Raw genomic sequence first — 144,179 nt, 5'->3', positions numbered from 1 at the left:
TCTGGCTTGTAGGTGGCTATCATCTCAGTGTGTACTCATGTGACCTCTGCTCTGTGGGCACCACCCCTGTCACGGGACCCTTGCCTTCATGAACTCATCTAATCCTAATGACCTCCCAAAGCTTCATCTCCAAATACAGTTACATTGGAGGTTAGTGCTTCAACATATGGATTTTGGGGATGCAGTCTCCCAGTGCTCACAATTCAGTCTATAGACTGAGGCACTGTGCTTTCTCAAAACCTCTAATCCAGACTCATGGTCTGTCCAGAGCAATGACACACACTCCTCATAGTGACCAGAAATTTCTGCTGGATTGTGAGACACCATCTTCTCTCAAAAATCATTAGCCTCTGGCAGTAAACATGGGGTGGGGGTCGGCCCCAGAGGCTCTGGCATCACCCAGACCCCAGTTTACCTCCCAGCCCTGTCATGTACCAGCTGTGTCCCTTAGGCAAGTCACGTCATCTGCACACACTGCATCATCATGTGTCACACGGTCCTGATCATGGTGTAGGGTAGTTGTGGGGTTGCTTGAGGGCTTCACACAGGAGCACCTAGTACAACCCCCAACTGGTTCTCAGTGCTCCAGCAATGGTAGTTCTAGTATTGTTGTTGTCATCATCACCATTGTTATTATTATTTGGAAGCAAGTCACTTCTTTTCTAAATTCCGTAAAACCTAATGTAATTGAAAGAAACTGGAATTTGGACTTGACTCACATCCCGGGTTTGAGCCCCGGCACCAGCACTCACTTGCTATCATCCTAGAAGTCCCTTATCCCAAGACCCACATTTACCATCTGTTAAATAGATGTAGTAACGCCCAGGGTTGCAGGAGAATAAAACAAGATGACAAATGTAAAACTGCCGACAAAGTAGAAATAGCTGTGAAGTACAACCCCCTATCCACAACTCCCAAATCCAAAAAGCTTGAGATGCCAGAAGCTTTTTCATAATTCCTGGCAGTGAGATCTACCCTGAACCGACAGGAGGTTATTTATAATCTTCATGTGTGTGCACATTCTCGTGCTTTGGCCCAGAAACATTCACGCGTTTACGAGGTGCTGCCGGGAATCCGACTGGCGGTGTCACACAGTCCACACGTAGGTGCCAGATCACCTCTGAAACGCCCAAAACTCTGAATCCCAAAACACAACTGGCCCCACGCATTCAAGATAAAGGACCATGGACCTCTATGGGCAGTTCACCTTCCTCCTCACCAAGCTCCAGCAGAAGAGTGTGGGAGGAAGCCAGGCAGCTCCGGGGGAATGGGTGAGGGTCCCACGCTCTCCTGCGCAGTGGGAAGAGCCCCAAGGCCCAGAGCAGGGAATCTCCAGGAGGTGATGACCTTCCACACTCAGCCCCCTTGGGTCACCTTTGGAGGAAGTGGCTAGAAGAGTCCAGGAAGAGGCTCGTGGCTCTCTTTCCCTCCAGCCCCCTCTGTAAAGTGGAAACCCTCCATCCTCCTTGGAGGAGCCCCACTCTGCCTTCCCAGCTCCAGAGCGAAGCTGGGCACAGATTCTGGTCCCCATGGCAACCGCTCCAATCTGTGTCAGCACGAAGTAGTCTTCTGCTGCTAAAATTAAAGGAGGGGGAACCCTCACACGTGTAGAATTTTCTGCTCCTCAGAATCCGGACCCCAGGGGATTCAAAGACGAGAAGCTGAACTTAGAAGCAGTCTCCCAGTGCTCAACCTCGCTGGCCACTGTGCTGCTCTGGGGTGCAAGGGGCAGGTGTGAGGACAGCACTTACTCTCAGGTGGAAGGGCCTCACCATCGACCTTGAACCGGACCCCAAGCCACTCCAGACAGCTGTGTTGTTAAAGCTCTCCAGGGAAACACATTCTGCAACCTCTCTTGGTACCTTACTCTAGGATTTATTGAGTCTCACTGAGTCTACTGGGAAGACAGGCCTATTTTTAAAATTTCATTTGGAAGGATAAAGTAGGGGAAGGAATTCCAGAGGGAAAGGAGAACTGACACTTATTGAATTTCTTACTGTGCACTCTGAGACTTTATTGACATCATCAACCTTAATCAGCAGAGCAAGCCTGTGGATTGTTGCCACCGTTTTACAGCTGAGGCAACGAGGCCCAGAGAGCTCTAGTTACTTCTCCAAGGCCACACAGCTTTGGAATCCTGGCATCAGAATCCAGACCAGGATTTAGTCTGCCTTTCTACCTCTGCCTTCTCCACTATGCCACCATGCTGCCAACCACATGTGAGTGGAGGCTATGTCCCACCACCAGACACCTTGAGTTGTAAGGGAGAACTACACTTGTAGTTCTAAGGAAGTGAAGGTTTGGGGGAGGAAGTGCAGGTATCTCAATAAGTGGTAGGATGGGGCCGGCTTCACAGGACCCAAGGATTACAACTCCCTTCCTGTGAGTCCTTGGACGATAGAGCGCCCAACACAGAACACTGATCAGATTGCCAGTTCTTTTTCCTGCTGCTTCTTTGCCCAGAGAGATGTTCCCTCTGGGAAGGATGTGCTGGAAGCTTTACAGAGCGTCCCTCCAACACCAGGTCCTCTATGTGAGGAGGACTCCAGCAGGCTCCACCTTGGCAGTCCCTACCAGGCCTCCACTCTGCGAGGGCCTGACCTGGCTAGACACTGAAGCTGGAGATGGGTGGTGGCCTGGTGCCTTCCGGGCCTGTTTGCAGTCCTAGGGTCCTGGCTAGAGAGCCACCCCTCTAAATCCTGATGGAGTAAAATAAGCTACCAAAGAATATGCCCACAAGCATACACAAACAAGGTGAAGGCCTCTACTCCCTCCCAAACCAGCTCAGAAAAAACAGCTTGCCCTAACCCCGTTTCCTACAGAAACAAGGGCACATCTTGGCCTTCCAGGCTCCCTGCTCTAGGCCTGGCCTAACTCTTCCACCTTCATATGTCTCTGCTCTAAATGCTTCTCTTCTATTGTTCTCCAAGCCTCTGAACATCAGTGCAGTGCTCCCGCTGCCAGGAACCCCCCCCCCCCACCACCACCACTAGTGTCTGCAAGCCCCAGTGCCCTCCCTCATGGCCCAGCCCCATGCTGCCTGCCCTGTCCCCACGGCAGAGGTAACGCCATGCCCTGATGGCACTCTGATTGGTCTCACCCCAGCACCCTTTCCACAGAGTGTATACAAGTTTTTCTGCCTCCGCCCCAAGATCCCCCAAATGAGGTGGTTTTGTCCCAGGAGAAGTTCAACACCTGACAATCCATTAAGGCATGGATGTGCAACTAGTGCCCCAACAGTCTCAGCAGCGTGTTGGCCCTCCCCAGGGTGTGTCCGGCCCCCTCTGCAGCTCCTTTCCTGCTGCTGTCCCCTCACTTATTGCCCAGTGCTGCTCTGCTGCCATTCCTAGAGCTGCTCCTTCTCCTGGCCTAAGGCTCTCCTGGCCCTGGGTCCTGTGTCACCATTCCTGGAACACACTTTGTTGAGCACATCTCATGCTGGCTCCTTGTCTCCCCTCAGCTGATGTGCTTTCTCTGACCAGTGCCTTACCTAATAGGGTCCCTACCTCATGGTCTTCTGATATAACACCTGATTCTTTTCCTCCACCTCATGACCGATTGGTGCAGAGCCACTCAGTCCCTTCCTCCAGGGTTCCCTGTGCTAGACAGAGACCAACCCTGGGATAAGGGTAAAGGCTGGTCTCAGGGGTGATCCAAGAAGGTCCTGGCAGTTGGCCACTGAGAGCCCATCTGGAAGGAATGGTGAGAGGGGAAAGGGATGCTCACCCAGCCAGCCCTGCAGGCCTCTGGCCTTATGGCTGTGGGATCACAGAGTGGACATCCAACCTTCCTCTCCAGTCCCCAAGGCAAAGAGACCCTCTCATCAGGGCTCTGTTCCCAGGAGGAGTCTATTCCAACCAACTTAGTCCTATGGACTAAACACACCCTCCGATGGCCAAGGCAAAGGGGCACAGGGGCCAGACTGGGAAGACCCTGGTGGAAAGGACAGTGAACAAGGACAGAGAAACAGGGCACCAATGCACCTTCAAAACACCAACCACTTTGCAGTCTGAGCTCTGCTCCTCTGGGGTCAGCAGGGCAGGACATGAAGACCCAGGTCTGATTTTCAGCCACTTAAAAGGAGGCAACACCTCCTCCCCGTCAGAAAAGTGACCTCTGAGCAAGAGACACCCAAAGCGTACAGCTATGTCTGGGCATCTCTGTGTCGGTCTGTAGCAGTCCAAGGAAATACGTTGGAAGCAGGAGTGGGTTACGACCTAAATGTTTACCATAAATGAATAAATCTCGGTGCATCACCAAAGGATTTGATTATGGTTGTGTCAAACAACAGAATAAATGCAACTATTAAAAATAATGAAATAGACCTAGATTTCTGACTTGAGAAATGTCCGTGGTGAAAAAATGCTGCAGAACAATATGTTATTTTTATTTTTGTAAAATAAAATTTTATTATCTCATTTTTATAAAATAAAATCTGTGTATCTGCAAGTGAGTTTGACTAAGCATACAGATAAAATAGTCTGGAAGTTGACACCACACCAATAGTTAATAGCTGTCACCTCTGGGATGGAAAGGGGGTACTGAAGCTAAGAGAGGGCCAAGGAAGAAGGAAGATAATATGGTTTTTACTTTATATACTTTGAATTTGGTTTCAAAGACCATGTAATATTTTGCGATAAAAACCAATAAAGGTAAAAGAACTTAATTCAATAATCCCCAAAGATGCCCAAATGCTGTGAAAGAGTTCATGCTTGAGATCAGCATCGTCTGTCCATGAATGGGCAAGCCTCTGAAATGTTTGCAGAGACTCACCTCAAAAAACAAGAAAAATGCCCACTTGCGTATTTTAACTGACATATATTTTTTTGCTGTTTGCCTAATTAGAAGATCTTGCATCTCTCCAGTCATTTCAGTCCCCATAATAAGATAGCTTCCCAGCAAACTAACAAAAGGAGATCTCTTCTCACGCAATTTGTCCAAGCAACAGCGTATGTCAAATCAGGGATTTGTCTCCTTATAAGAAAAGACAGATTTTAGGAGGAGGGTAAAGAGAGAGGAAAAAAGAAATCAGAACATGTCAAAAGAGATATCTTCTACAATTCCACTGACCTGATTATTGGGCTCATTTTAACAGTTTAACTATTTATCTATTTCTTTCAGCAGAATGTAATAATCAGAGCTTTGAAGCTGTTAAGTCAGTGGTTGCCACTTGCTGGAGTCTGTCCACAGCTCATCGTCCTGGTGACAAGGTAGGCAGGTGCCCCTGGCTGGTCTCCAGAACCATCTGTACAACCCACTTCCACTTCTGTCCAGCTAGTCATCCAAGGAGTCTCTGCTGAGCATTGGTTTGTGCCAGGAAATAGTTAACGGGAGGAGACAGATACCCCTGTCCACAAAAAGCATATAACCTCATCAGAAAAAGGCCCTCCGAGAGAATGCCATGATACCAGAGATCATGGTTACCTGGTGGTTCCTTGTGGTTTACACAAGCCTCTCCAGGCACCACTTGTCCACTTGAGCTGCGAACCTCTGTGGAAGGAGAATGGAGCTCTTAGAATCCCCACCTTTCACTCAAAGACACCGAGGCGCGTGGAATAAGAGATGTATAATAATACAACAAAGTGAACATTTACTGTTCATACAGGGTCATGAAGGAAAATCAGCGGTCTGCAGTTATTTGGGACAAAGCCCTCCACGGCAAAACTCTGGGCACGGTTGAAACCATTCAGTCTGGGGAACAGCGCCATAGGAAACTAGGGAACTTCTAGGGGTAGGGAGGGAGGGGGCCTGCACTTTCTAGGGTACCGACCTCAAAACTGGCATAGATTCGACAAACAGAAGACCAAATTCTGGGGAAAGTAAAAACTACTGGGAAAAGCGTGAAAATCACACTCTAAAAACTGTTGCTCCCACGGAAACTGGAAAGTGCCAGAGAAATCCAGAAAGTGGACTCAAACTTCGGCATGCCCTGAGCTTCCTAATGCACTCATCACACCGATGGAATAAATCTCTTCCTGCAGGAGCAGAATTACACAGTTCTCTGTGATCCAATGTCAAATAGGTTATCCCTTGATTAAGGTCTTAGTATGGATGAGAGTTTTATTGAAATGATTTTCCATTATCTGCACAGCAGTTCATCACAAATATATTTGGCCCAGTGCATTTCAAATATGATTTGATCACACATCAAAATTGTGGGCATTTAATTCGTTTTAATCAAGAAATTAAATGCATCTTGCCTTCCTCCTCTGCTGGGGTCGTCCTATCCCAGGAGTTCCGGAGCCTGCAGGCTCTGAGGAGCCCTCAGTGGCAACTCTGCTCAGCCTGGCTTCTCTCTCCTCTCCCTCCGGCTCCCCACCCTGAGTTCTGACCATCAAGTTGAAAGGGAACCTTACAATCAAAGAAGAAGTAAACAAGAATAAGCCCCATCGGCTTAATGGGGAGATAGAGAAGATTTAATGTGCATTAATTAGTAGGGGGCTTACTCTGCAATAGTTCATTAGGAGTCAATGTGAGTCCCACTGTTTCCCCCAGCGCCACTCAGGCTGCAGCCTCACCGCCTCGGTCAAAGGCGGCAAAAGCACAGGGTCCTTGTCCTTCTCAGCAGGATGAGGTGCCAGCCAGCCAGAGGGGCAGTACACAGTTCATTGAACCCAACGGAGGATGCTCCTACCTGCTTGTCCTCTCTGCTAAGACCTGGGAGGTCTTTCGGCCAGGGCACCCAGGTGGAGGGGAGCCTGGGTAGCTTTGCTACCAGAAACAGCTCCTCTGCAGCCAGAACACGACACTGTGTGGCCAGGAGCAGAGTGAGCTGGGCGCAGGAAATTTAAAGAGTTGGTTTCTTCTTATAAAGGTGGCCCACCCTTGCTTGTGGGAGGGTATCTGTGAAGCTGACAACCGAGAATCCAGAATATCTCACAGAGTCAGAGTGGGGCTCAAGTGCTTATGTGCAATCACTTGGTACCGTGTTGTAACAGCAGGAGCAAGAGTCAGGCAAAGTTAGAAGGGGCTTAGTTACGACCACCGGCAAATGGGACATCTGCGCTGAAATAATGTGGGGTTCAACTTGCAACCTTGGAGAAGATCATGAAAAAGTGACCTCTAAAACCCCCCCTCTGCCCTTGGCACCTAGCTTTCCTAAATTCCCCCAGATTAGGACACTCTGCAGAGACTTGATAAAGCCCACATATTCAGTGGACACACCGGGCCTTCCTGAACAAGGATGGGCCATACTGTTACTCTGGTAACTCACTCTTCAAGAACTAAAGAGGAGCTAACGAAGCCAGACAGGAGGGGTACCTGGCTGGCTCATTCGGTAAAGCCTATGACTCTTTATCTCCAGGTTGTGAGTTCGAGTCCCACCATGGGTATGGAGCTTACTGAAAATAAAATAAAAATAAAATTTAAAGGATCCCTGGCAATGGTCTTTGGTCTACTTCTAGCTTTCTTCTACAAAAGAGAGCCTGAGCAAGGGGGCAAGGCTTTCCCACCTCAGGTCCTTTCTACAAAGCTAGTAAGTGGGAACGGTATTCTTTAAGATTCCCCAACTCTGCTATTCCTGATCCTTTGAGTCTCCCCTAGAACTCATGGGCTGTCACCAAAGGAGGTCCTGAGAGTGGCCTCCTTCTGGAGACCTGGCTGTCAGCAGGAGCCGAGCTTCCTCAAAGAGCCAATTTTGGGGTGCCCTACACTCTTGCAGTGACACCACCTACCATGCACTTGGGGCAGGGCCAGGTGGGATCTCAGGGTCCTTCTTACTACCTTCCTCCTTCTCCTTCCTCCTCCCCACTGCCCCCCCTTACCCAGCCCCTCTCCTTCCCAAAACTGGCTCCTCCCCTTCCCATGAAGGCCCTACCATTAGCAGGGAGTGCCATCATGAAATGTCTTCACCTCTCTCTTATGCCTGCATCCCACAGACAGTTATAGGCTACAGGATCCTCACTGGGATCTGGGCTTTATTTTTTTACATTCCAGGGTGGGCTACTCCCAGCCGAGGTCAAAGCTTTCCCTACCAACTGGGTTTCTCCTTTCAGGCCTGGGAATGCCCTCTTTGGGGGACTGGGCAAGGGACTGATTAAACTCGAAAAAGTCAACTGCATAATGATGCTAATGGCAGCGTTATACGTCAAAGTTAAAAATCTGAAAGAAAAAAAAAAGTTAAAAATCTGAAATCGACTTAAGTGCCCAAAATGAAGGGAAGGCTTAGTATCAACGAGAGCTCTGGTAAACAGTCATAAAAGTAATTATGAAAAACACATAACTACAAGGGGAAGCGATCTGAATATTATATTAATTAAGAAGGCGAACTTGGAATTTTATGCCATTATGATTATAACTGTATATTTCAAATTTTTCAAGGAAATGCAGAAATATTAAAAAATATATATTTCTGCATTTCCTTGCAAATTCAGTTATTTGACTATATTTGAATACTTTGATTAATTTAAATAAATCTCAATCTATTAGATTAATTTAAATAAATCTAAATTTATTTGATTTATTTAAAATTCTTGAGGCAGGGAGATTTTAAGGTTTTTTAAAAACTCCTTTAATAATATATCATTTTTACAATAAATAACATTGAATGAAAAAATAAGAAGCCTGCTGAAAAAGGGGTCGGTCCTATACAGAGGTCTCTAAGTCCTGGCTCCTGGTCCTGTCTCGGCTCCATCTCCCCACACAGCCCTGGACACATCTCTCGGATCCTCAGGTTACACGATTATACACTAAGTAAATTACACAGTATAACTGCCAGCGTATCTTCCAGATCTGACTTCCTACGGTTTTGTCCACCCACAAACAGTGTTCACTGACCTAATTAGACCATGATTTCGACCATCGATATTTATCAAACGGAGGGAGCTGGAAATCTGGCCAGAACACCATCTGTGTATACTGTGCTCTCCAGAGCTCAGAGCAATTTGCCACATACGATCTCAGCCGTGCTTGACTCTGCCATGCACAAATGGAAGCTACTAGATTGCTTCAAGGCTGGATCACTTAGCCCGTCCCAGAATTTAGGTATGATTTACACTGTCATTTGTAAATAAAAATCTCCCATCTCTAAGAATTGCACCATTTACCACAGAGCACATCCTAATTTGGGGGAGGGGGAAATATTTACTCAGACAGCCCTTCATATTTACATAGCACCTCACGCTAATGGCACATCCAGCCGAACTAATGATGAGATGAAGGTGTAAATTTAGAGCTCCACCCACCCGCCGGGTGTGTGCCCGATTCAGTCCAAGTCTGTTGGAAGTGAGTTACGAGACTTCACCAGAGTTAACGTGTGGGATCTATTTTTTCCCTTTTACAAAGAGGCACTTGCCAGTAACAGTTTCGCTATTTCTCAAGACTCAGAGAAGGTTCTGCATTCTCTTCGGTTGGCAGTACTGGGACTGCTGCCAGCTTCAAAGGAAGGGGGAGGCAACTCGCACGGGGAGATGGAAGACAACCCTAACGTGCTTTGTCTTCCTCACAAATTTGCAATCGGTCAGCTCCCAGGAAAACATTGGCCTATGTCTCTGAAGTGAAGTATTTTCTGAATAATGGAATCCAAGGGACGCTCATCATCTATCTGTGAGGGAACTCTCAGGCTCCTTCACCTCAAACCAAGCCTTTGGGATCTGGAGCCTCGCCCTCGCCCCTCTGTATTCCAGGGACACCCCTACACTTGTTTCTCAGCTCCCAGCTCTCCCTCTGCCTGGCATGGCCTTACTCCAGCCCTGCTCTGTACCTGGGGTCGCCTCTTTCCTTTCTTCCAGGCTCTCCTTTCAGGCTTTCCTGACTCCCCCAAGCTTGGCCCCATCCATCCCATCACCCCAGAAAAGTCTGCATAAAGCTCTATTAGCATGAGCACTTATCCCATTACCCTTACAATTTTACCTCAGTGCTCCCCTGTGTTAGATGGGGAGCTATTTTACGGCAGGGCCATGTCTTCATCATTTCTATGTCCCTGGCAACGAGCAAAACTCCTTCCTTGATTTAGCAGGTATTCGTGGCGGGTCTGCTCTGTGTGCCAGGCACTGTGTGGCACTGTTCCCAATCTCAAGAAACTCACAGCCCTGTGCAGGGGAGCTACCCCGGGGAGAGTGCTAAGGATATGGTGTTAGACATGAAAGGGACATGTGTGTGTGTTTGTGTGTGTGTGTGTGTGTGTGTGTGTGTGTGGTGACTGCATTAATCCTCACACCAATCTCATGCAAAAAGCTAGTTTTCCTCATTTTCTAGATTAGATCACCAAAATACCCAAAGGGTTAAATGACAGGCCCGGGGTGGAAGAGTGGAGAGTGGACAATGATAGAATGGTGTGGAGGGGGGCAGGGTGACCCCAGTGTAGTACCCAAGAAAGAGAGCCTACCAGAGATCAGGCTGCTGGTGATCTTTGCTTTCTGGCCCAGGCTTGATTGGCCATGCGCTCAGGCTGCCATCCACACATCTCTCCTCAAAGATTCTTATCCCTGAGCCACCAGTGTGGACCTGGGAGCAGTAATGGCCTCTATTCTGCCATCTTTCCCCCACTTTCTTTCTTTCTTTTTTTTTTTTTAAGATTTTATTTATTTATTCATGAGAGACACACACAGAGAGAGAGGCAGAGACACAGAGAGAGAGAGAGAGGCAGAGACACAGGCAGAGGGAGAAGCAGGCTCCATGCAGGAAGCCTGACACGGGACTGGATCCCAGGACCCTGGGATCACAACCTGAGCCAAAGGCAGATGCTTAATCACTGAGCTGCCCAGGCGTCCCAGTTTCCCCTACTTTCTTCACAGGTCTGCTCCAATGATCTCTTATGGAGGAAGGCTCAGTGGGGGCAAGTTGGCTCAGCTCTGTTTGCTTTGCTGTGGCATCAGTGTCCAACTCTCCAGAGTGCTTGGTCAGCCAGTGTCTCCCAGGGCAGTTGTCTGTCAGAGATCTTCCATGTTGTTCCCATGGGGCCAGCATTCTGCACATCAGCAAGACTGCTGTTTCCCAAACTGGGGTCTGCAGATTCTGGGGCAGTGATTCTGCCTCAGAATCACTAGGGGAGCTGTGAGAATGCACATGAGCCTCATCCTAAATCTACAGGGTCAGGATGTCTGTAGGTGGCACCAAAAAGTGTGCAGGTCGGGGGAGGGACCAGGACTGTCTGCAGATGAGGACTGAGGAGTATCTTCAGGTGGGACCCTGGGTTTCACAAACCCCTCAGGGAACTCTTATACTCACTGAAGTCTGAGCAGCACTTTCAACACAAGGAACCATGTGGCTCCCCTTTAGTGAGTGGGCCCGGGTTCCCTCTCCGTACATGCTCACAGCACTGCCAGCTGTCCATGTCCCCTCAGTTAAAGAATTAAGAGCAAAACCAAATGTGTTTTAAAAAACCAAGTAGAGGGATGCCTGGGTGGCTCAGCGGTTGAGCACTGGCCTTCGGCCCAGGGCATGATCCTGGGGTTCCGGGATCGAGTCCTGCATCGGGTTCCCCGTGGGCAGCCTGCTTCTCCCTCTGCCTGTGTCTCTGTCTCTCTCTCTGTGTCTCTCATGAATAAATAAATATTTTTAAAATAAATAAATAAATAAATAAATAAATAAACAAATAAATAAATAAATAAATAAATAAATAACCAAGTAGAGGGAAGCCCGGGTAGCTCAGCAGTTTAGCATCACCTTCAGCCCATGGTGTGATCCTGGAGACCCGGGATCGAGTCCCATGTCAGGCTCCCTGCATGGAGCCTGCTTCTCCCTCTGCCTGTGTCTCTGCCTCTCTCTCTCTCTCTATGTCTCTCATGAATAAATAAATAAAATCTTAAAAAAAAAAAAACACAAGTAGAATGTGAATTCCTGACCCAGACTCTTGCTAAACGCACTCGCTCGGTGGGTTAATGAATGGGTTCTTAAATAGAAGTAATTTTTTGAACAAAAAAAAAAAAAAAAAGAAGTAATTTTTTGAGAAAGAAAATCACATTACAGGGTAAACACAGAAGTTGAACTTGGCTGACCCAGGGAATGTTCTGGAAGTCTTTTTTTTTAACTTTTTTTTTTTTTAAGATTTTTAAAAATTTATTTATTCGTAGAGACACAGAGAGAGAGAGAGGCAGAGACACAGGCAGAGGGAGAAGCAGGCTCCATGCAGAGAGCCCGACGCGGGACTTGATCCAGGGTCTCCAGGATCACACCCCGGGCTGCAGGCGGCGCCAGACCGCTGTGCCACAGGGCTGCCCCGTTCTGGAAGTCTAAGGACTAATGAGCCAGGGCCCAAATCCCTGGCATACAGTTGGTGCCTAAGCAGTGCTAATTGTTGTTATCCATAAATAACAGCCTTCCAGCAGAGGTGGGCATGAAATGTGGGAAGTGTGGAGGTGCTCATCAGAACTGTATCTTGTCATTTTATTAGCATGGTAAGGATCCTAATGGGATGAAGACACTGCATCGTGCTCAGCCCGCAGAAAAGCAACCCTGGATGGCGACATCTAAAATGTCAGAGTAAAAAGCTGTCAATAGCATGAAGTCAAGTTGTCTACGCTAAAAAGTGGCATGATGAGGTTAAGTGACTTACCTCAGCTACAAAGTAAATCCCCAGCGGAGGCAGGAATATAACCTGGGTCTCCAGTGCCCCACTCTGACAGTATCTCTTTTCTAGATCCTGCTGCCACCTCAGTGAAAGGGGAGACTTCAAATAAAAAGTCAGCAGAGTAGTTTGGTCTGCTGTGAAGAGAAACAGTGGTGTGGCTGCTGCCTGCATTCTATGAAAAGATTGAATGCTAGAAATATCTGAAAGCGAACAGAGACCTTGGAGGTCACCTGGCCAGACTTGTCCCGCAGAGATCAGTTCTGTCCCTTGAGATCTTCTCCGGGACATGGCTTCAAGGCAGAGACTGCGTCCCATAGAGAGCTGCCTACACTCTAGGGCTGGAGGAGTGAATAAGTGGAACCCATGACCCCAAACTTCCCCTTACCCCTGAGAGCATCCTCCTGCCCACCCCCCGCCCTGCCCACACTCACTCATTCTCCTCCGTCTTGCCCTCACCTCACTCTGTTCTAAGGTCTGAAATCCGGTACATGTTAGAAGTCTTTCTCTATAGCATGCCTCCTTTCCTCTTACCAAGTCGTATACCACTGAGTGTGGGAACTCAGTGTTTAAAAATTGCTAAATTTACCCTTCGAGGAGGCATTCAATGACTGTCTCAGTGAAGAACATTTTTGGATGCTATTACTGGTTAACCACCCACATCCGTCCCTCCCCTCCTTTCTTGATAACAAAACTCTGAACTTGATGATTTTGCTCCCCGCAGGGAAGGTGACAGATCTCAAGTCATTGCCTCTGTCAATCCCAACAACACCATTCTTCCTGCCAGGGATTAACGTTAGCCACAACATGAGGGATTCTGGCCAAGGAGACATAGTGGAAGGCCCTCAGGAGAACTTATGGAAAGGGTTCCTCCACCTAAAGGAGAGACACATGGCAACAGACGACCTCTTCTTCCCCTGGACATTGTCATACTCTAAATTACACTGGGGTCAGTGAAAGCCATTTTGCAAAGGGAGGAACACCTGGGGAAGATGGTGGAGTAGGAAGACCCTAAGCAATCACAAAGAGAGTCAGGCTGACATTATGAGGACAGCAGAGCAAAAAGATGGAAGGAACCTGGGTCTTCGATGTCATCTTTGAGCTACTGATGTGACCAATCCCATCATCACATTAAGTAATGATTTCACGTTAAATGACACAATGCATTTTCCTTATTATATAGACTACTTGGAAATGTGTTCTCTGCACGTGTAGTCAAAGGCACCCTAACTGATTAGCAATCTCCCTTCTCTTAGCATTTAATTGATGAGACAGAATATAACCAGCACCAATTTCCAAAGTACACATAGGACCACCAGAGTACATATTAGTGTAAATATTTAGCAGCTTAGAGATTCTTCTTATGTGACTGGAACACAAATTAAACTCCCTCAATTTCTAAAAATCTAAATTCCTGGTGGAGCCTTTTACATTTAGGCCACAATAAATGGCCCCCTGGTAAGAGGGACATCCATGACCTTTAATGGCTCTGGGGGAAGGACAATCATGTAATATTGCTGTGTTTACCAGCATAGTCCAGCAGGTTCCCCAGGATGGGGAGAAGTTGCATATTAATCAAAGGCTATGCTCCTTTTACTGTGGAATTGTTTAAATTCAGAACACAAATCATTTTTTCTTGAGGTTGGAGAGTTTAGAGGTCAAACCATGACTTCAAAACAAAATAAATACAAGTAATCAATGCCTCTGTAGGTTCCATTGCAAGCAAGGATTTGGAGAAAGCTATGTAGATTCATGTGGAATTGTTATCTTTTTTTGGACCCAGAACTTGCTTTTGACATCTCTATATCTGAGTTCCTGGTAATGGAGGAAATGGAAATTGACTTGTCTTTCTATCCAAAGAAACTGTGACCCAGTACAAAGTCCCTCAAACCAGGAAATGAAGCCCAGGTTTGCAGGATGGAGGAAGGAGGTGTCCATCCCAGAGTCACCGTTGGGGTCTGCCACCAGGCTACCGATGGGAAGTGGTTTCTGACAACGCCAGCTTTATTTCTAAACTCGCACAACATCTATTACCTGGGTCTCACATAGACTTCTTGCCAAATATAGCTCTTTACTGCACTTTTAAAAATTCATATCTTCTCCTTCTTTCTGGATTCTGAGACTTGGGGAGCAAGAACCATAGCTTACATTTCTTTGTATCCTCCATCTTATCTCGGGGAAGGTCTGTATGAACAGACATAATAGCAAATAAATTACAATTGACTGATTCTATTTTTATGAACTCTATGGAAGAAACAGATGCATTTCACTAGTGAGTAGAATATGACCAACGTCCTGTTCGCCACAGGTGCCTAATCAAATATCAGTAACAAGTGATATCATTGGATTATCTGGGTGAGTGAGGCCAATTTAATGATCTACCAGTAGGAGGAAAGATCAGGTGTGTCTAGACTATCCCTTCTATACTAAGAATCACACCGTGACTTCAGTCTACAGGCTGTTTTGGCATCAGGAGTTTAGGTTACAAGCATTAACTAGTGAAATCAAGATCTAGGAAAATAGGGCCAATGATTCTGAGGGCCAATAAGTCTGAGGTTTAATCTGAGCTCCCTGATCCTGAAAAAATAAACAGGTCCGCTCTTAAGAGTAGAGAAGGCCAAGCCAAGTGGTTCCACCAGAAGCCTCTCTCCCTGGGCTTTTTGGAGTACCTCGGTAGCAGAAACAGCACATTTCCACCAGCTGTCCAAGGCATATGTGCTTTGCGGAGAGAAATGAAATAGTTGGTGACTCTGTGGCACACTGGGGCATGAACATGTGGTGCACTCCCATCAGCCAGATGGTTAAGTCTGGGTTCTTCTTGGTAAGAGAAAGGCCCACAAGACTGGGCCTGTTCAGGTCTGCTATGATCTCCTAAGAGGGTTTTACATGAAATCTCAAAAACCTAGGAAGTAGGCATTCTGCTGGAGGGATGAGATGCTCAACATGGGAAATTATCTGTAGATAAGAAGGGCTACACCCAAGGAGGGGTCACGGGCAGATTCTGGTGTCAGATGACCAGGGTTCAAATCTCACCTCTGCCACTTTCCAGCAGATGACCCTCTGCAAATCATTGTTACTGCTTCCATCAGCCTTTCTCTTCTCATCTGTAAAGTGGGGACATTGATGTATAATGATAGCTAACTCTTGTGTCGTACCTTCGTGGGCCAGGTAATGTCCAAGTGCTTCACATAGATAAACTATGCTATTTCCCTAGCTATTGCAAGGCTCAAAGGAGATGGCTGTGAGGGGGCTTATGACACCCTTAGGCACAGGGAAAAAGTAAATTCATTAAAGTAGGAGCCGACCTTTCCATTTTCCTTCTCTAGAGGCTGGACTGGTTTCAGGAATCCCATGATTACAAGTCTAGCCTGCTCTAATTGCAACAAAACCTCCCAGAAAGGGACTGGATCTTTATCTAGGCCCTTTGACTGCTTTTCTTGTCTTACTCTGGGATTTTTGAGGCTTCATTTGTTCATTCATTTATTGCACAAACACATGATCAAGTCCCTTTTGTGTTGCAGGCAACTTCCTATGGAGAAATCATAGCCCTGAGAGAGGGACAAACAAGGACAATACAGAGAGTGCCAGTGAAGAATAATGGGCCCCAGGGGCTGGCAAAGCAATAGGGTGAGTCTGAGACCAAGGGGAGGGGCAATGGGCCACAACGGAGTGAGCACTGTGCTGGGAGTCCTGAAAATCTCTAACTAGATTCTGGCCTCAGCTCTGACCACACTGAGAAGAAACCACCCCCATCTGAGGAACCACCTAGCACATCGGTTAAGTTAATGGAGGCTTTAAATCCTGTTCCGGTTCAACATTTCCATGCTATTTTTCTCTCTTGGCCACATTGTCATTGGCTGTTCATTTCACAGATGCTATTACTGTGAGAGCTCACCCAGTACTAGGCACTAGAGAGATAAAGCAGGAGAAGAGATACAGTTCCTGCTTTCTAGGTGCTAAGAGCCCAGTGGGAGATGTGTATAACTAAGGCAGTGGGAGGAGCAAACAGCCAGGCTGGAGAGGCCAAGAAAGGCCTCCTAGAGGATATCATGCCCAGCAAAGGGGACTGGGAATCAGATAGGGGGAAAGGGTGCAGGCTGTCCAACTCTATCTGGAAGTGTCGAGATACAGTGGCACTTTAAGAAGCTCAGAGGACAGTGTATCCAGTGCAGAGGTAGGAACCACACAGGTGCCTGAACATGACCAAGAAAACCCTTCTGTTTCTCTGTTGCTACATATCAGGGGCCAGGCGGCACCCAGCGGGGTGGCCTCTTCTGTCCTCTATTGCAGAAGAAGGTGATAATTACAGAGTAACTTGTTCTTTAGATCTGAACACTGGTCCCAGACAAGTTGTCAGGGGTTGGCCCACTAAGTCTCTGCACTGACCTGACAAGGACACAGAGGTCCCACAGCTACTGAGCAGAAGAGTGAGGACCACTGCTTGTGTCTCCCAAACAGCTATCCTTTCCCCTGGCCCACAGGATCCTGGCACAAGGACTGTCATACTTAGACGGAGTGCAAGACACAAAGACACTGGTTATGAAGGTCTTCCCTTGCATGGGAGTGGCAGTAAAGCCACTTAATTATTTTATAATTAAAATATTGCCAGATGCAGACATGGTGGTAATCTTTCCATCTTTAACACTTGAATATGCATTTTTTTAATTAATTAATTTATTTATTTATGATAGTCATCAGAGAGAGAGAGAGAGAGAGAGAGGCAGAGACACAGGCAGAGGGAGAAGCAGGCTCCATGCACTGGGAGCCCGACGTGGGATTCGATCCTGGGTCTCCAGGATCGCGCCCTGGGCCAAAGGCAGGCGCTAAACCGCTGCGCCACCCAGGGATCCCTTGAATATGCATTTTATATGACACATTAGTTTTTTAAAAATCAGATTCATAAGGTTATTTTTCTTTTGCTTTGAAATTAGAGTGGTGTCTTCCTGAAATGAGGTCTTCTCTATCAAGACCTTCATCAGAAAAATAGGATCCATCCATAAATCTGAAAGTGTTGTCTGGTAAATCTCCAAGCCCTGCCACCACCTGCGCTTCCAAGTTCAGGTGGGATTCCTCGGGGTGGAGGTGAAGGGAGGTGGGAGCTGCAGCCTTCCACACTGGGAACTAGGACCATCAGCCATCCCCCAACCTCTAGCCCCAGCGAGATTAAATGCCTCCTCAAAATACTGTCCCTACAGCACCCGCTACCACAATGACAGCACCTATAATGGCTGAGAGAAGGGAAGACATGATAATAAATATTACTGCTCGTTGATCTTCCACGGCCCTAGCTTTGTGCTAGACAATTGCGTATGTCATCTCCATTAATCTTCCTGACTCTGTGAGACAGGTATGAATTCCATTTTTAAGATGAGGGAACTGAGACTCAGGGAAGTTAACTTGCCTAAAATTACACAGATAGTAAATCGTAGAGTCAGGATTCAGAGCCAGTCCTGACTTTTCCAGGATATGACTGAAGTGGTTGGCAGGGTGCCTGATGCTTAACCTATGTCACCCTATTGAGTCCTCACAATGTCCCTAAAAGGGAAGTACCATCAGGCCCACTTTACAGAGCAGATTAGTGGTTTCCGAGATGTCACACAGACACTGTGTAGAGAAGGTAGGGTGGGTTTCCTTTTTTTCCTCATTCAGGAGCCTTTGCCCCTCTCAAATGGAATAGGAAGCCTCAGACTGGCATAAGAGAGAAAGTTCCTAATGTGTAGGTTGGTGATAATCCAATTATCCTCCATCAACTACCACCCATCCAAACAGAAGAAGAAAATCAAATTAGAAGAAAAATCCCTATTACTCCAAAAAAGCAGCATTGGAAATATATACTGCAGTATATATTAATACAATACTCCATGTTGGGCTGATACTGAGGATGAACTAATTTTCTCTTGCTTGGTAAACCGCCAATCCAAGCGGTCCTCCTGTCCCACTGCCTTGAGTTCAGGACCCCTCCAACTAATCACAGTGCAGCCATGAAGAGTTCTCCTGGTCCAGCAGCCACAGGGAAGATTCATTCTGATTCAGGGGCATGTTCCTGACAGGTCTCCCAGCTGTCTGAATATTACTCCCGCCTATAAGATCCTTCCATTCAGTCAACTGCAGCTATTAATTATCCAGCAAGCAGCTCCCACTCATTCACTCGAGCGGACTGTGAATCCATTACTTTCTTTCAGCCTTTAAGTCTCAGTTGTGTTTACAGCGGTGGCCTTTTAAAAAAACATCACAAAAAGTGTATCTTCTGTTAATGTTCACATTCCTTAGAGAGTCAAGACCTGGAAACTGGCTTTGAGATTCCAAGTCAGATAGCTGGGAGATCCAGAGCAGAAGGGGATAAGTGGTCAGAAAGCAGAGAAGCAAGGTGGGCAGAGGAGGGCAGAGGAGGGCAACCAAGGTAGAAAGTGTGCCAAGACAATGCAAGAGGGGGGCAGGCCGGCAGGGAGCCCAGGACAGGAAAGGGCCCAGCCAAGTGGAGGGGGCACCACAGCAGGCAGGGGCAGGTGTCCTGGGTCTCCAGGGCCTCCATCACGTCACACATAACCCAAAGAAAGAGAAAACACACTTTGTAATGTTATGAACAGCACATCAACACTTCAATCCCAGCAATGTTAACCGTGCTTTGGGATTACTCAAGAAGAGGACCGTGCTCGATGCGTGAGAAGCAAGCCTACAGTCATTGGACAATCAGGAACTTGATTATCTTTTGCGACATACCTCCTAATGCCAGCTCCATTCTCCTCTTGGCAGCCAGTCCCTGGACCCTATTAAGCAGGGCCAAGCTGGCACTGGTTCTGTTAGTAAGTCACATTTACCTCCCCAGCCAATAAAACAGACATGCCAAAGCTTAAAGCAAAGAACCAGGAATAATACCAAACCAATTTATATACTTTTTCTTTTTCAGACAGTGTCACATCCCATACAGTACATTCAGGACTTCTTCATAGTTTGTGACTGAAAAGGAATCCCTGTTGTTGTTTTGGCAGTCCAGAGGCCACCTTCTGGGCCCCCAGGCCCCAGTACTGCTGCTGCCCATCCTGGAGGTGGAAAGCTCCATCCAGACCCTCCTCTACTGGGAATACAACTGGTGGGGAAGGTGGAGGGTGGTCAGGCACGTGACCACCTCAGCCAATCAGACGTGCTGGCTGACCGCCCCCCCTCCCCCAGGTCTAGAAGTTCTAGGGTCACCTCTGCATATTGACCCACCTGTTCCCTCTGAGGGGACTTTGCCAGGGCACCAGCAGCTTCTCCCTGGTTATTTGGTCTCCTGTCCAATCCATATATAGGTGCCCAAATTCTCCCTCTACCTCCAGTTCATTCTTCCTGCCCCACCCACACTCAGACAGCCAGAATTGGATTCCATTCTTTGCCTCCCAGAAGACAGTCATTCACAATAATATTGGAGAAATATGACCAGCATTCTTAAAGCTAGGACTCCAATGATGCCATGATTCAAAGAAGCTTTGATAGATCCACTTGTCCCAAAAAAACTGGGATCTGCCAGCAGATCCTGAACCTTGGGAGGAGGATCAGGTCTTCCTGGAATGCTGTATGAGCCCCACTGCTTGAACCCAACCCTCCCATGATGTTCAGACAACCTGTGAATCTCTAATTCCACATGTAAAGGTCACTAACACTGAGAAATTGTGAGCTTCCCATCACTAGAAATATTCAAGCAGAGGCAGAAGGCAAAGAAGAGACTTCTGTCCAGGAAAGAGTGAAGTCCATATAATGATTGCTTTCAAATGAAGTTTTCAAACAGCCTACCTAGATAAGGAATAACCATAAAAACAAGCAAACAGACTGGGACTGGTTGTTGGAAACAGAAAGTACAACGGCTGTCAGACTGAAAACTGTTTTCCAGGAGTATACTGGGCTAAAGAAGGGGTGTGAGGAAGGCTAGTAGCTTTAAGAATCCACAGACACTTATCTTGAAAAAGTGCAAAGAAAATTCCATTCAGCATCAGTTCAGAAAGATATTTCAGGCTTACACCTCTGAAATGGTGATATCAGAAGACATCTTCAAATCCATACCTGTGTATCAGTTTACATATAATAGAGATGTTGTTAAGTATCTCCTTGAACCAAAAGGCAGGGAGGGGCAAGAGGACTTTACAGAAACCCAATCCGACACAAAATGATAATTCTGACCCAGATCCTTTTGCAAAAGACTGAATCTCAAAACCAGTCTTACACAGCCAAGCATGAAACAAGCTGTTTCATTAAGGACGATTTCAGATCATGATGCCAGCACCATTTATTTGACCCACACCTCATACTGTCTTGTCCTGTTAACTAATTTATTGTGGCACTGTCTTCCTCTAACTAAATGCAAAGTCCCTAGAGAGGTGAGATCATGCCTGGTGCACTGGAGTCTTGAGTTTTCAGAAAATATGAAGGCAGAATGGCTGAATATAACGTCCTCCCTTCCTTCAAGTGACAAAAACGGAAGGGAGTACATGATACTCTTATGAAAATCAATGGGCTAAAGACATTAAATATTTAAATTCAAGTAATGAGGATTAAACCATAACCTTAACACTGATTTCAATGTTTTGGATATATAATCTGAAACCCATTTATTTCTTAAACCAGGGCTTAATGAGTTCCTACAAGTGCCAGGCATTAAAAATGAAGAGAATAGTATCTGCCCTTCAGTGCCTAGTCTAGCAAGATAAAATAAATCTTAATATGATAAATACCGTATTAGAGGTATAAGGCACTTTGGAGATTTTTGGAAAGTTATGATTATTTTTGAGAGAAAAGATCAGGCTAGGCTATATGTGCCTTGCACATAGAAGATGCTCAATAAAAGGACGAATGAGTGGATGGATGGATGGATGGATGGATGGGCCAATGGATGAGTGAAAAGAGGGTTAGGTTTGTATAACCAGGAAAAAGAGATAAAGGAATTCTAACCACGAAAACCATACAAGCCAAGACAAAGGGTCAGGAAAGCATCAAGTATGACCTGGGATCCCATGGCTGAAACATCAGGTCCACTGAGTAAAGTGCTAAAGCTTAAAGCTAGAAACAGAGGCTGGAGAGTCAGGGACGGGAGGATCAAGACTGCCTCACCAGGTTGTTTAGACCTTGTCTGATCAAGAAGGCCAGATGGAGGGAATGGTACTCAACTAGTCAGAGGAAAGGAAGTTTGGAAGCCTTCTGAATGGGGTCAGAGGAATATTTATTATACCTTCACTGAGTGCCAGAGTGGGGTTGAGTGCTATTTTAAAAATGAAGTATTTCAAGCATATAAGTAAAGAGCATTATACAAGGAACAATAATATACCCACTCAGCTTTGTCAAAATTTAACATATTGTATTCATAGCTTCATTTTCTTTTTGAGAAATAAGGCACTTAATAAACAACTGAAACTCTCTGCATCCTTCTCCATTCCATTCTTCTTCCTGAAGTACCTACTGCACTGAAATTGTTAATTGTTTTCATGCACAGTTTGATATTTTTGCTAGATATACTCTTATTCATAAGCTTGGTATATATTCACCCATACATATGCATATACATGCACCCACATATGTCTAATATATATAAATAATATTGTTTGGCATATTTAAAATTTCTACATAATGTTTTCGTACTGCAGATATTCTGTGGTTTGCCTTTTTCACTGAACATTTTTTTAAGATCTTTCCATGATGATACAAATGTAGTTCAAATGTATTCACTTTAATGGCTGTTTGGTATATCATTGACTAAATATCCAGACTCCTTTTAATGGATGCTTTTGTTATTTATGATGTTCTTGTCATTAAAAACAAAGCTGTAAAGGACATTCCTGGTAATGGAAATGCTGACTTGTTGATATGCATATCATAAACTTTATTAGATATTGCTAACTTGCTCCCTACAGAGAATAGAATAATTTACATATACACCAGCAAGATGAGTTATTATTGCTTGATGTGCTTGCCTACATTTCATGCTGTGAAACAGTGTTTCACTATTTTCATTTTTGCATTTCCTGGATTGCTAATGAGGTTGAACATCTTTTGGTCTTTTGATTTCTTCCTTAGAAACTGTCTGTTCACATCTTTTGCCCATTTTTTAAAAACTGGTCTTTTTTTCCCTTACTGGTTTGAAGGGAGTTCTTTATAAATTCTGAATACTAATCCTTATTAGTTGCATGCCCTACAAATATCTACACACAGTCTGTGGCTTACCTCTTAATAATGTTTTGGTGTATGTATTTTTATTCTTAACTACAACTCATAAAATATACATTATCAACTCTGTTTCCTAGATGAGAAAACTGATCCTATGAGACTTTCCTAAGGTCCCTTGGCCAGAATGGGGAAGAGATACAATTTGAGTGGAGGTCTTTATGATCCTAAGACCCTAGCTCTTCCCAATTACTGCTCCAGACCATCTTTTCAGGTTAGAAGTAGTAATTTGCATCTGTACCAACAAGAGGCACTGAGAATGGAGAAAAGGGAATGCAGCAAGGGTGACAGGTAGGAAATTATCAACAGGAAGTGATCAATTAGCTCAATGACAGGGTCAAGGACTAGAGTAAGGCTGTGTTCAAGTGAGGGTGACAGTGGTACTTCTTAGGATATAGAAATACAGGAGGAAGGAGTTTGGAGTCTGTTTTTAAATGTGCTGAAGTACTGGTATGAAGTTGTGTTAGAAATGTGATGTAGGAGACCTAGAAACCATCGGCAGAGAAATCCTTGCAATCGAGGGTCTGGGTGAACTAACAGAGAGAAGGAAAGTGAAAGGAGAGTGCTGAAGTCCAGCTCTGTTGGCCTTGAATCTATCCTACCCACGAGACTGTGAAATTCTGCAGGAATTCATCTCATACTAATTTTCTTCCTTCCATATCTGACACCAAACACAATGCCCAGCTCATAGTAAGCATTTGATAAGTATTTGCTGAATGGATGAAAACTGTTATATCCCTAAGGTAGGTCCACAGTATCTTGTGGAAAGTCCTGTTGTTCAGAATTTTTTGGCCCTTAGGTAAGTAATTCAGTGCAACACGACCACTGGGGTCAAAGGTATGACTCTATTCTGCAGTGAAGTGTATAAATATTCACAGTAAGTGAGAGAGAAAAAGACCAAAAATACCCTTAAATCACTATTTTGCAGGCAGCCCGGGTGGCTCAGCCTGTTTAAGTGCCACCTTCAGCCCAGCGCCTGATCCTGGAGATCCGGGATCAAGTCCCACGTCAGGCTTGGAGCCTGCTTCTCCCTCTGCCTTGTGTCTCTGCCTGCCCCCCCGACTTTCTCTCTCTCTCTCTCTCTCTCTCTCTTTCTGTGTCTCTCATGAATAAATAAATAAAATCTTTAAAAAAAATCACTATTTTTCTGCCAAATGAACTTATGCCAAACTTAAGAAAAAACTTTCACACTTTGGAATGTGGAGTTGCAGATAAGGGATTGGGAGCCCCTAGCAGTGGTTTTTAAACTTTTCTAACTATATTGCAGTGAGAAATACAGTTTCCACTGACACTCATTACACACATGCACACACACACACATACATCTACAAATGTAAAACTGAAACAAATGTTTTATTAAAAAGCACTTAGCCTTACTATGTGTGAGACACTTTGATTTTTTGCCTATTTGTTTTATTTTTGGAATTCTGGTTATAGCCAATTAAATTGAAACTAAAGTCTGCTAATGGGTGGTGACATGCAGTTTGAAAAATACTTCAGAAGAATCCAGCACAGTACTTTGCATACAATAGATGCTGGCTACGAATCTACTGAGCAAAATGAAGAACATTAAGTATACAAACAGCACTATAGACTTTGAAGATTTATTTATTTATTTATTTATTTATTTATTTATTTATTTATTGTAAAGAGGGAGACATAGCAAGCACATGCAAGCAGGAGGAGGAGCAGAGGGAAGGGGAGAAGGAGGGAAGCAGACTCCCATTGAGCACAGAGCCCTACATAGGGCTCGATCCCATGACCCTGAGATCTCGACCTGAGCCAAAATCAAGAATCAGATGCTTAACCGAATGAGCCACTCAGGTGCCCCAGCACTTTGGACTTTGAACATGGAAGTCTTTCAACAAACTCTTTCAGCTTGGGACCCCCCCTCCCCCATCTAAATTTTTGCAGTGGTTAGGTGGGGACTCTGACTGGAAAGATTTGTACCCTCTGGAGGCTATGATATCAGGTGTGTTGTGCTGGGGGGTGGAGGATATCAAAGATGATAAAAGATTAGGAAGAAAAAATTGCTTAGTTCACAAGTTCGCCAAGAGCTGGCCATGGCCCTGCCCTGCAAAGATCAGCAAGAAGTCTGGAAAGAGGTCCAAAGATAAACTCTTCCTCCTGGATGGTGATCAAGAAGCTCATTTTGCTCTGCTTCAGGACAAACCTCAGCCAGAAAAGAACTCAGGCTCCCTTTCAACCTCTTTCAATTTTTCTGGCCCACAATAATCAATAAATTGGTTTTTCATCATGGAAAGTTAGAGCTGAAATGGGCCTGAAGAGCACACAATCTCGCCAATTGGTTCCCTCATCTTATAGGACACTGTGAGCTACAAGGAGACCTTGGGTGGCCGGCCCCAGGGCTCGCAACACAGGGAGACCTGGTCTGGCTGCTTACTGCTTGCCTGCACACCCCACAGCCCTGCAATGGCCACAGTGGCCAAACCTGCCTCACAATCTGCCAGCCCAGCATTCTCATCCACTGTTTATCTCAAGTCACAACTTCAACCACAGCACAAAGATGCTTATGCAAGAAAAATTTGCCTGGCATAAAGTTTGGTGAGTCTGTGGCCCCCAGTGCCTGATGGTAGATTGGGTTTCGCCCTGCCAGTACTTAAGCCCCTCTCACGTCTCTTAGGCTATTAGTTATAATAGATTTTTGGCAACATGACCTTTCTTCCTCCTCCTCCTTGAAATGACCTAAGATGCATTCACATCTAGTTCACGTATTTTTTACATGAAAATGATGTACACAAGAGCATTGTAGCTCTTCAACCTGTATCTCCCGTTTTTTGATTTCTAATAAATAATAAATGTATTAAGTATAACACTAAATTTAGCCCTTTATATTTCGGTGTCTTTATATTATCTACTTTTTGTTTGGGGCATATATAATTTCTCAAACTGATCAGGAGACCTCAAACACAGAAAGGGACCTCTCCTTAGAACCTTCTGCCTCCTGCCCCTTACCCCTAAACATCCTCCTTTAAATAAGCCAGTGAGGGATGGTGGGACAAAAGTAATGAAGTAGTTACGAGCTGCCAGACACTAAACTTACATTGCCATGCCCACTCCCTGCACAGGCCTATGAGATGGCATTACCACCTCCACTGTTGTCACCACCATCATCATCATCACTGCCACCACCATCATATCTGTGGCTCTGAGATGCTAAGTTCCTTGCCCAAAGTCAAGGTCCTTCCTTGTTTTCTTCTCACCTCCTACAGGCTGACTGGCTTCTTAAAATGCAAGATGCTGCCTATGGGGTAGACACTAAAAAAAACATAGGTTGATTCATAGGCGAATTCCCTTATAAAATCTTTTTTTTTTTTTGAAGATTTAAAAAATGTATTTATTCATGAGAGACACACAGAGAGAGGCAGAGACACAGGCAGAGGGAGAAGCAGGCTCCATGCAGGAAGCCCGACATGGGACTCAATCCCAGGTCTCCAGGATCACGCCCTGGGCTGAAGGTGGCTCCAAACCACTGAACCACCAGGGGTGCCCTATAAAATCTTTTAACGAGGCAGCTCCAAGCTAGAGAAATAGGAGTGTGTTTTCAGCGTTAACTAATGAGCATAGTTCATATTTGTACAGAGATACCAAATTGGCCATTTTGGGATTGACTTTCTTTTCCCAAGTTGCAAATACTAATTTGCAGCCTTATACCTCTTTTCAAATGAGATACTGCTATATATCAAAGAATAATGTTGGTTAATGTATACACACACACAGTATACAAGGTGTTAACATTTATAATTTGTAAATATTTTGTATTTTCTAATATATTGTATGTACTCTAGATATCCTTTAAAATACATTACATTTGTAAGTATATCGTCTCTTCAAATTAAAAAGAAAAATCCACTTGCCATAAAGTAGTGACACTTAAGCAAACCAGCCACGGAACTCAGAACTAGTCACATGATGTCAAATAACCACCACCTGGAGAGACTGATGCTTGCAAAGACTGCTGTAATTTTGCAGGGGCCTCCCAGCATACAGTTCCCAATCCCCCTCCTCCTGAAAGCCCTATGATATTCATTGTTCATGGGTAACGGGTAAGACAAAACACACCCATTATGCTAATAAAATGTAATACTCAAAGCAAACGAGAAAAAAAATCACATGCAACTTGGCTCATTCCTTTCAAAGTCTGTGTATCTGTGTAAGGTTTTGTTGTTTTTTTAAGTTTCTGATTCAATGGTACTGGTGTGTGACTCAGGCACTGGTCATTTTTTTTTTTTAATTTTTATTTATTTATGATAGTCACAGAGAGAGAGAGAGAGAGAGAGAGAGAGAGAGAGGCAGAGACACAGGCAGAGGGAGAAGCAGGCTCCATGCACCGGGAGCCTGATGTGGGATTCGATCCCGGGTCTCCAGGATCGCGCCCTGGGCCAAAGGCAGGCGCTAAACCGCTGCGCCATCCAGGGATCCCACTGGTCATTTTTAAAGGCTCTAACAGGTAATTTTGAGGTACATATGTGGTTAAGACTAGATCACATTTATTTATTTATTTATTTATTTATTTATTTATTTATTTAAAAGATTTTATTTATTTATTCATGAGACAGAGAGAGAGAGAGAGAGAGAGAGAGGCAGAGACACAGGCAGAGGGAGAAGCAGGCTCCATGCAGGGAACCTGACGTGGGACTTGATCCCGGGTCTCCAGGATCACGTCCTGGGCTGAAAGCGGCGCTAAACCGCTGAGCCACCCAGGGTGAACAAGACTAGATCACATTTAATTAGCAGTTGTGTTTTCCTCAAGATGCTTGCTGCCAATTCCTAATTCTTCTGTCTTCCAGTGACATCTACAGTGAAAGCTAACTTGGAGAATCATTTCAGCTCAGGGCTGGGAAGACTTTTTTAAGCAGAAGAAAGCCTAAAATAAAAGATTGAACAATTTGATTGGTAAAAACATAACATTTTCTGAATGTCAACAAAAACTACAAAGTGAAAAAAACAAATAAGGGAAAATATGTGTACAAGACAGAGCTTTCAAGGATCACTGAGAAACAACAACAAAACAAAACTCCAAAAGGAAAAGGAGCCAAGGACCTAAGAGGCGTTTCACAAAAGAAAGAAATATAATCAATTCAGTCTCCGGGACACCAAACATATGCAAATTAAAACAAAGGGATATCATTTTAGACTGTCAGAGAGAGGTGGTTTAAACACAACACCCCCAAAACAGCCAGTGTGTGCATTGTTGGTTAAGGGTAAAAATTGGATCGAGCTCTCCAGAAACATGCCTCGTTAGTATTTATCAAAAGGCATTGTTTATCTAACAACTATTTTACATATATCTTTAGATTTGAAAATTCTATTTCTCCATATTTATCCTAAAAGAATAATCGGAGATGCACACAAAGATTTAGTGCAAGAATTCTCTCTTGTGGGGCGCCTGGGTGGCTCAGCTGTTGAACAACTGCCTTTGGCTCAGGTCATGATCTCAGGGGTCCTGGGATCGAGTCCCACATGGGGATCCCCAAGAGGAGCCTGCTTCTCCCTCTCCCTATGTCTCTGCCTCTCTCTCTGTGTCTCTCATGAATAAATAAAATCTTAAAAAAAAACAAAGAATTCTCTCTAGCATAATGTATTACACAATAGGCAGCAAACTAAATGTTAATCAGTAAGGGAGAACCAGATAAACTAGAATATATCCATCTGAAGGAATGCCAACTAGCAAAACAAACTAATAAGCCAACAAAAATCTCTTCAATAGTATTTCAGAATTTGGGAAAGCCTTCACTCTAATACTCATGTGAAAGAGTAGGTTACAAAACTTAAAGAGCAAAAAACAAACCAAGCCAAAACAAACCTTAATACTGTCATCATCTCAACTGGGTAAAATACGTTCATGAATGATACTTATCAAAATGATAACAATAGTTATCACTGAGTAGTAGGAGTATAGTGATTTTTTCCTTTATACTTCGTTAGTTCCAAAATTTTTGCACTGAACATGTATTATCTTTTCTTTCTTTCTTTTTTTTTTTTTGTATTATGTTTCTAACAAGACACTTGTAGAACACCAAAATCAAAGCATTCATGTTTTTTAACTGAATAAAGACACTGGATGAATCCAATAGTTCTATACCATTGCATTGCCCAGCAGAAAATGCCCAAGAGAGACAGTTTGGAAAAGGAAGTCAGACCAACACTGATAAAAAAGAAAGCAGCCTTCTCCTTAAAAAAAGTACTTCTGAAAATGAAAGACCATAGAGATCCACTCTGCCCTAGATCTCATCACTCCAGGGCCAGCTGGGGCTCCTCTCCCCAGATGGGGTACAGGACCCACAGACACAAACGCCATGCTGGATTTCCATGCTCATCCCTTTCTCTGTGCTAGGCAATATTTAGCTATTTCTCAGCTAAGAGTAAGCCTAGTCGAGACCTCCCTGAAAGTTACCCCAAGATCACACTAAAATCTGGCTGGAATAAAGATGTCGTGTTTCCGGTTGGCAAATTCTGAGTGAGATTTGGCCCATTTGCATATGATTTGCACATCCTTTGTACCATCTGACAGGAATGGCGCTCCATAAATCAAAGCCACCCAGCTCTCAAGTTTTAGCTCCATCCGGAAGATGGAAGGCAGCCTACAATCAAGTTAAATCCCATTTCCCCAAAGACAGTTAAATTTGTCACCAGCAGGACACTCGCCACCTGCTATCTTCCTGTTGCCTAAAAATGGCAAGTGTAAGAAGTCTCACATGACTATCTCCCTCGTCCATTAGCTCTGGCTCTAAGACCTCAGGAACTTCATAACAACAGCAATCATAAAAGTGAGTATTTTCTCTATTGGGTTTCCAAAAATGTCATTTTAGTTCTGTCTCCCCATTCCCAAAGTCATGAGGCAACCACCAAACTACAACTCCTAATAAAAACACTCCATGGGGCATCAAGCTCTGTTTCAGCAATCTACCTCTTGGGACCTGCCTTGTGATGTGTAAAAGGAGGTGACACCAGCAGTGCTCAACTCATAGGAGAGTTATAAAGTTATGAAAAGAAAAATGCATGTGAAAGTTCTGGTCGTCTAAGAGCCTTGCTAGTCCATGCAGTCTGTGAACCAGTTGTACTGGCTTCACCAGCCAGCCTGTTGGAAAAGCAACAGCATTTCCAAGTCCCACTCCAGAAATAGTCCGAATTTGCAATTGATCTAAATCCCTCGGTTATTCTATCTGTGTCTCTGTCTCTGTCTCTCACGCAGGGAGACACACACACACTTTGAGAAAGACTGAGAGCTAACCGACCCAGGGGACAGGAACAAATGAAGTGAATTGAAAATGAAGCCCTATTCTTACCAGTCTTTGGTTTTTCCGGATGCTCTCACCCTTAGAACATTATGTCAGAAAGCGCATTGTAGAGCTGTAGAGCTTTCAATAATTTCATGACTAGAGTTTGTCCTCTAATTCTGTCTTGGTGCAAATCCCTGAGTTACTTACATGGTAGGGTACATGGTCATTTATGTTTGTATTATGTCCCTTTTCAGATAAATGTTCCTTAAGGAAAAGTTCAAGATACCTCTCCTCTTGTAGAATATTCGAAGGACTCATTGTTTATTGTTTGCATAAGTGAGAAAAATCACCTGGAGCTCCTGTTTCGTTGTATTTTAGTCTATTTGCATTGTCGGACAAAGAGTTTTCTTTGTTCTTTTTCTTTCTTTTGAATCTTCAGTGGGAGAAATACAAATTTGTTGTTCAAAAGAGATAGAGAGAGAGCAGGAGCAGGGAAGAGAAGGCTCCACGCTGAGCAGGGAGCCTGATGCCATGCAAGGGCTGGATCCCAGGACCCGGGGGGATCATGACCTGAACCGAAGGCAGATGCCCAATCGACTGAGCCATCCAGGCGCCCCTCAAAAGTTGTTGTTTTTTTTTTTTTTCCAAAAGTTGTTTTAAAACAGACTCTTTGGCTTTGGAACTTTCTGGAATAGTCATCCATATTTAAATATTTAATGACTTTATGAATTAGAAATTAATTAGAAATCTTTAAAATTATTACTAGCAAAAAATAAAAATAAAAAAATAAAATTATTACTAGCTTCTGAATTTAGTCCACAGAAGTCTAACGAAAAGATGTGACAGTCATAAGAATTTTTTTACTAATGTAGTCTAGTACAAAACAAGAGTACAGAGAGCTTCCTTCCTCTCCCCCGAGCGCTGGGGGAGCCCAAGCCAAACCCCGGGGTAGGCATGTCGTCATTCTGACATTTCTGCCCTCGTTCTACCCAGAGCCCACACACTACACCCACAGCCCACCACCTCCCCATCAATACCCCGGCCCCCCATGACACAGCCCTCCCCCACACTGGGCAAAGCTCCCCCTCCTCCTGAGCTCTGCTCTTAGCTCTGGGGGTGGCAGGAGGGCGATCTTGTCCAACCAAACTCACACTCATAACAGTAAGCTCAGTGAGGGTCCTGTTGCCTCTTGTCACTCTGGCCTCTCACATAGTGCCTGGCACCACAGCTGCTGCTCAGTAAATACCTAGCGAATGTATTAATTAATCCATTAAGATGCTTTTTAAAGGCAGTGCCTACTATTAGCACAGGTCACCCCCGAACTGGGGGAACGTGAGAGATGATGGCTTCAGGTGAACATGCAGGTAAGAGACGGAGCTGGAAGCAGAAATGGCGCTGCTAGGCAAGGACAGGCCTCTGTGGAGATGGGGCCCTGAGATAATTGCTGCTTTATCCGAAGTCCTTGACTTCATTCCAGTTAAAAACTCCTGGTTTCTTCACAAGTCCCTGGGGAGGAACAGTGGGGGATTCATTCACTCGTCGAACAGCACACATTTACTGACTTTCTAACATATGGCAGCTATTGTTGCAGGCTTCGGAGGAACACTCAGGAACAGAGCAAAAACGCTGCCCTCTCTGAGCTGACGTGTTAGTGCAGGAGACAAATCTTTAGTGCCAGCTCACGGTAACTGCTATGAAGGAATCAGGAAGGCCTGAGTGGGATGCTCTTTTAGACAGGAGGGGAAGGGCAGGCCTCCCTGATGAGGAGACTTCTCAGAGAGAGCTAACCAAAGCAAGGGAGTGAGCCAGGGGAGGACCTGGGGAGGAGCCTCCAAGGCCAAGGGGGTCAGCCAGTGCAGAGGCCCCCAGAAGGGAGTGGGGACGAGCTAACGGGCCTGGCTGGTGAGTACAAGAGCGATAGAGCTACACTGCGTTCAGCAGCGCTCATTTTTTAGAAGAGAGAACAGAACTGATGACTTCCACCCAAGCCAAACCTTCCACAATAACTGGACATTGAGTGTTTAAACACAGAGTTCCCCTCATGGTGGTTAGCGCACAATGGTTTCACCCAGGAGGGGCGCCTGGGTGGCTCGGTGGTTGAGCGTCTGCCTCTGGCTTGGGTCTTGGGTCGTGATCCAGGGGCCCTGGGATGGAGTTTCGCATCGGGTTCCCTGCAGGGAGCTTGCTTCTCCCTCTGCCCAGGTCTCTGCTTCTGCCTCTGCCTCTCTCTGTGTGTCTCTCATGAATAAATAAATAAAATTAAAAAAAAAAAAAAAAAAAAAAGGTTTCACTCAGGAACCATCCAGAGAACCTAGGGATGAAAAATGGCTGGGGAGGGAGGGCATTGGTGGAAGACCACTATGGAGGGATCCAATTAGCCCACTCCCAGATGGTACGTTCCCCTGAAAGGCCCCAAATGAACATCATCCACACTTAACCTTTGTAAAGACTTCCTACATTGAAAAACAGAGCAGTTTGCCATATGATTTTCAACAGCTCAGTAAAACGTGTTGTCTCTTTGATCCGCCTAATTAAAATAGTAAAACTTGGAATCAAAGCAGTGTCATGCGAGGAAGCTGGAAGGCTCCAGTTTTAGTTTGGCTCTCATGTGTGCTCATCATCCTGTATTCCAAAAGCTTCTGCCGGCATTGGCCTTGGAGTCGGGGTTCTGAAAGCTGCCTGCAAGTGTGCTGTGTGAGCAGCAGGCCGCCCTGATGGGTCAGCTGGACCAAGGAGAGATGGGCGTCCCACCTGACCACCCCCCCCGAAGGAGAGACCACCATCTCCCCTACCCCAGCTCACCACGTTTTATGCAGATCTGGAGACATTAGCCGCTACTAAAATGCTTTCAAAAGTGTACCCGCGAGCACACACAAACCGCTCGATGGTAATGTCTGTACTAAATTCTGGTGTTGCATATCCATCCACCCCCACCCTCTGTTCTAGGCATCCCGATTTTTTGAAGTGTCTATCATTTATTTACACCAAGGAGATAATTGGGTAAGTGCAGTTATTACACAGAACATTATTCATTGGAAACCAAGTTTATGAGAGTGAAAAACTGGAAGGAACCTGAATAATGAAAATTATAAACTGCTGAATTTCCAGCACAGGGAGTTCGTTGGTTGCATCCCCCTAGAGCCGAGGTTACAGAGGCTGCTGTGAGCACGGATGATGGAGAAGTTGAAACTGCTGCTGCTGATGATATTAACAGTAGTGAGATAGTGAACTTTGCCCTTTTTTGTCGTTCTGCACCATTTGAGTTTTTATAAATTATCTCCTGTTTATGATAAAAGGTGATCTGCATTTTGGAAATACAGGTTTTGAGAGACGGAAGAGAGGAATCATTACCAACCACCTCTCCGTCCTCCCTCACTTGCCAGAGATAATAAACTGCGAACCCATGGGAGCCAACAATTCTGGGCTATCCTCAGGTGAAAGTCCCACACGGGAGGAGCCACAGAGGACAGCCTGGGTCCCCTCCCACCTGCAGAATGGAACCTCTACTCTTCAGCATGAACTTTGGGGGCCTCCATGATCTGCTGCCTGACCATGCTCATCCTGGCCTGCTGTTGCTCCTGGTGCTGCCCCTGCCTGGCCTGGCCTCCTGGGACCTCCTTATGGAATAAACACTGCCTGCCCTAGAGGGCCCTTGCTGGTTTTTAAGTTTATTTATTATTTTTAATAATCTCTACCCCCAACATAGAGCTCGAACTTACAACCCCAAGATCAGGGGAGCATGCTCCACGGACTGAGCCAGCCAGGCGCCCCGGAGGGCCCCTTCCAAAAGCTCATCCTTCCCCAGAGGGACCCTTGCACTCCTGGAGGATATTTGCCATCCTGTCTAGCTAGCTGCGTGTTATGATCATGCTGCCTCAATCCCCAAATCATGTCACTGAGGGGCCTGGTCCTGGAAAAGAAAAATCCAGGTAGGAGAAACAACAGTAGCAAAAACAAGGAGGAGTGTGCACAGCTGCATCTAGATGCAGCGAGGGCTACCAGGACCAAGTGGCTGAAAAAGCCAGTATACAACTGTTGGAAACTCTCCAGTATTTTATTTTCTCTCTTCCTCAAGATAAGCCTGTCAGCTCCAATCTATACCAACACCGGTTCCCAAATCTCACCTTCCCAACGAGGTCTACTCTGAGCTCCTGAAGAATGAAGACCTGCCCTTCCATCCCACACTGGCGTCCCAATCGCAGGCGCTCTGCCCTTCTCTGTTTGTTCCATGGGATGATAGTCTACAGGCTGGGTCTGTTCCGCTCTACTACTGTGTGAACTCCATGCTTTGTGTGTTCTCTCCTCAAAGTGCCTAGAAGAGCGAGCGCCTGTCATTTGGCAAGCACCCATCAGTATGCTGCAGGAATGAACAAACAATTCACTCCAGTGTCCTGTCCGACTGCACCGTGCTTCCCTAGTTCCCCTACCAAACAGCTTTTTACAAAAATTATTTTTGCTGTAGACTTTCTGAAAAGGTAGGGAGAAGCAGGAAGCCAGAAAGGCTAGTGAGAACTCCGAGTGTGGAGATATGTAGTGTTTCCAGGCACAACGTTAAGGATCAAGAGCCCTTGCCCACTCATGATCTGATGCCCTGCAAGGCACCAGCGTATACGTGGGCTGAAACATTTCATTCTCGAGAATTTGAGTTTCCGTCAAGGTAAGGATGAAAACAGGGCTGGAAGAGGCCAGAGTTTACAGGGCTCAGCCTTGGTCTGCTCAGTCATAAAAAAACATGGATAAAACCAACAGCACTGGCCAGTAAATGTTGCATTTTAAGGATTTCTACTCTGTCCTGGTGCCACTTCCCTGCTAACACCTTTTCCTGATTCTTGCTCTTAATTTCAAAACTTTCAGGTGGTCATCAGCTTCACTACCAGAGGGGGCCACTTTTCTGGTGGAAAAGTGAGAGAAAAGACTTTTACACTCTTGCTCACTCAGACTTACGTAATAGTCCAAGATGGAATTCTAGGTCAGCTGCGGCTGGCACTTTTTTTTCCCCCTGAGGAAATGGCAGCTATGGAATTAACCTTACTTCTTAATTTAAACAGATAAATCTAAACATTATAATCTAGAAGAAGGGAGAACTGCGGTTTGCTACAGTGACTTCTTAGATGTTACATAAAAAGCAAGCAAACCGGAATTGCTTACTGCTGGTAGATGTGAAAAGCAATGCTCCCAACACCTGTCTGACTTCCTAAAATCATCAAGAAGCTCAAGTGCTCAGACACTGTGCCACTCAGCAGCCCCCACACCGGAAGTATGCTGAATCAGACCCAACAAGAACAGCCAGAGGCATAGACAGCGATCTGTGAACCACACATATGCCTTCGCTTGGCCTAGGACTTAAGGATAATTCCTCATTTCTGAAAGTGGGAAACTATGTTACAATGATGATGTATTTCAGTATTTTTCCAGAAGATCCCACAAATGGGGCTTTTAAAATGGCGGAACTCATTCTGTGATGCAGTCTTCTTAGGTTAAAAGGGCACTTGGAAAGGCCACCAAGAGCCCCTCAGGAGCTAAAGAAAATCCTCATTCCTAACGGAAAAGTGCTGAGGTATGATTGGACTAAAAATGTAACTTGGTTTGGAGCAAGACTGAAATATTGGAGAGAGAAACTAAATTTCCTGCTTGTAACCATCATCAAAGACCCACAGTAAGTAATTTCTATTTTTTCTTCCAAATACAAAGTGGCAAATCTTTGGTCAAATGGTCAATCTATGGTGAAATGATTTCAATCAGTATGTGTCTATTTACAAACTCTTCTCTGCTACATACATAACTGAGAACGTTCAAAATATTTAACCCAAAATTTTGACGGCAAAGCGATGCCCTCCAGGATTGAGGAAATTTACAAACCCTCACTGAGTCTTCCGCCAGCAGGAAAGGATGTCAAGCACACAGCAAATGAAGTCCAGAACATCCCTCAAATCAATTTCATTTTATTTAGTAATTTCATTCTTGCTTTCAAGTCCCAATGAATACAGAAAGCAGGTGTCTGCCTCACTAATCTTAGCCCTGGGTTTAATAATTCAAAATTGGGTCTCCTAAGAAAAAGTCTCTAAGGAAAACAATGTAGAATATGGCAAGCTTTCCCTAATGAAGAATTGGGTGAGAAATTTGCAGTATCTCCGAGATAAAGGGAAGTACTTTGGAGTTCTGCAAAGCATGACTAGAGGCCATGGACTTCCTCTGAACTTGCCTACAAGCACCTGTTTAGGAAGGATACCAACCTTCATCTTTAGATGCCAAAGGAAGAAATCTCAGTATCTTTCTTGAAAACTCACTGCATCACACACACACACACACACACACATATATGAATATATCACTTACCGCAGCTAGCACGTTAAGCATATGGGATATAAAATAGTCACACAAGCAATGGTATATAGAGTCCATCTTAAACTAATTACTGGAGATAAGCAGAAATAACACAATTTATAACCATTGCACTGTTTCTGGTCACTTTTAGTGTAGAATTTTTCTGCAGGTTGGTGACTCTTTTGCAGGCTGAAAACTTATCTGCAAGGTAATAAATGATTTCCTCAGAATTTGTACTGTAGTGGGATTTTTACTTTGTGTTATTTGAGGTTTCCGTTTATCTTCACTTAAAGCTATTGGAAATCTGTATGAGATTTCCAGAAGGAGTTCTTGGTCAACCGTTGGTTGAAACAGGATGATACTAGCTGTCCTTTTAACGGTTTTCTTTTTTAAAATTAATCTCTACACCCAGTGTGGGGCTTGAACTCCCGTTCCTGAGATCAAGAATCACATGCTCTACTGACTGAGCCAGCCAGGCACCCCTTAACTGCTACCTTAATTAGCTTAAGACCGTGATTCCCACTATATAGCAATGTTGAAGTAATTATCTAAACCTACCCAAACTGTTCTCAAACTGTTCAATGGGACATAGGATAAACAACAGGGACCTTAGTATGTTCATCCTGCACATTTCCAAGAACCAAGCAAGCAGCATGCAGCCTTTTGAGTTCACAGGTTGATACATTTTTTAAAGTATCTTTACCGAACTAATTTGACATGGCAAGCTTTTTATTTTACCAAGGGTACACAGTAGAAGGAATGACATAAAAGTTTAAAACGGCAATTTTGAAACTGGAAAAAACTTTTGAAGTCCCCAGCCCATCCTTCTCTTTTTCCTGTTTTGCCTCCAACTGGCACCCATCCTTGGCTGGGCATTCAGCAATGTGGGGACGGACTTCCAGGACCAAGCTTCCTGGACCCTGGACTCAGGTCCATGGAGCACAGCTCACACATACTGACTGCCACTCCAACCCCTACTGCCCCCCCCCCACTGACCACCCCCTATCCCCCACTATTGATGCTGGATGGGTGTCTTTCTCTACAAACTACACTGCCGCCCCTACCCCATTCCCAGGACTCACTACCACTGTTACCTTTGACAGCCAAAGGGCACAATCCACTAGTTTAGACCCTCATTTACATGTCCTTTGTTCCTTTCCTCTCCTTTAACTTACCGATATTTAATAAAAATTTAATTAGTAAAAGCTCCTTCAAGGGTACAAAGCTACTTTATTTGGACAGTTTGCTGCATTCACACAGAAAAGCTCAATATACATTTCCAGTCAGCCCAATCCCGAGCACTTGGTAATTACAGCCAAAGCTTCAGAAACTCTTACTGAAGACACAGCCCCTATTCAGTCGTTTTACATGTGGAAAACAAACACATGTAAAAGTAGCTTCTAAGAATGCTTTGCACATTACATGAAAAGTAAAAATATTATATACTTTAAATTTTTACTCAAAAAATAATTTCAAACTATTAGGTTTAAAATACTGAGACCACTTAAGTTTAATATTTATTAGAGCAAGAATCAGAAAATTGTTACACACAGTATATACTCTTTTACACAAAATACATTTGCACGTTTCTGAAAGCCACTTGTAAAAATTATTTTTGGAGTAATATCACATTTTGCACATCACGGTAATTTGGTAGTGTTTTTAAGAGATACTCTTTATTTTGTTTAAAGTAAGACATACCAGGACAGTCAATGTGGATTCATGGTTACCCTGAAATGTGGTCTATTTTTGGACAAGTCTTGCTTTCAAAATCCTATTGACATGATGACTTTCTCTGCATGTGCCCAGCTTTGACTAGGGTCCAGGGCAGGACACAAAGATCTTGGTAACTTGGCCTCATGAACTCATGACCCCAGAACTAGGAAGCTCTCACAGAGGTCAGCTGTGGTTTTCTCTGTACCTATGGCACCATGAGGTCTACTCCTGGCTTCAAGAGAGTCAGCTGCTGGAGAGGAAGAGGGCCCCCACACCCAACAGAGTGCCCAGCACAGGGCAGAGGTACAAAGGAGACGACAGTCAACACCGCAGCTCTAAATACAGTGCTGTGAATTTCTATAGGCACACTTTGCACAGCCCAAATCCCCAAGTCTAGATCTGCTTTATTTCTAGACCAGAACGTGCAGGAAGGGAGATGGAGAGCAAAGGACATAAGTGGACTCTTTTACAGTAAGCTGACTTGCAAACCTCCCATTACGGGCCAGACAAAACATGGCAACGGGAAGGAAGAAGCCTGAAATGGTGGGGTTTTCATTCTATCTTGACCTAATCAAGGGGCTCAAACTTAGGCAACATTGAGAAAGGCTGAAAAGGAAATGCAATACAATTGCCTGGGAGGGATTAAGCGGGATGGATTTAACAGGATGCTGGAATCCTGTATGCTCCACATTTCCCCCACCTTTAAGTCAATGGTGCAGAAACGGATGGCCAGGGAACAAGAATCGGGGCACAGATGGGCTCGGGTGCCTTTCTCGGGAGACATGCAAAGCATGGGGGAGACAGGTGCTAAAAAAGCCCCCCTCCCAAAAAAAAAAAAAAAAAAAAAAAAAAAAAAGCCCCCAACACTATATTCCCAGGGGAAATTTACAAACACCTTTGAGTCCAGAACATGACGTCTAACTTCCAGTCCTGTGCAAAGCCCTGGGCTCTCTCCATCAGTGTGAGCTAGTCACCAGCAGGCTGTTCTGACAGAAAGGTTTTAGAGGCCAGAGTATGCTCTCTTATGGCAAAGATACATTTCATGAGGTGGTTTTCTTGCTCTATAGGTCCAGGCCATAAAACAGTCAAATTGTTTCATGTACAAAAGCAATGCAGTCTACGATGTTTCCAAAGTGTGCTGCAGTTGTCAATCTGACTGTGCTCTTCCATCTGTTTACTCAATCCCCAAATCAGTTTCTTCAGATTTCTTCATTTTTCAAGGATGATCTTCTCAGCAAAGCTGTTTTTGGCAGGAAAGTCACAATGAACAACATAACAAGCAGGGGATCTGAGATTCCAAAGTGAAGATTAGAGCCATTCAAATAGAATTTTCTGTCAAAACACATTTCTAATAAGATAAATCAAATGTATCCATTCTGCGTCAAAATAGAACCGAAGACAGTTTTGCCTAATCTTATAAATGGCTTAATAAGGTTCGGAAACAATCATACATTCAGGAACTTGAAAGGAATGGAGAAGGAATTATCTGGGAATCTCAACAATTTTCCTGAGAATGTGTTATAAATTTCAGAGTCACAAAGTTACAGAATCGCAAGTTCCCAGTTACTATGTTAATTGGAAATACACATTTTATACCATTAATGTGACATCCTAACATATGAGAAAAAAAGGGGAGACTTAGGTAGAAAACTTTTATAATAATTAGGGATTTTAGAAGAAATATGTCCATTTAAAAAACAAAACATCAATACTCAACTTACTATGGAGTAAACGCCCCTACACCGGCAGGAAGCAGGTACTACCTAGAAGGCTGTGCCATACTTTTGAGCCTCAGCTCTATTTTTACCACTGTACTTGTGGGGCAGCTCTTTGTAGTCAAGGTTTGCTCCGTTATATTACAAAGCTCTGGACTTGTGGCTTCAGTTCAATGGAACAAGGCAGTATAAACATCCTTCAAGATTTGAAGCTCCCTTCAAAGGCCACAGAGAACCCCTGACAGAATGACAATAAAGTCAAAGCAAGGTCAGAAGAAAAATGAAGATGATATTTTAGATCAGGGCTTCCTGACCTGACAACCAGGGCAGTCTCTCTACCCTCAGAAATTACAGTCTTGTTGGGGAAAGTTACCCTCGTTTATTAAGGGGTCTAAAGGTACCAAAATACAAAGAACCATTCATTGTTCTAGGCTCACTTTCTCTGTGGGTCCCTATGTACTTACTGTACAAAAATTTACAACACTCTGTTCCTCCTCGGGGAAACTGAGTCAGACTTCTAAACTTTCACAGTGATGTGCCAGACTATGGAATATGGTGACCCATGAAGGTACAGATTTTCCCACTAAAATTCTGTTACAGTACAACTAAGGACAACATTAAACAAAAGTCACGTTTTATTTAGAAGTTTCTAGAAAGCAACCATCAAATACTGATTACATTCATGCCATCACTTCTCTATTATGCTCTGTATTCTACATTACTTTCTAAAGTTATACAACAGGGACAAAAGATCCTTTTTTAATAATATTTTCTCTAATATTGAAGACACTTATTTTGAATGATGTTCATCTTTGAGCTGCACACCCATTTATAACATGCTAAAATAAAAGTCAAACTCACTGTTAAGAAACACACTAATATTTCCCCAGATCAACTGTCACTAGCCTTAAAATACTACTGCATGCTAGTGTGAACTACCCAACTGAATATTAGAATGTCTGCTGTCCCAGGGATTTCATATAAAGCCTCATAATCTCTCCAGGAACTTAATTTCCCTCACACCTTAGGTTAACTATGTAAGAGTATATCCCCCATCCTCACCACCATTTTTTATTCTTGGGCTCTTAACTTTTTCCCTCTCTTGGGTCTCTTTCCTTTGTACGCAAAGTGTTCAGAATTTAAGAAGGCTTTTAAAATATTCATTCCAGTAGAGACCAAGTTTTTTTTCTGTCTGCCTTATTCCTTTTGGGTATATCAAATGCCGAGGCCCAGTCAATATTGTGGCTGGAATTGTCTTAGAGGAAACACCTCTATTGACAAAAGTATCACAGAAGCAGGGTTTTTAAAAAGCTAGCAGCAAATAGGCAATGCACATTTAAATTAAAATGTAATTTGATTTTTAAAAATCTCATGTTTTCGTTGTGCCATCTATTAAATATATATCAGTCAAATCTTCTTAAAGCAAAGGGGTGAGGGTTATGCTACAGGGTATCTTATTTAGCTTCTAGAAGCCTTCTAATAGAAATGTTATGAAAACTTTGGTTATACACAAACTTTCACATTATTGGATAATCTACCAATAATAAAACTTGCAATAAACAAATACATTAACATTCTACTGAGCTACCAGTCTCTATAGTTCCTTGAATGAATTCTCCTCTTTCAAGTTGTTCTAAAGACAGTCTTAAAAAGCAATCTTTCCCCAATTTTGGTCAGAGGTGTAAGGAGGCTGTTGTATTTGACTATCAAAAAAAACTGCCTCCACAAAGTTCCTCAAATCTCTTCATCCCAGCAGTCAACCATGGACTCACCCAGGTACTGCCTGATTCTCCTGTCAAATAACAAGTTCTCCAGGTACTCCTCTGGTCAAGCATACCCTAGAGTTCATATTCTGGGTCTACATGAAAATGAGTTTATGGTTTTAAAATAGTGTGTTCAGGTACGTGGAATAGAGCTAACTTGCAAATTTTTAAGGGGAAGTATTCCTTCTTGGAGATTCAAAGTTTTGTTTTTCCTCCTTCCCTTTTATACTAATACTATCTCTTGGTCATTTTACTTCGCACTGATTCATGCACCCAACAATAGGGGAGAGAGGGAACAACTCTTTTTCCTCATTAGCACTTCTGTCCTATATAATAATATCCAATTCAAAAATCAGCAGCATTTGGTCACAAGTGTATTTGGATAAAATCTGCATATTCTAATACAGACCATTCTGAGGTCATTTCCAGGCTGAAATTCTATAATGACTATTCATAGGACTGTCACTTGTCTCCTCCTGATCATTAATTACCTCTGGTCTAAGTAAGCTACCCTGCAAGGTAGATAGAAAGGAAAAGGAGCTGACCAACACAGCATGGGAGGATGACATAACCTGCCTGGGAAAACATGGCAGCCCCCAAATCTTCAAACTATAACTATCTCCAGAGAATGACACTAATACTGGTAGATGAGAATTTGAGACATGCATGTCAACTGAGAAACACAAAATTATAGTATCTGTTCTTCTATAGACTTTTTTTTTATTAAAGCTACTGATTGTCCTAGTAAGTCATTATATACACAAAGCAATAATTTCCAGAGTTCCTAAATATTTCCAACACACTCAACTTAGGGATCCAAGATTCTGAACATGCCATCACCAAAAAAAATTGCAAACCTAAAAAACAAAAAGGAAAAAAAATTAAACAATGTCAAAAGGAAAAAACTTTCTTAGAAAAGGTCAATATTTACTTTTTATTTTTCAAAATGACACTTTAAAGTTAATGTTTCTCATCTTACAGTTATAAGCTCTAAAGTCTAACATTAAAGTTCTGCTTAGAAACAAGGCAGTTTACTTATTAAGAAAAATATTAAACTATACTCAAACATATCACCTATTTAATATTTAAATATCTTCACATTTACAATTTCAGGCTTTAAATTAAAGTGGCATTAGCTCTAGATTTTCTTTTAAAAGCTATCATTATGGTGACATTCAGATGCAGAACTAAAATTACTGATTTCATTCTTATAGAACACACACCTTTAGAAACCACATTTTTAGTCAATTAACAGTGGTTACAGTCTTCGTACTTCTTCCCCACTAACTTTTAGCACATGAAATGCAACAGATGACTTTCAAAGTTCTTTAGCCTTATAAAGGGCCAATTTAGATAGGATTTATTTGAAAAAAATTTTTTATAAGGGTAAACATAAGAAACAAGAATTTCAAAAAATAAAAATGATCAGTACTTGTTTCCTATTAAAGCATTAATACATAAAAGTGAACTATATGAACAATTCTTCTACAGTTAGCTTAAAAAGTACTTTTTTAGATTAGCCTATTTAATTTTTCCACAGAAGAGTTCAGAGTTCACATTTCAGAAGAATAGAACAACACAGCAGAATATATGGAAAACAAAGAAACAACCATTATATCTGTTTCTCTTTAAGGACAAAGCTAGACTGACTTATTTAAGTATAAACTGAGATCGCAGATATAAAATCATGACACTCCAGTCAACCTACATAGTTCCTGGATTTACATGGCATGTGAATAAGTCTATCATCACAGAAAGCCACGTATATAAATAAAAATACATTTTAAGAATTTAAGTCACTCTCGACATTGGAGAAAATATTGTTTTTAAGATATATCTGCAATACAATGTATAAGAAAATGCTTTCTGGTAGAGAAATGAGGGAAGGTAGAACTAGAGCAACAACAGAGTCCCTGAAGAAAACAGGAAAATAAGTATGACTTTTAAAAAATACATTAAGTTGTCACAGTTCCGTAGAATCTGCCCTCTGTCTCATCCTCTGGGATGGGATGACAATTTCATTTTCTTGGCATGCCATCAATTAAACAAATGTGTAATTTAGGCTAAACATAAGTAAATTTGTGGTACTATTTCTGCTATGAATGCTAGTACATGTAGTACAAGAAAGATCAAATAACCACTTGCTCTGAAAAGATGGCTTAGTATAAAATCTGAACTTGAGCAAAGAACCTACTAGAATTCTATTCCCAGGGAATTAAGCCTAGGAACTGTCTTCTAAGCTCTGCTACGTCATTATTTTAACAGGACATGGTCAACAGGAATAAATAAATAGCACCCCCAAAAAACGTTTTACTGTAATAAAGACAAACAGTGCTATTCTCCTCAACTATAAAATATATTTTGAACTAAGTTACCTGTGATAATTAAAGCAGAGTTAACTGACACCACTAACATTCTTCACAGGACTTTACATCTTAAAAAGAAAAAAAACAAAAAAGCATACATAAGACATCAAAATTCTTTATGAGAGCAAAAGAAAGCTGTGATAAGACCCTTACTTTCTAGTCTGAGAAACTTAAGTCTGCAGCCCCTTTTATTTATTTTATTTATTTTTTTATTTTTACAGCCCCTTTTATTTATTTTATTTATTTTTTTATTTTTGCAGCCCCTTTTAAAGCAAACTCTATACTTTTCAAAGGAAGATAATTATTTCAATCTGCAAATTCCTAATGGGTGTTTTCACATATAAGAGATATTTTGTCACTAGTTAAAAGTCACTCACTAGAGCTCACTAAAAAGATAAAACAAAAGGCTTAACAATACATCAATTTAAACAACTATTTACATTTGAACCAGTTTAGTTAGAATATAGCCACAAGTTGCTTAATACTTTTTGTTCACAACTTAAGATTTTTGTTTTCTTAAAGAAGGAATTGGGATAAGAGAACAGACATGGAAAAACATGAAGGCCTCTCTCTCTCAGGTTTTGCCATTACCATTCTGTTTGCAGTGGTTTCAGGACGAGGCGATCGCACACCTTCTAGTCAGAAATCAGATGGCCTCAAAACAAACTCATCTCAGTCTTAGGCCTCATGTCTTTCGCTTAGAGCTAAAAATAAAAATACATGTGAATGAACAAATGATCATGGAATGAAATCTCTAACATGACACATAAAATATCAAAAGCCATTTTTATCACAGAAAAATGAAAATGTACACATTTCTATCCAGAGCATCAGAATCCTATTTAGAATGAAAGGCTGCTGCTCTTCTTATCCCATCAGCTGCCAGGCGTTACAGTAACTATGATAATTTAATTCTAAGGCGGTTCTTACAGAGCTACACTAGTATTTTATTCATCTCCTGAGATTCTGAAATGTTCGTTTTTTTGTTTTTTGTTACGAAGTTAAACATAACAATATCATTAATGAAGCTAATGACGCTGAATAGCAACTTAGCTTTCTTTGTGCAAAAAAACCAAGGCAAGCAAAGTATGATGCTGAACCAGAACCGGCTGGCCCTAGAAACATATTTTTCTGTATTTAGAAACTCCTAATTCCAATAGCAGCGCTGGTAGTACATGAAAATTAGCTTGTTTCTAAAATCAAAATAAGGGATTCACTCATTCTACAAGTACTGAATGTTTCTAAGCACTGGAAGCCAAATGGTGATAGGAGAGCTGGGTTCTGGATATTAGCAAGTGGGGTCCTTGCTGTTTCTGAAGTTTTTGTCTCAAGTCTGGGCTATCATGCTAAGGAGACAGAAAATAAGGATTGCTGTGCTTCTATGAGAGGGAGGAGGGCAGTATATATGACAAGAGAATGAGACTGTAGGATTTAAAACAAAATCCATTGAGAAGCCTAAATCTTATGCTGCAAGTGACATCCAGCCATTATTTGGTCTCTGTAGTGTGAAGCTTATATTTCCAAAATCCTCATTAATCCTGAAAATTAATTCTCCTCCATTTCGAGAGCACTAGTAGTTTCAATCCTAAATATAAATGTCTCACACTATTTCACAAGGTTAAATCAGCCAAGCACCTTCAAAAATCACTTAATGTAAGAGTCCTTCATTCAACTGAAGCCATAATTTAAAACTCAGAAGTTCTGCCAAAGTTACACTTCAAGAACTGGCCCTAACTATGGTGTAATGAAGACAAATAGCTTCTGAGATTTTTTTACAGCACTCATATACTTCCATTATATAGGATTACAAAACTATCAGTAGTGTCTATACTAACAACATTATTATTTAATGCTTTGCATTCTCTGCTGGATCTACGTATACCAATGAAAGCCTTTAATTTTGTGGGAACATGGTACATTACCAAAAAATATCAAAACAAATCAATTTAAGCTCGATGTTCACCTTAAATCAAGAACAGGAAACATATTTCCCGAGTTTGCTGATCTTCTGTCATTTTTCAGGTGAAGTCCAATTACTTTCAATATCTAGACAAATGTAATGGTTTGACTCTGAAGTTTATAGGTTTCAGAGTTATCCTTTAAAGTAATAACTTGTAATTTATACTTAAATATTTAGAATAAAGAAGAAAAGAATTGAGTGTTACCTAGGTTTTAGGTTATGGTTTGCATGAAGTGAAAATGTATTTTTTTAAATCAATAAGCTTTTGGAAGTTCACTTCCCACTGATGCTCGTAAAATCATTCTAACAGTTTTGTATTTTGATGTATTCAGATTTTAATCAAGGAAAACTGAACCTTGGTCTTATTTCTAAGCTAGTCCCTCCTCCTTCCTTTACCACACGTGTTATAGATCCCAGCAAATTCCAGAAAAAAACATAATTAATACACTTTTTCTACATCATGCCTCAAACATTCACATATCTGTAAATACCAAATTTGTCCCACATCAACAAAGAGAACTCTATTCACCCCAGGGTTCCTCTCAGCTCATCCTGTCTGCTACCATTCTTGGGCAAAACCTAAAAGTAACAAGATGTTTCATTTGCCTCCCCAAAACTTGGATCCTTCCTTAAGTAACTTTTATCCTCATTCTTTTTTGCTTCAGTCATAGCCTGTTTTGTTTTAGAAGTTACAGTCCTATCCTTTCTCTGAACCAATCCACCTAGCCCAGAGACTGCAACAACAAATACAGCACCACTATCCTTTGCACAACTCTCACTACTCCTACTTGGATCAAGGACTTGAATGATAAAGTAACAAAAATTTATGACTCAGAAAACATGTTTTGTAGCTTACCAAGACAAGTAACCTTATTCTCAGTTTTAAGTTATACTAATCATAAAACTCCACTTGTCACATCAGGAATGTCGCATTGAGGTCTCCCATTTAATAAGATCAATGACTTCCAGTAAGGTAGTTATAAATGTAAACAAATCACAGAACCAAATTTCTGTTAAAATGCCTGTTATTTTAAGAATATCAATGTAAAATACATTCTCATGAAAATAATTTCCTTAGTTTAGACTGGTTTTCGTTTAACACAAAGGGTTATTACATGATGTACTAGGAGTGAACCTGCAACCTGATTATTATGATCTCTTCTTAGATTACTTTTTGATCCCAGCACTTTACACATTCTAAGATCTCCCTTCTGACATTGCACATCTCATTCCCTAATCTAAGCAAAAACCATAAGCATTCTTTTTTTTTTCCTGATCATCAGCTGTTTATTCCTTGTACTGTTTAGTTGTAGCAGCAGCCTTAATTTACATGGAAATTCTACAATAAGTATTTACGTGTGCACTTTCGCCAACACATCTAAATGGCACTGTAAACACAAAATATTTATCAATCAGAAAATCTCCAATCTCAAATTTAAGGATTCTATGGAAAGAAGAGAGTGCTCAAAAAATGGTGTTGAGACCACAGCTAGCCATTTGCAAAACAAGGATGGCGCTCTATCTTCATTCCTTAAGCCAAAATAAATTCCAGATACACTAAAGTTAAAACATGAAACTATAAAAATACTTAAAATATGGATGAAACTTTCAAAATAATTTTGAAGTACAGGAAGATCTTTAATTATGACATAAAACCCAGCAGCCAAAAAAACAAACAAAACAAATCCACAACTGATTTTTAAAAAGGCAAAAATCAAACCAAACAAGTATAAGCAAAAAATAAACAATAAGCCAAGGAAAATATTTATAGGAAAAATTTAATATGCACAAAATTTTTATAAATTTCTAAGAAAAAGCCACTGAAAAACAGGTGATGATTATCAACAATTCACTGGGAAATAAAAATAACCCGCAAATATATAAGTATCTTTAAACTCACTCAAAGTTTAAGAAATGGGAATCAAAAGGAGATGCTAACAATGGGTAATGATTAAATTCAAGAGTGTGGGAAACACGGCGCTTAAACATACCACTGGTAGAGGTGTAAATTGGTGCTACACTTTTGAAGAACAATGATGGTATCTACTAAAATTTAAAAACCCATGTTTTTGATCCAGAAATTTCACTTGAGACTAGATCCTTCAGATTGCTTCTCACAGCTAAGCAAAAATATCTGTACAGAGAGTTATTTATATACAAAAAATGAAAGAAAAAAAACCTGGAAAACAATTCCAACATCTGTCCAGTGTCCAAGTGTCCAAAAGGAAGCCGGTTAAAAAAGTTGTTACATCTCTTACTGCTGTGGAAAAAGGTGTCCTAAGATATACTATTAAGTGCATACATGAATGACATTGCTGAACAGACATGTGTCATTCTTTTCAAAAATAGTATTTTTTAAAGGGAATACCAAAACAGGTGAGCAAGAAAGGAAGAAATGAAGGATGCCTGGGTGGCTCAGTTGTTTAAGCGGCCAACTGGCCAACTCTTTAAATTCTGCTCTGGTCATGATCTCGGGGTCCTGGGATGAAGCCCTGCATCAGGCTCCACACTCACCAGGGAGTCTGCTTGAGAATTCTCTCTGCCCCTCTCATGCTCGTGCTTTCTCTCTCTCTCTCAAATAAATCTTTTTTTTTTCCAAATAAATCTTTAAAAAAAAAAAAAGAAAGAAAGAAAGAAAAAGAAGAAGAAATGAAATCTACGAAAAGCTACCCAAGAAACTTAAAACATAAGAATGGAGGAGGAACTTTTTAACTTCTATAGTATACAATTTTTGCAACATAAGTAACTGTTCTACAAGTAAAATATTTTTCAAGGATACTTTGCTATTTCAGCATTTTATTTTTTGAAAAGATTTTATTTATTCATGAGAGACACAGAGAGAGAGAGACATAGGCAGAGAGAAGCAGGCTCCTCACAGGGAGCCCGATGCAGGACTCGATCCCCAGACCCGGGATCACACCCTGAGCCAAAGGCTGACGCTCAACTGTCGAGCCTCCCAGGGATCCCGCTCTTTAGCATTTTAAACTATGCATTGATTTCTCTCAAAATGGAAAGAGATTTCACCAGCCAACCTATGAGTGTGAGGATTTGTTTGTGGTCAAGACCACAGAGGCATTCTCTCAGCTATCACCCCTTGAAACTAATTGTCAATGTGCCTGGGGTACTGTGCTTCTCAAACTTGGCCATCACTTACTTGCTTCTTCTTAAGGTTCCTTAAATCTACACCTTACACTTTGGCACACCTAGGATCCTTTCACTCCTACTCCTATACGTGATAGGCAGGTTACAAGGTTCTGACTTTACTTTTATGGACTTAATGAGAGCCCACTGCGTACCACAAAGTTAGTCATTGTTCATCCTATCTTCCATCTTACAGAGACCGTGCCAGTCTAGTAAAACTGTATTATTGTTATCAAATACTTCAGTGATCTTAGACTCCAAACCCAACTCCTTCACAATGACAATCTTGCCATTTAATGTGACACCCACTTTACAGACAATACATGAAACTGGTCAGGATTCCAGTAATATGTCATTAAAGAAAACCAGTCTCTTGGGTAGAGAACAAAGCAAAATGTGCTAAAAAACAGTATTTGTCCATTTTTTAAAATGGCCTTAATAATTACTATCACATTTGCCCCAAATTAGCACTAACCAGAAATAGAATTCCTCAATTATTTAGCACGATAAGTCAAAATTCCTGGGCATGGCCACATTTTGGCACTGTAGGAACCCTCTACCTCCAAAAGGGACATAAGGATCTAACTATGACAATGCATTGTTTGACTGTGAGCCGAAGTTATTGGTATGTACGCGATTTTAAACATCTTTTTTTCTTTTCTTTTCTTTTTGAGAGAGAAAGGGAGGGGGATCTCAAGCAGGCTCCACACCAACACAGGGCCTGATGCGGGGCTCCCTGAGATCATGACCTGAGCCAAAATCAAGAGTCAGACACGTTAACTGACTGAGCCACCCAGGTGCCCCATTTACCATCAGCATTTTCTTTAGCTAACAAGTCACTATAATGAGAGTGTTGTGGCACTTATGAGTAGATTAATCTGTATTATCTAATTTTACTTAAGCCTTCACACTAATAGATTCTTATTTCTAAGCCGTTTCTCTCTCCTATCCAAGGGTAAACAGGGATCTTCTTTTTAAGGCTTTTTGTTTAATCACATAACTCCTGTGGAACCTTAATCCATTTACAACTTCAGTTTCTCCTGGAATAGATCCTTTCTTTTTGCCTATAGACACATTCAGATTTCCTGATCCTAGATCAATCCATAATCCATTCCCTTAAATACATCATTCATTTCAGCTGATGTCCTTCATCTTTTTCTTTACTGTTGAATGGCCAAATTTGAAGAGTGATCTAGAGTTGACTCATTCATTTAAAAATACTTCCTGAAAAGTGACTACATCCCAGAGTCAAGGGATACAAACTAGATGGTTAAGGGATATGGTGCCTCCTCCAGGGAGCTTATAATTCCATTACACAGAAAATCAGATATTTATAAGTTCAAGATGTTAACTGTCATGAAGGAGTAACACCTGAGGCTATGATAGAACATACACAGGGGACTTAATTTAGATTGGGCTGCCACTCTGCACAACCTCAGCAAGTGCTCTTCTCTTCCTGGGCTAGGTGTTCTGGGTTGCACAGCTCATGTGGTCTTATATAGCAGCCCCAGGGGATTTCCTGGAGGAAGTGGCAGGTAAGCTGATTATCTAAAGGCTGAACAGGAATCATCTAGGCAAGAATAAAAGTAGCATTCCAGAGAGGGAACTAGCTATCTGAAAGTCTTCAGACAGGACTGGTGACCTGGGGGATCAGAAAGAAAGGCAATGTGGGCAGAGTACACAGAAGAGCAAACAGGTATGAGCCAGATCAACCAGTCTCAAACAGCACAATGAAGATTTGTGCTAAGTCCAGTGGGGGCTGCGTTTACCATCCTTAACCATCTAGCTCTTAGCAGCATGATTTCTACTCATACTATTCTCTAAACAGTCAGCCATACACTTTTAACATGCAGAATCTTCTCCATTCTCAGGAAGTGGCTCCAGGTATACCCCAGACATACTGCAAATTTGGTTCCAGACTAGTTCAAAAGCAATCAAAAGACTTTTTTGGTGTCTGTGTATATCAAAGCTATGTTTACACTATACTGCAGTCTATTAAGTGTGCAATAGCATTGTGTCTAAAAGAGCAATGCATGTTGTGCCTTACTTTAAAAACTTTAATGCTAAAAAATTCTATCATTTGAGCTTTCAGAGAGTCATAATTACTGATTATCAAAACTAGTAACGAAAAAGTTTGGTATTTTGTGAGAAATATCAAAATGTGACACAGAAACACGAAGTAATAAGCAAATGCTGCTGGAAAAATGGTACCTAAAGACTGGCTTGATGCCAGACTGCCACAAACCTTGAATTAATTTAAAAAATAGAGCAGTATCTGAGAAGTATAATAAAGTAAAAGCACAATAACACAAGGAAGGCCTGTATTCAGCTTTTGAAATGGCTTCTATCCTGTGCTTGAAAACATAAGCTGTCACTGTTTTTTTTAGGATCTTCTACTTCTCCCCGTATTCAGCTTACTGTTTTATACATGGTAGGTGTTCAAAATCTGCAAAGACAAATCAGTCTTGGAAGAAAACCGATTGATAAAAAGTTAATCACAACAGTGTAAGAATGCAACGTATTTAATAAGATTCTCCATTAGAAGTATCTTTGAAATGGCTTCAAGTTAATTTATGGATTTGCCTTATTTCCTCCTGTAGTGATGCAATATTTATGAATTCCAGAAATTTCTTTAAACAAATGCCCAATTATAACTTGATTAGTCCAGGAACATAATACTTAGATGGCACTGCTATCCTCTGTGCTCACCAGAGGGTACATGGCAGTGGTCTAGTTCTTCCATGCTATAAATTCTAAAAACTAGACAGCTGACAACCAGTTAATGTGTACATTCCACTGAAGAGTATAAAACTACTCTGTTACAAAGAATACAAGCCAATGGCATCTAACATTAAACTAGCCCTATCCTACAAGTTACTGTATGCATGCTTTACATACAGACCATTCATTTTGAAACTGTAGAATATGCTATTTCTTCCATTTTTGATAATTTTAGTAAATGCTAAAAGTCAATGGCCACCACACTTATTGATTTTAGCAGGAAATTACCACACTTATGTTCTATTAAATGAAGGTAAGTACCCACTATTTTCACCTTATTCGGGTAGGTACAAGATGTCAAATTTGCTGGGTTCAACATTTAATGACTCTGCCTCACATTCCATTAGAACTATTGGTACAGACTTAGAAATATAAGATTTATTTAAAAAAAAATACACTTCTTCTAACATGAGCTGTAGATATTTCAGCTCTTTGCAGATCTTTTCTTTATAGGTCTACAGAATGACCTAAGCTGCGCCCAGAATCAGGCCATCATATAATTAAGCTTAATTAGATATTTTCTATACAAGGCAAATAAAAATGTTCTTTCATTATACTTATACCAAATCCCCTATATTATGTGTCTTTATAACCAAGAGCAAAAGAACTCTAGAAAGTTTAAATGCTATTGATTGAAAAAATTTTTATCTGCTTCATCCTTTGTTTTAAAATGGCTTAAAGACCAGATTTTGCACATTTTGAAATTTAATGTGTATATGTGTCAGAATGTTTCTGCTTTCTGATATCTAGTTCTGCAGCAGATTAGAATGTTTATAGGCCTTTGACGCCTCAGTCTTGTTAATAGGACTATGCTTTCTAAAAGAGATGATCAGACTAATAACTGAAACAGCTAGTAACTGGGTGATACACTCTGACCATGACAGGAAAAAAGGGTCTGACCTGTGTCTGGAACTGAAATAGAAAATTGTGCCAGTGTTGCAAAATAGAATCATGCTATCTTACTGTAAACCTATGATAAATTCATACTCTATGAAATATAGGCCACAATATTTTTAATATTAACCTGACAGTTCTGAGGAAGTGTGTCATTTCTGGGTAGTTCCCAACCATACAGGCAACAAGTACAGCCCTCTCTGGGCTCATAAGAAGAAAGGACACAGTAATTAATACTGATGCACAGTAAAAACTGTTAGTATTTTCCTAGAAACACTCAGTAGTGATGGAGGGTTACAGCAGGCAACAGAAACCCCTGGGGGAATACCTTTAGTCTTCAAGACTGGATGACGAATGATTTAAAATATTTTTTATTATGGAAAATTCCCAATACATACAAAAGGAAATAGACTAGTGTAATGAACCCTCATGTACCCTCGTCAGTTTCAACAGCTAAAGTATCAACATCCTGCTTTTCTGTTTAACTGGTAGCTCCGCCTACTCCTCACTTCTTAAATAATGAGGATTATTAGTTTCCCTTTTTTTCCGGAGGGAAAATTTACAACTAAGTTTATTTTTTTTTAATTTTTATTTATTTATGATAGGCACAGAGAGAGAAAGAGAGAGAGGCAGAGACATAGGCAGAGGGAGAAGCAGGATCCATGCACCGGGAGCCCGGCGTGGGACTCGATCCTGGGTCTCCAGGATCGCGCCCTGGGCCAAAGGCAGGCGCCAAACCACTGCGCCACCCAGGGATCCCCTACAACTAAGTTTAAAAAAAAAATCTTAAATCATTTTTAAAGTGTACAGGTTAGCAGTATTAAAATATATCCACCTGGTTGTGCCACCACCACCCATCTCCAGAATCTGTTTCATCTTGTACAACTGAAACTCTGCTGCCATTCAACTGCCCACAGCCCCTCCCCATTCCCTGGGCAGCCACCTTCTACCTTTTATATCTGTGAATGTGACCACTCTAGGAACCTCACACCAGTGGAATCAGACAATATGTGCCCTTTTGTGCCTAGTTTCTTCTATTGGCATAATGTCCTCCAGGCTCATGTGTCTGCTTCTTAATGTATCCTTGCTTTTTACAGTTGAAGAATACTCATGTATATGTACCTGCCTCATTTTACCTATCTATCCGTCAATGAACGCTTGGGTTGCTTCCACCTTTTGACTATTGTGAATAACACTGCTATGAACATGAGTGTACAAGTACTCTTTTCAAGACACTTTTTTTTTTTAAGACACTTATTTTCAATTCTTTGAGTATATACCCAGAAGCAGAACTACTGAATCAGAAGCAGAACCACTGGATCATACGGTAATTCTGTTTCAGTTTTAGAGGAACCTTCATACTGTTTTCCATAGCAGCTGTACTAGTCCACATTCCCACCAACGGTGTACAAGGATGATAATTATTTTTAAGACAACTGGCACTTGACAAAAACTCTGAGTTTACAAAGCACTTTCATATGCACTATACTACATAATCTTTTCAAATACAAATGACGAGTTGGGAGTCCCAATCTGTTGGCAAGTATTCAAGTCCCTTAAAAATCTATCACCATTCTTCCCATATTTCCAAATAAATGTTTTCTTCTCATCAGACTGGTTTAAGCAGATTGTATTACACAATATTAGATATGTAGCTCACTAAATGCAAAAAATGTTAACAGTACAGGAATTAAAAGACCCAAATGAAAATGTAAATATAATGGAATGATACTTGTGGCTCCCAAAGAAAAACTAACCTTAAGACAGCTATATCTTAGCACACAGTCTTAACAGATACCAGCTACATAATTAGATAACACTTGTTCTTATCAAAGTCAGAAAAACACAAACTACTTCCCCCCCCCCCCAAAAAAAAGGCATAACAGAATTATCAGAACTCAAAATTAAAACATTTTTTGGAAATTTTTCTGGAAACACCCCACAAGGCTGCAAGCAATCTACTCCCACAGTTCTCTCAAATAAACAAATAATAGCCTCTTGGCATAATCTTGAAAAGTTTTAGTGTTGACAATATCAGCTTCCCAGGGAAAAAGTAAAGCAGGAGAAATAAATTACATGCATTACTTAGTAATAAAAATAAAAAAGTTCACTAACACTCTAAAATTGAAATGATTAAAGGTACATACCCCACACACAGATAAAAATATTTACAATACTTTTCTTGACAATTTGCTTTCAGTTGCCGACAACCTTCTGATTGCAGAATTCATGCTTTTGTTGTAAAGTTAAGTGGGACAAACTTTTAGTCATATTTTAAAAATAAAGTGTTTTTAATGAGGGAATTCTATTTTAACAAATACCCTAATCTGGTTTTCTACTTCATATTCGACAGTTGATGAAAGTAGACAAACCTCACAAAGATACACCCCACCTTTAAGACCACCTACTACAATGAAAAGCCCAATGAAGTTTCTTCAGTGCCATCACCAACCTCAAGCTGCACCCAAGAACAGAAATACTTACTGATTGACTGATACATGCATTGATCAAACATTCAAGTGCTCAAGAGTTTAAGATCCTTGATCATCACAAGATATATATAACCTCTATATTTTATATTTTCAGAGGAACTGAATCTCCTGAAGAAATCTGAACTTGTGTTCTCTGCTCTGGGACTGCTCTTCCTTCATAGTTGTCGTGGCCCTCCTGCTTCATCTCACTACAGTATCTTCTCAAATGCTAACTTCTCAGGGAGGCCACCCTGACCAATCTGTCTAAAAGTCAAACAGCCCTTCCTACCATCCCATCCCAATCAATCCAGAGCTCCTTCTTTGTCCTGCGTGGCTGTTCTTCCCAGCATAATTTACTGCTAATATTATGTCATATTTTAACTTATTTTCCATCTCCCCAGAACTGATTCTAACTTCTTGGCATTTACATCTATAGTATAATGATTCAAGGAAGAAAGAAAAAAACTTTAATGCTATTCTATTATCAAGAGGGTAGATCATTTAGTTTACTCATCTTATTCCATCTGCAAAAGTAGCAGACCAGGATACTGCTACAGTTAAGTTTCTACCCTTAACCTCCGAGGGACTCCAGATCATCAATAACTCACTCATCTCTCAGGGACTCAGCATAAATTGCAGCTATACCTTAATTAAACACAGAACACAACTGACTAGAAACAAGCACGTATTTCATTATGTGCTCTGAAGTACAAAGTCACAGGTGGAAGCTGGAGAAAATATTACAAGGGCTCCTCAACAGAATTTGAATAAAAGTTTTTGTCAAAGCTCAAGACAGTACTGTAACTGATCAGTGAACTGATCAAGTAATTATAAAAGCCAAACTCTGTGAGTTTAAGAGCACTTCAGGGTTAACTGAGATGAAGAGAAGTAGGAGAGGGGAAAAAGAGTTAAAAAAAACATGACAGGCGATGGCAGGGTCGGTAAACTGGGTGAGCAGACGCTGGTAAGCAATCCAACAGCAGAGGAAGTCCATGGGGAAAGCTGGAAGCAAATGGAAGAGAGAAAGCAGGCAATGAATAAAAGCTTATACATCAGATGGCTACATAATTTCCAGGGTCTACCTTGTAAAGGGAAATGCAAAGCCCTTGTAAAAAATTAAATAAATAAACTTTCAAGGTAACAACAGGAAAATATTAAAGCCCGTGTTGGACCCTGCACACTGCCTGTGACACTGGCCCTGAGTATATGAGCTAAAGACCTGAGCAAGACAACCACTACTGTTTGAAGCAGCAGAAGGAAGGGAAGGCAAGAGTAAGCTCCCCATCTTTAAGTACAGTAGGCACTCACAGAGGCCACCGACACCAACCCATGGTACAATTTATAGGGTGGGGCAGGGCCAAAATATGTCTTCAGGCATTTTCAGGTTTGTTTGTGTTTTAAATAAAAGAGGGTGACGAAGTGGTAACCTATCAACAGCTACTAACACAATTTCCTATGTGAATAGGAGGGGATTAATCGCCACAAAACAGGAGGTTACTAGGCAGGAAACAGAACTGATCTATTTTGAGAGGCATCATAAAAAAGATCTGGAGATCAACATGGCTGCCTGAGAGCAAGAAGACAAGAATCCCAAAAATTACATCTGAAATATGTAACATAAAGAGAGACAGGAAAGATCTAAGACAAATTTTCTCCTATTGACTAATAGGAGAAAATGGCCATGGCCATTAACTCTCCACAATATATATCCTGTTAGGCAAGAAAATGGAGGAATGGAGGAATCTGGAGTTGGACAGGAAAAAGTTTTCATATGAGAATGGGTCTTGGGAGAGTTTAAAAAAAAATAGTCTAAAACAAGGGGGAAGAAAAGAACTTCATTAAACTACCAGTTACGTTACCATTCCAGAAGACAGATTTGTTTACTTTAGAGTTCATCTTCCAATTTCTGAAATGTTGTGGTAATGTGTAGGAGAAGACTGTCAGGTTTTTTTTTAACCACACATGTTCATTTATTTTCCTGATATCCTGATAGATTAAGCCAAACATGCTTCATGAGAAGAGAAAAACTAAGAAGAAAGAAAACAAGAAGCTTCACAGTAACACGTGGACAGTCCTTTTCTCTCTTTTTTTTTTAATCATCTCTGGATCATGTTAGGAACTGAAATCTGGGGGGATCCGTGGGTGGCTCAGCAGTTTGGAGTCCCACGTCAGGCTCCCTGCTTCTCCCTCTGCCTGTGTCTCTGCCCCTCTCTCTCTCTCTCTCTCTCTCTCTCTCTCTCTCCCCCCGTGTGTCTCTCATGAATAAAATCTTAAAAAAAAAAAAAGGAATCAAAATCTGAATTTAAACTTTTTTTGCTTTTATTTCTGATCTATGACAACCCAATTAAATACTACAAATGATTAAATCTGATGTTTCTGATAATGTCCAAAATGTATAAACGTAGATTCATTTATAGTTCATTTTTGTTTTTTAAACTATTTTAGCTTCTCATTATCATCTTGAAATTCAAAGCCTAGAGAGAGATCAATTTAATAATGAACTACTTATTTTGACCTCAAATAATGTATTCCCAACTTCTGAACTCAAATAGCACAAAATATTTCTAATAAATGCCTACCACTATTACTTTCCAAAGTATTGTTACTTCAATGTGTCTCTACAGCAGCCTCTATTAATAGGACTAGAATAATTGGTCCATCCTTCAAAAGAAAAATAATTAAAGAGGTTAAGATTCTTTAAATTACTAGAGTAAAAACTTCTGACATCTACTCTAAAATACTTTCTTCTCTCTGTAAATCAGTGCACCTATACAACAAAAATGTCTTTTACATTAAAGCAAAATTATGTCCTACCTCTTTCCCTCTGGCAACGACATCAGACAACATATTTGGAAAAAGGAAAATGGGCTATATAAGGTGATGGGGAAACAACGCTCCACATTCATCCCTCAAAGCAGTGATCCTAGGAAAGCAAAGAGGACACAAAATGGAGAAGCTAAGTGGATCCTGATGTCTTCTGTTGCAATTGTGGATAACGCCATTATTTTATTTTTAGAATGGTAAAGCCTGAATCTTGTAGTTTAGAAAGGATCTAAGGTCAGCTAGTCGAGACTTTCATCAATATTGTAAACAAGTCTATTAAGTGTTTATTCAGCATTTGTTTAAACATTTCAGAGGACAAAAAGGCTGCTTCTTTAGAAAATCTTTTCCATTTCAGAGCAGCTCTGTTGGAAATCATTTTGGTCCCATACAACTTAGAAAAAAATAAAAAATGTTAATTAATTACTTCAAGAAAAGGCTATCTTTTTTTTTTTTTTTAAATTGTTCAGTAAGAAGTTCCAAAATGGTTGGAAATCTCTGGTGGTTTGTTATTCTGATGGTTCAACATCAAAGGCCTAGGCTCCTTTACTTGTTTTCACTCTGCCATTAGCACGCTGGTTTAGCTCTCATTATGATTTCAAGATGGCTCCCATCATTCCAGGCTTCACATAGAGATATAATAATGTCCAGTGTAAAAAGATTATTTCTTCCCCTCCTGAATCTTTTTATTAGAAAAGATGATCTGGGGCATCCCTGGTGGCTTAGCAGTTTAGCACCACCTTCAGCCCAGGGTGTGATCTTGGAGACCTGGGATCGAGTCCCACATCAGGCTCCCTGCCTATCTCTCTCTCTTTCCCTCTAATAAATAAATAAAAGAAAGAAAGAAAGAAAGAAAGAAAGAAAGAAAGAAAGAAAGAAAGAAAGAAAGAAAGAAAGAAAGAAAGAAAATCTGTTGTGTGAGGACCCCCAAATACACATCTTATTGGCCAAAATTATACCTGGCCAATCACAGGCAAGGAAAATTAGTCCATTATAACTGGGAATGATCATTTGTCCCCTAGAGCTGGGGTTTGCCTCTCTTGACAAATAAAGCTAGGCAGAAAGGGCAGATTACTTAAACAAAATCAAAATTCCCTAAGGAAGAAGGGAGGGGGAAAGGGCAGAGAGATGCGTTAAGTGATCCAACATCTGCTATGGGTACATGGCCTCAAAATCTTGTCTTTCAGCAATTTCCAACCACTACCTCTAATTGGAGAAATCCCTGTGCCTTAACCGTACTACACATTCTATATATGCAAACAATGCGGTGCTGCTCTCCTCAACCCTAAATTCCTCTTCAGATTAACTATTCCCATTTCAGTGTACTGCTCTACATATATGACTTTGTATCTACACCATTTTACCATTTTGATCACTCTTCAGTTCACCAATGTCACTCATAAAATGCCCAGGATCCTCTTAAAATGTTTAGTACCAGTACAACGAAACTAATTAACCTCCATGTTTTATCGGTGCCATCTGACACTCTGCTGCTTCTCTTGGACTCTCTTCCTGACTTCCAATAAACTTAATGCAAACTATAACCCTCTTTGTCTTCTATAACCTACATTTTGGTATCTGTAAAAAATGATATAGTGCAGAACTCTCCACTTAATTATGCTGTGTTTCATCTTATTTTTGGCCTATCTTTCCAACCTAAGCAAGTGTTGAAATGTTTTTAATTCTAAAAACTAATATTTGCCACTTTCCTAGTTTTCAATTATAGAAATGCAAACTTAAGAAAAACTCACTGATGTTTATTTCTCAGCTTTGCAGAAGCAGGGCCATGTCACCTGGGGAAAATATCTTATTCTCACAAGAAGCCTTCTGGGATTGTATTAACTTGTTGAATTTCCAAGATTTCAGAAACCAATCCTCACAACATCAGCAAAATAATCTATTAGTTTTGTATTGAAAACAGCCATTTCCCAGGGATGGACTGACTTTCAATGGACTAACTAAAACCAGAATGTCAATTCAAAAACGTTAAGTGAAAATTAGAATAGCCAAGGAACCAAGAGAAATTAGAGTCTTGTGGCCAATGTATTCCCACCTACCCACCCCGTCCACAGACAAACCATGGTGGAAATCAATATAGAATCAAAATAAATCAGATAATTTAATCATTTGCTCAATAAATTCTTTCCATGTAGGCATTCCACATAGGAAGTCAAATTATAATCAAATGTTTATTTAGTGAGCATAGAAATCAAAGCAAAACAATCAGTTCTCTAACATGTATTTAACAATATCAGGGTAATAGTCTCATATATCATTCTCTGAAACAAGGTACTAAACAGGGTACTAAACAGAGCACTATGGCTGGTACTTGGATAAATACTGCTAAAATCTGCCTTGGTTACTTGACAAAGAAACTTCCTTCCTAACAGTCCTACTTCTTAATTAGTTGCAATATAACTCCACCAAACTATAATCAAGTGCAGATGACTTAAGATAAGATGGATTCGCCTATCTTAAGGCCTGGGAGTCATAAGGGTTGAATTCAAAGCCAACTCCTCCTTCTGGAAACCCTAAGGGAGAATAGAATCCCTTGCCTCTTCCAGCTTCTAAGGAATCATATGCACTCATGGGCTCAAGGATCCTTCCTCCATCTTCAAAGCAAACATCATCAGCAGTATAGTATCTTCAGATATCTGTCTTTCTAGGTTCCTCTTTCACTTATAATGCCCCTATGTGATTACATTGGGCCCACCTAGATAATCCAGGATAATCATTGCATCTCCAAATCCTTGAATTAATCATATCTGCAAGTCTGTTTTGGAATGTGAGGTAACATATTTATAGTTTCTGGGGATTAAGATGTGACATCATTGGAAGATCATGATTCTGCCCACCACAAAGCTGTTGTACTATAGTTCTACCACTGATTTTATGTTAACCAGTTTAAATTTAGTGAAAAAATAATTCCATTTTATCTTGAAACTTCAATACTTTTAACTGGGGAGGACACAGCTATTTCCATGCACAGTTCATACTAAAAGTAGACTGCATTTTCTATTTCAGTTTTCAAACACAAAATGGCAGGTGTTTGATTCATCAATGGAGAGGAAAAGAAAATATGAGTTAAGCAATCATTAAAGCCCTTAAGGCTGTATCAATTAATATGATACAAATTAATCTAATAAGAAATAAAAGCCAGAATGAAGTGAGTATGTAAATGCCAGCTCCAACAATTCCTCAACCTTAAGGGGTCCTTCAAATCAGGGATCTTACTTACCACTTTTTCATTCTCCCTACTCCACTCTCATCCTCACACCCCAGCTTAGGTCTCATAGTCCATTGTTAATAATCATTCCCCTCTTTCACATCATGGTCCTTGGCTAGCAAAAACCCAACACTCTATACAACTTTCTGTCCATCTCATGCCAGCCCCAGGACAATTTAGCATGTAGGAGAAAACCTCCACCACTCATCTCAAATGGACTCTTTACAGCTGTCTTCTAATCAAAGTTTGTTTCCTCAATCCAGGTGATTCCATTTTTCCACAGAATTATTTAGCATCCTCTCTCTTTGAAAGTCTGTACTCTCTTCTTCCCCATCTTCACTCTCAGCTGCTTCCTACTTCCCTCAGCAAACAGAACTTCCATCAGTTCCCATCTCATCATCTACTCACTGACTTACAGTGTACCTTTAAACCCTCCTTTCCCTCCTGTTTGTCTGGGATTGATTGCCAATTGCTTCACTCTACCTCTATCTCTTTCCTTCTCTTACCAACTCAAGGCCGTAGGTGTAGCAATCCTCACCTCCTGCTTCATCAAATTTTTCCTCTCTTGTGGATCATTTCTATAAGCATACAAACAGGCTGTGATTTTTCCCATTATACTCACTGCTTCCGATCACCTCCCTCCCACCTCCTGATCCCACACACCAAGTGCTCAGCCTCAACAAGCAGCAAAAACTCATCAAGACCATCAAGAATCTTTACATGGCTAAATTTAATATCAATGCTTGGTCTCATTAATACTTGACTTAGACAATCAATTTCTCTTCTATGAAACATTTTTCACATTTCACTTCCAAGACACCATATACTGCTGGTTTTCCTTCTACTCACTGGCCAGTCCTTCTCACTTCCCTTTGTTGGATTCTTCTCAACTCCCTAACCTCTAAAAGTTGAAGTGTCCCAGGCCTCACTGTCTATGTTCACTCCCTTGGGAAAGTTTTTAGTCTCAGGAGACTTTAATTACTACCTGTGTTGACAATTCCAAATTTTGTATTTCTACTCTCGATCAGATCCTTGGTCTCTAGCCTCCTGTATCACAACTAGGTCCCTTATAGCAGTTCTCTTAGATATGTAACAGGTATCTCTGCATAACCCAAATTCCTGATCTTCCCTATAGACCTGCTTCTTGCAGTCTTTCTCAGCTCAATATATGGGAACTCCATCTCATCAAAAACCTCAGCGTCATCCTTAAAAACTTTCTTTCGCATCTACCACCATAACACATTAGATCAAATAAGCTCTCCTCTCCCTTCAAAATACATCCAGAATCTGACCACTTCTTACCATCTCCACTGTTACCATCTTAAGCCAAGCCACCATCATCTCTTACTTAGGTTATTACAACAATCTGCTTCCACTTTTGTTCCCCTTCTTTATTTAATACATGCTGGGGAGCCTAGGTGGCTCAGTTGGTTAAACATCCGACTCTTGATTTCGGCTCAGGTCATGATCTCAGGGCCCTGGAATCAAGCCCCATGTTGGACTCCCTGCAGGGAGTCTGCTTGTTTCCCTCTCCCTCTGTCCCTTCCCCCACCCCCACTCTCTCTCTAAATAAGTCTTTTAAAAAATAAAATATTTAATTATTTAATACATGCTATTTCTTTTTTTTTTTTTTTTTGAAGTAGGCTCCACACCCACAGTGGGCCTTGAACTCATAACCCTGAGATCGAGTCACATGCTCTACCAATTGAGCCAGTCAGGTGCCAACCCCCGCCCCCACCACCACCCTGCCAGAGTTCATTATGTGGAAATCCTAACCCTCAAAGGTAACAGTATTATGGCAGGCCTTTGGAGGATGATTGGGTCATAAGGACAGAACATTCGTGAATGCAATTAGTGCTCTTATAAAAGAGACCCCACAGAGATCTCTCACCCTTTCTAACATGTGAGCACACAGCAAAAAAGTGCCGGCTTTATTATTTTTTAAAAGATTTTATTAAAAAAAAAATTAAGAGATGGAGGGGGGTTATGGGGAGGAGAGTGAGAGAAAAAATCTTAACCAGGCTCCATACTTAGTGCAGAGCTCGACATGGCTCGATCTCACAACCCTGAGATCATGACCTGAGCTGAAATCAAGAGTTGGATGCTTAGCCAACTGAGCCACCTAGGTGCCCCAGATTTTTTTTAAGTAATTTGTACATCCAACATGCGGCTCGAACCCAAAACACCCAGATCAACAGTTGCATGCTCACCTGCCAGCCAGCCAGGCACTCCTGCTACTTTAAACCAGGAAGAGAGCTCTTATCAAAACACAACCATGCCAGCACCCTGATCTCAGACTTGAACCTCCAGAACTATAAATTTCTTTATTTCTTTTCTTTCTTTCTTTCTCTGGAGGCTACCCAGTCTGTGGTATTTTGTTATAGCAGCATGAATGGACAAAGACAATATAACAGCTAGAATTTTTTTTTAATTTAAAACAAATTTTTTTTTAGATTTTATTTATTTATTAATGAGAGACACACACGGAGAGGGAGAGAGAGACAGACAAACACAGAGACACAGGCAGAGGGAGAAGCAGGCTCCATGCAGGGAGCCTGATGTGGGACTCGATCCCAGGTCTCCAGGACCATGCCCCAGGCTGCAGGCGGCGCTAAACCGCTGCGTCACCGGGGCTGCCTCTAGAATTTTTTTAAATTATGGTTTACTCTTTTGCCCCCCCTCTTAAAAAAAAAAAAAGATTTTATTGATTCATGAGAGATACAGAGAAAGAGGCAGAGACATAGGCAGTGAGAGAAGCAGGCTCCCTGCTGAGCAAGGAGCCTGATGCAGGACTCCATCCCAGGACCCTGGGATCATGATCTGAGCCAAAGGCAGTTGTACAGCCACTGAGCCACCCAGGTGCCCCCCGACTCTCTTTTAAAATCAGGTAAAATTTACATATGGTGAAATTAAATAGATCTTAGGTTTCAATTCAATTATATATACCCATGTAATCAAGGCCACAACCAAGATATAGAATTCTTCTAACCCTGGGCTATTACGAACAAAGCAGTTATAAACATTCTTATACAAGTCTCTTTGTGGACATAAGGGTTCCTTAGGGAAGAACCCAGGACAGAGTGCAGAGTGCTGTGTAATAGGATAGAAACATGTACATGCATGTTCATAATAGCACATTCACCAACACCCAAAAGGTAGAAATCAATGTCCATCAACAGATAAATGGTTAAACAAAATGTAGTATATCCATAGAATGGCATATTATTCACATATAAAAAGGAATGAAGTACTGAATCATGCTACAATGTGGATGAATCTAGAAAACATTGTAAGTGAAAGAAATCTGACATTAAGGATCACATTTATATGAAATATTCAGAACAGGTAAATCCAGAGAGACAAGAATGCAAACTGAAGGTTGCCAGGTGCTGGAGGAAGGAGATAAATAGGGAGCAATTGCTTAATGGGTATCAGGTTCCTTTTTAGGGTGACAAAAATGTTTTGGAACTTGACAGAGATGTGATGGCTGTTGCTCAATACTGTGAATGTACCAGATCTCACTGAACTGTTCACTTTGAAATGGTTATGTTATGTACATCTCATCTCAAATAAATAAATAAGTAAAACCCACACAGAATTTTTATTTTTTGAAATAGAACAGCATTCAGGCAATTTAGAATAACACAAAATCCAGCGTTAACACCACCATACATTACATATGAGTTGTACTATATTACTGAAGTACGTTGTCTGGAGTCTTTCTAACTCCAGAGACTTTGTGGATTTTTTTCATATATAAAACGAAGACACTTCAATGGATTGTGAAGATCAACTGAGATAATGATGATGAAAACACACTGTAAAATGCTGTGTATAGAAAATTAGCTATCTTTATAGTAGCACCAGGTAGGGGATATGTGCTCAGTCTGGGAGGGCCATAGGCGGATATAGGCATCATTATTCTCAGGGAGGCAGCTTAAATTATTTTGAGTACCTAGTCTTGTAGGCACAGAGAGAGGAGAATCCAAGTTAAGCCACACCACCAAAGTGTCCACTGCTGCTTCTATAATAGCCTAGTTTGTCAAAGATCATACTTAGATGATCCTCAGCCTCAGTCAGTGTTTTAACCCTGCACTCAAGGCTGACTTGAAAGTGTTGCTATAAAGTGAGAAGGTCTTAAGAAAGACTGCGGGAAGTAAAAGAGGCTACTTTCCTGAAGCCATAAGCTTAAGAATCCCCAGTACACAGGAGTTAAAACAGGGAGTCAACTATTACATCATCTCAAAGTTTAATCCCAGTTAGAATAGGGTAATAAACTAGGGTCTGACTGCAGTAACTTGCTTACATCAAACACAAACCAACATATGACTAACCAGGTAGATTTAACATGTCCAAATTTAAATGTTCTTAAAGTGTAATATGTAGCACAGCTACCAAATTTACAAAGAGTGATGAAAAGTACTACCACTTAACCAACTTCGTGACAGGCACTGTACCGTGCAACATAATTTACAAGTATTATCTGCACTCCTTACAACAACCAAATAAGATGGCCATTTTAACCCCTATTTTTTGCCAAGGACCTGTGCTGAACAAAAGTAATGAGAGGCAGCTCTGTGACTTGACTTGAAGTAGGGTGGACTCTGAAGCCTGTGATCCATCCACGATACCCCGCTGCCTCTTGGCCCCAGAAAAAACTAGGGTCCTAATTCCTAGGGTTCTAATCCCTATTGAATGCAACTTCAATAGGTGTACAATTAACCAAAGGTCTTACTATTCAAGATACATCAGATACTAAACACCTGGGAGCATTAGTTAGGCAGAAGGGATTAATTCTAAATGGAGTCCACGTGGTTTGTAACTGAGGTAGAGTTGTTGGTTCAGGGCTAGTCTGGACTCTTGGGTCACAACTGGAGCCTGTCCAAGGGGCAACCTTGAAGGGCTAAATCACTTCAGAAGAATGGAAAGACAGAGAGCCCACATCTAAAACAATTCTTTGTATTTCTGCAGATACCCATGGGCCTTACACAAGGAAAAAATATACAGAAACATCAGAGTTCTCATCACTTCAACATTTAGTTAATGGGGCTCATAGGTCAGTACTCTAACATAGCTGCCATTTTGTGCCCCCTCCAATACATTACTGTCAATTCAAAAGAAAGGAAAAGACAGGCTATAAAAAGACTTCTTCAAACATGCAAGCAGAAAAAGCAAGCTCCACAAGAGAGGGAAAGAATGAAGCTGACCTCACACTCTTCCAGCAACATTCCATGTGACAAACAGAACAAACTTCTATCTAGTTTTGAGGAAAAGAAAAGTATGACTGAATAATGTCAGAACCTCCTTTTCAAGAGCTCATCTGAAGCTCAGGGCTACACAGTCTGAAACATGAAGGGTCACAGGGAGTCCAACACCCATAAGTCTTTCTCTTGTGAACATTCCTTCACCTTCCTGCATTAAAACTGAAATCTGACAGTCACCTGACAACACAGCTTTTCCTGCAGCTCTCAAGAGTGAAGGCTGTGTTCCTCCCACATGCCATTACCGGCACCCTTTTGGGGGAATCTGTATCTTGATCTCAGTGCCACTTCTTTTCCTTCTACAGTCACATGTCTCAGGTTCTCTGAAGGACCTGTCATCAGACTTGACCACCATGAAGAAAATCTCAACATATTCCAAAAGAAAAACCAACACAAGCCAGGGAACTGGAAATTAACAACAAAAGGCTCGTCAGACACGGCAATTTATTTGGAAATAAAACATCCCTTTTGAATTCAAGAGGATATAAAATGGGGTATTTCAAACTAGAAAGGAACTAGCATTTTTAATTAGAAATTAGAAATGAACTAGTACTTCTAATTAGAAATAAACAGTGCAAAGTTGACTACAGACCAAACACTGTGGAATGTAGTCAAAGCCACCTTTTAGGAGTTCACACTACAGTGAACATATCAAGTGATTCAAATATTACCCGAAGTTTCTATTCTTTCCATCGCTGCTTTGATTTGCGAGGCAGTGATGCAGAGTTATCAGGTAGAATGCACATAGGTAAACATTTTGGGGAACTCTGGCTTACAAGCACTGCACAGTGAGGAGCTACTACAATAAGGAGGAGCTTGGGCTCCAATGCTGGCTTTGCCACGACACTGACTAGCCAAGTGTTCTGCATCAGCTCTGAGTCTGTTTCCGACGTACAAAATTAGGAGGATAGGCTAAATTGGATGATGTCTTGAAGTCTCTTCTCACAGAATTAAATCATTCTACCTGCAGAAACTCCTCCCATTAACCTATTTTGAAAGCAAACTTTTGTGAGGCACATTCCCTGCTCTACAACAGAGTGCACACATTAACCTTTTCTTCATGACAACCACCCTAATGAATATTTCCTATTGTACTATGTGCCTTAAAACAGAAACCACAATTCAAAAGCAAGAATAAAATAAATTTCTGCCTTCAAAGAGTAGTTCCTTTTCATTTGCTGGGTGATTTCTCAATTTAGTAGGATGGATTGGGGAAGTGGGTGGGAAGGGTGGCAGCACACTCTTCTTTCTGTGGAAAATACTCCTGGTGTTCAAAGCTCAAAGGTTTATCACTGCAATCATGTTTTCAAAAATCAAGTAAACTGATTTTTTCACTGTTCCACAGATGGAACTTTTACAAAACTCTTATCATCCAACATTTCTTGAGTGGTTCCTCCTTGTCTTTAGATGATATCAAATGTAGAGCTTTGCCCTTCCACTTCCACAGGGAAACTACTAACTGTTCAAACCATCTCTTCTTCAAGAGTAAATAACTTACTCTACAATGTAATGAGAATATTCATGGGACAAGGCCAAACACAAAACACCATTTTTCATAGACTACACATATTTAGTGTCAAAGGCTTATTATATAAATTACAATACTTTAATTCTGCCTGAATTTTAATTTACCCTAAATCTACTAGTTTTGCATTTTGTATTTGTGTCTAATTTTTTAAATCAAGGTGAAAAGGAGGACAGGGAAACAAGACAGAGAGAAGTATTTTCTATCTAGCCAAGTCAACTGTTTTAAAGGATGATCCTTTCCATTCTTTTGCCAGTTCACAATAAATGTGAGAAAACAATTCAATTTTCAATTCTAAAAATCTCACCTACTTACTATACAACAGGATAAGGGAAGAGAAATTTGAGGTAAAAAGCTAAAGTGTCCATCTGAATTCTCAGTTCCAGATTGCCTGGGAAATCCCTGATCATATTTCTTACCTAAAAGGTCTGACAATAAAATAGTAAAATCAGTTCTTCGGAGCCACAGAAACAGCAATGTCATTATAGATTCAACATATATGATTTTAGAAAGACAATGAAGTTCTTTTCAATTCTAGAACAGACTAGCGCTTAACATTTAAGATAAAGTAAAATTACTGAGTGGCTGGGTTTCATTTATTTATTTATTTTTGGGTTGCTGTTAAAACTGTTCACTCTCAGTTTACAGTTTAACTTTTTCAAATGCTTCCATATTAATATATTTTGCAACAAGGAATTAAAATTCATTTCCTCTTCACTTTCTTATCAAGTTCTGAGTTTGAAGTTTCCAAGTTTCCCAAAGAACAGTATTTTATGATGGTATTTATACCACAGTGACACAGTAGTATGGTAGATCTTTAAAGGGAAATTCAGGTTTCCTCTCTTCTCTTCTCCTTGGACTCATCAGGATCTTGGGCACTTCCCTTGGACTCATCAGGATCTTGGGCAAGAACCAGGACATGTATGTTACATAAGGACAGTACCAGGGCACAGATATAAAAAAAAGGAAGGGTTCAGTGAAAGTGTTGATGCATAAGTGGTGTGGTCTTTTTGGACTTCTTTAGGATAAAGGGGTTAGGGGTTCCCAATCACTTGATCTTTTAAAAAAAAAAAATCTTTCAGGACACCTGGGTAGCTCAGTTCGTTAAACAGCTGCCTTTGGCTCAGGTCATGATCCCAGGGTCCTGGGATCAAGCCCTGATCGGGCTCCCTACTCAGTAGCAAGCCTGATTCTCCCATTCCCACTGCTTGTGCTCTCTCAAATAAATAAAAAAAATTTTTTTTAATTTTTCATTGACTGCTTTGTAACTGGTTCTCATTCCTACCCACCTGTGATCTGCTTGTGACCTAACTTTGCTCTGGGTACTCTACACCCACAGGTTGGTCACTGAGAATCTTTATGAACACTGTATCTATATTCTTCACACTAAGGTACAGATTATAGACCATCTATCCAAAGCCACGCAGGCAAAGTAAGGAGTAACTTGGAAGTAATGTGGAAGTAAGAAGTAAAGTTAGAGGGCCTTTATAAAGAATGCTGGATCCACATATGTGCATACCTACTAGAATCAAAATAACACCAAAACTTCAGTCCTTATTTATATTCCACTTGACTATGTCAATGTTAACACAAATCTTGTGGAAAAACAAATATATTCCTAAATAGTAAATTCTGTAGTTAAACTACCTGAATTCTGAGAAGATGACCAAGAAATGATGCCATGATATCACATACAATGTGTCTCTGATTAAATAGGTATTTCCTGGTTCCCTAATCCTCTACAATCACTTTGGTTCATTTATTTTCAAGCACACCCTCTCTCTCTCCTGGCTTGTCTTCAGCATGATTCATTTCAAAGTGTCTTCCATCTTAATTACAAAAAAAACTAACCCTATGGTGAATTTTTCATTTTCGTACCTCCAAAGTCCACAGGCGCCAGAGAGAAATTCTTCAAAAAATATTCAAAAACTATCAGCATTTCATGGGGAAGGAATACAAACAAATATAAACATCAACACTATACAATAATTAAGACTACACTGAGTATTTCTCACCAACCAAACTGGCAAAAATTCAGTAACCTTCTGTTTGTGAAGCTGTGGAGAAATAAGTACCTTCTAACATTGCTGATGGGAGTCCAAACTGACCCAGTCAGTATGGAGGGCAATTTGTCAATATCTATCAAAACTGCACACGCACATACTCTTTGACACAACCTGTAAATATCTAGAAATTTATTCTATAGCTATACTAACAAGTGTGGGAAGATTAAATGTATATGTGTAGATGTATGTACGTGTGGCATATATACACACAATAGCACAGTAATGATGGCAAAAGATTTTAAGAAATGTAATTGTCATAAAAGGTATAGCAGTATGCTACTATCTGTAGAATGATATAAGTGTGTGTGTTTGTGTGTGTGTAAAAGGACAGGCAAACAACATTGGGTATCTTGGGGGAAAGATGAAGGAAAACTTCCTAATATATATCTTTGTTTACTTTTTAAATCTTATGCTATTCAGCCATTCAAAAAAACTGTTAAATACTAGCTTTAGTTAGATCAAGAAATTTAACTATTGTTTCTAAGGAATTTTCCCTTTATATAACACAAATTTAAAAGAAAAACTCAATGTTTTCCATCATGCCATCTTATTTTTTTAATGCTAGTTCAAAAACCTAGGTTAACATTTCCTAAAAGACTTCTGTTTTTTCCTTTTTGACTCCCCTCACTCACTCACCCCCCACTTCTAGCAACCAGGAGTGTGTTTATCTGTGAGTTCAGTTGTAGTATTTAATTTGCATTTTTTTAAGATTCCACATATAAGAGAGATTATATGGTATCTATCTTTGTCTAACTTATTTTACTTAGCATAATGCCCTCGAGGTCCATCCATCTTGTCACAAGTGACAAGTTCCATATTTAATTTTTTGAGGAAAACCTCCATACTGTTTTCCAGCGGCTATACCAATTTACATTCTCACCAACAGTGCATGAGAGTTCCCTTTTCTACACACGTGTACCAGCACTGGTTATTCTCTTGACATTTTAATAATAGCCTAACAGGTGTAAGGTAGTAGATCTCATCGTAGTCTTGATTTGCATTTCCCTGATAATTAGTGATGCTGAGAACTTTTCAAGTTTGTTAGTCATCTGTATATTTTCTTTGAAAGAATTTCTATTCAGATCTTTTGTCTATTTTTAAAATCAGACTGTTGTTTTGCTATTGAGTCGTACATACTTCTTTGTATATTTTGGATATTAGTCCCTTGTCAGATATACGATTTGCAAATATTTCTTCCCATCCAGTAAGTTGCCTTTTCAGTTTGTTGATGATTTCCTTTGCTGTGCAGCAGCTTTTTAGTTTGATGTAGCACCACTTGTTTATTTTGCTTTTACTTTTAGTGTCAAGATTTAAGAACTTCTAGCCAAGACCCATGTCAAAGAGGTCTTGATAAGGAGCTAATTTTTAAAAACTGCTTTAGTTAGATCATAAACTTAATTATGTTTCTAAGGAATTTTACCTTTTCATATCATAAATTTAAAAGAAAATCAAATGTTTTCCATCATGACTTCTATTCCAAATACCACTCTCTTCCTTGTATCTTATTTACATCTTTCAAGTAAATTTCAGTTCCTAAATCCACACACACAGTCCACACACAGAAATCTAAAGAGGTATAATCTGCACTAAGAGCCTAAAAAGAAACAGAAAGAGGGAATAGTTGTACTGTCTGTGTAACAAACACAGAGAAAGGCTGAGATCTTAAAGCTATATAAAATGAAAGACATTGAGTAAAACAAGATCACATAAACACTCAATTCAATGCAATGTTAAATCTTTGGAATTATCTTTTCATTGAAATTCTAGCTACCAATAAGGATTATGACAGCAAACAAGAAATCTCTGGGAGAAAGATAAAACAGGGTACTCTGTTACATATCTAGCATTATTTCCTAGCACTGTTGATCCAATGAACCTTATCTTCTCTACATTCCAACTAATACAGTGAATCTTGAAATTCAAAATTTCTGCTCCCCCTCCCCCCCCAGAGATTCTGGTTCAATATGCCTGAAGTAAGGCCCAAGAATCTGCATTTCTAACAAGCACCCAAGTGACAGGATCCTGCTACTGCCAGGACCACACTTTGGAAAGCACTGATCTTAATACAACCAAGTAATCGACTACGGACACTAGAATATCTTCAAAGTCAATGTCAATGTATCACATCGTAGGTGGTAGTTCCAGAGCTACTGCCTAAGCAACTCTTTTCTACAGTCTATAATAATTTCCTCTCAACTAAACCTCTTATCCAAATGTCTCTGTCTTATCTGCTAATCCCCAGTCTTCAATTTTTTTCTTCATGCTGTTTCCCTTTCCTATATATATATTCTTGGTAGACTTTCATTAGTCTCTGCCACTTAAACTTCTGTCATGTGATGTGCAAGGGGGGATAAAAGCCTTCCAATGGAAATGCCAGAAATAAATGCCCCAAGGACAAAAGTCTACTTGAGTCAGATTAAAGAGATTCAAGTTAAAAAGAAAGGTTATAAGTAAATTTACACTTTCTTGAGATCAAAAACTTCTGTAAGGAATGTGAGGAAAAGAAATGCATTTGACATCTAATGTTATAATGAAGGGAAATACTGAACTGCAAGTTAATACTGCAAACATATAAATATAATTGGCTTTAAAAATAAGCACACGAGGGACAGGGTGCAAACAAGCACCAGGAATTGAAATTTAAATGCATATTTATTAAAAGTTTTATTGCTTTTAGGCATCAGAATAAAGTAAAATCATTGTTGTTTGTACCATCTAGGATCACAGTCTGACTCATCTATAAAAATACGGTGTCAGCTTCATACAGAGCACCTCTCTGTGAGGCAAGTTGGAGGTGGCCTGGAGTAATAAACCAAGACTCGAACTCTGGACCTAAACTCAGATCCTTGGACCAAATGTGAACATTATCCTTAAGATTCCCTTCCTGGAGAGAGGGCAAAACAGGATATCCCAAAGTCCTCTGGGAAGGTACAAGGCTGAGAACAGACTGAGCTGGAGAGAGTGGAGCTTCCCTTAGAACTCTTCAGGGAGATTTAAAGAGGAACAAATGCTAATATATCACAGGCTGGATTCAGTGTAGACCTGAGTCCTAGAAGAACTGAGTGTGTAAGAACAGCCCCATCTTTAAAGGGAAAAGCATTACCAGTAGGGCTATGGTTCTTCTTTGTAATTAGAGAGGGAGCTGAAATACCCTTTGTACAAAACTCTTCCAGTCCTCAGTAAAACAACTTTAGTAGTAGTAAAATAATTTTTACTATTTTTACTTATTTCCCATAGAAGTGCCAGGTCTCACCACCATCCTGTACTCAAAACATAATTAACACTATACCTTCCATTACATCATAAACATCATTAGATCATATCATCTCCTATTTTAAAATCTAGCAAGGACTTCCTCTCACTTACAGAATAAAGTCTAATTACTTTGACTTTCCCTATGTGGCCATTCATGACCTGGCCTCCCACCTTTTTGCCCTAATTTTCTATCAAAAAACTTCATCCTCAAAAGCATCATTTAGGCTCATACCTTTGTACTTCTGCACAAGCTATTGTTTTATATAAACGTCCTTCATCACCACTCCCCCAGTTCCTGATTATAAGAATAAGAACTCTTACACTCAACATTCGAAATAGCCAAGCAGTTCTTCCTTTATGATGCCTTCCTTATCCACCCCTGAAATCACTCAAGTGTGTCTCCAAGGTTTTTTTCAAATAATTATTTTGTTTGTAACTAAGCTTGTTGACACTATACAGTGAATAGTGAAAATGTACAAAGAATAACGTTGCAGTTTTTATTAGATTTAAGTCAAAGACATTACTAAGGCACTTTTGAATATGAATATTCCAGAAATTTCTCTAAGCCATCTGATCAGAACAACTATCTCTATTATCTTACTTTGGAAGGTACTGGCATATATCTGAATTAAACTCAGAATATCTCAAATAAGCTCTAAATAATAAATCTATTCTATATTCAAACTAAAACAATTTTAATAGAATTTTCCTTTCCATAAAAATAATAAAGAAGGCATTCTGTAAAATGTGGTCCTGAACAAGTAATATGTACAAAACAAATGTGTACTTAACTTCTATCTTCTCAAAACAGGATGAGCAGAAAAGAAAGATATGCTTGTAGCAACCAGAAAGTTTTAAGGTCTTTCAAACCATATAAAATGGAGCTGCAGAAAAGTGTAAGTGTTCTCAGGATAGAAAACTGGAGCTGAAATGTGGTATCAGACCAGTTGCAGAAAGTTCATAGGAGCCATCTAGGAAGGTCAAACCTAGTACCCAGATATGCAAGAAAGCTTCAAAACACATAGCTTGTTGGCCTTGTCCCATATTGTCACATACTCTGATCATGTGTGAATTTCACAAAAGATTCATATTTGCTCAGCTAGTTGGGTATTACAGTTTGCTCATACTCCTTTCAAACTTTATCTTCAGAGTCTTTTAAGAGATGCTTACATATTATTCCAACTTGTTGAAGGGTAAAGGTGGGCCAGTCCTCCTTCATCTAGGAGGAAATTGGAGAACCAGGTGCTATGGATGCTGAGGAGTGAGGCTGACTTTCCAAAGTACCCCATACTTCTTTCAGAGAGCTTACCACAATGTGTGTTATAGTCTGCCTAAATTATGCCTGTCCTGCACCTTCCCCATCCCCAATACTGCTTAGGGGCCCTGAAGAAAAGGATTTTTGTCTCATATTCGGCTAACATCAGCAAAAATTAAGAAGTGCAGCTATTAAATTTAAGTAAGAATGTAGAAAAATGGGTAGCCTCATACACTGTTAGACAACTTGGCAACTACTAATTGTCAGTGAAAAAAATATACACCTGTTGACTCATTTCTGTATCCCAGGCACAACAGCAGGCATTCAAAGTGTGCTGTGTGTCTGTGTGGAGTAATATCCTAGCCACTAGTGTTTTCATTTGTCAGATTTTTTTTTTAAGATTTTGTTTATTTATTCATGAGAACACAGAGAGAGAGAGCAGAGACACAGGCAGAGGGAGAAGCAGGCTCCATGGAGGGAGCCCGATGTGGAACTCGATCCTGGGACTCCAGAATCACGCCCTGGACTGAAGGCAGGTGCTAAACCGCTGAGCCACCCAGAGAACTCCAATTTGTCAGATTTTTATGGAACTGAAACATACAGAACTTGCATCTGGAATATTTTTACATTTTTTGAAAAGAGGACTCCATGGTCCTTCTCACTATGAATGCAAATATAATTTGGTACAATTTTTTAAGAAGGCTATTTGAATATACAGATTCTTCCTCGGCTTACAATGGCATTATCTCCTGATAAACCCACTGAAAACTAAAAATATGGTTAAGCTGAAAACGCAAATTATCTGCACAAAAAAAAAAACCACAAAAAGGAGCACTGTGAGAGGAGAAAAAAACATCTAAACTAATCTTCTAAGAGTTTGAGAAAAATAACTTTACATAAAAGTGAGCAACAGAAAATACTGAAATCAGATCCCACACAAAGTTATTATTAAGGAAAAGACATTAAACAGCAAATACTCCACAATGAAAGCACACATAATTAATTAAAACTAGATAAAAGACATTAAGATGATACAAGGCATGAAAGAATGTAAGTCAGAATTTTTTTTTTAATTCTGAAAAGAAGATGGTAAAACTTAAAAATAACAAAACAAAACACCATTTTAGAACTGAACATTATAGTGGTGCCTGGCTCGGCTCAGTTTGAAGAACATAAGGCTCTCAATTTTGGAATCATGTGTTCAAACCCCCCATGCTGGGTGTAGAGATTACTTTAAAAAATAACTAATTAATTAATTTTTAAAAAGAAATGAGCATTATTTTAGAAGACAAGAGCAAATAAACACATACTTTAACAGATAAAAGGATAACTTTTTTTAAATAAAAGAAAATGAAAAGATAAAAAGGATACAAGAAATAACAAATATTAAAGATGGGCAAGGATATCTAACACAAAAAAATAGGAGTCTCGAGCTATTTTAGCTCACAATGCAATAGAACTGAATACTGGGGGCAGCCTGGGTCGCTCAGCGGTTTAGCGCTGCCTTCAGCCCAGGGCCTGATCCTGGAGACCCGGGATCAAGTCCCACGTCGGGCTCCCTGCATGGAACCTGCTTCTCCTTCTGCCCGTGTCTCTGCCTCTCTCTCTCTCTCTCTCTCTCTCTCTCTCTCTCTCTCTCTCTCTCTCTCTCTCTCATGAATAAAATCTTAAAAAAAAAAAAAATAGAAGAAAAAAAGAACTGAATACTGAAAATAAATGCAAAAACATTTTCTTGAAATAAAAAATGATGTGAAGCTACATACTGAAAGAACGTACCATACAGCTGAGACTACCAATCCTGATAACACCAGCCATTTTCTAAAAAAAAAGTTATTAGACTTTAGAGAAAAAGTCCTTTGAATATCTAGGCAAAAGAGCGTGTGACTTATTGAGTTAAATATCATTGGACATTGCCAGCAATATCTAATGCCAGAAGAAAATAAAGAAATATATTTAAGATTTTTAAGGGGAAAAAAATGCAAGCCAAGAATTTTATATCCACCAAAAGTAACCTTGAAGTATCAAGTTGACACTATGCAATAATCCTAGAAAAGTTGTCCTCACCTTCTGAGGAATCTACTAGAGAGTAAGTTCAGAACACTAAAATTATTACAAAGACATACATAAATACTAGTATAAGCTAACTATATATAGTTACTTGAAAAACTAAGATTATGAGTTAAAGAGAGGGATTATAATATAAAATAGCTTTATAACACATTGACACAATATAACTATTAAAAACAACTGGAAAAATGGGGAGAGTATATTCATAAAAACTATGTTCTATTTTGATTCTACAAGAGAAATAACAGTTCTTACCCCCCAGAGCTCTTTCATGTTCATACACTAAAATGCTAACAGCTAGGTTTCACATTAGAAAGATGAGGAGAGGGATCCCTGGGTGGCGCAGCGGTTTGGCGCCTGCCTTTGGCCCAGGGCGCGGTCCTGGAGACCCGGGATCGAATCCCACGTCGGGCTCCCGGTGCATGGAGCCTGCTTCTCCCTCTGCCTGTGTCTCTGCCTCTCTCTCTCTCTCTCTCTCACTGTGTGCCTATCATAAATAAATAAAAGTTTAAAAAAAAAAAAAAAAAAGAAAGATGAGGAGAAAGAAAATAGATAAAGAAAAAAAGTAATACTAGAAAGTTTTCCAACTAAAGATGAGTTTCTTTGCTGAAATGGCCATGAACCAGAAAAAAGGATGAAAAGATCCACATTAAGGTACACTGGTATGAAATTTACTTGTAGAGGACATGATCATCTACAAAGAAACTCCCATCAAATCTACCCAAAAAGCTACTAAAACTAAAAATATGTCAACATAAAATAATCAATTATGTTTCTGTAAACCAACACTGAACAGTCAGAAACTAAAATTAATAATACAATACCATTAACAATACTGTCAGAAAATATGAACCACTTCAGGGCAAATCTGACAAAAAACACACAAGAACTTTACATTGAAAGCTACAAAATAATGTGGAGAAAAATTAAAGACCCCAAAATAAATGGAGAGATGTGCCATGTTCATGGATCAGAAAGTTCAATATTATTAAGACTTCAATTCTTCCCAAACTGATCTAGAAATCAAACACAATGCCAATCAAAATCCTCACACAGTTTCACAGAAATTTACAAAATGACTCTAAAATGCATATGAAAATGTAAACAACCAAGAAGAGCTAAAACAACTCTGAAAAGGAAAAACTTTTCCTTTAAGGATTTACAACGTTTGAGAAGTTGTCTTCAGAACTAATTTTAAAAGTTTTAATAATCATAATTATACTGGAATTAAAAGTTTTTAAGAAGTTATAGTAATCAAGACTGTGGTACTGGCATCAAGATACACAAAAAGACTCATGGAACAGAAGAGAGCTCAGAAAGACTCATACTTTTTACGGTCAACTGATTTTCAACAAAGGTGTAAAGAAAAGTTAGTGAAAATAGAATTATCTTTTCAACAAATGGTACTAGAACTCATAATGCAGTAAAACTGGAGATTTATGACAATAGTAACAACAACCCAAAATTCACTAATCTATTAGAATTTAAAACACTCCCACAAATGAATATTTGGCCAAAGGGGAAGTCAAAGATTTAATTATAGATTATCTAGAAAATTATAATTTAAATAAAAACCATGTCAAAATCTGTGGGCCACTACAGAATCTATTAACACAGGAAAGCTCATAGTTTAAATATCTAAGTTAATAAGAATGAAAATTAATATGCATATAAAATGAAAAAGTCAGAGAAAGAATAACATGAATCTAGGAAATCAGAGAAGAGGAATTAATACCAATATCAACTGAAATCAACACAAAAAAAGAACACTATTATCTCTGATTAAAATTCTACATAACCTATAAATCACTCTAGGTGATTTAAATCACCTATAATCAGCCTACTTAAAATTCAGAGAGAAACTATAATATCAAAACTGAAATTGGAAAAAAATACAAGAGCAAAAAGAATTATAGGAGACTATTTTCTTAACTCAATACTCATAAATCTGAGAATAAAGTCCAATGAATAAAAGTCAGTAAAACTGACTCATGGAATAGTAAACCTAAATATGTAATATTTAGTTCCCACATTTCAAAAAACAAGCCTAGAGATTTCATTTGTGATCTTTTATATAGTCAAAGAGTATGTTTTTCTGAAGCTATTCAAATTGTTCTTACAATCAGATAAAAGAAAATCTGTCAACTCCTTTTAAGAAAGGAAAAGAGTAATAATGAAATGCACGAACACACGCACACAAAAAGACATGTTAATCTCATGTATGAAAACTGAGGACTGGGGATCCCTGGGTGGCGTAGCAGTTTGGCGCCTGCCTTTGGCCCAGGGCGTGATCCTGGAGACCCGGGATCGAATCCCACGTCGGGCTCCTGGTGCATGGAGCCTGCTTCTCCCTCTGCCTGTGTCTCTGCCTTTCTCTGTGTGACTATCATAAATAAATAAAAATCAAAAAAAAAAAAGAAAACTGAGGACTACTCAAAATAATATCCAAAAGAAAGAACATAGCAAAACATTGAAGAAATAATACATTTGTCAGGATTTTTACACCACCTAGATGATTAATAAGAAGAAAATACAGTCACATTTTTACAAGCATAAAACAATAAAGTCTCCATTTAGAAAGAAATGTGGATGATCTATAAAAGAAATCATACAACTCAACTGGAGGATGTAAAGGAAATCTTAAATTAATTGAAAAATCATGTCTTATTCTGAATTGGAAGATTCAGTATTACAAGTTGCCAATTCATATCAATCTAATAAATCAATGAAGATATAAATTTTAAAAATTATAAATTACAAATTATAAATCTATAAATAAAAATCCTAACATATTGTGTAAACTTCAAAATGATCCTAAAGTTCACTTTAATGAATAAAGAAGCAAGACTGGGGATCCCTGGGTGGCTCAGCGGTTTGGCACCTGCCTTCGGCCCAGGGCGTGATCCTGGAGTCCCAGGATCGAGTCCCACGTCGGGCTCCCTGCATGGAGCCTGTTTCTCCCTCTGCCTGTGTCTCTGACTCTCTCTCTCTCTGTGTCTCTCATGAATAAATAAAATAAAAAATAAAAAATAAATAAAAAAGAAGAAGCAAGACTGACCAGGAAATTCTGAAATAAAAAGTATCAAACTTATAGGTTATACTAATATAGCATAGAATTTTACACACCCAAATAGGAAAATAAAACAATAGCAGATATTAGCAAGGATATCAAATCAAACTTATAGGTTATACTAATATAGCATAGAATTTTACACACCCAAATAGGAAAATAAAACAATAGCAGATATTAGCAAGGATGTGAAGCAAACAGCCAGTGGGAGTGCAAACCCAAAACAGCCACTTTATACAAAAATTTTGTCAGTATCTATTAAAATTGATCATAAGATAATATGCAGAGAGAACAAGAAGAAAACACCACATAAAAATAGTAGAGAACAACATGACAGAGAGCTGAACCAAATAAAAATATTAAAATGGATCAAAAACATATTAAAACAAACAAAACTGTTAACAGAGCAATTTGACTCCCAACAGAAGTGTATATAAACATGCTTATCAAAAGATAAATGGAAGCATGTTTTGTTGTAGTGTTATTCCTAATGTCTAAAAACTAGAGCTACTCAAATGTCCATCCACCGTATTAATACAAATAAGTAAACTGTATTCGAAAAATGAAATCCATACAGCAATGAGAAAGAACAGTTTACAACTAGTACACACAACAGTATGGTTGACTCTCAAAAACAGTGTTGAAGTCAGACCTCAGAGAAACTGTAGAATTCTGTATGATACCACTCATAGAATTCACACATAGGTAATACTCTTCTAATGGTGTTAGAAGTCAGGTGTGTGTTCACCTTGGGGTGGGGGTTAGGGGTAGGTAGGAAGAAGTGTTTTAAAGTCTAAAAAGTCACTATGGACTCTTTAGCATTTCTGTGGACCTGGCTTTTTTTTTTTTTTTTTTTTTTAAGATTTTATCTATTTATTCATGAGAGAGAGAGACAGGCAGAGACATAGGCAGAGGGAGAAGCAGGCTCCTCGCAGGGAGCCCGACGCAGGACTCTATCCCAGGACTCCAGGATCAGGCCCTGGGGCTGAAGGCACCAAACCGCTGAGCCACCTAAGTAGGCTGCCCCAAACCTGGCTTCTTGATCTCAGTGCTGTTCCCATGGAAGTATTCACTTTGTCAATATTCACTGAGCTAAAACTAAAAAAGACACAATCTAAGGACTATAAATTAATAAACATGTTTTGGCTATCAGATTAAAAGACTGACAATAGGGATGCCTGGGTGGCTCAGTGGTTGAGTATCTGCCTTAGGCTCAGGGCATGATCCTGGAGTCCCACATTGGGCCCCCTGCATGGAGCCTGATTCTCCCTCTGCCTGTGTGTCTGCATCTCTCTGTGTGCCTCTCATGAATAAATAAATAAAATCTTAAAAAAAAAAAACTGACAATATTTCCATGAAGGATATACAAATTAGTATCCATTTAGAGTGTTTTATATTTGTATTCTAAGATCCAGAAATATTTATCTTACTAAATACTAACACAAATACAAAAGATTAAATATATATCACAAAGTTGACTGAAGAACCTTCTGCATTTCTATATATACATTTTGTATTCATAAAAAATTAGAAATCAACTAAATATTTTCAAAAGGAAACTGTTTTAACATATTACGGCACAAAGGAATGTACAACACAATGGAATTCTTTTTTTTTTTAAGATTTTATTTATTCATGAGAGAGACACAGAGAGAGAGAATGGCAGAGACATAGGCAGAGGGAGAAGTAGGCTCCATGCAGGGAGCCCAATGTGGGACTCATTCCCGGGACTCCAGGATCACGCCCTGAGCCGAAGGTAGGCACTCAACCGCTGAGCCACCCAGGCGTCCAACACAATGGAATTCTTCGTATACATTACCAGAACTAGATGTACAGATATAGAAAGGCATGCAAGATGTTAACTAAAAATACCAATTTGTAAAATATTCCATATTGTATACTCCCATTTCTATAAAAGTAAATAAAAAGCATGATTATTCAACAAGCTTTTAATAGCGGTTCTTTCTGGGTAAAATTAATGGGGAATCTTTGCTGTCTACATTTCACATTCTGAATGGTTTCTATGATTGAAATAAACATGCGTCATACTTTTGTAATCTGAAAAATAAAAAATTAATGAGATGGATGGCAATATTTCAAGAATGTATGCTTTAAATATTTTTTAAAACCTACTGTTGTATTATCCTTTATGTAAAAACATTTGTAGTAAACACAAGGTGAAAGTAATTTAAATAGATAGGATTTCCTTCTCCACCCCCACCCTCCTGTTTAGGTTATTTTCTCTTTGATTCTCACCTCATTTCTTAAATTGCAATATTATCTATATGAAAAAAAGGGAGCTGGACAGAATGATCACTTAAAATTCCTTCCAACCCTGAAATCCTGTATTTTTTTTCCCTTCCCTTTTCCTCTACCTCCTGTAGCCATAATAAAGATGGGTATTATTTCACTATATTCACTGAATGGAGTTTTATTTTCTTTCTTTAATTTTTTTAGTTTTAATTCTTTCTTTAGAATTTCTCCCAAGGAAAAAAGAAAACCCAAACTAATTTGCTTCATATAAAATTGTTTGTGGGGCAGCCCCAGTGGCTCAGCGGTTTAGCGCCGCCTTCAGCCCAGGGCATGATCCTGGAGACCCGGGATCGAGTCCCACGTCAGGCTTCCTGCATGGAGCTTGCTTCTCCCTCTGCCTGTGTCTCTCCTCTCTTTCTTTCTCCTCTCTGTGTATTCTAATGAATAAATAAATAAAATCTTTAAAAAATTAAAATAAAATAAAATAAAAATAAAATAAAATTGTTCGTGAGTAGCTCTGAAAAAGCACATTCCTCGCTCTCTCTAGGATGTTCTTCCAGTTCTCCCTCCACCCCCACCCGCCGCCCCACCAAATAGCATAGTCATTGGATACTTAGAAAACAATATTTTTGTCCCAAAGTACCCAAGCAGCTGAAAGTTGCTACTATTAAAAGTAAGCCACAGGGATCCCTGGGTGGCGCAGCGGTTTGGCGCCTGCCTTTGGCCCAGGGCGCGATCCTGGAGACCCGGGATCGAATCCCACGTCGGGCTCCCGGTGCATGGAGCCTGCTTCTCCCTCTGCCTGTGTCTCTGCCTCTCTCTCTCTCTGTGTGTGTGACTATTATAAATAAATAAAAATTAAAAAAAAAAAAAAAAAGTAAGCCACAGATGTGCCTGGCTGGTTCAGTATCAGTAGAGCATGTGACTCAATCTCAGGACTGTGAGTTCAAACCCCACACTGGGCATGGAACCTACATAAAATTAAAGTAAACAAACAAAAATAAAATGAGCAACGTTAAAATTGTCTTGATTTTGCTTTCCTCATTTTATTTTAAACCATGTCTACTAAACTTATACACCTAAGTGGACTTACACTAATTTTTTTTTGACTTACACTAATTTAAAAAAATCACAGACACATTTGACAAATATGGGTATATATAAGCCACCATAATTCAAAATATTTATATTTACCTCAGAAAAGTATTTTGTAGTACTGCAGCAGGAACCATGTAAGAGCAAAGAACACAAACATAATTTACTATAATTTTCTACTATTTAATCTATTCAGCATGGCAAGACCAACTTTTTGTTCCTGAACAGTAACAGAAGAATGTTGTATAATTCCACCCATGTAAACACAATGTGCCATTTCCTAAAATCCCATGTTAAAAACTACAGAATTAACAGAAGCAACAACAGAGCAATCCAGAAAGCACAGTGAATTCAGATCAGACAAACCTGAGTCCTATTTTCAGAAAATGTAGACCCAAGATCCATTTGATAATCTCTCAGCAAGTATTTTGTCCCTGATATTCTCAACTTTTTTTCAACACGTCAATTCACATTCCCTTTTGCCTCATATTTTCTCCCCCTTTAAAAATACCATTATAAATCTGTCTCTAAAAGTGCCTAACAGCTCCCATCAGCAAGGGAAATAATTATTAACAAACCTGACTAATGTTATCATTTTGACTCTACAGAAGCAATGGTATCATTCTCATAACTGACTGGGAAGAAAAGAATGGGTCCTGTTCAACAGGTTATTAAACTGAAGGTTGAATACCACTTAGAGACAAAAACATCACAGGAAAAAGGAAAACATGGTAACCAAACTTAACAAATTACTGTAAGAAAGAAGCCTTTCTTAATTCCCAATTTACATTAGGAGCATACAGGATAAGACTTTTACTAGAAGTACACAGAATTCAAATGATATCTTAAGAAAAATTTCCCAGCAAAGGGCAGTTAAAACATTGGAATAAATCAATGGTATCAGCAGTGTGCTATTAGCTGTGGGGGAAGTCTTTCTGAAGACATTAAATAACAGCATGTTTCCTTACTCTGTCTACAGCGGTCCTCTCTGAAATATTCTGGAGAAGGTCCTTAGCTCTGATGCCGATCTGATGTAGGCATATTGCTGATCTTATCTACATCATTTAAGGTTTGACACTTTTTTAAAGTAGGCTAATATATAAATTTTTTAAGCTTTGAATCTAGATATATAAAAAAAACTGTGGGAAGGACAAAAGGACAAATGGTGGGAGGATGGGAGAGATGAAAGGAAGGAGGAGGAAGGAAAAGTCAATGTACTCAATGACTCAAGAATGATTGGCCACTACCAGAATGAGATTTCTTGCACCTGAAGAACTTTAGTTGAACTTTTTTTCCAAATAAAGTACACATGTGACCAAAGGTTCTCATTCTCCAACATTAGCAACACCAATCTGTTTTATTTCACTAATTTTTTTTGCTAAAACAAATGAAAAAAAAATGAGAAGAATTAAGATAGTATTCCAGAGAACTAAGCCAGAGCAGAAAGCCAAGAAAGGATAATTTGATCCTCAACTTGCTTTTGAAAAGAATACAGTTGACCCTGGAACACAGGTTTGAAATGCATGGATGCACCGGTGTGCAGGATTTTTTAAAATAAAACAATCATAGTACTACAAATGTATTTTCTCTCCCTCATCATTTTCTTACTAACATTCTCTTTATGTGATGGTAAGAATACAGTATACAATACATATAACATACAAAACCTGTTAATTAACTATGATATTGATAAGGCTTCCAGGAAATAATAGGCTAATAGCCCTTAAGTTTTGGGGAGTCAAAAGTGAAACATAGATTTTCGACCGCATGGAGGCCGGCACCCCTAATCCCCACATTGTTCAAGGATCAACTGTATTTCTTTTCTAGTTAATACTTTCAACTGGTATAAACAAATTAAAACGTAATTAGAATTGAATTCACTGAGTCACAATTCCCAATGACAAAAAAATTTCTAAGCAGTCTTTGGCAAACTTTTTACTTTCCATAATGCAGCAAAGATATTACTGGGTCACTAGGGCTTGAGACTAGCACAAACTCTAGCTGACAGATTTGTCAGATAACAAGTTATGTACTGATATAGATGGAAACCCAAATGTTTATTTTCTGATCATAGCATCAACAAAGAGTAATCCTAACAAAATTTTGCTATTTGGAAAATTTAAGTACCAATTTTTAAATTAAAATTAGAGTACAGATTATCCTGTTATCCAGTGAATTATAAATGCCAACATTCACAGTTAAACTCAGTGAAGAAACTTAACCTATATAAAAATAACCATCATCAAACCTGAGAAAAGACAGATGAAGATAATGAACAACTGAGTTCAATGTTAACTCATTCCTTTAGATAAATGCTCTCAATTGACCCAAATAAGCCAATTTACTAGGTCTGCAGATAACATAAACTATGAAATATTATGATCTAACTCATGCACATACCATATATAACACTCAAAGCAAGAACTTTGTAGAACTGGTTTTTATAACTTCTTTACTGATGATGGTGGTGGAAGCCACCTAATTCTTAGGACAGACAACTGCCTTTCTCAGTAATGGCATCTCCATCATTAAGAGCTGTTCACACTAAAAGCCTCAAGAGGTACCTTGAACTCCTTTTCATTCTCTCATACATATAACTAATACATTAATAAATCCTATTGCCCCTTTCCTTCAAAATAGTCCCAGACTGCAACCACTTCTTACTACTTTATCCATACCACTATCACCTGGAGTCAAGCACATTCCCTCTGGATGACTGCAAATAGTCCTTCTAATCAGTTTCTCTGTTTCCACCCTTGACCCTACTCAAGACCAATCTCAACATAAAACTCAAGACAATCCTTTAAAAATATAAGTGTGCAGTGAAGTTGCCCTTGCCTAACAGGAAGGTCTGGCCGTTGCCTGGGCTTCTGGGACGTAATCTAATTCATATTTGATAGAAGTGACCTTGTTTGGGGAAGAGGCTGGTCACACCAGATCTTAAAGTAGGGCTGGCCATACCCAACAGTCTTAGAATGGGGACTAGCCATACCAGAAAGACCAATTTAGTGTGGAGGCTTCAGGTCACATGGAATTAACAGACCTATGGACTGAGTTCAACTTCACGGCCAATCAACCAACCAAACATGCTTATGTAATGAAGCCCCCTTAAAAACTCTGGAAACCAAAGCTTGAGTGAGTTCCCTGATTAATGGTACTCTGTACAGAGGGTCAAACATCACGTACACATTGATACCAAGAGCATAACAGTCCCAACTCCACGGGAGAAGAGAACAGAAGCTACACATAGAGAATTCTCCAAGACCTGCCCCAGGAGACTCTTCCTTTGGCTAATTTTGATCTGTATCCTTTTCCTGTAATTAAACAACTGTAAGAATAACAGCTCTCAGTAGGTTCTGTAAGTCCTAACAAACTATGGAATCTCAAGGTGATTCTGGGAACCCTCCTGAACTTGGAGCTAGTGTCAGGAGTGAAGACAGTCTTGGGACCTGCACCCACAACCCTCACAGTTTGGTTAACTTCAGGTAAGGTATTAGGATGTTCCTGCAAATTAACAGAGGTTCTAGCATACTTGTCATCTTTTCTTTTTTTTTTTTTCTGTTGGTTACATGTCTGCATGTAAATATGGTCTATCCTTCCATTCTCCAAGAGAAAATAAAAGTACCCTATGCTCTCCCCTCTTTTTTCTCCACTGCTTCAATCCTTCTGTTCAAATCTTCTCATTAGTCCACCCTCACTTTACGAAACTCAAAAGTGAATTCTAAAATTCTCTCGTCATATTCTCATAAATCTGCTATGTAAAGTTTCTACTTCTCCTGGAAGAGAAAGACAAATAGGAAATACAAAAGATTTTCTACCAGCACAGCCTCATATTTATTTGAGCTGCATTAGAGATGAAAACAGTAAGAATCTTCTGGCCAGCCCATGTTTTCATCCTGAGGCCCCCAATCTGGCACCTGTTTCTCCAATCTTGCTATGGCATACTCTCCAAAACTACGCATTTTACAAGCTTACTTTATTATTCAAAAAGACTCCTCTCAGCTTGGCTATGGTCACCACTGCCTTGTCTTGCTTCGGGCTTCCAAATGTTAAAAGGCATTATTTAACATTTGGGCAGACTGAATCCCTGCCTTACTAGTTAATTAAGGGTCAAGTGTTCCAGAGCAGTAATTGAATATGTTTAAAACAGAAAGGAAAAATCTGTTTTTATATCAGTATAACCAAAGACTTTTTTAATATGAATATTAAAGTTTCATTTTATAAAATAAACACAGGACACCCCCTCAAGGAAAAAAACTATTAAAAATTTCACAAAAGTTGTGCATTATCTTTAGGATATGGATCCTTAAATGAAATTTGAGAACTATATGCACTACAAAGTTTTACACTTCTTAAAAGAGGCACATGCTGTTTGTTTAATACACATACGCAGGTTTTACCTGTTTTGAGTTGTCTCTCAGCATCCAACATCAGCCCTTGCAGAGACTACTACTGAAGGCTAACTCGCCTCTCCCTACATTTGCTCAAACCTCCTATCCACTTTCCACTCTGCCCTCGGGCCACTAAATCCTACTGCAGAGTGATTCCTAAAAAGAAAATCTGATCTCCCATCAATGGCTTTCTGGAGTCTTTAGATAAAGTCAAAATCCTAACAAGACTCTCACCATGTCCTGCTCTCCCCTGCATGTGTACACTTGGGCCTCCTGGGTCATCTTGCACAAGACCGACCATCAGCCTCCCCAGGCACACTCCCTCCCTCATAACTGTTCCCTCTGCCCCAGATTCTTCTCATCCCTCAGGTTGCAGATGTCACATTACAAAAGGCATCTTTGCTGATGGCTTCCCACATATGAGGGAAGCTCTCCTCACAGCCTCACATCAGACACTATACCTTTTGCAGCACTAACCAATCCTGTTCCATTTGTCTCCACTAGACTGGAAGCTTAAGAATGGGATCTAAGTCTTTCTTACTCACTGCTATATCCAACTGTGCTTTTGCACATATTTGCTGAATGAATTGAGTCCAGAAGCATAATATACACTGACTTTAAAGGTTCAAAGTGGGCAGCACCAGTGGTGCAGCTGTTTAGCGCCGCCTGCAGCCCAGGGTGTGATCCTGGAGACCCGGGATCGAGTCCCACGTTGGGCTCCCTGCGTGAAGCCTACTTCTCCCTCTGTCTTTGTCACTGCCTCTCTCTCTCTCTCTCTCTCTCTCTCGTTCATGAATAAATAAAATCTTTTTAAAAAATAAAGGTTTCAAAGTCAATTGTTAGTACAAATTATGTAATTTTATTAAAATTTCTTTTCAAAAATCCATCACAAAAGGAAAATGCTCTTAAAAGTGAAAATTAGGGCAGCCTGGGTGGCTTAGAGGTTTAGCGCCGCCTTCAGCCCAGGGTGTGATCCTGGAGACCCAGGATCAAGTCCCACATCGGGCTCCCTGCATGGAGCCTGCTTCTCCCTCTGCCTGTGTCTCTGCCTCTCTCTATCCTTCTGTCTCTCATGAATAAATAAAATCTTTTTTAAAAAGTGAAAATTGTTTATTTGCCGTTACAATACTAGACAGTTTTCAACAATAAAACCAGTACACACTTTTTGAGTATTTAAAGACAGTATGTTTTCACTAAGATTTAGAGCAGAAAGAATATAAATTCAAGATTACTGCCTAATAAAGTTTCATTTTAAATTAATTTCCAAAGTCAATTAATATGATGCCCAAGGGGCATTATAACTACAACCAAAAACCTCCTTTTGTTAAGCATAGGGTCAAATCTATGTTCAAACATGTGCTAAATTTTAATGCTTTATTTAGGAATAATTTCCTTCATAAGAGGTTTAATTCCTTTATAAATAGTATCTATCAGATTAGAAACTAGTGATTAACACTGTGGCCTAAGTTAAAAGAAAGGGAAGAAAAGAGGTCACCATAAAAATTAAGTCTTCTTCACAGCTCAGAGTTAAAATTATCTAAGAGGAAAAGAAAAATATCAAGCGAAGAGTCTCCAAGTGCAGAACCAGCTGAAATCACTTCTAAATGAGAAACTATTTAGAACAAGATAAAGCTACCACAGATCCTAACCTCATTCTCTTCACCCTGAAAAACAAGAGTGCATGAACAATTGTAGAATTTCACATAATACACTTATTTTTGATCCTTTTATATATATATATCCTATACCCTAATTACTTCAACCAAGTTCACAAAGGGTATGGAACGTCTGATACTTTTTCCATCACCAGAACTTAGCAAAGACCTTAAGTATATATATATATATAAATACAAGAAATTAAACAAGCACACTGAATACAGTAACAGCAAGATGGAAGGAAGGTCAGGCCATAGTCTTATACATAAATCTGATCGTTCTATATACAATATATAAAACCAATTAAGTAAAAATTAAGTTATTTCCTAACACAAACTATTCTGTGTTAAACCCTTCCTCATTTTCAGGATCTTATTTCAATTACCCACCTTTCTTTCTCTACTGGCTTCTCCCTTTCATTTAAACACACTCAAGTCTCTCCCAACTTAAAATTCTTATCCCTCAATCTCTTCTAGCTCTGATTCACCAAGCCCCTTCATATCCAAGGGTTTATTTTTTTTCCAAGGTTTTTTTTTTTTTTTTTTAATTCTTCCTTCCTCCCTTCCTCATAGAGAAAGAGAGAGAGAGCCTGAGCAGAGGCAGAGGGAGAAGCAGGCTTCCCTCTGAGCAAGGAGTCTGACACGGGGCTCAATCCCAGGACCCTGAGATCATGGTCTGAGCCCACGGCAGACAGACGTTTAGCCTGAGCCACCCAGGTGCCCCATATCCAAGTTTCCTGAGAAAGAGGTCTACATGTCTCCACCACCTAATCACTCCTTAATTCATGCATGTATGATGCAAGTGAAGCAAACTACTGAGCCATAAAACTAAAGATGAAAATAATCTGTGTACAAAATCATTATTTAGTCATGTGAACATTTCAAAATTTATAAACTGAGAAACTTATCCAAGTCTTTTTCCATTTTATACCTTCTCCTACATCTCCATCAATTTTATATCCAGCCTGCCTCTCACTTCAACTAGACCATGGCCAGCTCTAGCTCCTCAAACATGCATTCTTGCCCACGTCTTCCTTGGTTATATTCCCTCTGGTTACAATGTTTTTCCAATCTTTTGTTGATTTAAGTCTTTCTCATTCTTCAATGCCAAATTCAAATGGTATCTCCTCTCTGTAGCTTTCCCTACACCCGAAATAAAACTACTTCCCTAAGGGTGTTCCCATAATACCTTCCTCAAATTTCCCTGATAGCATGCAACATATCCTATTCAATTTTTTTTTCTATTCAATTTTTTTAACTTGCCTTCCCTTCAGCTGTTCTAAATTACTGGAAGACAGAGTGTGTCTTAATTGAAGTTCTGAAGAGTTTCAAGGATCTGTGAAATCCCTAAAATTAGAAGTGAAATTTTGTATATCTTATGTTTTTGGACAGACAGGCAATAGCAATTATCAGTTTCTCAAAGAGCCATATGACTCCAAAGAAGTTAAAATTATGGCCCCCTAAATTAGCACAGTATCTGTCACATAGTAGAGACCCATCCATTAAGTGGGTCTCTAAATTGTCATCAATATATCCATACAATGTGACTGGATAGGAAGAAAAAAATCTATTCGGAAGAAGAGAAAACAAATCTCCTTTACACAATTCGAAATGACATATACACACACTGCTCCCTCCAGGAGGTGGAGCTTAATCTCCTGCCCACCTCCCAAGTCCTTGCTTCAAAAGAATCCAGTGGGAAAAGAGAAAAACAGTCATTTTACAGTGAAGAAATGTGAAAACATCACCTGAAGTAAGGGATTAACTACTTAATTGAAGACTGACCTCACCCATGATATCATGCAGGTATCATGCATTCCTTGATTTGATGTATCAAGAGACTTCACCCCTGTAGTATTCTTTCCAAAAATGTGGAACTTTTGTGTAATCACAGAAAAAAAATATCAGACCAACCCAAATTGAGGGACATTCTATAAAATGCCCGACCAGTACTTTCTGTCAGGGACACAAAAACCAAGGAGAGACAGAACCTGTCACAGCCCTAAGGAAACTAAGAAGACAGGATGACAAAATGCAATCTGGTATCTTGGACTGGATCCTGGAACAGAAAGACACAAATGCAGAAACTGGTGAAATCCAAAAAAAGTCTGGAATTTAGTTAATGGTAGTGTTCCAATGCTGGTTTCTTAGTTTGGACAAAGTTACCATGGTTCTGTACAATGTTAACAATGAGGGAAACCAGGTAGGGAGTACACAGAAACTCTGTGCTGTCTTTATCATTTTTCTGTAAACCTACAATTATTCAAAAAATAAAAGGTTTGTTTTTTGAGACTATTTTCATGTAGTTACAAACTTCTCAGATTCCCAGTTTCCAAACTCTCAAAGAATTATTAGCAAACAGATCAGTTTTCCAATCTCCAGTGAGTTATATTAGACATGCTTTATAAAGGATGCTATCCTCAAACCAAAGCAAAAATCTATCAATTCTATTTATGAAAATTATAAATTACAACTTAAAAGTTAGTGATTGGCATCTATTTCTTGATAGTGAAGTTTCAAATGTGTAACTAATGACTTTTAAATCTGAACTTCTCAACTCTCTACGTTCAAGCATCCTATAGTGCTAGGCACTAAGACACAATGTGCAATGGGGACAGAGACCAATAAGCAATAATAAATGGTCAGGTACTGGGGCAGTGGGATACAGAGTACAAGGGGGAGCAGAGAGCAGGAGCTCTCTGGAGTCTCGGGACTGTTTGAGGGAGATTAAGATGGAAGTATCAGTAAAATTTTTTTAGGAAAATTGAGAATGAGACCTGAAGAGTAAGAAGCATTAGCCAAGAAAAGAAGATTGAGTACACAAGGCAAAGGCAAGAGCCTGCACAAAAAGACTTATAAGTGAGAGATATGGCCAGTTGTTCAGTGTGGCTACAGATTAAGTGCTAAGCAGGGCATGGCAAGAAAAAGTAGCAGCCCAGTTTTTCAGTCTACTTTTGGGACTCATGCATAGAAGCTTGGCCCACAGTTTCTTTACTTTTCCCAATAATTCTAGAGCAACTAAAAAACTTTTTGTTTACTTGCCATAAAGATGGACCAACACAATTCCTCTTACAAAGATAACGAGCCTCGACACCGTAACACTCAACGACAAAAAACACAAATGTTTAACCATAGTCTCTATGCTCAATACTATCTACACAATTTTCTTTGCCCCTAGTATGTGCAAAAAGACCAGGAAAGCAGGTTTTTAAAATGCATAAGATGGCAAAAAGCTGGCAGACATTACTAACATAATGTTTTAAGTTCCACATTTAAGTTCAAATGTATCGGGGGATCCCTGGGTGGCTCAGCGGTTTGGTGCCTGCCTTTGGCCCAGGGCGCGATCCTGGAGTCCCGGGATCGAGTCCCACATCAGGCTCCCGGCATGGAGCCTGCTTCTCCCTCCTCCTATGTCCCTGTGTCTCTGCGTCTCTCTTTCTCTCTCTCTCTCTCTCTATCATAAATAAATAAATCTTTAAAAAAAATAAGTTCAAATGTATCAATAACAATAAATATAAGTAGTGATAAACCAGGGAAAAAAGGGAGGGAGGGATAATTACCAGAAAGTTAATCCCACCATACATATAAAAATGAACCTCTCAGCTTTGCCGTTCCTGCAACAGAGGACCCATCTGACAGTACGGCATGCGGTTAAAAGTATAGGTTGTGAAGCCAAACTGCACAGCTCTGAAATTCAAATCTACCACCTGACATCTGTATTATACTGGGCAAACTACTTAACCTCTTCGGACCTGAGTTTCCTCCTTCGGAAAATAAGGATATTGGTAGCACATACCTCAAAGATGTAGTCTGATATTTAAATTAGCTAATACACACCAGCTATCATTAATATCCACTCTATACTCTCAAAGGTATACATTTCCTGCACCCTCACTGAATAGTCACCCCACCTCTCCCCCCAAAGAAGGCACGTCAGAAAGTAACAAACAGAGCGCAGCCCGGGTGGCTCAGCGGTTTAGCGCCACCTTCAGCCCAGGGCCTGATCCTGAAGACTGGGGATCGAGTCCCACGTCAGGCTCCCTACATGGAGCCTGCTTCTCCCTCTGCCTGTGTTTCTGCCCCCCCACCCCCTCATGAATAAATAAAATCTTTTAAAAAAAAAGTAACATTACCTCAAATCTACTTGATCTACTCTGTATAAGAAAATCCTTTTCAAAGCTTAGTTTACTATTAATAATATATTCTCTACAACACATAAAAACAATCACACTTTTGTGTTACAACACTTAGGAGAAATATGATCTAGACTACAGCAGAAATGGACAGTTGCCTACCTCTCTCACTGCTCCACTTCACCTGTTAACAAAATCCTGATTTTGTCTGGATATTAGTTGATCAAATACTTTAAGGGAGACTGAGCCCATCTCCATTCCCTGCATCAACAGCATCATCATCACCCAGGAACTTGAGCGAAATCCAAAATTTCAGCCCCCAATCTAAACTTGCTAAATTAGAAACTCTGGGAGTAAAAAAAAAAAAAAAAGAAAAAGAAAAAGAAACCCTGGGTCCAGAAATCTGTGTTTTAACAAGTTCTCCAGATTATTCTGGTACACACAAGGCTGAGAACCACTGATGAAGAACCAATGAGCTAGGGGATCCCTGGGTGGCTCAGCAGTTTAGCGCCTGCCTTCGGCCCAGGGTATGATCCTGGAGACCCGGGATCAAGTCCCACGTCGGGCTCCCTGCATGGAGCCTACTTCTTCCTCTGCCTGTGTCTCTGCCTCTATGTTTCTCATGAATAAATAAATAAAATCTTAAAAAAAAAAAAAGAACCAATGAGCTAATAATGGCAATCCCTATTTCTTGTCAGTAAATGGTTTAGGAATAGACACATGACAATTCTGACCAAGGAGGGTCACTTCTGGAAATTTTGCTTATTAAAAATGAACACAAAAAAGGGAACTTCCCTCTTGTGGCCTTTAGATGTTGACAGGAGGTCTGATGCTTAGAGCTGTGTGGCAGCCATCTTGCAGTCCTAAGAGGGCAAGCCAAAAACTGACCTGCCACACTGGGTCACTGATATAATTAAGGGAAAAACAAAACAAAACAATCATGGATTTGCTCTATCCAGAAGATCTTCTGATATTTGAGATAATACCATATTTCATCAAGTATAAGATATTTCAATGGTAGGATGCATCATTATTTTATGAATCATCAAGGGAAGGACTGCTGTCAACTGAAATGACATACTATTGGGCAGCCCCGGTGGCGCAGCAGTTTAGCGCCGCCTGCAGCCCAGGGCGTGATCCTGGAGACCCTGGATCGAGTCCCACGTCGGGCTCCCTGCATGGAGCCTGCTTCTCCCCCTGCCTGTGTCTCTGACTCTCTCTCTCTATCTCTATGAATAAATAAATAAAATCTTAAAAAAAAAAAAAATGAAATGACATACTATTCCTTAAATGTTCAAAATGTCTTGATTTCAGGAACATTCCATTATGAAGAAAAAGTAAACCTCTGATTTGAAAACAGTAAATTCCTTATTGTTTAAGCCAAATGAGAAAGGGTTTTCTATTGCCTGCTGCTAAAAACATCCTGATTTTTAAAAAAGGATATTATGTTCAATTCTGGGTCTTCAATAAGATCAGAATACACAAGAGATGGGCAAGAATAAATGGTGGAGAATCTTGAAATATAAAGTAAGAGAAAGTAATATATTTACACTGAGAAAAGAAAATTTAGAAGAGGACACTGCAAGTGTCCTCTGGACTGGAGTATCTGGAATATTGAGAAAAAAAATTAGACTTTGTATAGCTCCAGAAAATACTATGAAAGGCATATTTTAATTTAAGGAATGAAATCTACCAATGCCAAGAGTTGTCTTTAAAAATGGTTCATACATGGGATCCCTGGGTGGCGCAGCGGTTTGGTGCCTGCCTTTGGCCCAGGGCGCGATCCTGGAGATCGGGGATCGAATCCCACGTCAGGCTCCCAGTGCATGGAGCCTGCTTCTCCCTCTGCCTGTGTCTCTGCCTCTCTCTCTCTCTGTAACTATCATAAATAAATAAAAATTAAAAAAAAATAAAAATATAAAAAAAAAATGGTTCATACATTCTAGCAGAAGCACAACAATCATTTAAAAAAATTAAGGGTGTAATTCCTGTACTGGTTGATAGGTGGATCAGATTATCTCCAAGGACCTTTCCAATTTTAAGACTAAAATTTTATAAGCAGATTAGAGTACAGCAGAGTCATTAAAACATGCAATCAAATCATAACTGTCAATAGGACCTGATCTAGGCAGAGTACCTAGGAGAAATTAAAGAAATCAAGGATATGGGATGGAATTCACAACCCTCATGGGGTTATAAGAATGGCTGCAAGCAGCTTTAAGCATCAAGGCAACAATCAATAACATCTGAAAGCTAGAGGAGAGAAAGTCCTCTTTTCATGGTCATATCTAAAAATAAACAAAAACTTCTAAGTATCTACCTACCTCTAATCTAGATTCCCCTGCCTGGGATTTAACGTTCTCTCTCCACCACTACTACCTACCTTGACATACCTTCTACTTCTTAAGGAATCTAACTCAGTGTCCATATCCCAAAAGCTACCCATAATGATTCTTTCTTCCCACCCTAGGCTAATTCCTGTCCAATGCCTTTGCTCATGATGTCTCCTACACACCTACCATGTCATTAATCCTTTCTGCCCACCTGGAATTTGCAAATCTTGAAAAGTGAAAGGGAACGGAGAGAGAAGCAGGCAGTACACATGGCTGTATTAAATTAAATAGGAATAAATGTGCCTACCCCAGAGTAAACCCAGAAAAAAAGTCTCCTTCTCTGCCACCTTCTCAGTCCACAGGAGCCATCCTCAGACATCCTCAACTCTGAAGCTTCAATGGCTTTAATTTTCCAAATGGTGACTAAAATTCACAAGGTCCTAACTTAGAGTAGTCCTGATCAACTGCAGAAAGGGGGGAAAAAATCCTAACTTTTTATGATAATAGGTACTGTTTTTTTTTTTTTAATTCCATTTAAAGACAGCTAAACTGGAATTTTATTCTTATTTTATTTTTTAAAGATTTTATTTATTCATGAGACACACACACACACACACACACACACACACAGAGGCAGAGACACAGGCAGACGGAGAAGCAGGCTCCATGCAGGGAGCCCCATGTGGGACTCGATCCCCGGTCTCCAGGTGGCATTAAACTGCTGAGCCACGGGGGCTGCCCTAAACTGGAATTTTAAAATGGTTTCACACTGCCACTGTGACAGTAAAACATTACAGAACATACTTTATAATTACAAGAGGAAGTTCACTTTTTTGTTGCTGTTTTGGCTTATATAAAAATATGACTTTTCACTTTCTAGAACTTTTGAGAACATTATTATGAAAGGCCTAGTGGTTAACCCAGTGAAGCACTGAATCCCATAGTTTTACAATGATCTGTCTATCTGACACGGGGGAGTCAGAAAAAGAACTTTGTAATTAGCCACAGTGAGTTCAGCTCTTTAAACTCTTACACACTAACACCCAAAAACATCCAAGGGCTGGGTCCTAGCCCAACTTCCCAGCATAAGCATTTCAGACCCTGCAGGTTATGCATTCAGCACTTGATCTCATTCTCAGTCCAGCTAATCTGTTTGGACTATGAGCATCCCAAAATACCATTTCAGGAAAAAGAAAACAGCTCGTTTTTTTTTTTTAATAATAAATTTATTTTTTATTGGTGTTCAATTTGCCAACATACAGAATAACACCCAGTGCTCATCCCGTCAAGTGCCCCCCTCAGTGCCCGTCACCCATTCACCCCCACCCGCCGCCCTCCTCCTCTTCCACCACCCCTAGTTCGTTTCCCAGAGTTAGGAGTCTTCATGTTCTGTCTTCCTTTCTAATATTTCCTACCCATTTCTTCTCCCTTCCCTTCTATTCCCTTTCATTATTATTTATATTCCCCAAATGAATGAGACTATAGAGACCATATGATGTTAAAACAGCTCGTTCTTAAAGAGAAATAGTTTATTTCTTCCAAATTGTTTTCCCTGTCCATGAAAATGATCAAAAATCAAGATATTTAATAATAAAAAATCGTTCAAAAACATCAAACCATACTCTTGTGAGGGTCAGTCCTAATAACCATTCTTTCAAACATGAGGTTTTAAAAATACAGTTTTGTGTAAAGTATAAACACTGCAAAGCATTTATTACCCAGGATAATGTATTACCAACTCTATTTCCATACGCACTTAATTCTAATATATAATTACTGTTGCAGGAAAAATGTGACCAGCACACCAGAGACTTTGTGTCTTTTATTGCTAGTGTCATTTTCCAGGTTCTGACACAGTAGAAGCAGCTCACAAAATCCACCTAAATCCCTGCATACCACGTCTTTTCTTGGTCATGTAATTGTATGTCCTGCATCTGCTGCTGACAGACATCCATGATAAAATTAAGTCTCATTAATAAAGCCTAAAGGCAAAAATACATACTGAATTTGGTAGAAGCACTTATTTAGTGGGACAGAATACATACCCATTTTGTTTTCTGCATGTTCATTTGTTCAGTTTCTGACAACACTAACAGCCCCTTTATTTCATGGTATGCGCTGCCTTGGCACTTTAGAAACAGAAACTCCCTTCTACTCTCTTTCTTGGTATCTCATTTCACAGTTGAGGAAGTGAGGCAGAGAGAGCTCACTCATCTGTCCAAGGTATCCAAGATCACAAAGCTGAATGAAGGGTTTACAATTTACTTCATTCTAAATCTTCTCTGTCACTGGCCCAGCCCTTATTGGGAAAATTCATGCAAAACAAAAAGATAAACAGACATCAAAAAGACAACCATTCCTCTACCCAGCCATCCTGGTAAGTTATAGACCTATGCTTCCAAGTGGTAATGTGAAAGTAAGTTTCTGGAAGAGTCACTCTCGTCTTAGCTTCACACTTACTTTCTCTCCCATCTATATAATGAGGACCCCCGTCTATAATGAAGAAGAATGACCGTGACCAAGCCAGCACTGCTTCCTACCTGCCTCCCTACTGAGTCAGCCTATTCATGGCCAGAAAGCCAATCCTGCAGGCTTCTGCTTCAATTCAGGTAGAGTAGTGAGGTTTGAAAGTGCCTCAAGCAGAGCCAACAGTTCTCTGATCCTTTACAGTATCAAACTCAGCAATTGTGTGTCATAGCAGCCATGCTAGAATGAGGTCAATTACTGCAGGCACTCACTAGACTTTTCCCTTTTCTCCACCCCTGGTGTTCCGGCTCTTTTCCCAGCACTTGCTCAGAACTGTTGTTAGCCTTTTCCCCTTGGCTTTACTGCCCATACACTTATGTTATTCTCAATCTTCTTCCCTATGGATTCCTATGGGAAAAGTGAAAGGTGTGAAAAGAGAAAAGTAAAAAAAAAAGATGAAATGAAATGAAAATTCAAGAAATTCTTGTATTACGTCGCTGTTTTTTAAAGACTTTTTACTTACTTAATTGAGAGAGAGAGCACGTGTGCAAGCTCATGAGTGGGGAGTGCAGTAAGGAGAGAGGCAGAGGGAAAGGGAGAAACAAATTGATGTGGGGCTAGATCCCAAGTTCCCGAGATCATGACCTGAGCCAAAGGCAGATGCTTAACCAACTAAGCTACCCAGGTGCCCTTTAAGTCACTAATTTAACAGATACATGGTTTTGTTCCTCTCAAAAGAACCAAGCATTAAACTACAATGAATATGGTCTCAATATAATAAACACAACACACACATGCCATAATAGTGAGAGTCTTTGATTCTTAGCATTCCCCTTCTCTTTTCCATCCACTAATTTCTAACTACATTGTTCTTGTCTAACCATGTAATCAACTATTTCTCAAAATTCCCTTGTCAGATATAAAATATTAGAAAGAACATTAGCCTCAGACACCTGAGACCTGGTTCCTAGAACACCACCATCACTTACTTAAGAAATGATGTCATTGGGATCCCTGGGTGGCGCAGCGGTTTAGCGCCTGCCTTTAGCCCAGGGCGTGATCCTGGAGACCCGGGATCGAATCCCACGTCGGGCTCCCTGCATGGAGCCTGCTTCTCCCTCTGCCTGTGTCTCTGCCTCTCTCTCTCTCTGTGTGACTATCATGAATAAATAAATAAAATCTTTAAAAAAAAAAAAAAAAGAAAGAAATGATGTCATTGAGAGATTTTGTTTATTTATCTGCAAAACAAAGGCAATCTCACCTTCACAACTGAGGATTCTAAGGAAATAACGTGTAAGGACACTGAAGAACTAGAAGAACCAACAGGGTTAAGACACACCTTCCATCCAAAAAACTCCTCTGAGGCAACGTCAGTACAAGGTAATCCAACCTTTGTCTTGACAATAATTATTTTAAGTAGAGAAGTGTAGCTCTATTAAGTCAATATGCCTTTATGGAGAATTTTAACCAAACTATGTTTCTGACTTAACACCCAGACAAGAAAGTTGAGGGGCAATAAGGGACAACTGGGAAAATGCCAGTAGTGAAAGGTCACTGCAACCTCAGATTGACTTCATATAAACAATTTATTACCAACTGTTTTTCAATTTTTTTCCCCCACCTCAGTCTTGATAATAAATACAATGTATTAGGTCCTAGGTTGAACTTTGGAAAAATTAACAATGATCCCCATCCAATATCAGAATGATTGATCAACAACAAAAGTAGCCAAAGAATACCAGAAAAACATTATGTATTCTTACATCCGAAGTCTCAAATTCTTATTTAAGTGGTCATTTCTAGTTTGTGTACAGTGCTAGAATTTGTCTCTTCCTAAATACACTCTGTCTTACACTACCTCACGTTACAGGAGGAGGCAGGAAGGTCTTAAAAAGCCACATGCAGTGGTCATCATCCGATGTTCTGCCAAATGATGCCAACTTTCCATATCTGCAAACTCATTATAAATGTATACTATCCACTGGACAGAAGACTATTTGAGCTGTACTTCAGTTTTGCCAGTAAATGCAGAACTAAAAAAACTGTATATAAATCAAATCATATTTACCATGCCTCGAATTCTTTCAAAAGTGCATTTGCACAGGGTGAAAATATATCCAAAAACATGGCCTTAAGATATAAAGACCAAAAGACACTAAACTTTTTTTTTAAATTTGCATTTAGTATTTAATATTTATTTAATCTAATATTTAATCAGAAAAAAATATTAACACTACTCAGACAACAACAATCCAGAAAAACAGTGTAACAAATTTTGGTGACTGCCAGGGATACATAAAAAGATGGTTTAACAAGCAATGAAACACCTCTCATCTGTAGAATTTGTGGAGGTAGGAAAATGAAATGCTTTCTGAGAGCACTGAAATGGACCAGCAGAAGGTACCCAAGTCTGACAAGATGAGGGTCATGGCAGCAAAATGGCAGAGTAAGCAGCTCAATGCTCCCACCCACAGCCCCCTACAGTACCTGGCATGGAAAATACACACACCAACTATCAGAGCCGACTTTATAAGAACTCTGGAAAACAAAGACTTACAGCAATCAATGAACACTGAATCAAGGAAAAGTCAACTTACAGTGGTAGGAAGCTTTGTGGCATTTTCATTTGTCCTTACCCTACCCTACTCTGGGATGATAGAATGTCCTACAAAAAGTGGAGCAGACTTGATCTGCAACTTACTGTATAACTTATAACCTGTCTGTAGGCCACTTGAAAGACTGACACAAGGTATAGTCTCTGTTCCCCGGAACTCAACTCTCTCGGGCTGCTCAAAACACTGGAAGGTGGACAAACAATCTGCAGACTCCTGAAGTAAAAGATTACAGTTGAAACATAAGATAGACCACCCAAGGTCTAGGAGGAAAACTTAAGAAGAGAGCTTCTTTGGGAAATTAGGGCAGTTAAAAGCATCCCTGTATCTGAGTAAAGTTAGAAAGCTGCAGGTACACCCAGAGTAGGAGGCAAGCTCAGGGAAAACCTTAGGCTTTTCACCTCATGCTGGATGCTAGACTAGTTCCAAGTCTGGCTAACTTATGAAAATAGACACCAGCACAAAACCAATCTGCAAAGAATTGGAGAGGTTTGTTTGTTAGCTTCTGGCATTCAAGGAAATCTCTGTGAAAATATCAGCTGAACACAAGCTAAGAAACAGAGACCTCAGTGATGAGGACAAGAAATATGGTCCCTGCAAAAATATTTGTTAAAGTCACTAGATACAAGAAATACTACTGCCCTCAACAATAAAAAAAAACTGACGAAGGGCAAGAATCTGATTTCCAGAGATACCACATTATAAACATTGAATTCAAATGTTCATTTTTTCAGTTAAAAAATCACAAGGCATGAAAAGAAAATAGAAGGTGTCCATTCAAAGAAACAAAATAAACTGATAGAGGGCACCCCGGGGGGCTCAGGTGTTTAGCGCCACCTTCAGCCCAGGGCCTGATCCTGGAGACCCGGGATCAAGTCCAATGTCAGGCTCCCTGCATGGAGCCTGCTTCTCCCTCTGCCTGTGTCTCTGCCTCTCTCTCTTTCTCTCTTTCTCTGTCTCTCATGAATAAATAAATAAAATCTTTAAAAATAAAAATAAATAATAAAACAAATAAACTGATAGAAAAAGTCCTCAAGAAAGCCTGACACCGGAAATACTTTGAGACAAATGAAAACGAAAACAAAAACAAAATCAAAACATACCAGAACTTATGGGAAACAGCAAAAGCAGGGCTTAGGAGGAAATTTATAGCTGTGATGCCTGCATTAAAAAGGATGAATGATCTCAAATCAATGATCTAACTTTATACCATAAGAACAAAGAAAATTAAAACAAAAGCTAGCTGAAAGAAAATAATAGTGAACATCAGGGAGGAGATCAATGGAATAGAGAAAAACAATAAAGAAAATCAATGAAAACCAAAGTGGCTTCTTTGAAAAGATGAACAAAACTGACAAACTTGTAGCTAGACTTACGAAGAATAAAAAGACACATTAACCTAAATCAGAAACGAAAATGGAGACACACTACTGACCTTGCAGAAATAAAAAAGAATTATAAAAGAATTCTATGAATTACACATCAAATTAGTTAACCTAGAGGAAATGGGACAAATTCCTGGAAACATACAAATTATATAAACTGACTCAAGAAAAAAAAAAAAAAACAGAAAAATCTCAACAAACCTAAGCAAGTAAGAAGATTGGATTAGCAATCAAAATCTCCCAAGGTAGTCCAGGATGATGGCTTCACGGATGAATTCTACCACACTTTTAAAGAATTAACACCAATCATTTTTCAAACTCTTACAAAGAATAGAAGAAAAGGGAACACTTCTTAATTCATTCCATGAGGCTGCAATACACTTACCAAAGCCAGGGAAAAACACAAGAAAATTAAAAACCAACATCCCTTATGAATAAAATTTCACCATGACCTACTGGAACTTACCCTGGAATGCAAAGATCATTCAATATATGAAGAAAGTGAAAGAACTACCTACAGAATGGGAGAAAAATATTTCCAAATCATGTATCATTATGGAATGGATATCAAAATACATTTTTAAAAAACTCCTACAACTAAACAACAAAAAAATCAAGCCAGTGGAATGTGTAAAGGATATGAAGACATTTCCCCCAAAGAAGGTATATAAATGGCTAACACTGCATTAGAAGCTCAACATCATCAGTCATTATGGAAATGCAAGTCAAAACCACAATAGGATACCTTCATACCTACAAGACTAACAGTAATGAAAAAACTTGGAAAATAAGTTTTGGTTAGGATTTGGAGTTATCAGAACACTCGCACATTGCTGGTAGGAATGTACTAAATGCCAACGTAAAATAGTGCAACTGCTGAGGAAAACAGTCTGGCAGTTACTCAAAAAGTTAAACATAGAATCACCGTATGATCCAGCAACTCTACACCTAGGTATGTACCCAAAAGAAGTGAGAGAAAGAACCTAAATATCTGTACACCAATGTTCACAGCAGCATTATCCATAAAAGCCAAAAGATGGAAACAACCCAAATGTCCATATAACCATACAGCAGATTATTATTGTTTTAAGAAGGAATGAAATTCTAACATAGATTGTTAAGACAGAAGAACCTTAAAAAATATGCTAAAGTGAAACAAGCCAGACACAAATTTATGATTCTACTTATATGAGGTACCTAGCATACACCGACAAATAAAGACAAGAAATAGGAGAGGTAACTAGGGGCTGGAGAAAGGGAGCACTGGGGAATTATTGTTGAATAGATAAAGAGGTTCTGTTTGGGATGTCAAGAAAGTTTTGGAGATGGACAGTGGTGATAATTACACAACCCTGTGAATATACTTAAGGCCAATGAACTGTATACTTTAAAAATGGTTAAAATGGTAAATTTTATTTCACATATTTAACTGCAATAAAAAATATATGGTTATAATGCTAATTTATATTATGCATATTTACCATAATGATAAAATCTTAAATGGTTATTATAGTTTTATGTTAATATGTTTTACCACAACAACTTTTTTTAATGTAAAAGCAGAGCAAGAGAACAGAATTCATATGATCTCACCAATGTATATAATAAAATTTCTCCTGTAGAGGTATGAAAATAGTCTGTAATTTCTAGTTGGGATACACGATGTTAGATCTGGGTTAGTGACTAGTATCCCATGGTAGTCTTTTTTTTTTTTTTTTTAATATTTTATGTATTTCTCATGAGACACACACAGAGAGAGGCAGAGACATAGGCAGAGGGAGAAGCAGGCTACCTGTGGGGAGCTCAATGTGGGACTCAATCCCAGGACCCCAGGATCACGACCTGAGCTGAAGGCAGACACTCAACTACTGAGCCACCCGGGTACCCCTACCCCTATCCCATGGTAATCTTAAACAAAGGTGACTTATTCAAGCTCCTGGCCCTTAGATAATGTCTTGTACTGAGCAAAGAATGAATTATAGTGCTAGCGCACTACTGTACGCAGTCCTTCAAAGTGTTACACATAGAATTATCATAGGACCCAGCAAGTCACTCCTAAGGTATATGCCCAACAGAAATAAAAATACAGTCCATACAAAAAACTTGCACTATTCCTAACAGTCAAAATGGTGGAAATAACACAAATGTCCATCAACTGATAAGTGGATAAACAAAAGGTAGTAAATCCATACAATGGATTATTCAACCATAAATGGAATGCACTACTAATACAGGGTACACCACAGATGATTCTTGAAATGTTATGTGGAAATGAAAGAAGCCAGTCAGAAAAGACAATATATTCTAAGTATTGTACAACTCTATCCATATGAAATATCTAGAGCTCCATAGAGACAGGCAGCAGATTAACAGGAAAAGGGAGAAGTGGGAAGTGACTGACAATGGGCACAGGGTTTCTCTGTGGAGGGATAAAAATGTTCTAAAATTAGATGGTGGTGATGGTTGCACAACTCTGTGAATGTACTAAAAACATGGAGTTATACACTTTATGGGGGTAAATTTTGTGGTTGCCGTTTACATCTTAAGCCGCTAAAAATAAATGCTGCTGTTTGACATTCTGATCCTTGTATCTCAAGTGCTGAAGCAAAGTCTCAGTGGGGAACAACAACAGCATCTGTACACACACATTCTCAGAACCCTCATTTGTATCTTAAGTCTCTGCAATGTTGGAAAATAGTCTTAGATTTGAATAATTTACAAAAGAACATTACTTAGTAACCTCTACTGTTACAAGAGAATAGTAATATTCTTTGCTTACTCTTCACAATGGCCCGTTCCAACTTAAGGACTTAGGTAAGCAACCTGGAATTCTTGACTCTACTAGTTTAGAAATTATAGGGAAAATTGAGAAAGTACTCTGTCTTCTTTATATACATTATTCTCGAGTTCCTGAAGTCTGTATTATAAATGTCACATGCCTTGTGCACACAGAAGAACATAAGAAGAAAGGATTTGCTGGAGTGTGTGCCATTGGAGAGGTTAACTATACATAGGGCATCTCAGAACAAAAATTGTCATTAAGAATTCTGCTGGTGCTTGAATTAAAGCCTTGCACACGCATGTGTACATGCACGCACACACACACACAAAGATGCACATGCACATACACAGAGCTAATTCAAAAGATGGTTTGTTTGGGGGGGGGGGTGTTCAGTCTGGGACAGTTTACCTATTTCACTACTAATTAAACCAGAAATTAAGAGCTGCAGCCCTCAAAATACCATTCTTTCACTACAGCACATACTTTAGGTTGGTCTGGCCACCATTATGAGTTTTCTCCTCTACATTTTACTTTTTTGCACAAGTACACTTTCTCACCAGTAGAGCTTCTCACAGGAGTCACTTGGTTACTACAGTGGCATTTTCCTCCTGTTCTGAGTGCTTTCCACACACTCACATCAACCTCCCAAATACAATGGGTTTGGCTGACTGTAGCTGGGGATGACAAGATAGAAAGGATAGAAGGTTTTTTTTTCCTTTTTTGAACTACAGAAAAAGCTTCCACATAAATCAATTTTAAATTGCAAAGCTTTTCTTTTCCTTTACTCCTCGGCTGTCTCTAGATATGTTTGCCTACTCAGCGGGAGCAAAAGCCAGAATGCACACAGGCTCCAAAGAAAAATATCCAGAATAAAACACTACAGAAGACTCATGGGGGGAAACGTTTACTTTAACAAAGCAAAACCAGAAGGAGTATTCCTGCAAGCAGTCTGGCAACAGCAGAGTTGTTTCAAGTCATATATTTAATTAATTCTACGGAATTTCTTCTCTAGTATTTAAGTTATTAACATATCTATAATTTCCATTCATCTAATTCTTGGACCAAAAGGTATGCTTTAAAAATATAACAGCTTCCAGAGAACACAGGTGGGTTTCCAAAAGAAGGCACAACATTGTGAGAACACAATTCTGGAGCCAGACTAGCTAAATGTGAATCTCTTAACTGAGCTCTCTGACACTGAGCGAGTTACTCAACTCTTTGGGCTTCAGTTTCCATACCTCTAAGATGGGGATAGCAATACTAACCTCACAGGATTGCTGTGAGGATTCAGTAAGTAATACACATTAAAGCACTTACTGCTCTGCACTTAGGAAGCCCTTGCTGTCAGTCACTGTGATGACAGTCTTTCCAATTATGAGTAATTATCAATTAAGGAAAGTGACCTTTCCTGGCCACTTCCCTGATGGAGGCTCTTCTTTTATCAGCCAAGCCCCAGTGGTCCTTCAATGCCCCTGCTGCCTCCAGAAAACTAATGCATGATCACCACTATGAACAGCAATCAATTTGGTTATGATGCAACCACAGCCACTACTAGAATTCTAGTCACTCTGATAACCAGTAAGTTGATAGAAAAAAATGGGGGGGGGGGGGGGGGGGGAGCCAGGATGAATACAGCACCTTCCTGCTGATGGTGATATAACATGAGGAAAGGACTTTCACTTTTTAAAAATATGTATCAGTATTTTTGTCTGACTTGTTCACAATATTTTTTTGTTTGAAAATGCTAAAGTTTCAATAAACATGTATGAAAAACATTTGCTTTCAAGTTAAAACAACTACTTAACCAGGTACAATTCAAAACCTATCTCTATAAATCCTATCCTACATGCAATTCTTCCTAAGGATCTGATGGAACAAAATAACTACAGCTGTCAATTTTCCTCTCAGTGAATGAGGAATGAGGAGGGAACCTGAGATTGCATTAGGAACACGTGCGGGGATTCCAATCCAATCGCTTCCTCTCTAGCAGTAAGTCACTCCTCTCTCTACCAGATGGCAAGTGACACTCCAACAAAACCCACATATTTAAAACAAGTGTAGAAATGTTTATTGTACATTTCTTTCCAAAGCAGCTGCTCAAGAGAATGTACTCATGCCGGAATAAGGAAATCAGTGGATGTCCGACTAATGAAATCTTTTTACGAGCTGCGCATGCACAGACTCCAACACTGGTAGCTGCCAGCTGCTGCCTAAATACTATTTTCCAACATCTTCTGAAGGCTAGTAGTTACTCAAATAGATTTTTAAAAGAAAATGAATGCAAAATATTGTAATTATTAGAAGATTATTATAATTAGACATTCTGTTCCTTCCTTTGATTCAAGGAACAAAGTGGCTGTGACTATAGCTGAGAACACAAAGTGCCTTCATTTGCTTGCTTATTAATCCATTCTAAGGTTATACTGACTTACAGGGAAGAGACCGTGTCCTTAGCCTTCTTCCAATTCCTGCTCTTACCTGAAGTCTCCTGAGCAAGTCCTGCAGCTCTTTCCATTAGTTTCTTTCCCACTATCCAGTGAGGCAAAAGAGAAAGAACCACCAAAGGATCTTTTCCCCACCTTGCAAACACCCTGAAGCCACATTCTAGATAGGAGAATATGTAACCAAAGTTCTAAAGTAACTTAGAAGAATCCCCTTCCTCCTTTCTAAACCTAGTGACAACAGATTTTATAAAAATACAGGAGGGGAAAAAAGCAAATAGAATTTGTTTGCAAAATCCAGTCCTCAGATCCCTCTCTAATAGGTTCTTAAAATTTTTTTTGAACTTTTGATTATCTACCTGAAAATAATTATTTCACTTTGAGAGCAATACAAGGCTTTCAAACCTTGTCCAGTATGTTTTCCTCGTCTACCAGACCAATGACACCTCAACGTAATCACTACCTTCAGCAGTCTGTCAACAGTATCAATGGTGCTCGCCAGCATTTTTCATAATCTTTTCTGACTGTTGAAATAGCACCATGGCACTAAAAAAAAACCCCACAGGTTCGCAACTGTCTCCTTATCAAAAAATTAGAGAAATGATGTTTGCATTTAAAGTTTACAAATTAAAGAGTGCCTGGGTGGCTCAGTCAGTGAGACATCTGACTTTGGCTCAGGTCATGATCTCAAGGGTGAAGGCCCTTGTGGGGCTCCCCACTCAACAGGGAATCTGCTCGTCCCTCTGCCCCTCCCTCTGTTCATGCTCATTCTCTCTCTCCGAAATAAATAAAATCTTAAAAAATAAAAATAAATAAAAGGCTGAAAAATAAATACTAATTTCTAACCCAGAGAGGTGGACTGAATCATGCACTAATCCATGGATGTAAAACAACCAACCTTGTAAAACTCATTTCACAAGTTTTCCAACTTGTGTGCCCTGTGTTCCCAAACTGTTATCACTGTTGTACATACTTAGCATCTTTAAAGCACTTTTACAAGTTATCTGATTTCAAAAAATTGAAGAATCTCATAATTGAAATAAACCTGAGAAAGTATCTAATCCAACTGACTGATATGCCTAAGTCCTGTTCGGATGTCCTTAAGATTAATAAAATAAGTACTATCATTTCCAATTTACAGAATCAGAAACTGAGGGTGAGCTGAGTAAAACCGCCTAACGCAATAGATGATAAGCAAGATTCTGCTATAGTTACTCTGTCAAGAATAAATCCCCCCAAAAGAAAACTTAAGCATGATATTGATACTTTGAAGGGTAAGAAATGGTTTCAAATACACTGGTAAACCAGTGATTTTACTATACTATCCCTTTATTTGTTAAATAAGTGTAAACACTTTTTAAAAAGTCATATGAAGCTAAATTTCTTACCAAACTCTTTTCTGAAACATTTAGGTACCATCCCACAAAACTCCCTGCCATCCCACAGCCCAAGACTATTTAAAAACCTGAGTGAGGAGGGAGGGGGACACCCGAGGCACGTGAGGTGTCATGGTGCCCCATGGCACTACACCCACTGGAACAAGATCCATAAGCAATCAGTGCATCTTGGTAAGGTATGAGAGTATCTTTCTCAAAGAAAACCCCCACAAAGCCTCCAAATCAGAGCAAGAGACCTCCTCTGGCTGTCTTCCTGGTTACTATTTTTAGGCAGTTCAACACTGGGCAAAGGCTGGCACCACTGGCAACAAGATGTTACTGCTGGCAGCGCGACGGACTCCAGCTGCTCCGCTGACAGCCACTTTCAGCATGGCCCAGGTTAGGTGAAGATGGAGAGGAGAGGGCAACTCCCACAGAGCAAACACGCCATGTGTGCCAGATACCCCGCCAACATCGTCTCATTCAAACCTTGAATAACCCTACCAGGAAGGCAGAGTTCTCATTCCACCAGTGGGCAAACTAAGGCTCTGAGAACTCAGTATTCTGTTCCAAAGCCTAAGCCTATGGCACTATAGAAATGGGAGAAAAAGGCATTATCTGCAGGATTAAAGTAGTGCAAAGTGAAGCCCTACTGGATATCTTCTCATTACAGTATGGAGTAAGGCAGAACAAGTTGTGTAACATCACACGTAACAGTACAGCCACAAAGACTTCTAGTTATCATCCAGCAAAGCTTGTAGATTTCCCCATTTCATAACCTTCATTATCACCTGTTTTCAGCAACACCTAGTTTCCATATCTGAAGAGGTACCTATACCTAAACAGCTTTCATTTTTGAGTCAGACTGATGTGTCGACGGTGAAAAACAATTTTAAACCCTACTATGCCGAAGTTACGGGTGTTACAGGTTGAACTGTGTCCCTTAAAAAGACAGGTGAAAGTCCTATCTTTTTAGGACTTTTAAGGACCAGTATCTCAGAATATGACCTTATTTGGGAACCAGGTATTTGAAAACATAATACATTAAGGTGGAGTCTTACTAGAGTAGGCTGGTCCCTAACCCAATATGACCGTATCCTTATATGGAAAGCAAAGTTGACACAGACACAGAGGGAAAAATGCCATGCGACCATGGAAGCAGATAACAATGTTACGCAGCTTCAAGCCAAGGACTGGCTGCCACCACCAGTAACCAGCAATGGATGAGGACCCATTCAAGCCAGGCTCAGAAGGATCATGGCCCTTCTGACACCTTGGTTTCAGACTTGACTCCAGAACAGTGAGAGAATAAATTCCGGTTGTTTGAAGCCACCCAGTTTGTGACACTTGTTACAGCAGCCTTAGAAAGAAAACGAATACAATTGGTCTAATGTATATTCCAACTGAAGTCTGTCTAACATAGAAAGTCTGCAGTCCTTCTGCACCATGAATTATGCAGAACTGATCTCCTCATACTTCACTCTATAACAGAGGCAAGAGATCGGTGTACAGCATAGACAGCAGGGTATGAGGTCGCAGAAGTGGGGTGGGAGCCAGGTGTTCCAACCAATAAAAGCAGCAGGAAACTGTCCTACAGAGAAGGGGGTTACCCAAATTGACACTATTACTGGCAAAATGACTAAAAACAGGCCACATGTGTTTTCTGGCCAAATCAGTAATTTCACATGTTCAACAATTAAATGCCCTACTCTGGCATAATCTTTTGAAGTTAGCAGCTCTGGAACTGACCTGCAGCAAACTCAAGAATAATATTATGAACTTTGGAAAATTACAAATGGGCCAAAATAATGAATGTATTAAAAATGGATTACTTCATTAAATAGTCTCACTTCTGTGACTTCAGCGGGTCATCAGGCAGTTATGAAAGAGTACAACCTAAATTCCAACGGAAAAGAAACTGTGTGCATACACATTAAACTTGAGGGAGAACAAGAAAAGGATACAAAATTTCCTACAAAATTTCTTTCCTTACAAAGAAATCACTAAAAAAGGAACATCTGCTTCTCCCTCTGCCTATGGCTCTGCCTCTCCTTCTCATGAATAAATACAATCTTTTAAAAAAAAAAAATCACTAAAAAAATGAATGTTTACAAACATCTGAAAGGTTAAAAAAAAAAACAAAACAGAAGAACTTGAATCAAACAAAACTTCTTTAATTTGAGTGATAAATAAAATTTGCTTTAATTTGAGTGATAAATAAAATTGAGACAAAGCCCTTAAAAGGCAATTGCTAAAGTACAGATGAACACTTCTTTAATTCTCCATTTTCTGACTGGTTTTGGTTCTGAATGGGGCCAGAGGAGTCCAGTACCCCAAAGAACAGGCATCAAGTTAGAGAAAACCCAGATACGGTTGAGAGTTAGGTCTACAAGTTGACAGATGCCCCCTTTATAAAAAGCAAAAAACTGATTATTAACTTACTAATTCCTACTGGACACCTAGACTTTAGCCACCAACACAGAAAACAGATTAAAATAAATCACTACAAACTTCCAGTTGATGTAACATTTGACAGGCAAACGATTCAAGCCACCTCTTGAGCCAATCAGACCCTGGGGGAACTGTCACAAGCAAACCCCACAAGCTGGCAGCATTAGAATGAAAATACTTCCTGTGTGTGCGTGCATATGTGTATTTAGACCTATATTTGCATCACATGGCATTGAAGTTCTACCCTTCACTGAAGCCTGACTCATGCTGCATGTTCAAAGACTCCCCCTCACGTCCATCTGCTGATGTACTCAGTATCTATCATTCAGTTGCATGTGGCTTAAGTGCCGTGTCAACACCATGCAATGCTTTAATGCCATGTTTGTTCATTCTTTCAAACAAATAGCATACTATATACAAATTTCTTTGCAAAAAAAAAAAAAATGAATGTGAATCAGACACATAACCTATTCTTAAAGGAGTAAAGAAGAACAAATTATAAATAAGATAAAAAATAAAAATACTAAGTGCCAAAACTACTTCCTCTAAACAAAGTTCACAATCAAGAGGGATTATCTGAATGGACAGATCTGGACCCATTTTCATGGTAAAGGTAACAATTAAAAGAGGTCCAAAAAATTTTAAGAATTTGAACAGAGCAATACAAAGGGCTGACTAGGTAGGGGTTTCTGAATGTTGGCACTCTATGCTTTAGACTCATGTAATTCTTTGTTGCAGAGAACTGTCCTGTGTACTACAGAATGTTTAGTAGCATCCCTGCTTCAACCCACTATTTAAAAGTTTGGGGTATGCTCTGTGAACGCAGATCTCCTTGATCTGATAGTAGTAGGTTCAGAGAAGTAAGATCTGTTAATAATGTTATAAAATGGCTAGTTAACATCCTTGCTGAGAGGACTTTCAAGAGTTATTGCATAATTAAACCACTTATACACAATATTTTCCTTACCAACTAAAGGAAGACAATCTCTTTCTGTCAAAAGTTTTATGTGTGTGATAATATTTTACAATAACACTTTTTCTTTCTTTTTTTTTTTAATTTTTTTTTTTATTTATTTATGATAGTCACAGAGAGAGAGGCAGAGACATAGGCAGAGGGAGAAGCAGGCTCCATGCACCAGAAGCCTGATGTGGGACTCGATCCTGGGTCTCCAGGATCGCACCCTGGGCCAAAGACAGGCGCCAAACCGCTGCGCCACCCAGAGATCCCTTTTTTTTTTTTTTAAAGACTTTATTTTTAAGTAATCTCTACACCCAGCATGGGGCTCTTGAAAGTACAACCCGGAGATCAAGAGTCACATGCTCCAGTGACTGAATCAGCCAGGTGCCAAAACAGTATTCTTTAAAAAGCTCACATTTTATTTTATTTTTTGGTGCTAGATGTTTTTGACTTTTATATCAGACACACGCCTGCCTGACCTTATTCTTGAATATACATAACTCAATTTTTATACCAGCATTTATCAAAGATAAATTACAAAGTGACTATAGTTTTCCCCTTGGTTTCACTTATAGTAATAAGAACAGTCATTTAATACATATATTTGTAACTGCTTTAGCATTATTACATCTTTATTTGGAGAATTTACTTTGAACACCTAAGCAAGGTACTTTGATATGTATAGAAAGAGGACTGGATAACAGTTGAGGAAAATTTGGCCAAGGAGAACCGTATCAATTCCAGGTACAATCCTCACTACTCTGAGCCAGGTGGAAAAAGCTGTTAATATCGAACCCTTATTTAGTGAACACTTACTATGAATCAAGTGCTCTGCTCAGACTTTACATTTATTAACTACTAATTCTCAATCACATAAGGTAGTTAATATCCTCCACAAAGCTGTTCCTGATCTTTGTACCCAAAAAAAGCAGTATTTTTTCTATGAGGAAACTCAGAAACAGAGAGGTTAAATAACTTGTCCAAGTTAACAACTGCTCTGAGGCAAGCTTGAAACCAATCACCCAGGCTCTACTGGCTCCCACAGCCCACCTTATTAGGCAATGCTGGGCCATATGACCACAGGAAGAGCATTCTTTTGATTTAAAATACTATCCATTTTTTACTGGAGTAATTTCAGATATAATAATCCTGGGGTTCTCTTTTTCAAATCTGACACTACAGGTATTACTGTGGAGGATAACACTAGGACTTTTTACCTAATAAGGATCACACTGTGTTACAGAAGTGTCCAATTTTAAAATATTTTTAAGTAACACAACTGAGACTAATCGCCAGCTGGACAGTCTGGCTAAAACACTAATAAGAGGTGTGCTGTAAGCTAAATAGGCTGGCTCTAAGGACAGTACTAGTATTGCTTTTTTTTTTTTTTTTTTTTTTTAAGCTGGCAACATTCCTGGGCTAGGAAGAGAAAAAGACTTTGCTTGCTCGTTCATTTGTATGTTTTTAAGTTTTAAGCCCACAAAGAAGTGAAAATATCTGAAGGGGTTGCTGATTTTTTTAACTGGTAAAATACACATAACATAAAATTTACCATCTTAACCATATTTAAGTGTACAGTGGCATGAAATATATTCATGGTGTTGTACAACCACCGCCGGCATCCAACCACAGAACTCTCTTCATCTTCCCAAACTGAAACTATACCTAACTTCTTATTCCTCCTCCCCCAGGCCAACGGCCACCATCACTCTACTTTCTGTCTCTATGAATTTTACTATTCTGGGGACCTCACAGAAATAGAATCAGACCAGTATCTCTCCTTTTGTTACTGGCTTATGTCACTCAGGATAAAGCCCTCAAGGTTCATCCATGTTGTAGCATGTGTCAGAATTTCCTGCCTTTGTCAGGCTGAATAATATTCTATGTACATGCTATATTTTGTTTACCCATTCATCCATCCATGGACATTGGGACTGCTTCCACCCTTTTTGGCTATTAAAAATAATGCTGCTATGATCATAAGCATACAAATATCTCTTTAAGTCCCTGTTTTCAGTTCTTCTGGGTATATAACCATAAGCGGAATCACTGGATCATATTTAAATCTACATTTAATTTTCTGAGGAGCCATCATACTATTTTCCATAGTGGCTGAATTCTTTTACATTCCCAACAGCATACAAGAGTCCCAGCTTCTCCACATCCTCACCAATACTCCAATACTTGTTATTTAGGTTATATTTGTTTTTATTGGTTTTTTTGTTTGTTTTTTACTGTAGCTATTCTAATGGGTATGAGGTGTTATTTGCTCAATTTTTTAAAAAATTATTGTTGGGCAGCCCGGGTGGCTCAGCATGTTTAGCGCTGCCTTCAGTCCAGGACGTGATCCTGGAGACCCGGGATCGAGTCCCACATCAGGCTCCCTGCATGGAGCCTGCTTCTCCCTCTGCCTGTGTCTCTGCCTCTCTCTCTCTCTCTCTCTCTGCCTCTCATGAATAAATAAATAAAATGTTTAAAAACAAAATTATTGTTTAAGGTTGTATCTGTATCAATCAAGAATATTATGTGAAATTAAACAATTCACTGATTTTTATTTGGCCTTGACAAGAGTTACCTAAGATCTGTGGTAACATTACTATAATGCCACTAAGCATAATTTTGGAGAACTTATATCAAAAGTGAATTTATGAATTAAAGGCTTATGAATAAGCTTTTAAACACAGTGTAAGCATTATAACATCTGCAGCAGTATTACATTCTGCAATGCTTGGATGTAATAGTACTTATTTTGATCAAGCTCAAGGGTCACCAGTAGCTTTATACAATCCTGGGGAGTCAGGTCTGTTTGTAGTCTGGGTAGTATCACCTGGCTACAATAGATGTAATAATAGGAGGAAAAGACTAAGCCAATTCAATATAATATAAATAAATATACTGAAAGTATTAAAAGTATATTAATAAGATCAACAGGACAAAAATTTTTATCTCACGTGCATTTGACTTTTAACACCATATAGCTCCTTTGAACGGTTTTAGTGTATACTTTTTATTCTAATTCTAATTTGCAGTTTTATCACTCAAGTATAATAGTCTGAGAAGATATTAATTACTTATTAGCCATACAGGTCACATATTTTGGCTTTGTAGAAAAAACAAGGCTCTTCATCTAGACCCCTCATACAGTCTCAACTGGTGATATTATGTAGAAGAACTTTAATTATTAAATAGCCTCTAAATAACAGACATATTTATCATTTCAATGTTTTAGTAACTAATTTTTAAGAGCCAATTAAGAATACCAGAAGGGCGCCTGGGTGGCTCAGTTAGTTAAGTGACTGACTCTTGATTTTGACTCAGGTCATGATCTCAGGGTCCTGGGATCGAGCCATATGTCGGGCTCCATAGTCAGCATGGAATTTGGGATTGCCTCTCTTTCTCCCTCTGCCCCTACCCATGCTCACATTCTCTCTCCCTCCCCCCCAAGTAAATAAATAAATCTTTTTAGAAATACCAGAAAATGCAACCTAAATAATATTTGGAATTGACAGAAGAAGCATCTTAAAATAGCTGACTGTTAAACCTTCAATACTAGAGTAATAGGTTCTATCTTTAAAATATCTTATGGATTCCAATAAGAACCTATAAAACATACTGACATGCTTGGATGAAAGAAAATATCTTAGTTTAAGTTTTACACTGAATCATATTTAGATGCTTCAACAACTTCGTTAGAAATTTTTAGGTAGGGATCCCTGGGTGGCGCAGCGGTTTGGCGCCTGCCTTTGGCCCAGGGCGCGATCCTGGAGACCCGGGATCGAATCCCACATCGGGCTTCCGGTGCATGGAGCCTGCTTCTCCCTCTGCCTGTGTCTCTGCCTCTCTCTCTTTCTCTCTCTGTGACTATCATAAATAAATAAACATTTAAAAAAAAAAAAAAAATTTTTAGGTAGGGATCCCTGGGTGGCGCAGTGGTTTAGCGCCTGCCTTTGGCCCAGGGCGCGATCCTGGAGACCCGGGATCGAATCCCACGTCAGGCTCCCGGTGCATGGAGCCTGCTTCTCCCTCTGCCTGTGTCTCTGCCTCTCTCTCTCTCTCTCTCTCTGTGACTATCATAAATAAATAAAAATTAAAAAAATCTTAAAAAAAAAAAAAAAAAAAAAGAAATTTTTAGGTAATTTTAATCCCTCCCCAGTGGTTATTAACACGAAGAATCTAGGATTTAGTAATATAAAGTTCCAGCATAGGGATCCCTGGGTGGTGCAGCGGTTTGGCGCCTGCCTTTGGCCCAGGGCACGATCCTGGAGACCTGGGATCGAATCCCACATCGGGCTCCCGGTGCATGGAGCCTGCTTCTCCCTCTGCCTGTGTCTCTGCCTCTCTTTCTGTGACTATCATAAATAAATAAATTAAAAAAACAAAAAAGTTCCAGCATAAAATTCCAAATATAAGTATGAATTTTACACACATATTTAAGTCTCTACAATTAACAGGTGGAAAACAAGGGACTTTCAGGGGTACCTGTAGGGGAAAAGTGCCCAACAAGGTCCCCAAGTTGGCAGGACATGGCTTTGTTCAAGTTACATCAGCTGTGCTGACATATCGAGATCCCAAATTGCCCTAAATCAGATGAGCTATTTCTTAAAACTTGAAACACTAACAAGAGTTCGATGTACTACACTTAAAGTGTTTGAACTTAGTTATTTTTAAAGGTTAATTTAAATAGTTACTTGTTTTACCTGACCAATTAAAGTAGGGGTTGGCCTCAGGCTAAGGATAGTACATTTTTAAAGGGTGCAATGAAACAGAGGACTGACATGGCTCACAAATCCTAAAATATTGAATTAAAGCATAAATCAAAGTTCTAAAAAGAAATGGTCTCTTTTATACTTTAATCAATAGCAATTTACATCACACACCGTTCATGTGAAGGATACCCCATGTAAGCACAAAATTCTCTCTGAGTCTGTCCACCCAAACATTACCTTCCTCTTCTGGGGTACGAAGCTGTTGCCTGGGCAGGACTACATTTCCCAGCCCTGCCTGATCTGGTTACAGTCACAGGGCTATTTCTTCACCACAGACTGTCAGCACAAGTGATGTGTGTCACTTCAAGGCAGGGTTTTTTAGGAAGGAATTATGCTTTCTCCATATTTGCTTTCTTTTCACTGGCTAAATGCTGAGTGTTGAGTCCTTAAAGGAGGTCAAAGCCACTATCAGCCAGGACCACCACAGGAGACAATACATTTCTACTGTGCTAAGCCACTGAAATTTGTTACTACAGTTACTGAGGAAAAAAGCTGTAACAGTCACTACCATAAATGTTGTATATTTGCTGCCTTTCACATTTAACTAACTTCTACTTAATTTGGAAATTCTCCCAATCATCCTTTAAAAAAAAAAAAAAAACTATGAAAACAGAATGTTTATATTGCTGAAAGCCGTCTGTTTATTCTAGCCATCAGTCTTTTTCCTTGACAACTGGCTACTGTTGCTCTTTTTTCTGTTTACTGTATGCTCAGATGAATTTTAATTTAAAAACTCAGTATAACCACACTTCAAATGAACCAAAATTTAAAACCATTCCTGCTCCACATATGTAGTTCAAATGATGCGGCATTGAGACATTACCATATTCCACACAATGACTAAATTACAGAAGCAGAAATTTTAAAATGGATTAAAATAGCCCCTCTTCACTTCTTTATTGTATGTAAGGGCCAACAAACCATGAGAAGGGTAATAAATTTCACTTAACCTTGAAACACTAGTATCTTCCAAACTAGAAATTTCCGAAAAAACAGAACCTTGGTATTTTCAAGAGCTGCATCTTGACACCGTCACAGATTCAAAAATATGTCAGTTATGGCAAAATGCATGCTTCTGTAACATGGATTCTCTCAAACTCGACTGGCAATATGAGAATGACAACAGTGTAATGGGAAAGCAGTGTTGGTTCATGAGTGATTCTTCCCAGCAGGTTAATGTTTTGAAGCTATCAAGGGCAAGATTTTTCACAAATAAGAAAAACTTCGAGGGAAAAACAAAATGAATACTTTAAGAAAAATGGTGATAATCTTATCAAAGTTTTACCTTCCTTTGGTACAAAACGGTGGTTGCTTTATCGGCTTCAGTACCCATTATGCTTACCACTACCCTTGAGAGGCTTGTGAACAAATTCGTGAAGGTTATCCCTTATATCAGAGCTTTAATTATGGTGAAACTGGCCTCCAGTAGAAACTGGTAGCTCCAAGAATCCACATATCAAAAACAAACAAAAAAAAGCATGTCCCAGGGTAAAATAAGGACTAGAATCATTTTGGTATGGAGTATAAATATCACCCAGACTATTGTGCTGGTATTTTTATTCAACTGTCACTGTTTTTGTTAGTGCTCTAGTTACAAAGTTCCACAGTTTTAAGTAGTCTAGCCTTAATCCTATTTTTCCCACAGTTGTTATTTTTAACACGTGAATTTTGCAGAATGAGAGGTTTTTCAGGAACATATGTATTACACTACATTAGATATGAGCCTATCACAAAATGAGATAGTGAACTGCGCATGCCAAGCGAACAGACAAAACAACACAATCCAACCTCATAGATCCCCCATTCGAAATCCTTCAACATGTCTGACAGGTGCTATTTCATTTAATCCCAGACTGCTACATCTAAAAAACTACCTAAAAATTCTGTGGTCCCTATCAAACAGGGGAAACCATAAATACAGTCCACAAATGCTACAAACATATTCTCTTTTTCCAAATTTACAATGGAATTGCTTTTAACTTCACCTTCGTCTTAACTTTTGTTTAATTTGCAAATAGAGTAATAGCTTCTTTTTTTCCAGTTTAAAAGTACATCATCGGGCAGCCCCGGTGGCGCAGTGGTTTAGGGCCGCCTGCAGCCCCGGGTTTGATCCTGGGGACCCTGGATCGAGTCCCACATCAGGCTCCCTGCATAGAGCCTGCTTCTCCCTCTGCCTGTGCCTCTGCCTCTTTCTCTCTCTCTCTCTCTCTCTCTGTCTCTATGGATAAATAAATAAAATCTTTAAAAAAAATAAAAAATAAAAAAATAAAAGTACATCATCTACTAGGTCTAAGCAAAACCATTTAGGATTGCTTAAATTTTGAAAACACAATTTCCTTTTTAGAAGACAATCTTTTGTTCAGAGTCAGCTTTAATGAAAATTGCCTTAAAGGTAAAATGGCAGCATCATACATAGACAGGGCTCTTTAGAACTACTATCTAGTTGACTACTCTAAAGGTTCATTCCTTACAACCAAGATGACAGATTTGAGAGTTTTGCTCATTTTGATCCAAAATTAAAGGATCCAATCCACACTGTGCTTGCCCATACACTCTGTGGGCAGCCATTGAATCCCCTGACCCCAAGATTCCCAGTTACAAGAAGCCTGAGTTTTCTTACCACTGCCACAGTGCATTCCTAGATGGAGCCCGAAGGGATGTTATTTGGGTATGTGCAGATTTTAGGTGTCCTTGCTGATCCACTGTACTGATAACCCTACCAACATGGAATAACAGAGTAAAACACTGTATGATCCCTTCCTTAGTTATCCTCCCTCTGCCCACAAATCTATAAGGCAAAATGTAATTAAGTCATTTTTCTTCTCTGCTTCCTTCATTCCTATCTCTAATGAAACCCATTTTGTACCTTTTAGATCACTTCTCTCCTTTCATTCACCAGTTTCCTTTTAGGAATCCTATCCTTGGCACTGACTTCAACAAATAGGACATTTCTGAAAATTCGAGACCTGAAATTCACTCTAAATTGAAGATCAATCTCCCCAATACCATAAAATGCCTCTAACCTGTTATTTTGGAACACCAGCAGTGGTAATTTGTGTTAATGACCCTGAAGTACTTCAAACTTCCAAAGAAGATTGTGAATCAAAGGAATATTCAATTATATGCCATACAGTTTTAAAGTTAAATGTCTACAATATCCTAAATCTTTAGTATACATACACATGGCAAATCTAGCTATTTGATTAATACACTTTTACCTACCCATTCCAACTAAGAGTAAGGTCCAATCGGAGATTGTTTAAATAGTGGTGTGATCCATTAAAATCATCATCACAGCTTACATTCCACCCCTCAATACATAGTATGCCCAGTGCTTACGTTTGCAAAACTTTCCAAGCAATTCTAACATAAACTCCTTCCCCTTGAGAACTACCACCACTACAAATATTGTAAAAATCAGCCTGTACAACTGTGATTATCACCTCTGTGCAGTGCTGAGGCAACTTTGTGAAAACACAGGCTTTAAAATAGAGAGATTCCAAGGCCCTCCCAGACCTACTACATCATAATCTGTTATGGTGGTACTCAAATATCCAACTCCCAGATGATTCCAAAGCACAAAGTCTGGAAACAACTGTTTTATAATCTTAAGGATCTTAAGAACTGCTATTGTCAGTGACTAAGAAGTCACCAAAGAACCAACATAGGAGTGCAGCATTTAGGTAGGATCTGCAAGAATAAAGAGTGGCCAGAGAGTGTGTGGTCAACCCTACATAGTCCTTTCGATAATACAGAAATCCGAGGGATGGAAGGTGCATCTACCCTGAGAAAAAGATAAGGGTGAAGTATAGAAAATAATTTCCTAGGGATATGGACCTAATGGTACTACTCAGTTGCTTGAATAACATTAGCAGTTACAATTAACCAAGAGTCATAAACCTACCCCACTATCTGCACAGTTTGAGACATCAGACTAGAAATCAGAGGTCTCAGGGGAACTTAGCTTTACATCAAGAGGCCCCAGTGGTTCAAGAATATCATTTCTCCACTTTCAATAATCTGAACAGCAAAGTACCAAAGTAAAGTAATTAGCGAGAAGAGACTTCTGATTACAAGAAGTCTGATGAAGAAAACTGCACATATTTTTCCCATCAGTGAGATCTGCCTTCAAAACCTTTTTCCACCTGTTACCAGTAGTATCAGATTACTTAACCTCTCTAAACCCATTTCTTCTCTGTATAATGGGTGCAAAAACTCATTAAAATTTTAAAAAGACAGTATGTGTAAAAACAGACTTTTCTATATAGTTTTCTTTCCTCCTTAGTAATTTCTGTATCTTTCCTCCACCCTTCTTTAATTTTAGTCAGGCATACTAATAGTTTATACATGGTTCTATTAGTCCTTACCTCAATTAATTGCTATTACACACAAGAAACACGAGACATACTTTATTTTGTTCCTCCAAAAGTAACATGATGTTTAAACTCTGTTTACTGACAACCCACTGAAAACCCATCAGGGCCTAGGTTCATACTAATTTCTGAGGACAGATTTTTGTTTTTTTTACTCTTAGGTACTGATTCCACTAGAGAAGTGTCTCTCAAACTTTAAAGAAGGTAGGAATTACTGGGGAGCTTAAGATACAAATCCCACAATGCACCAACAATTTCATAATTGGTAACAGGCAAGCATTCTCAATGGCTACTAATGCCAGGAAGTAAAAGGTTGCTAAGAAACAGAATATTGACACTTTGCCAAGTTATTAGCCAACAAATTACTTCCTGACTGCAAAGGGAAAAATGTACTTTTATACAGAAAAATCTGGCATCAGGATCTTAACCAGGAAATAAAACGTAGCACCACTAACAGCGCAACAAACCAGGTACCATGTGCTTACTGAAACATATGATGCACAAATAGAAAGTAAGAAGCAGTATTTTAGGCAAAAATACGTAGCCCGAATAAAATCAAGCACACAGATGCACCTTCAAGTTTACACAGAAAAGACGTAAGTCAGATGACACTTGGAAAAAACAATTAAGCAATTCAAAATATAGAACATATGAGAACCAGCCTAGACTCTGCAAAAGTCAATTATCATGAGGGAAATAAAAATTAAGAGAATTGTTCTAGAGTTACAGAAACAAGAAAAATGTGTGAATTGTTATTTAATTCCTGTTTGGAAGGAGAAAATCTAAAAGATAAATTGTTGGGGACAACTGGGCAAATGTGAATATGAAGCAGCTATTACATGATTCTATAAAATTATGGAATAATTATTGAATTATTGTTAATTTTCTTAGATGGGATAATTGTATTACAGCTATGTAAAATTATTCTAGTTATTTAGTATTTGAAGTATAAAGAGGTACAATCTCATAGCATGTTAGACACAAACACAGGCTGACAAAAATATCTATTACTGAAACCAGGTAGATGGTAACAAGTATTCAACATATTATCCTTTCTACTTCTCTGTATGCTTAAAAATTTCCATAATGAAGTTATGAAAAAATACACATTCCCTGGCCCAAATCCCTGAGGCTAATTCCTTAGGCTGGCAATGAAGTAAGCCCACAAATCTGTGTTTCAATTATCCCTGGGCCTATCCTAAAATTCAAGATGTTCTCTGACCACTCTAAGAAATACAGCTGAAGAAGAAAGTAGACTGTGTCTGCTGTCTAGAAGAGTTTGGGTTCTTAATTCCCTGCCAGCTCTATTTTATTGGCAGGCTTCCCAAGCCATAGATTTGGTATCTTCCTCACCTTTGCTATCTTTCTTCATGTGTCTGGTATATTTAAGATGGACTGAAAAGGGGACATAATGGTAAAAGACAAAGTTTCTATTTCATGTACCTCTGATTCTTTGAGACCATCTCCCCAAGGTAAGCGATAATTATCAACTCTACCTCCCTTCCAAGAGTGCTATAAAGAAACCTTGCTTACCTTTCTATGAACTGAATATTCAAGTTTCTTCCTAGAAATGAGTAATGAGCATACAGTCCAATGTCTATAAATTGATAACCAAATAAAACAGAAAAAGCATCCTCACGATTAAAAAAGACCAAATATTGCACTCAAAAGTTTTGATTACAACAATCTAAAAAGCTTATGCTCAAATAGGGCTACTAAAAGGCTTTTACAAACTAAAAGGCTTTTACACAGCAATGGAAGCCAACAAAATAAAAAGGCAATGGGAGAAGATAGTCACAAAAGACATATCCAATAAGGGGTTAACATCTAAAATATATAAAGAACTCTTACAACTCAATATCAATCAATCAATAAACAAACACTCGAATTAAAAAATGGACAGAGGACCTGAATAGATATTTTCTCAAAGACACACAGATGGCCAACCTGCACACAAAAAGATGATCAATTTCACTAATTACCAGGGAAATGCAAATTAAAACCACAATGAGATATCGCCTCACACCTGCTAGAATGGTTATTATAGAAAGACAAGAAATATAAGTGTTGGCGAGGATGTAGAGAAAAGGGAATCCTCATGCACTGTTGATAATGTAAATCTGTGCAGCCACTATAGAAAACAGTATGTAAGTTCCTCAAAAAATTAAAAATAGAACTACCATACAATCTAGCAGTTCCAGCTCTAGGTATAAATCCAAAGGAAAAAAACACTGAAACAAAAACACCTTGAAAAGACGTATGGAGGGATCCCTGGGTGGCGCAGCGGTTTGGCGCCTGCCTTTGGCCCAGGGCGCGATCCTGGAGACCCGGGATCGAATCCCACATCGGGCTCCCGGTGCATGAAGCCTGCTTCTCCCTCTGCCTGTGTCTCTGCCTCTCTCTCTCTCTCTCTGACTATCATGAATAAATAAATAAAATCTTTAAAAAAAAAAAAAAAAAAGAAAAGACGTATGGACTCCTATGTTTTAAATCATTATTTACAAATACAATAGTCAAGATGTGGAAGTAACCTAAGTATCCATCAACAGATGAATGGGCAAACAAGATGTGGTGTATTATCCAGCCATAAAAGATGAAATCTTGCCATTTGAGACAACATGGATGGACCTATAAGGTATTATCTATCCTAAGGAGGTAAGTCAATGATTTCACTTATATGTGGAATCTAAAAAACAGGGCAGAAAAAAAACTCAGATACAGAGAACAAATTGATGGTTGACAGAGGGGAGAAGAGTAGGGCAATGGAAGTGAAGGGGATAAAGGGCATAATCTTCCAGTTATAAAATACATTTGAGGCAGAAATGTAATGTACAACAGAAATATCGAATTACTATGTTGTATACCTGAAATTAATGAAACACTGTACATCAATTATTCTTCCATTAAAAAAAAACTATTTTAAAAATGGATATTTCAAGATGGAAGTGATACAAGAAACTTTGTTAGCAATATGTAAAATACCTAGGATTTGGTGATTTGTTTTAAGATGTATTAAAATAATGTAATATACCAAGATTGATTCACATTAGACAGAAAAATCTAAAACTGAATCCTATGTAGAAATGTATTAATGACATTGTAATAATATTCAGTGAGTCCTCCAAGCAACACCCAGAAATATATATGGAACCAAAAAAGTACCTATACCTTAACCTAAGTAAAATAAAAACAAAATTTACTTAAAATTATTTCCTAAAACAGCTCACAACTAACATGGAAGCTATCATTAAAAAAAGGAATTTACAAACACTGCTTTTTCAAAGTTAGAGAATACATACCAAATAACAAATTGCAGTAGGTGATTTTGAGGTTCTTCTCCAGTAAGGTTATTAATCTTAGTGAAACAATTCAGAAAACCTCCAAAATATATAGCTGAGATATATGCATTGCTTTAGCTTAATCTAACAGTAAAAAATGTAAAAGATTACAAAAAATGAGCACTTTAAAAGACTAATTTTAGCCGAAATTATAAATTCACAAAATTAGCTAATAAACCAGCATTAATAAATTTTCTGGAAGTCTAAACTTCTATAAATTTTAACATTAACTACAGGAAGACATAAAATGCCTCTACAGATAGCAAAGTTACTAAAAATGATGAGAATGTGTGTAGTATGTCAAAATAACATATGGTAAAATTTCAAAGCAGTCCCTGGGAAGCCTATACATTTTTAAATATTTTATTTGTTCTAACTAGAGCATGAATTAAAAAAAAAAAAAAAAACTTCAGAGTACTAATATCGATAGCATAATAAACTTTAAAATTGAAGAGACCTTAAAAGATCATTAACTTTAACTCATGACTTGATAAATACGAGAAAATTAAGGTCAGGGACTTTTTTTGTAACTTGAAGAATGATAAACCCAATTTCTTAACTCCAATGTTCCCTTTATACCATGTTACATATATCTTGTTCTTTTTAAAAAAACAGAAAGCTCCAATAACAATAAATAGTCGATTGTCTTTAGGCAAATGTGTCAAAAGTCACTGAATTTTTTAAATGAGGCTGTATGTTCATGACTTTTTTTTAAATTTTAACTTACCAAACAAATCCAGAATTCTAACTAGAAGAAAACAGATAAATAGAGCATCATAGAGAATAAATTAAAGTGTTAGCCATAAACTTGTTTGCAGAGAGAACACTGTAAAGCAACCAGCCCAGGGTGAAAAAGGCAACATGTATAAATAAACACAGTTTACTTAATTTTGCATCCCACAAAATCTTTCAAGAGTCCAGAATTTATCAGTTACATTTGTCTAACTTGGAATAAAATTTCCAAAATCAAAGCAAATAATGTTAAAAGACAGAAATGAACTGTTTGTGACTTCTGACATGTGCCAACTAGACTTCCAGAATGCTAGACTTCTGTCATAGAGTTTAATGCTTTGTTTCTGGGATCATTCTGGAAATCCTATCCTTCCCACTAGTTGCAATGTTACTCAAAGCATGCCATTGTTTTCATCACCTTTCCTTGTAAATTCAGCATAAATGTCAAGTTTTACTCTTTCTAATCTCTCAGAAATGAGAAATACTCTTCAGAGATGCTCTCTCTCTTCATAGTCAGTCTCCTTTAGGAAGCAGTTCTTCAAATTATATATGTAACTCTTCCCCTCATCACATAGTTCTATGATTTTTCAGGTGGTGGGAAGAGGAAAAGATGACTAGATAAAGACAATTTTATATCTTTCTCTTTGATGATATCAAAGGGTCTTCTTGCCCACTGCAAAACTATAAAATTATTATCCTACATTTTCCTTTAGGTTTAATATCTTCTGTTTACATCCTTAATTCTTTTAGAATTTTTGTTTTTATACGGTAGAGATCAGTTCTTCCCCCATTTGGGTAGTCATATGCCCCCAAAATCACTCGTTAAATAACTCCTTTCCCATTCATGGATTAGAAATGCTTTACTATCTACTAAATTCCCACAAACCTGTCTATTTATTCCCACAAACCTATTTATTCTGCTTCACTACCTATTTGCCTAATTCCTCTGCCAGCCACACATTGTTCTAGTTATTGACACTGAAGAGCACAACCATTTTCTGATTTTTCTGATCAGTCTCAACATTTTTCAACACAATTTTTTTGGTTACACAAAAACGTTTACTTTTCTCCGATCAATTTTTTCTGAAGTTTCTCCTCAAAAAAAAAAAAAAAAAAACTTTACTGAGTTTTTGAACCAGAATTTCATTAAATTTACCAATAAAAATTTTTAAATTATTTTTAAAATAACTGAGATGCCATCTAGTAATAAGATACATAAAGCCACTTACACACGCACACTCACAAACAAATACATGTATACAATCTTCATTTGACTGTGACTAGTACTCTGGCCCCATACAAATGAAATTTCCTTATTTGCAAGGTAACATTTCCATTCCTAAATCACAAAATCTTAGAGCTAGAGGGACATTATAGATCATCATTTAGTCCAACACCTCTTGTAAACTCAGTTATGTTTACTTCAAGCCTACTTGAGAATCATTTCAAAATTAAAATTAATACACCTTTTACATGCAACATAATCATAAAAGTACTCCTCGGATCACACACAAGGCAAAGAAGTGGGCTGCATTTACTGAAGACTGCTTTCAATTTAGGAATCCTTTCAGAATAAGATCTATACTCAGCTCAAAGAAAAAAATAGAGTACCATAAGTACATTCACTTGTAACAGCTCCAAGTACTTTTTCAGATACTCATGTTTCCAAGATAAATCTTTTTGTTACAGTGTGTCCAGGAACCAAACTTCATAGTACCTCATCATTCCATTCCCAATTGTTGCATCATATTTATTAATAACACAAATCCAACAACAATCTGCAAGTGGAATAAGCTGAAACAATTCTAAAAGTGTTTCTCAAGCCTGGCTGCCCATGTAATCACCTGTGGAGCTTCTAAAAATAAGCTTGAGTGGGTTGCACCCTAGGACCTTCAGTATGTTATTTTTCTTTTTTAAAGCTATAGTAGGTTCTGTTCTCAGCCAGAGTTAAGAATCACTATTCCAAAAGATTCAACAAAAACAAAGATCCTTAATATGTCAAGTATCCCTATATATGGGGTGGGAGGGTGGGTGGATGGAGAAGTAGTAATGAAAAAGCATCTTCACCAGCCTAGCAATACTTGCTGCCAATTAAGAGAGTGTGTCCCTACATTGTCAATCTTAAAACAGAAAAAATTGCGGGAGTCCCTTGGTGGGTACTCTTGGTTTGGCTCAGGGCACCACTGAGCTCAAGGTTGTGAGATAGGGCCCTGAGTAGGGCTCCATGCTCAGTGAGGAGTCTACTAAGTAATTTCTCTCTCCTTCTCCCTCTCCCTCTCCCCCTACTCCCTCTCCTCTCTTCCTCTCGAATAAATAAATCTTTAAGAAAAGAAAAAAATTGAGAAAAACAAAGTTTTTTTGACTGTTCATAGATTTGATGGGGCCATTACGATGTGTGAAACCTCTCCATTCCTCGCCCTGGAAGGCAACCCTCCACCCCACACCATCTCCCAAGAGAAAGGACCGCTGATATTTACTTTAAAAATGGCTAACACTATTAAGATTTTATATAAATTCTCCTTTTACTTGGTGAAATAGAAGGATATAAACACATCCACAAAAATAAATAGGGAGATTAATGATTTGGCCATGATGCCATGACATTAGATGAAATTTTGTTCAAACTGTCGCTTCACTACCGTGGAGAACGGCCAACAACACACTGACCACCCTCTGAACGCAGCACAGAAGTAAAGAAAGGCCATTACACCGAAGAAAAACACTTACATACAATGCAAATATGCGAACTAAATCAAACTGTTCTGAAGGTCTAACCCTCCAAGAAAATGATCACACTTTCTAATAACAACACTTTCACTAAACTAAAGCCGGGTGTGACTCATATTCCTGTTATGAATGACTCATATACCTTCTATCCCTGGGACAAGCACCTGAAAAATAGAGCACACAAAGCTATACTATAAGCTACATGTTAAGTAATTACTGAGGGTAAAGCATGCATTAAACAGACCTCAATCACACAATAATACTCTGCAAAAGGTTCATGAAACCAAATCATCTCACCGACAACTGTTCCATGCTCCAATTCTGGCCTAGCCAAAAATATTTTCTTATATTCTGTAAACTTATTTGATGAAACAGTATCAAGTATGTGCTATCTCCAAAGGAAAGGCATCACACAGAGAAGTTTTACCACCCTACTATCAAGAAAAACTAAATTCTCTTAAATAAGCACTAGGATTTGTCAAAGCAAGAGTTAGATAGCTTTACGTTAGGAAAAAAAAGAAAAAAGCCATGTGAAGAGAAAAAAACCACAGAAAAAACAAAAGTATTTGTGGTTTAGTGGAATCCATTTTAACAATGTACAACTCTCCCAACATCTTTTCTTAGAAATGTGGCCCAAATCAGTGATAGAATTCCTAGGCCTTGGCCTTTTTGTCACATGACCACACGAAATAGCAAAATTTAAGTAGCAAATATAATTAAGGAAACAACTGTAACCCAAAAAAATCTGGAATAAAAACTCGGATGATGTATGATTAAGTAATTGCCCCAAAATTAGAACAAAACAAAGGTAAAAACCTTTCTGTAAAGCATTTCAAATGAGTATCTTCATTTAAGCCACATGTCTAACAGGCACCAAAGAGCAGATCCTGCTCCTGGAATATTTCAAGTAAAACCAGCTTTCTGGAAAAAATTGAAATAAATAAAATCCTTCAACAAATACTTCTTTTGAAGTATGGTTACCTTGGAATAACTAAGTTAATTCACATATCTTTTGACACTTTATACTTTCAAAACTTCATGAAATATTTAGACATATATTCTAATCTGGAAAAAAATTATAAATATAGTAAAATCACAGGCATCTTTTTAAACATACGTATGCCACTGCAAATCTTAAAAGTCCAATGAAGATCTGGGAAACAAATACACCACCCTATTTTAAACAACTTTAAATCCTAAATCCACACTTAAAATGTACTTGTTGGTTTGTTCCAAAATCTGGACTTCTTACTTTGCCCAAATACAATTAATTAATCAGTTGGGGGGGGGGGATGTTCTGCCTAAAAAACTTGTGAAACTGAACTCCATTTCATTATGTCCAAAAAGCTTACTGCTAATAACTATCTAGGATGGATTACATTAGGAACAATTCTCTCAGGAACTTTAACCTGACACCAAGATTCTTACTGCTAACACTTAACGAGCTGAAGACAGGGAGAGATAGGGGACTTCAGCTTGTTCAGAAGAAACCTAGTTATTAAATTTATGCTGTTATATTTTACTAGTATTTCAAAATCTTTCTCTTCCCCATTCTTCTAGTCCTGCTCCCCCTTCGTTCTTTTGCATCTTACCAATCAGAAAAAGTATCCCCGGTATCAAACACACTACCTTTTGATTCTATATGGATTTGGGTGTTTAGAGATGTTTTTAGATTTAGATTTCAAATTCAAAACATGTCTCAAAATTTTTACTTGACCCCAAGCTACACTCAAAATTGCTAAAAGTTAATCTTTTTTTTTTTTTTTTAGCCCTATTTTATCTCCCCTACCTCTTTCTTACAAGCTTATCATCAGGAAACCCAGTTATTTGCAGACAAATACAAATAGCCCTTTTGCTAGGAGAAAAAAAAAAGGGGGGGCTGCTTGGTTCAAGCTAGAAAGACGAGTAAACAAGCCTGGGAGCACCAAGAAAATCAAGAACCACTCACTCGTCCCCCATCCTTAATCTGCATATAAATTCTATAGGACAAAGTTCTCTTGCATTCACTTTCATGATTTGACTTAATTCAGTCCCATGCTTTCTGAAACGTTTTTATTTAAAACTGTGAAGAGAGAGCTGGACAAACAATTCAGAAAACAATGAACTTTTACCTCCCATAACTCGAGTACATCTCAGTTAACCGAAATACTAAGCACCTAAAACCTCCTACTAGGTGCAGAATTCAGGGCCCAAAACGTCTCCTCCCAGAAGCAATGTACCTGAAGAGCTCTGTGTCATTTACCTTCAGTTAAGATTTGTTTCTTGCAACTGTTTACCTACAAACTCAGTTTCCAGAACACACTCAAGCTGATTTAAATTGGAGGGCACAGATTTACCAAGATCTTAAGGGGATCCCTTCCTTAGTTTAGCCAGTTAAGATTTACAGCCAAAACAACATCTGCCAAGTGGTTTTTGAGGGGCTCACCACGCACAGGAGAAATTTACAAAAGAAGGAAGGGCCGCAGGGCCAAGCTCTGGGCTTGTGTAAACATAAATCACCTACGCACTGGCCTGGCTACCAAAACCAATGTCCCTCCAGAATAGGCGTTCAGGTGGTTAATTGACTTCCTGGAGGTGAGAGTTAAACGCTTACACCCACCATATACTACACAATTTTACCTGTCACCAGGAAAAGGGCACGTCTAATCCAGCTCCCCCCCGCCGCCCCCCAAAAAAAGTCGTTTTTCCTTCAAGGAGGGCAGCGGTTTGGAGTCATTAGCAGGGGCTGGGGATTGCAGGGGGGGGAGGGGGCGTGGAATAAAGGAGTGCTAAAAGGAGAGGCAGGGCCCCACACAGGCCACTGCGGAGAGAAGACTGGGGAAGAGGGGAAGATGTCTCACCGGGGGGGGGGGCGGGGGGGGGGGCAAAACCGAGTGCAAAACCGGCTGGAAAAAGGGAGGTCCCCCCGCCCCCAGGAGACGAGCTGGGGTGCAGAGAGGGAGCGCTAAGGGCTGGTTACCTTGGGATACAGGGGAAAGGGACATCGGAAACACAGAGGTCTTCCGGAGAGGCGAGGGACGGAAAGGATGAGGCAGGGTCTCGGGTAAGTGCGAACCGGGAAAGCAGGCAGGCAGGCAGGCAGACAGACAGACAGACAGACAGACGGACCGCGGGACTGGGGCCTCCCAGGGCCAAAAGGCGTGGCCAGGGATCCGGATCAAACGACGGTCTTTGGGAGACGCCAAGGCAAGTGCGCGGCAAACCCCTCCTTCAGGACCCCGGGCCGGGCCAGACCCATCCGGGGGGCCCGGCCGCGAGGCACCTCGAGGGCAGGACGCGTCCGGAGGGCCCCGGCCCGGCCCGGCCCGGCCCGCGGGGGCCCTCGGCAGGGCCGACTCCGGCCCCGGCCCCCGCCCCCGCCCCCACCCCCGCAGCGCTCTTACCTCCACACCTGCCCCATCTGCAGCAGGTGGATGACCGACTGCCAGATCCACACGGACAGGCGGCACAGGCGCTGCGCCCCCGGCGTGGCCGAGGCCCCCGGGCCGCCGCGGGCCGCGCCGTGGCCGTAGCCGGCCCCCATCATGGGGGGGCCCCGGCTGCTGAGCCCCTCCACGGCGCCCAGCCCGCCGCCCGTGTAGTCCTGCACGAACCAGCGGAAGCTCAGGCTCTGCACCAGCAGCGACGGCACCAGCACGAAGAAGAGGGTCAGCCCGAAGAAGCCGTAGTCCCCCTTGCGGTAGTAGTCGAGGGCCAGCCACAGGTCGGTGCCCACGTCCCCGAAGAAGACGAGCAGCGCCAGCACGATCCACAGGCAGTCGAGCCACGGCCGCTCCACCTGCGGCGGCGGCGGCGGCGGCGGCGGCCGGGCGGCGGGCGTCGGGGGCTGCTGGTCCGCGCCGGCGGCCGCGGGCGGCTGCAGCGGCTGGTCCCCCCCGTCGGCGGCGGCGGCGCTGCGGCGCGGCTTCCTGCCCAGGAGGGAGCGCAGGCAGGCGGAGCGGCAGCCCCAGTAGCACGAGGAGGTGTTGCAGCAGTGGCAGATGTGCAGCGAGCTGCTCTCGCCGGGCTCGCTGCCGTCGCCGCCGCCGCCGCAGCCGCCTCCCCCGGGCTCCCCGTCCTCCTCGCCGCCGCTGCCCACCGCCTCGTCCAGGTTGTGCAGCTGGGCGAAGCCCACCCCCACGCCACCGCCATCGGATTTCGCCGCCATCTTGACTCTCTTCCCAGCTCCGGAGGTTGGGGGGGGAGGGACGGGAGAGGGGGGGAAGAAGGCAGGGAACGGGGAGGGGGGGAAACGAATGGAGAGGAAGGGGGGCGGGGAGGAAGCGGGGGAGCAAACGAACGAGGGGGGAGTGGGCCAGGGAACCCCCTCCGCTTCCGGGTAGTTGGCGTCACTTCCGGGCGAGCCCCCCAATCGCACGGCGCCCGCAGCTCCCCAGCCCTACCCTCCCGGCCAAGATGGCCGCCCTCCTGTGCCTCAGCTGCTGGGCGGGGGACCGGGGGGTTCTCCCCGCCAGGGCTCCCCTTCCCCTCTTCCGTTGACCCCGAAACCCATCAGGTTGACCCCTCGGCGTTTCTGAATCCCGCTGGGCCGAGTGATGCGGTCCAAAGTGATCCCTGGAGGGGGCAGTGCCAGACGTTTTGGGGTCCCCTTCCTCAGCGTCGCAGCTCACAGCTTTCCTCCAGGAGAAACGCCCCCTAACACCCTCCCGGCCGCTGGCGGAGGGGCGGGACCTCTGAGGGAAGGGGCGGAGCTAGTGCAAAGCAGGTGATTACGTGTCACTTCCGGGAGATAGGATGACCTCATTGAGTAGTTAGGCACCCCCCCCCCCCCATCAAGATGGCTGTGTCTCACCTCTTTGGTTGTTTGGGTTGTTTTTTTTTTTTTTTTTTCTTTCAAAATTCTCTCCTACTCTTTTTCTTATTTGGGGAGGGGGGGGGTCTTGAGAAGTTACATAAATCAGTTTAGATTCCCACACACAACTTACTGATTCTCACTTGTATTTAGACACCTCCCTCCTCTGTTGACCCCCTGATTTTCTGGTCACTGACAACTTTACCATCTTTAGTAATAAAGTTTCCATCATTTCCTTAAGAAAACTCCAAACTCCAGCTAAAAGTCAGCCTATTGAGGCTTGTACATTGAAGATTAAATTGGCACTCGTGACCTTGAATGTATTTTCTTCATCATTGAAATGTATTTTTACCAACTTCTTTTTTGAGTATATATATGTGATTTTAAAATCATGTGACCTTAATTTGTAAAGTTCTGAACTAGCCAGCGTTTAAGCTGTGTCAATTACTCATTCAAGCTCTTTGAATGTGTTAAGACTGCCTTTTAGAATTTTTTTGGTGCTAAAGCTCTGTCAGTAAACATGGCTTTAAATGAGTGAAAATGTTATCGTTGTGCGATATCATTAAGACAGGTGCAAGGTACACGGCTTAATGTTAACAAATTAGAAAAGTGGAGCACCACTGAGTGGATTTGAATTACAATGATATAGTGAAAATATGTTTGAAGACAGACCAAGCAAGCTACGTGGTTACAGTTGTTACTGATCAAGTAAAAAAAAAAAACACTGTGAAATTTAAAAAAAAAAAAAAAAGTTTTAAATCCTGAATTCTGTCCTTGACCAACAGATTCTTGTGTTCATTTTTCTGATTCTGCCTACTTCTATCTTCAGTGAAACCTGATAAAGCCATAATTTTCTTTGGAATACTGAGGAAAATTTAGGTAATATTTGCACTGAAGTTCTGTGGAAGAAAGGTGCCTTTGAAATTTTCAGTATTATTTTGAGGTATATGGTATTTAACACTATAGCATCTAGCTAATTGGGAGTGTCAGAGCAAACAAGGTTTCCATATTTTAGGACACAACTTTTCGTGAGCATTTATGCTAAGGTAAATCCTGTAAAGACTTTACAGAAAGTACTCATGGAGAATTTTTACCCCAGCCATTGAGGAGGGAGGTAAGGGGAAAGGGAGAGAAGTAATTCCAAAATCTACTTTGGGAAACAAACCACATAACTGTACTCCTTTATTTCATATTATGATTTAAATCTCTTTTTCCCTACGGTAGTAAAAATTACAGCCAGCAGGTAACAATACGTCTGCATATAGATGACATTCTATTTCTTTACTAAATCTGTATTAATGGCATTTTAGAAAGACAGATTAAGTGTAGATTAGGACTGCCTAGGTTTGGATCCCAGTTCCACTAAAATAATAATGTGAATGGTAAAAAGGAAACCACAGGCCCAAAATAGCATCACGCAGGCCAAGTCACCAAACCAGGGCTTAATATCTCACTGCAGTTTTGACCTCCCCCAGAAATGTAGTCTTAACCAGTCATTCAGGACTTTTCTGAGTGGCACCAATGAAGTAATCTGTCACATGGACCCCCTCTATCCACCAAAGATGAGACAATCCTAATAAGAACCATTGTCCTTGCAGCTAAGGGAAGAAGACCTTGCCTGGTACAACTCTTTCTCTTCTTTTGCTAGTAACTTTTGTGCCCATCCTCCTTCCTGTAAAAACCTTCCACTTTGTAGAACTCCTTGGAGCTCCCCTCTACTTGCTAGATGGGATGCTGCCCAATTCATAAATCATTTAATAAAACAAGTTAGATCTTTGCATTTACATGGTTGAATTTTTGTTCTTTAACATGAATAATCTGAGCAGGATAATTAATCTCCTTAAACCTCAGTTTCCTCCATTGTATGATAGAAATACAACAGTACCTTCTCTGAAAAGTTGTGGGGTAGATTAGAGGTGGTAATCCATTGGAAACTCTCAACAGGACACCTGATAGGTAGTGAGCACTAAATAAATGATAACTGCTATTTTTATTACCATTGCTGTTATGATTCTGTTTGCATAATACCAACGTTTTACTTAAATTCCGTCATTCAGTACATTTGGGATCTCTAATAAATGTAGGCATTTTTAAATATTCCTAGGAAACAGATACAATTAATTTGTGTTTTCAAGTATATTTTCTCTGCTTAAGCCTGTGAGGCTATGAAATGAGATACAAAAGCACGCAACAATGACATATTTATGATTCCTATTTCTCTGTGCCCTGAAAGAACATAATCTACTAGTGAAATTAGCTAAGTAAATTATACTCACTGTATAAAGCTGACAAATGGGACTGAATCTAAAGGGTTTATCACAATTGAAATTTCAAGTAGATATATAAGATTTGCAGGCTATCTAGTGATTTCAACTTTACATTTGCTATTTCAACAATTTTATCATTCTGACTTCTGTGAAAGGGATACATTGTGGAATCCAGAAGGTCCTAAAATTAAAATCAGTTACAATGATAACAAAGCCGTTATGAAGACTCATTGAAAGGTTAAAATAAATTTTGGCTGTGCTATGAATAATACTTTTTTTACCCAGAATTTTGGGGCAATTAGGCATACCAAGTGAGTTCAGAGCTTAGCAACAATAAATAGTGAGCACTCAATAAATTTTGGTCAAATAAGTGAATTGGTTAATTTTTGAAGTAAATGAAATTTACCCTTTCAAATGCCTCCCCCAAATTGTATTTTACATTTGATAACATAAATCTTTAAAAACCGTTGATGTATTACAAAGATACCTTGATTCTTTAGTAAACAGGGAAGAAATAAATAAAAAGAAATTCATTGACCGCTGGTCTGCTTTCTTCAGAGCATACCAGTTAACCTTTTCTGAATGACTTGACCTTAAGGCAGCCTTATGCTAAGAAGCTCTGTCTATCCTTGAGCCTACTAAGGATATTTTTGTTTTTGTTGTTTCTAAATAATTTTTGATTATGGGATACTTTTGTTTTTGTTGTTTCTAAATAATTTTTTTTTAATCTCTGCTTTTTTTAAATTCAGTCAGTTAACAACTTTGACTCCTTTTACTTCCACTTTGACATAGGCTGGGCTGTCAAACCACAAAGCATGTTGGAATTACATGCAATATAATGGTAAATAGATTTTTTAGAGCCTCCTCTATGAGTAAAGTAAGACAGATTTAATACATGGAAATTGTGGCATACAGTTTGAGAGAAAGACCTTTGGGGTTTTTCTTCCCAATTCTCTGCTATTTTCAGAAAGGCAAAGGGAAATTTAATGTTAAATGTTATTATATATTAGACACCATCCCAAACATCATTCCAGTTAATCTAACAACAGTCCAAAAAGGCATGGGGATTGATATCCCCATTATAATGGCTGGAAAACAGCCTCCAGTCTCTCAAATGACTTACCCACAGTCACATCCATAGGCGATAAGGTAGCTGTGAATTAGAATCTAAGCAGGTCTCATTCCAAAGCCTAAACCACTTACCCTCCCTTTGTCCTGGGCCAGCCAGCTATCTGGCCTCTTGAAATGAAGTCAGTCTTACTGTTCTAGTCACTAGAGGGGCGCTCTTATGATGCTGATACACATTAGGGAAACAAAGTACTTGAATTACAACATGAGGATTTGCCCCTAAAAAAAGCATAATGAAGGGGCTTCCTCATACATTCTTCACCAGGTTTTCCTCATGTGAGCCGGAGTAAAGCCTCAAACCTTATCAATTTTATTCCTTGTATTTATTGTCTTTAGAGAAATAGGACTTCTTTGAGCACAGCAGAGTAAGCTCATGGAATCCATTATCCCTAAAAGCTCCATTTCTATATTTGATTTTAAGAATTGCAATTTGAGTGAGCACTTTCATACATCCGTGTTGGTGTTACAAAATGGTACAATATCTATGGAAGGGTATACGGCACAATCTATCAAAATTAAAAATGCAATCATCCTTGGAGACAACAATCCTTCTAATGGGAATTTATCCTACACATAAATATGCACATGTCAGGGACGCCTGGGTGGCTCAGCTGTTGAGCGTCTGCCTTTGGCTTAGGGCATGATCCCCAAGTCCTGGGATTGGGTCCCGCATCAGGCTCCCTGAATGGAGCCTGCTTCTCCTTCTGTCTCTGCCTCTCTCTCTGTGTGTCTCTCATGAATAAATAAATAAAATCTTTAAAATAAATAAATAACTATGCACATGTCAGAAATTACATGTGGACAAGGTTATACATGTAGCACTGTTTATTGTTCATAATAGGAAGAAAAATGAGGAGGAAAAAACCCAAGTGTCAGTCCGAAGAAATACTTGTTAAATAGATTGTGGCACATCCACACGACAAAATACTATATGGTGATATTGAAAATTTATGGTTTTCATTTTAATGATATAGAAAGAGTTATAGGACACGTTGTTATACAAAAAGAGTAAGGTGCAAAACAATAAAGCATGCTACATTTTCTGTAAAAACGGGAGGGGGGAGTAGAAGGTTATCTATTCCTATTTTCTGTATTTGCATAAAGCAGTTCAAAAAAGATAGCAAAGAAACTAGTTCAAGAGATTACCTACAGGATGATGAACTGCTGTGGGAAGAATTGTGTGAACATTGGGACGGAGGGGATGGGAGGAAAACAATAAATGTTTACAGGAGTTTTTTGGCGGAATGAGGAATGTGCACACATAGGTGGGGTTGCAGAGATATGTAGGAGTGAAGGGCTAGGCACATCTGAATTTCTTCTGGACAGTAACACCACTGAGAAGTATTTTGTAAAGATGTTTGTCTGTTAAGAACTCAGATATCTGTGAATTGACTTAAACCCTTCTTGAACTTTCCTATACTTTTATCCACTATATTATCTAAGTAAGGATAATGAGATCCATGAATTAACTCCCCAGAGAGCAGAGTACAGCACAAGATCATCATACATACACTTAACTTATGTGAAATCAACTATTTACATTCAACCAAGAGAAAATGAGGGGCAAGCATTAATAAATCAAATCATACAGGCCACTTCAGAGAATGGGTGTATGCCTTCACAGACAGGGTGAGACAGGTAATGGAAATATGCTATTTCCACAGTAGACCTTGGTCCCTTAGATTCTCATGACTGTCTTGCCTTGCCATGTGTGATTCTAGAATTTAAAGATTTGTGTTTGTCCTACAATATGGCCCCCAAACTCAAGCCAAGTCCTTTCTCTGATCTTCAACCAAAGATACAAGATTTGGTCTGATGCTAGAGGAAAAGTTTGCTGAGTTGGTCTTTTGACAAACTGATATGATGTCTCCAAAACAAAGGAAATTTTGAGCATACACAGCTCTTATGCATAGTGCTGACCTCAGACCCTAACAATTGACACTGGTACCCCAAACCATGTGCAATCCCTCAGTGGTGTCTCCTTCACATTTTAGACATGTTTCCTGGTGTAGTGCTTCAGAATGTGACAGACACCAAATTAAATCAAGTCTAATTTAATTCAGCAAGTGTTTATTGAAAAAATATCTAACTTCCTTTGTTGCAAAGAAAATGAAATATAATTTCTACAAACCACAATCCCATTAAAAGCAGAAAATAAACGCCTACAAATAGCAGTTAACAAAACAGCATTATAAATAAGTCCTGAAGTGATGCTAAAGTCTAAAGACCAATTAGAGAGTATAACATAGGATATTCATTCATCAACAAATATCTAAGTGCCTACTACATGTCAGGCATGGTTGAAGTTTACAATTGAGTCAAAGTGACAGACACAGAACAAATAAACAATTGTAAAAATGAAAACATGAAAGTATTTATAAAAGCTTTAAAAAATGCCCAAGAGATGCTTTGTTGGTTAGTTGGTTGGTTGGTTTCTAAGTAGAGAATCTACTGAAACAGGAGAAATCAGGAAGTGAAAGTGACATTTAAGTTGAGACCAAAAGATGAAGTGGGACCAGTCTTGGTGGACTATGAAGTGGGAGTGGGAGTAATATTGGAAAATACTTTCCAGATGGAGAAAATTACCTGTGTCAGGCCCTGAGCTATGTACTGCTTAGTCTATTGGAGAACCTAACAAGAGGCCAGTGTGTAAGCAATTAGTGGACAATGGGGAGAGTAGACCAGAGGAAGACTATGATATAGAGTTTCAGTTTTGCAATGAATGAATCCTGGAACTGTATGGTGGTGATGGTTGCATAAAAATGCAAGTGTACTTCATATCATTGAACCATTAAAAATGGCTAAGATGGTAAGTTTATGTGTATTTTACCACAATAAAAAATTTGGAGAAAAAAATAAACTGCGAGATTGAAGAAAGAAGCATGTCTACCATGCTAAAGAATTTTTATTTTATTTGAAGTGTAAATTACATGGGTACAGGCAGTAATAACAAGGATTGGAGAAAATGAGAGAGGAGAGTTAAAGAAGACATTGTGGAAGAGGAGAGAATTAATAAAAAGCATTGGCACAATGAACAAGAAGGACCTAAATAAGAGGAGTGGTTGGTATGAGGCAGGAATTCCATGGCTGCAGGCAGCGAATTGGGCCAAACAAAGAAGGTTTTGTGTGGACAAGTGGTAAGGCTAGAGGAGAAAGATGAGAGTGGGAAACCAGAAAGTTAGGCTTGATGCTGAAGGCAATGGCAGCCCTTGCCATCAATGCAGGAGAATAAAGAAAAATGTGAAACTGAGTGACCAAGTATCCAAGCACTTGGAGCTAATGTGTGCACTATGGGCAATTAGGAAGGAGAAAGAGGGAAAATTAGTGATGGTTGGACTCATGGGGGGAAATCTTTAAGTGCGAAGGGGGGACCTTGTTACATTTGGGTCCCATCAGATCTCTATTTTTATCCTTCCAGACACAGGAGTTCCAGATCCTAGTTAACCTTAAACAGAAGTCCCTGTATCCCACTGATTGATTTCATTTAATAAGTTTACATTGAGTGCTTATAATATATTTAAGACTGTTCTAAGCACCCTGGAGAACAAACAATTCTATAAACATACTTGACCTCAAGCCAATCACAATCTTCTGTGCATGTTTGGGACCGTGGGGATCATATATTTTCAAGTGATGATTAAATCATGCCCTTCTTTGGATCTTCCTCTTTTCTATAAAAAAAAAAAAAAAAAGTATAAAAGTTTTTATTTTTGTATTCACAGAATGTAAGCTTTGTATTTAAATCTCAGCTTTGTCATTAACTAGCTATAGCATTTGAGGCAATGTTCTTTCTTGTTTAACCCTCAGTTCCTCACCATTAAGAATAGAAAGAATAAAATTTATGCCATGGTGTGATTTGTGGTAGTTTAATGAATAATGTGTATAGGAAGTATCTACTTCTGAATAAGTGGTCAATTCTGACCCTTCCCTGCCTCGTGTTGCCAGATCCTTATGAAAGTTTTCCTGGTTCCCAAGACCATTATTCATATCACATTTTTTCCTGATTTTATAGCACTATGTGATCGAGTAAGTATATAGGCTTTGTGTGCACTTGGCCTTTTATACCAGAAATTGTATGACGGAACAAACAGTCGTGCAGCCCTGAGTCTGAATTTCCAGCTCAGCCCCTTCCCGGGCCAAGTTACTTCAGTTCTCAGATTTATTTTCCTAATGTGTAAAATAGCAGACTGTTTTCCCAACAAGCTTATTGTGCTATCAATGCCCAGTATACAAAAGGTGCTAAATAAATATTAGTCATCCCTCCCTACTGACTTCCTGTACTTGTTTCCTATTGTTGTTATAACAAATTACCACAAATTAGAGGCTTAAAGCAACACAAATTTATTACCTTACAATTTTGGAGATCAGAAGTCCAAAATGGGTCTCAGTGGGTGTCTGGGTATCAGCAGGGGGGTGTGTTTTTCGGGAGGCTCTAGGAAAGAGTCCTTTCTCTGCCTTTTCTAGACCTGGAAGCTGTCTGCATTCCTTGGCTCCTGTCCCTCTTCTTTCTTCAAAGCCAGAAATTGCTTTACCTCTGTGACCACATCTTTTCTGACTCTCCTTCCTTCTTCTTTCTCTCAAAAGGACCCACCCGCATAATTAGGATAATCCCTAATGCCCTATGTTATTTGAATTATATCTGCAATTTCTTTTGCCATGTAAAGTAACATTCACAGGTTCCAGGGATTAGGATACGGCCATATTGAGGGAGCTCTTATTCTGCGTTCCACTCCCTTTAACTTTTTCCTGATAAGTAAACTTAAGCTCATCATCCGTGGCCCTCTGTTGACTCTGCCAATTTTCTTAATTGCTATGATACTAACTTCACTTGGTCATCCAGATGGCTAACTGATGATTCACTCACAAATTCTAAGACCAGTGAGCCAGAATGAATTTAAAGAGAATTTTGTGTACAACTCCCACGCTACATATTGGGAAGAAGAAGCTGACCATTGAAGCCATTTATTTAAGGTCACACTGAATCATATTAGTGCAAGGATTAGGATTTACATTTCTTGATATTCGGGCCAGCACTTTTACTACTACATAATGTGAATTATGCTGATTCATATACCTCATAAGGTTACATAGATTATTCATTTTCAGTATTTGAAATCTCCTCTTTTATCTCTATTTCTTAATGACAGGAATGCTGGACTTAGAGATTAAAAAGTCAAAAAGTAGGTCTGCATTCCAACAACACCATTAACCACCTTTATGACTTTAGACAAATCTAGATTGAATTTCAGTTCTCATGCAGAATAAAAATATTAATATCTGTTCTATCTTCCTCCAAGGCTTGTTGTGAATACCTTTTTTTGTGAGTTTACTGGATGCTTTCTAAATCATAAGGAGATGTAAAAATATGTGGAACTATTTTTATCCAAGTTGAGGCCTCCTGCCTAATCTCCCTGACTTTATTCTCTCTTTTCCCTACCAGCCTACTTAGCACCATCAGACTAATAACTTCAAATACTATTGTAAGAACATGTAAGGGCTCGTTATTGCTACTGTACCAAATCCACTCTACACCCCTTCATTTTCTGATCTCCCATAATCTTGTTCCAACTTACGTAATCAAAAGTCATTTTTACTGGCCAGAACATACCCTTATCCTGAAAATGTCCACATTGTCCACACTTATCCAGCTCATTCTTCTGTTAGGGCTTTGACCTCCCTCCCCTTTTTTTTTTTCTATATTCACAAAGTCATTTCTCCTCCTCTTTGCCCAACCTTCAATTCAAAAATTCAAAGCAAAAGCTTTTAAGAAGGTGTCATGCTATCGTTGGCCCCACATCACTCCCATCTTTTAATACCTATCTCAGATCCCACCTTCTTCAGCAAAAATGTCTTTGACTATGCCTACATAGAACAGTATCTTCTTGCTCTGAAATCTTGTAGCATTTAGAAGCTCTACCACACACTCTTAATTTGTATGCAGTCTTCCATTCTCTTAATTCTTGTAATGATTTTTAAAAAAAATTAGAGCCAAAAGAAACTATTATTTCATCTAGCCTCTCTTTTAAATGGTTTATTTTTTAAAATTTTAGTTATTTATTTGTGTGAGAGAGAGAGCAGGGGGAGGAACAGTGGGAGAGGGAAAGAAAGAATCCCAAGTAAACCCCCACTGAGCCAGGAGCCTGAGACACAGGGTTGGATCCCAGCGCCCTGAGATCATTAATGACCTGAGCCAAAATCAAGAGCCTGACACTCAACCGAGTTACTCAGATGCCCCTAAATTTTTTTGTTAATTTGTGGTTGACACACAATATTACACTAGTTTCAGGTGTGCAACATAGCGATTCAACTTTTCCATATGTGGTGCTATGCTCGCCACAATGTACTCCTTAATTATTAATCTATTTCTATTACCTATAGGAAAAGGATTGTGCTACTTGAAGGAGTAGAATGCCAGTTGAACATAAACTCTGCTAACCAGATTATCACACTTCCTTTTTTTAAAAAGATTTTATTTATTTGTTCATGAGAGACAGAGAGAGAGAGAGAGAGAGAGAGAGAGAGGGAGAGAGAGAGGCAGAGGCACAGGCAGAGGGAGAAGCAGGCTCCATGAAGGGAGCCTGACATGGGACTCCATCCCGGGTCTCCAGGATCATGCCCTGGGCTGAAGGTGTTGCTAAACCGCTGAGCCACCCGGGCTGCCCAATTATCACACTTCTTGAGGATATAATTCATTGAGATGTTTTTTGTCTCAATCTTTGGTAGCACAGGTAAAGAGACAAAGAAAATGGTGAGATGCAAAACAAACCAGGATGAGAAGACACAATAGGAGAAACCAGCTGAGAAAGTCCTTTTTATATTGCTAAAGAAGGGAAGACAAAGATCTGGGATGAAGAAAGGCCATGCTTGGTGAGAGGAGCAGGCAAAAGAGAGAAGACGAAACATAATGCAGAACAGAGACAGAAATAATTTACCCGCCACATGCAAATTAGGTACTGTGAGGCTGAGTCAAGCACAGAGTGGGCTTTTGGGCCCACTTGCAAGCTCTTTTAGACGTGTAACTTGAGACACAGCAGCCATGAAGTAAGAGGCCCAGCATTTGTCAGCAGCATTTTCTGCTCCTGAACAGAGCTTTGTTGCAACATTTTCAGGCAGTCTCCATGGGGCAAAGTATTCTTCTGGATGCCAGGCAGGATACAAGAATTGAGTAAGACACTGTCCTACCTTCCAAGGACCTTAGATTAGGGAGGAATCTGAGAGGCACAAAGCAAAATGTTCTAAGTCAGGGATCCACACTGGTGACCAAAGAGCTGGATTAAGCACGCAGATGTGTTTTGTGCGGTTGCTACAGTGTATGTGTGTGAAATCTAGAAGCCTTTAAGCACCCTCCATTCTGACCCAGTTCCCACCATTCCCAAAAGTCTTACTACAACGGCTCATGCATTTACCTACCTCATTGGTCCTTGAAGGCCTTGGAGTTTGCATCCCTCTTGGGTAAGTGGATACATTTGATTCTTGGGTTTTTATCCTTTTTCTATCACCTTGCATCACAACGGTTAACACGATGATATTCTTGACTAGATCAAACAAGTCCTTTTCAAGCTAACAGTTACACCTCCAGTTTCTGTGCTTTTTTCTTTGCTAACAGTGTTTGCTTTTGTTCCCAGAACTCTGCACTAGACTGATAGTCCTAATGATTTTTCAAGAATAATCCCTAAATCCTTTTCTTGATCTCTGTGTTAGAAGATTATTTTCTGCCTGGACACATCACTGGGCTGGCCTCCTTGTGCCCTGATTAATTATTAGTTTGTCTACATTAAATTACACTTGCCATCTGCTGATAAAATCATGAAAGTGTCCAAGCTTTGTGCATTGCTCTCATTCTTTATTGCTGGTTAGTTCCTCCCAGCAGCTGAATCAACTGTGAACTAGGGGATTTGGTTTCCGATTCCTCCTCCCAAGTTTCTTCTCTAGAGTGGAATTTTTGAACACCTAACACAAAAATCAGTATAACCAAGCTTCTGGCAAGAATAAAGTGAGAAAGGTACTGGGTAATTTAGAACAACTTCATAATGGATCATAAAATAATGAGTTCTAAGAGAGATACATTTAAAAAAGAATGAATAACAAATAACAGAAATAAAAACAGATCCC

General features: G+C 39.8%; 1 protein-coding gene and 1 long non-coding RNA gene across 2 annotated transcripts; both read right to left on the bottom strand.

The window, feature by feature from the left end:
• Window positions 1–37,765: 37,765 nt before the first annotated feature.
• LOC102151320 (XK-related protein 6-like) lies at window positions 37,766–132,027 on the bottom strand. The gene is made up of 4 exons (XM_038573020.1): window positions 131,264–132,027; window positions 44,413–44,525; window positions 43,831–43,889; window positions 37,766–42,312 (listed from the first exon to the last, which is right to left on the bottom strand). The coding sequence occupies exons 1-2, from the start codon at window positions 132,025–132,027 to the stop codon at window positions 44,507–44,509; spliced, it is 783 nt and encodes a 260-aa protein (XP_038428948.1). The 3' UTR covers window positions 37,766–42,312; window positions 43,831–43,889; window positions 44,413–44,506.
• Window positions 55,303–57,993, bottom strand: LOC119865936. The gene is made up of 3 exons (XR_005378608.1): window positions 57,883–57,993; window positions 56,928–57,095; window positions 55,303–56,070 (listed from the first exon to the last, which is right to left on the bottom strand). It is a non-coding gene; the product is annotated as an uncharacterized LOC119865936 (long non-coding RNA).
• Window positions 132,028–144,179: the final 12,152 nt, after the last annotated feature.

This window comes from Canis lupus, chromosome 25 (genome assembly GCF_011100685.1).
Source record: "Canis lupus familiaris isolate Mischka breed German Shepherd chromosome 25, alternate assembly UU_Cfam_GSD_1.0, whole genome shotgun sequence".
NCBI classification, from domain to species: Eukaryota; Metazoa; Chordata; class Mammalia; order Carnivora; family Canidae; genus Canis; species Canis lupus.
Note: the sequence above shows the minus strand (reverse complement) of the source record. Positions and strands in the feature narration are given on the sequence as shown.

Coding starts and splice junctions, on each gene's coding strand:
- LOC102151320 (XM_038573020.1), bottom strand. CDS start 132,027: ATGGCGGCGAAATCCGATGGCGGTGGCGTGGGGGTGGGCTTCGCCCAG.